At 45.5% G+C, this 143,812-nt stretch overlaps 3 protein-coding genes across 4 annotated transcripts; 1 reads left to right on the forward strand and 2 right to left on the reverse strand.

The window, feature by feature from the left end:
• Positions 1 to 2,593: 2,593 nt before the first annotated feature.
• Positions 2,594 to 13,239, forward strand: SPATA2 (spermatogenesis associated 2). Its single transcript, XM_026014660.2, has 3 exons — positions 2,594 to 2,975; positions 8,497 to 8,945; positions 9,875 to 13,239. Exons 2-3 carry the CDS (start codon positions 8,610 to 8,612, stop codon positions 11,099 to 11,101), a joined length of 1,563 nt encoding a protein of 520 aa, XP_025870445.1. The 5' UTR covers positions 2,594 to 2,975; positions 8,497 to 8,609; the 3' UTR covers positions 11,102 to 13,239.
• A 2,606-nt stretch (positions 13,240 to 15,845) lies between these two features.
• Positions 15,846 to 16,418, reverse strand: LOC112931877 (interferon lambda-1-like). Its single transcript, XM_026014659.2, has one exon. It carries the CDS (start codon positions 16,416 to 16,418, stop codon positions 15,846 to 15,848), a length of 573 nt encoding a protein of 190 aa, XP_025870444.1.
• Positions 16,419 to 22,552: 6,134 nt separating this feature from the next.
• On the reverse strand, positions 22,553 to 102,125 carry SLC9A8 (solute carrier family 9 member A8). Of its 2 annotated transcripts, XM_026014753.2 has the most exons (18): positions 102,010 to 102,125; positions 93,296 to 94,366; positions 92,779 to 92,826; positions 91,206 to 91,384; positions 84,245 to 84,325; positions 70,176 to 70,234; positions 64,576 to 64,659; positions 59,561 to 59,662; positions 58,397 to 58,431; positions 53,144 to 53,287; positions 47,441 to 47,579; positions 45,838 to 45,943; positions 38,200 to 38,316; positions 35,873 to 35,955; positions 33,353 to 33,464; positions 29,770 to 29,990; positions 28,001 to 28,147; positions 22,553 to 27,108 (listed from the first exon to the last, which is right to left on the reverse strand). In XM_026014753.2, exons 2-18 carry the CDS (start codon positions 93,319 to 93,321, stop codon positions 27,001 to 27,003), a joined length of 1,791 nt encoding a protein of 596 aa, XP_025870538.1. In that variant the 5' UTR covers positions 93,322 to 94,366; positions 102,010 to 102,125; the 3' UTR covers positions 22,553 to 27,000. The 2 variants fall into 2 exon arrangements, with proteins under 2 accessions (XP_025870538.1, XP_025870539.1); XM_026014754.2 differs by lacking the exons at positions 92,779 to 92,826; positions 102,010 to 102,125 and having other exon boundaries at positions 93,296 to 93,811.
• Positions 102,126 to 143,812: the final 41,687 nt, after the last annotated feature.

Below are 143,812 nucleotides of genomic sequence, written 5' to 3' on the forward strand. Positions count from 1 at the left end.
TCTCATTTTTTGTTCTAAACACATCTATATCATTGGAATTCATGTATTATTTTTGTAATAAAAAAAGTAAAAAATAGAAAGAAGTAGGTAGATTTTTGTGTTGTTGGCTCTTAGGAAGTAGAGGTGCCTAATCATTGTCACATGACTATTATATAATCTGCTAATCATTATGTAATGAAATCTGAAAAGGGTGCTTCTATAATTCCACATCATCAAGCAGAGAAATCTCAGGCCTTCAACTCTGCCTAAAAGATGAGAAACATGGCTCTATTCAAAGACTTTGGGCCCTCTCTGATATAAAATGTCACTACACCTCAATGACCAGGGTTTCCTACTAGTAAAGCCTCCCTAAAAATCTATTTCCCTTTTGGCTGCCACAGAACCACAGAGCTGTAAGGGCCTTCTTAACAGTCTCATGCTGTTTTGTGACAGTTTCCAAAGGACAGTTTTGAGTTGTTGCAAAGGCAGAGAGTTCTGTTGGACAGTTTTTCTCAGCTGAAATTCCTATAAACACCAATAATTTGCAGATGATTAAGAGAGGAGCTTAAGCCTGAGCTGATAAAGGATGAAGCACACAAAGATCTTGAGTGCTGCTCAGATAGCAACAGATATAGTAGTCACTGCTGTTCGAATAGCAGGTTGCTGGTTCTCCAAATGCTTCTTCCCTGTGAATTGTCACTGACTCCTCTGAGACAAGACCCACTGGCTTTAGCTGGGGACACAAAGGCTAAGAGAGAGAATCCTGCATTCAAGGAACACATGTGGGGCACATCCTGATCAGACATGTGTAGAGCTCAGGAGAAACACAGATAACACAGATGAGTAAGGAGTTCAGGTCTTGTGGGGGTATCAGGCTTAATATGAATGAATGAATGAATGAATGAATGAATGAATACATATATATTTATATATATATTCATGTATTATTTGAATGGGAATGGGTCTGGAGCCATATATACAGAGAGAGAGAGAGAGAGAGAGAAAGGAAGAGATGAGGGGAAGAACATTTACAGTGAGGGAACAGCATATACAGGCACAGAAGCAAGAAGGGTAGAAGAGCATGTTGGAGGAAGAGACCATGGCATGGAGTGGGCTCTGAGTTTTTTTAAACTAAAGGTCTTTTTTTTTTTTTAAGATTTTATTTATTTGATAGACACCAAGCATACTTGAGTTGGGGGAGAGGCAGAAGGAGAGGGAGGAAGCATATTCCTCCCTGAGCAGGGAGCCAGATGCAGGTCTAGTTCCGAGGACTCCAGGGTCATATGATCTGAGCCGAAGGCAGACAACTGAGCCACCCAGGCGCCCCAACTAAAGATCTTATTTAGAGAGAGAGATATAGAGCGCAAGAGCAGGGCAGAGGGAGAGGGAGAGGGAGAAGAGAGATAGAGAGAGAGAGAATCCCAAACTCCAGGTTGAGCATGGAGCCCCATGCAGGGCTTGATCTCACAACCCTGAGATGACCTGAGGTGAAACCTAGAGTCCTGCACTTAACTGACAGAGCCACCCAGGGACCCCACTCTGAGTCTTCAACAAGTGTCTAGGGTAAGTTAGAGAGAGAGAATGATGATCCAATCGCAAATATGTTGGACAAGGTATTGTGTATGTTAGGCACTTTGCAATCAGTAAGGATTCAGTGAGTGGTGACCCACAAAAGCGGAGTCCTCGGTGAGCTCACGGTTTGGTGGGAGTACATAGACAAATCCACGAGTCGAAGCCACCATGACTGATGCCAGTGTAAACCATTCAGGTACTCCAGATGTCTGGTGAAAAGTCATAGAGCAAGGAGGCTATATTTTGGCTTGGTCTTCCTCAACGCTGGCTTCCACTTAGGGACATCGAGGGCAGAGAGAGGTCGTTTCCTTGGACGTCACCCGGTTTTAAAAACAAAACATACCTAGATCTTTACTATATGCCAATTATTGTAATAATTATTGTAATAATTATTGTAATAAGCTTTCCCCATGTGTTAACTCCCTTGATTCTCACAGGGGTCCCAGCAGGCGGTATTATTAGTATTCCACTTTACAAGTGAAAAAGCTGAGGCTCTGAAAGGTTAGGTAACTTGCCCAGGATCACGCTGCCAGTAAAGTGGCAACAGCAAAGCTGGGAGCCCCGTTCTTAACGCTAGCCAGTGACATCAACAATCCCCTCAAGGCTAGATTCCATCTATGATGCTGGGGCTCTCGTTTGCTCTCTTTATTATTTTTTAAGATTTTATTTATTTATTCACGGGAGACACAGAGAAGGGGAGAGATAGAGAGAGAGACAGGCTCCATGCAGGGAGAGCCCGACGTGGGACTCGATCCCAGGTCTCCAGGATCAGGCCCTGGGCTGAAGGCGGCGCTAAACCGGTGGGCCACGCGGGCTGCCCTCGTTTGCTCTCTTTAAGCCTCGGTATTTGCATCTGTAAAATGGGGCGAGGGCTCCAACTGTTAGCTCCTGCTCAGGTGCAGCCTGGAGCGCCACTCGCGGGCGGTGGACAAGGGACAAGTCCGGGGGGGCGGGGGCCGGGGATCACCGGGTCTGCGCTCGCAGCTCCCAGCCTCCACCGCCCGGCTCCAGACCCGTTCCCATGGCAACCCGGCCAGCCACCATCCTGGGGCCGGCGTGCGTCACGTCCGGCCCGTATGTTTCCGGGTCTAGCGTCAGCCGCGGCGGCGGCCCTCCAAGCCCCAGAGCCGGAGCCCGCGACTCCTCGGCTCCTTCTTCTGCCTCCCGCTTCTCCCTCAGCCTCCCGTAACGATCGGCCTCTCCCCGGCCCAACGCGCAGCCGCGGCCCGGCCTCCCTTTGGGCCCGCCCCCTAAGACGTCACTTCCTGGCCGAGTGTTTCCGGGTCGCCGCTTGTCCCGGGGTACTGGCTTCGGTCCCCTGCAGCCGGCCGGAGCGACGAGAGCCCAGCCGGGCCCGGCTCCGGCGGCGGCCGCGGCTCCTTGTGGATTTCCTCGGCCGGGGCGTCCTCGGCGGCAGCGCCGGGGTGAGTGCGGGGCGGCCGCGGGCCGACACGGCCTCCGGCGCCTCCCAGGGCGCAGGGGGCGCCGACTCGGCGGGGCTCGGCCGACCCGGGAGCGGGGGGTCCCCTCGCAGCCCGCGGGGGCGACGGGTGGCCCCGCCTTTCCGGCATCCGGAGGGCCCAGCTGGTCCCCGGGATCCCCGCTCCCCCGAGGGCTGCCTCGCAGACTCCCGGGGCCGGCATGGGTGGCCCGGGGCAGCTCGGGAGGAACACCCCCTCTTCGGCGACGAACCAGGCCGTTGGCCACCCCGAGCCCCCCGTGAGACCGTTACCGCGCAGCGGGCTCCAGCCCCGTCTCGGGCCCCAGACCTGGGTCTGTGCTCGCTGTGTGACCTTGGACAAGTCATTTCATCTTCTGAGCGTCGTTTGGCCTAATTTGTTAAATGGGCGTGAACGTGCCTGCCGGGGCCGTGGTGGGGGTGAGATGAGAGGATGCTGGTGAAGCGCGGCCTCTGGCATACAGCAGGCGTCCAATAAATGAGAGCTGCTGTCCGCTCATTCACAGACCCGGAAAGGGCCAGAGTTTGGGACCGGGGTATTTTTCACGACCGGATAGGCTCTCAGAGGCTGTAGGGATTACCAGGTGGGGTATAATAGCAGCCTCCAGCTTCGGTCTCCGGCAGGGAGGGGGAGCTGCTCCCTTCAGAGCCCCTCTAGAGGCAGCTGCCAGTGGGGAAGGCCGTGTTCAGCAGCGCTGAGGTTGCGTTCAGAGGTTTGCAAGGCCTCTTTCTCTCTCTCTGAATTTCCCTGGAGTCTGATTGGGGTCTGGGGGACCCTCAGGTGTTTCACAGCCAGTGCAAGGTGCCTCCGCTGTGTCTTAGGAACCTCGGCTTTGGAATGAGTGCAAAGGAGTGGCGGTTGGGAGGTGGAGGGGGTTGAACTGCTGGCTCTCCTCTGGCCGCTGTTTGGAGGCCGAGGGAACTCTGAACTGGCTGGAGCCAGACCAGAGATCTGTAAACCTGTGGACTGGGGCGATGCTGGGACCAAAATAGCTTCTGCCTGTGCAGGGAGGGGGCGCCTTCAAATGCTGCCTGGGGAGTGTTTCTGCTTGAATGGGCCAGCTGAGGTAAAGCCACGCTAATGCTTTGCTACCTCCAAATCATTTCAGCTCCTTTCAGTGGGGTTTTAAACAGGTACAGCTTTCCTTTGGATGCTTAAAAAAATAATCATCGGAAAACTAATAATCCTTAAAAAGCTACCACCTCCCTGACTGCATATGTACTGTCTCTCTCTTCATTGACTTGTTTTTCAAAGGGAGTCCAGATTGTGGGCGCAGGGAGTGCTGACCAGGCCTGTTGGCTCTGGGCACCCGCCTGATGCTGTTAGGGATGTTCACAGTGCCATTTTTTTCCCCCACCAGACTGGCACGTCATGGTGTTCCAATCTTTGGGTTGCTTAGAGAAATTAACGGCTTCTGTCATTGCGCTGTCTAGTCTCCTGTAACCACGCTGTTTTTGCAGAGAGCGTGTTTTTTGTTGTTCTTGCAGAGTGCTGGGAATAAATTGCTGGCTCTGTGCTCAGAAAAGACACCAGCTATGACCAGCTACAATGCAGCCTGTATTCTCAGAAAATGTATTCAGGAGGGATGATGTCAGCTGCTTCACCACTGGCCGGTGTCTGGCCAGCCTCTTCCCTTGGCCCTTGAGCTTACATCATAAAGAGATTTGTGGCTCTTCTAGCCCCGTTCTGTGTGGGAAGATGTGAATTTTGCTACTATAGGAATTTTTAGAACTCAACTCCGCTCTCCCTGCCATAGGACGTTCTAACTTAGCCCTTTCAAGTAGAGCTGTCCAGCAGATGCCACAGGACACCTTTTGCCTAGAAGCACCCCAACTCAGAGTTTGAGTCAGGGTTTTGGCATCGGACCTAGGTTTGGACTTCAGATTCCCTTTTTCCTGTAACTTAGGACAAGTGCTTTGGCCTCGCTGAGCCTCAGTTTCCTCTTTAACCTTGGGCTGTCCTGTGAGTTTCGTTGATTTTTATCAAGCCCTTAGCAGAGGGCCCTCATGTACTAATCCCTTGGTGAATGGTAGATTGTAAGAATAAATGAGTAAGATAAACGGGGAAAAAACCCAGGCCTCAGGGCCTGCCAGCTGAAGTTCAAATTATAGCTCTGACCGTTGGAAGCTTCTCTGGATTCATGGCCGAACTTTGGTTTCCTTCGAGCGTTGTTGTGAGGATTAAATGGGATGATGCAATTAAAGTGGAAGACCCTGTGCTTAGTGCGTAGTAGGACCTCAGTAATTAGTCATTTCCCTCTCCTTCCTTAATTCTCTCATAGTGTTCATTTCCTTTTACTTTTCTGTTCACCTACTTATATTGGTTCAAGATTCATCATAGATTGGTTTCCTATCCTTGACTTCAGGATTTAGAACACCATTTGGGCTATTCGGATTCCTTTTCCTTGTATATTGTATGCCAGCAACAAACAAGGGTGTGGACTGTGGTGTGATTACAGAGCAGCAGACGCTGAGCTTGAGGGTGGCTGACTTTGTTTAAAAAAAAAAAAAATCAGTCTCTATAAGCTCAAAGCTGACTTCCTTGGAGAAAGATCACAGCAGTACTTAGGAGGTTTGATGTCCCTCTGTTTAAATTCTTCTCAGGTGTATCAAAAAATAGTCCCTGGGATGGACGTTTCTCTTAGATGAATAAAAAATGGTAAATACTTAACAGGTTTTTATTAGCAAGGACTGACGTCTTTCAGGTTGCAGTGCATACTTTGATAAGAAGTTCTTTCAGCTAGACTTGAGGGCAGGGCAGTGGCTTTCCAACTGCTCCCCACTACCCACCCCACATCCCCCCACTGCACCCATCCTAGGGCCTGGCACCAGAAAGGAGCTGCATAAAATACTTGTTGAACTCAGGAATTGTGGGGGTATGGGGCGGAACACAGGTGCCACAGAAGGTCAGGCTTGGAATCTTGGGTTCACTAACTCTGGCAACTTACAGCATGTCATATCATGGAGCCTCTGTCCCTTCTCTCTCCAGCTGATCTCCCGGGATTCTTGGAGAGCTCAGTGAGAAACTGAAGGAGTGGCATCGTGAATGCACCATTCATTTCACCTGTTTTCTCAAACACCTGCTGTGTGCCAGGCTGTGTGTTAGGCACCATGGAACAAAACAGATATGGTCTTTGCCTTTGTGGAGCTTCCTGGGTAATAGGGGGCGCAAAGAGAGGAAGTTAGTAAATGAATAAATAAAGGTGATAACGTCAGAGGGTGATTATCCCAGGATAATGGGATAGCGAGGGACTGGGAAGGTGGGAGTTAGAGCTGGGGTTGTCACTGAGGCCTCTGAGGGGTGACATTTGAGCTAAGGCCGTAGTAATGAGAGTGAGCCAGTTATGGGAAGGATCAGAGAAGGAACAGGCAAAAGGAACAACATGGGCAAAGGTCCTGAGGCAGGAATGAGCTTGGTGTGTTTGAGGAACAGACAGAAGGGTCCCTGTGAGCAGAAGGGAAGGAAGAGGGAAGGGGAAGATGGCCATGAGCGGTGAGCAGGGGTAGCCCGTGTGAAGCCTTTGACCTTTGGTCAGAAGGTGGGATTTTATCCTAATGGACTTAGGTTTGCCCCCTGTGCCCCTCGCGTGTATTTGTTCCTGAATAATTGGGCTCCCTTGGCAGGGCAGTGGGTAGGAGAAGGTGGCCTCTCAGTCCCCAGTTCTCTCGCACATCTCACCCCTCACCTCATAGTTAAGATACTCAGGAGTCTCCCCAAAAACCAGAGAACCCAGGCGAGTGGCTCAAGATGTAGATGATTTTATTGAGCTCCTGATTGCCTTTAGCACTTCCTGAGCTGAAGCCAGTTGTGCTAAAGGCTGGCACAGGCCTGTCCCATCCCTGCAGCTTCCTTCTCGGTCCCTTGCTATGTCCACAGCCAGCAGCAGCCTCCTTCACTTAGACAGCAGATGTCTAGGAGGCACGTACCCCATGTCTGGCTCTGTGCTTGGGTTACCTTAACGAGTAATTCAGTTGGGATCGCTGTGCCCATGGAGCTTGTGGTCAGAATGGGCGAGGGTGAAGATGCGCATCCGCCACCTGGGTGGACATACTTGCTCGCTCTGATCTTACCTCTTTGAGAATGCTTGGTGTGTGGCAGGGGAATGGCACCTTCAGAGAGCAGGAGTAGCTGCTCATGTGTATCAAAGGCTTATTTTCAGCCAGCCCTCTGTGAAGAGCTCTCTGTACTGATTGCACATAACCCTTCCACCAATTCTGGACCCTAAGTACTATTATCAACCCCCATTTTTGGATGAGAACACTGAGGCCCACAGAGGCTGAGTAGTTCACCCAGGTAGCCTCGAAAAGCAGACCCAAGATTCACACCCAGACAGTCTGGCTTGGGGATCTGTTCGTAACTCCTGTGCTGTGCTGTCCTCCTGGCCCTGGCAATACCCTCGATGAATCCAGATTGCTCCTGGCATTGTGGCACCAAAAATATTGCTTGCTCTGTGCATGTTCTACTAACTGGGGGCCAAGCAGACAGCAAGAATGTACAAATTTGGTGTACCCCAGCTCAGAATGTCTTGTCCTCTTCCAGTGGGACTGTGAAACTCTCCTAAGGTAGAGGGGAATGCAGGCTGTCAGAGCCAGGGAAAATGTTCTCCAGGGGTCAGCAGCCAGCATGATCTCTCTTTAAAGTGGCAGATAAGATCACGTCCCTCTCCCCCTTGCTTTGAACTCTTCAGGTGCTTCATGTGCCTCCTTGAATAAAATGTACAGTTGGGGCACAGGATCCTGTCCTGATGGTGCCTGCAGCTTCATCTCTGGTCACTCCCTTCCCTTCTCTTCCCCTCGCTGCCTCAGCCGCATTGGCCCTTTTTCTGTTCATAGGCCAAGCTCCTTCCTGCCTCAGGAAAGCAGGGCGTGGTGGTTAAGGGCGTAGACTTTGGAACCAGGCTGCCAGGGCTCTCAGCTCTGCCTCTTCGTGGTTCTGTAACCCTGGACACTTGTAACATTTCTGTGTCTTCATTTTTACATCTGTAAAATGGGGATCCTATCTCCTAGCGTTGTTTGAGAAGACAAAATGCATTCATATGCATCAGTGCCCGGTGCGTAGTAAGAGTGATAGTGTTAGCTCTGGGCCTTCCTCCCTGGCGACACTGCTGCTGTTACATTCTCCGCCCACCTCTTTGCTTGGCAAACTCTTCATGCTTCAAGCCTAACTGTCACTGCCCGGGGTGGGGATGGGGGTGGGACTTTTAAAAACTTCTCCTCCCCACAAAACCAAGTTAGGTGCTTCTAATCATATCTTTATCTGAGTTCAACAAAGTCAAGGACCTGTTTGTCTTGTTTCCACTACAACTTTGCACATAGTCTGCGTTCAGTCAGTGTGTTAGCAGAATGGATGAGCAGAAAGGGGCCTAGGGCTGGCGATGCCCGGTGTGGCTCAGGCCAGGTCGGTCTGGTTTTGTCTCAGCAGCCACAAGCTGGTATATGGACCATTTCAGGAATGAAATGATGTGCTTCTTTTCTTCCCCTTCCAGAGCACGCCCCTCTACTCCAGGTGGGCAGCATGTCTGTGCTTTTAGCAATGGCCCTGCCTCGAACCCAGAAACCATGGAGGAGATAAGGTAGCCCTGCCCTGTCCCTGGATCAGATGGGGAAGCCCAGTTCGATGGATACAAAATATAAGGATGACTTATTTCGGAAGTACGTGCAGTTCCATGAGGGCAGAGTGGACACCACCCCCAGCAAGCAGCGGCCTGGCAGTGATGAGTACCTTCGGGTGGCAGCCTCGACCCTACTCAGTCTACACAAGGTGGATCCCTTTTATCGATTCCGGCTGATCCAATTCTATGAAGTGGTGGAGAGTTCCCTGCGCTCACTCAGCTCTTCCAGCCTGCGGGCTTTGCACTGCGCCTTCAGTGTGCTGGAAACGATGGGCGTCAACCTCTTCCTCTACCCCTGGAAGAAGGAATTCAGAAGCATCAAGGTAAGGTCTAAGGAAGGGCCGTCCACACCAGTCTCCCTGGTTCACCTCCCGGTCCAATCTGAGAGGGCTTGTGCCAATTGCATGCCTCCTCTGCCCGCAGACCCTCCTGTCTTCCCCACTGCCTTTGATGTAACAACTAGAAGTACCCCCCTCCCTGAGGCTCCCTACCTTGCTGTCTGACAAGTGTCATCTCTTTACTGGGTCCCTGCCCCTGGCAGCTCCCACCTGAAGCTGTGAGGTTGGAAAGGTAGGCAGCTCCCTGGTTATGCAGGGCTTTGAAGCCCAGGGCAAAGGGCTTGAATCTACCCTAAGTAGGCTGAGAAGTAAGGCAGGTCAGGGTCAGGTTTCCATTTGGAAAGCATCTCTCTGGCTGTTGTATGGGAAATAGCCTAGGGGGGTGGGCGGCAAGAACAGTTAGGAAGCTGCCGTGGATGTTGGAGTACTCTGAGAGCAGGTTTGGACTAAGTAGTAGCAGACAGGAGGGTGGAGGATGGATTTAAGAGAGAAAGAAAATTCTGAATCATTCTGAAGGCAGTGGTGGCTCAGGAGAGTTTCCACAAAGCCAGTCTGTTATTCTTCAGAACTTCGCAGAGATGCCAGAGAGGAATATTCTTGCTCATTGGGCGTTCTTCCCCCACTCTGATCCCTTCTCTTCTTGTGCGTTTGCCCTGTTTCCTCCTCCTGTGGAGCAGAGCCGCTGAGCCCCATATGGGAAGCTGGTGGCTTTGTGCCCTCAGCTCAGGGCAGGAGTGCCATGCGGCTCCCCTCGCCATGTGCTAGTAGCCTCCGCCTGCTGCAGCGAGGAGCTGCTGAGATCCTTCTTCCCCTCCTTGTGCTCCCGTTCCACGGGCATACTGGGCACTGAAGCCAGCTCCCTGTGTGTCTCAGCAAATCGTGCCTCTCTTTTTCTGCCCCCTCCCTTCTCCTAGACGTACACGGGCCCCTTCGTTTATTATGTCAAGTCGTCGTTACTGGAAGAGGACATCCGAGCCATCCTGCATTACATGGGCTACGTGCCTGAGTTAGGGACTGCGTATAAACTCAAAGAGCTTGTGGAGACCCTCCAGGTGAAGATGGTTTCCTTTGAGCTCTTTCTGGCCAAGGTGGAGTGTGAGCAGATGTTGGAAATCCACTCACAAGTCAAGGACAAGGGCTACTCCGAGCTGGACGTGGTGAGCGAGCGCAAGAGCAGTGCGGAGGATGTGCGTGGCTGCTCTGAGGCCCTGCGGCGGCGGGCTGAGGGCCGGGATCACCTGACGGCCTCCATGGCCCGTGTGGCGCTCCAGAAGTCTGCCAGCGAGCGGGCAGCCAAGGACTACTACAAGCCTCGGGTGACCAAGCCCTCGAGGTCAGTAGATGCCTATGACAGCTACTGGGAGAGCCGGAAGCCACCCCTGAAGGCCTCGTTGAGCCTGCGGAAGGAGCCCATGGCACCAGACTTGGAAGATGACCTCAAGGATGAGATCATCCGCCCATCCCCCTCGCTCCTGACCATATCTAGCTCCCCCCACGGAAGCCCGGATGACCAGCCATCCCCCTCCCCCAACAACGGCCTCGGCCTCCTGCGTGGCACGTACTTCTCCGCTCAGGAAGACGTGGATCTGTACACAGACTCAGAGCCTAGGGCCACATACCGGAGGCAGGATGCCCTGAGGCCAGACGTGTGGCTGGTCAGGAATGACGCCCACCCCCTCTACCACAAGCGCTCACCCCCCGCCAAAGAGTCCTCCCTGTCCAAGTGCCAAAACTGCGGGCTGTCCTGTAGCTCCTCCCTCTGCCAGCGCTGTGACAGCCTGCTTGCCTGTCCCCCAGCCTCCAAGCCGGGCGCTTTCCCTGGCAAGTCCTCTGCCCACGACAGCCTGGCCCACGGGTCGTCTCTGCGGGAGAAGTATGCAGGCCAGACTCAGGGCCTCGAGCGGCTGCCGCACCTCCACCCCAAATCCAAGCCCTCCGCCACAGCCACCTCCCGCTGTGGCTTCTGTAACCGCCCGGGTGCCACCAACACCTGCACCCAGTGTTCAAAAGTCTCCTGCGACGGCTGTCTCAGCGCCTACCATTACGACCCCTGCTGCAAAAAGAATGAGCTGCACAAGTTCATGCCCAACAACCAGCTGAACTACAAGTCCACCCAGCTCTCCCATCTCGTGTATAGATAGACTGGACCTGGCATCCCCTGCTCCAAGGGCTACAGCACTGACTTTCTGGTTACCCCCCTGGGAAGTAGTGTTGATGTGTTGATCTCAGAAGCCGAGACCTGCATTTGACCATGTAGGTGTCAGGGGATCGTGGGGTTGGCCGCACCATGTGGGAGTTCCCATGGTGACCCAGATACTTCAACTGATGGCTGCTTTGTTGCCTGACAAGGGAGAGGGTGGCACTTCCGTTCAGATTCATTTTGCTAATCTCTCCACTCCCTATTCCGTTGTTTTGTTTTCGAGGAGGATTTCTGAGACTCTTGCCACACCCACCTCTTCCACTGCAAAGCCAACTTGGACTGGGAAGGGCCCTCCAGGTCACCTCCAAATGCCCACCTGGAGCGCCGAGCTAGAGGCCTGTTGGCTTGTGAAATGAGCCCTCCTGCCACACCGGGCCTCTTCGAATGGCTCATCCTTTGGCCGCCCCCTTCCCAAATACAAGGATCTCCCACCTGGATCCCCCCCACCCCCAACACTGACTTCCACCTAAGTCTCAAGGGTGGACTGTGTCCAGTATTCACTGAATGGCATCCTGTTGCCAGCACAGCTCAGTGCGGCCCGTGGTGTTCGTGCACTTTGCTCCAGCGCATCGAAGTGTGGACCTTCCACGGCGGGATAGACTTTTTCCCTTTCTGTTGTTTGCACATGCCCCTCTTACTGTACTGTAAATAGATATTTTTGAGATTTATTTTTAAATAAATATTCAACTTGCCGTGTGTTTCAAAGTGGTTAAAACATTAATTATGTAGCTATTTATACAAATGACCTGGGTCCTTTAGTCTTCCAAGGGAGGGTCTCATGCCCTTCCATGTATCCTACACACACCACAGCCCGAGGGTAGGGCGGAGAGTGCGGGGGCAGAGGAGGAATAGACGATGCCCCTGAGCTGATGGAGAGCCACTGTCTTCCCTACAATAAATCTCTATATACCTACCTCCAGTGTACACTTAGGGGGCTAGTGCGGGCCAGGAGGTCTGTGTGCCTGCGGACTGTGATGACCTGGTGACCTTCAGGATCCTCACTCTGCAGATCTACAGCCTGGTCTTTGCCACTTGCTGCGTGTGAACCTTGCACTCCAAATGTCTCCAGTCTTGTTTCGGAAGGAAAATTCTATGGGATTCCCCTGCCTCCTCCCCCACCCCCAATCTCAGCCCTCTTCGCCTGTTTCCAGGACTCCTCTGCAACATCAGTGATCTTTTTGCACTAAAGTGGGCCCAAGTCAGCGTGTGCCCATCAGACAGATGTCTCCTGAGATACTCAGCTGAGCCTCAGTGCTTCCAAACCTGAGGGCCCCTTAAACTCCTCATGTGAATGACTGTCCCCTGGATTTTGCTTTTGGGGTGCAGAGCAGGAGTGGGGCAAGAATTCGAAAAAAGAACCGCTTCCTTGTGAACTACTATATTTTAGCCATAAGTGTTTGTGATGTACAGAGTATTATAGGAATTTACATGCAGTGGGTTTTCTGGTAGAAGGAGGTATTCAGCTCTTGAACAAATTTAAGTCTGGCTGAATCCTGAGGCCACTGTGAATTTGCTCATGTTCTTCCAACTCAATTGAGTGATTTTAAGGTTTTCCAAATCTATGGCTCTTTTTTATATGTCTAGTAGAGCACATGTAGATATTCAATGTGTATGTACAGCTGACTTTCAACCACCTTTATTACTAAGACCAGCCCGTTCTGGGGTCATCATCTTTGACGTTCTTCTTTCCACATTTCTGAAGTGTCGATGCCTGTTTTACTCCTGAGAGCTCTAGTTTTCTAGTTTTCCATTCCCAGATCGCTCCAGCTCTACAGGAACTCTTAACAAACCGTGATGCCCGGTAACTTGTACGGTGGGCAGAAGCAGGAGTGCCCACCTTGTCCTGGGAGAGAAAGTCCAGCACGCGTGTGTCATCACGGAGATACTGTGTTCACAGACTGGAATAGAAAATGCTCTGACCCTGTCCTTGGTGTGTACCTTATTGTATGAGGTTGCTGTGATTGAGCTGGATAAATATATGCTAATTTAAAAAGGCAGATGTTTTGCATTTGATTTCTACCAAGAATTGAAATGTTGAGAGATGATTTAAAAAATAATAAAGCGTCTTCCATTATTAAACCAAGTGTTTGAGGTTTTATGTCCCTCCTGCCCTGCTGCTTTTGAAGTTTGGGTTGATTGGATTTTTTTGTTTGTTTTGCTTAAGCTGCATCCTTCAATGACAGGACTCACATTTTCTCCTCCACGAAACTGATACGTAATAATAGTCGGCATTCGGCATCCAAGTGCTCGTCCTGTGAGCCAGGTACTTTGTATGCTGAGACTTTACCTGCATGATTCCATGTAACAGTCTTCAGCCCCCTTGTAAGCTAGGTAGGTAGTGTTATATATGATTCCCTTCTTACAGACGGGGAAACTGAGGCATGCCCAGTTCAGCCATGTTTCTCAGGAGTGGGACTCCAAACTCTAGGAGAAATGATTATTGGTGGTGATTGGCAGGCATTAAATAACATTGAAGGACACAATGAAAAAATTAATGACATCTTTAATTCTTTTGATCCATTTAAATGCCTTAAGGAGGAAGTTCTTATTGGGAAGACAAGTTCAGTGCTAGCTTGTCTGGACCAAAGAGGAAGGAGGTGTTAGGGACAGAGCCTCAGGCTGAATCTTAGCTAGGTAACCAGTTACTTTCTATTTGAAGCAGGTTGTACTGTTTTCCATTTACAGCAATGATAGATCACTTCAAAAATCAATTTAAGTGTTTTTTAAAAGCAAGATGTATGGCAAAAATCTTGAGGGCAGTATACAAACGGCTGTGGTTCAAGACATCCAGGCTCTCCGTAGCAGCACGGTCTCCGCATGATAGTGACCACTGCTGGGCTGGCCCTTCCAAGGCACCTCAGCCTTGTGAAATGAGCCCTCCTGCCACACCGGGCCTCTTCCAACGGCCTCAGGCCAGACAAAGGCCCAAGTGTTGGGTTTGGTTTTAGCTACAACATAGGAGATGGCACTGCTGGGAATGGCGGTTTCCTATAGGTGCACACCCAGCCCGGGAGAGCAGAGGAAGCCAGACACTCCTGCATCCAAAGCAGTGCAGTGACTTCAGAGCAGATTGCTTCATCTGTGAATATAAATGACAAGCATATTTAACATCATCAGGCCCACCAGCTGTCCGTTAGCTCTGCTGCCAGCTCTGAGCACCCATCTGTGGCGCCCCACATGCCTGATTACCACTCTCAGAGGGATAAGGGCTGTGGCAGACATTTCGAACTCCTCTCACCCTTTCTCCCTTGGTAACAGAAGACCATGGTAAAGACTACCTTTCCCAGCTCTCCTGTGGCGAGGCATGGCTACATGGCTGTGTCTGGTCACTGGGACAGAGACGTGGTTTGTGTGTCTTCCAAGACGTGTTTTTCAAAGGATCTTGTCCTCCCACCCTGATCCTCCTTCCTGGCTGGAAGGGCTGTGCTGGCTGGAATGGGGCAGCCATGAAAACACTGAGGCGGAAGCCAAGGGAAGAGGGCAGGGTAGCAGTTGGAAGGGGCCAGGTCCCTGGTGCTTAGGAAGCTGCCATCAGACCCAGCCTGCCCTGCCCACCTCCAGAATTCTTATGTACAAGAGGAATGAGCTATTACTTTGCTTAATCCACATTTTCCCACTTTCTCATTTAAAAAACCTTTTTATTTACAAACTTCATGTACCTTGAACCTGGCTTCAACAATTTAACAGTTTTTTTTTTTTTTAAGATTTTTATTTATTTATTCATGAGAGACAGAGAGAGAGAAAGAGGCAGAGACTCAGGCAGAGGGAGAAGCAGGCTCCATGCAGGGAGCCTGAGGTTGGACTGGATCCCGGGTCTCCAGGATCACGCCCTGGGCTGAAGGCAGACGCTAAACCACTGAGCCACCCAGGGATTCCCCAATTTAACAGTTTTACCAGGTTGCAGCCAACCTGGTTTCCTTTCTACCTGTCCATCCACTTCCCTCCTAAATTCCTTTGAAGCAAATTCCAGGCATCTGTTTCACTTGTGAATATTTTAGTATGTGTATCTAAAAGACAAGGACTTCTATTTATTTATTTTTTAAAGTTTTATTTATTTAATCTCTACATCCATTGTGAGGCTCGAACTCACAACCCCAATCAAGAGTCACCATGCTCCTCCGACTGAGCCAACTCAAGACAAGGACTTTTAAAACACCATACCATTATCACATCTAAGTTTTTAGAATTCTTTAATAGCGATAGGTATGCAGTCAATGTTCTGATGTCCGGTTGCATAGAAATCCATATTTTAAAAACTACCAGTGCTCAAATAATTCTCCAAACTGCAATTGGTAGTTAGATCTTTAAATCACTTTTACCCTAAAGGCTGTCCCCACAGAATATAGGGACCCCAGCTTTCTCTTTCTTTTCCCCTTGAAATGTTTTAGTTGAGCTGGATTTTTAGTCCTTCATAGTTTGTCAGAGATTGCATTTTGCTGACTGCAGCCTGCACTGTTGTTCAACACGTTCCGCTGTGCTCTCAGTCTCCAGAGTTGTGGCTCTTTTTTTTTTTCTCCATTCTTTATATGCTGCATGTTGTACAAAAGTAGAAAAATAAACTTTACTTAGGGTACAGGGCAGGGCTGCATAAATAAGGGGTTGAGAGGAAATAACTTAAGGCAAGGGTGAGGCTGGTGCCTGGATAAGGCCTGAGTCCCAGACGGGCCGGGGGCAGGTCCAGGTTCTCAGATGCACAGGTCTCTACTGGCAACACATTTCAGGTCCCGTGTGAGGAGGCGGAAGAGGTTGAACGTGATGGAGGCCTCGAGGCAGCCCTGGGACTCCTTGGGGGCCTTCTGGAGCCGGTGCAGCCAGTGGTGGAGGCGGCCGTGGGGCCTGGGGTCTGCTGTGGGCTGAGCCGGGACACAAGCCTGGAGCTCCGAGTGGATGTGGTGCAGCATGCGGAGGGGCTGGTCCAGGGTGACCCCCAGCGATGAGTCAGTCATGTTCTCCAGGACCTTCAGTGTCAAGTCTAGCTCAGCCTCCAAGGCCACGGGACGCTCCCAGGCCTGCAGGAGTCTCAGGTCCCTGGACCTAGGGAAGAGGCGAGAGCTGCAGCTCCAGTTCTTCCGAGAGAGCGACTCTTCCAAGGCGTCCTTGGCCTTCTTGAAGGCTTCTAGCTCCCTGGGTGACAGAGACTGGAACCTGTCCATGTGACAGCTCCTCCTGGTTGTGGTGGGTTTGGAAGTAGGGACAGGGCCGGCTCTGGTCAAGCCCAGCACCACGGTCACCAGCACCAGGACCTGAGCTGTAGCCATGGCCAACTCTCCTCTGCTTTCCCTGCCGCATGGCTCTGCTTTTAGCCAGGCTCACTGGGCAATCCCAGCTGATGTATGTAAAGTGAAAAGGCAAATGAAAATTGGAATCTCCACAGGAGAGGCAGACGTACGTAGGTGGGGCCAGTCCTGAACCAGGGGAGCACATGGGGCTGGGCGAGGCTGCCTGAGTCACAGAGACCAGGTATCCCACAAGTCCCTTCCCTGGACCTGTGCCGAGAAGGAAAGAGAAACTGAAATTCACTCATAGGAGGACGCCTGGTTTTGGAGAAGTCCCCGTGCCTGGACAATCTTCGGATTAGGACCCTCTGGGGCAGCCTTCAGCTAGCTGGCTTTGGGGAGCCCCTTACTGAGGCCGAGACCGGTAGAGGGACAGGAAAGTGGCTCCGGTGGGGTGCAGGCTGGGAGGTGCGGGTGAGGCTGCCGCTGCGGCAGAGAGGGCTTCCCTTTGAGGCACGTTTTGTTCACTGGGGTCCCTTTTGTCTACTTTCGCTTTGGTCACCTGTGCTTTCGGCGTCCTGTCCAAGAAATCCTTGCCAAACCCTGCGTCCCGAAACTCTTCCCTGTGTTTTCTTCTAGGGGTTTATAGCGTTAGGTCTTACATTTAGGTCTTTATTCCATTTTAAGACTTACACGTGGTGAAAGGTAAGGGTCTAACTTCGATTTTTTTGCATTTGGCTATCTAGTTCCTCCACCACCATTTGTTGAGGCCGTCCGTGCTCCACTGTGTGTTCTTGACTGTCGTTGAAGCTCATTTGACCATATATGTGAGGGTTTATTTCTGGGCTCTATTCTGGTCTATAAATCTATCTTTATGCCAGTCCCATAGTATTTTGATTACCATAGCTTTGTATGTAATAGGATTTGAAATCGGGAAGTGTGAGAGTCGAAAATTGTCTTTTTAAAGATTGTTTCAACTATTCAGGGGCCCTTGAGATCCAAGATAAATGTTAGGACTGTTTCTATTTCTGCAAAAAATGCCATTGGTATTTTGATAGGGATTACATTGAATTGGTAGATTGCTTTGGGTAGTATGGACCATGTTACGATACTAAGTCTTCTAACCCATGAACACAAGATGTCTTCCCATTTATTTGTGTCTTCTTTTATTTCTTCCAGTAATGCCTTATAGTTTTCAGTGTACAAGTCTTTTGTTTCCTTGGTTAAGTTTATTTCTAAGTATTTTATTCTTTTTTTGCTATTGTGAATGGATTTGTTGTTGTGATTCCTTTTCAGATTGCTCATTGTGTATGGATAGAAGACAACTGATTTTTTATGTGTTTTGTATCCTGCAAGTTGGTTGAATTCATTTATTCTTTTTTTTTTTTTAAGATTTTACTTATCCATGAGAGACACACACATAGAGGCAGAGACATAGGCAGAAGGAGAAGCAGGCTCCCTGTGGGGGAGTCTGATGTGCGACTCGATCCCAGGACTCGGGGATCACAACCTGAGCCAAAGGCATAGACACTCAACCACTGAACCACCCAGGCGCCCTCACTGATTAGTTCTAACAGAGTTGTGTGTGTATGTGAAATGTTTAGGGTTTTCTACATAGAAGATCATGCTGAGAACAGATACAGTTTTACTTCTTTCTTTGGAGTCTGGATGCCTTTTATTTCTTTTTCTTGCCTAATTGCTCTGGCTAAGACTTCCAGTTCTGTGTTGACTTCAAGTGGCAAGAGTGGGCATCCTTGCTTTGATCCTGATCTTAGAGGAAGAGCTTTCAGTCTTTCACCATTAAGTAGGATGTTCGCTGTGGCACATACACTTTCATATGTGGCATTTATTATGCTGAGGTAATTTCTTTCTATTCCTAATTTATTAAGAGTGTTTTTATCATGAATGTGTGTTGAAATTTGTTAAATGTTTTTTTCTGCATCAGTTGAGGCAACCATGTGGTTTTCATCCTTCATTCTATAACTGAGGTACATCACACGGCCGTTGACTTTTTTTTAAAAATTTTATTTATTTATTCATGAGAGATACACACACAGAGAGAGAGAAAGAGAGGCAGAGACACATGCAGAGGGAGAAGCAGGCTCCATTCAGGGAGCCTGACGTGGGACTTGATCCGGGGACCCCAGGACCACACCCTGGACTGAAGGCAGTGCTAACCCGCTGAGCCACACAGGCTGCCCCAATGGCAGTTGACTTTTAAGGCTTGCTCAGATTTGGGTCTGATTTGGGGGGAATAAGAATACTTCATGGATGTTGTATTCCTTCACCAGAAGGCACGTGATGTTGAATTTTCTCCCTTTGGAACAGTATCAGCCTTTAGGACTATTATTTGGTGCTTAGATCGGTCATTTCATTGGAAGTTGCAAAATGTAGATTGTTTTAGTATTCCTTTTGGCAACCAGAATACTTCTATAAAAAGAAACTTCCTTGTAGTGGTGTGACTCTACACATGTGATAAAATTGTATAGAACTAAACACACACTCTCTCTCTCACAGGAGTACATGTAAAATTGATAGAATTTGAACAAGGTCTGTGGCTTGTACCAATGTCAGTTTCCCAGGTGTGATATTATTTTGTAGTTGTGCAAGATGTTACTACTGGGGAAACAGTGCAGGGTACACGAGGCCTTTTTGTATTATTTTTTTGCAACTTCCTGTAAGTTTATAATTATTTTTTTAGAAGAAAAAGAAACTGCCATTAGCTGTTATTTGACCATCAGGAGTAGTTTAAATGAGATAAATGCTTAGTCATTTGTTTTTATTACTATTTTTTTTAAGCAAGCTCTTGGCCCAGTGTGGGGCTTGAATTCACAACTGGTATGAAGAGTCATATGGTCTACCAACTGAGCCAGCCAAGTGCCCCTCTTTGCCTTTATTTTTACTTAATGAGTTGATGCCTTAGGGTCCCCCAACAGTGACTGTTTTTTTAAAAAGTATCATTAACTCATTGATTTCAGCATATGTGTGTGTATGTGTATATATATATGTATATATATATTTAATTTACGTATATTTATATATACGTATATATGTATATATATATTTAATTTCAGTATATTTTAAATACTTTAGTTCTTTACATTATTGCTATTGATGCTCAGATTCCTGTCTTTGGCCAGTAGGGACTTCTTCCAGTCCTTCCTGAGTCCTTCTTTTTTTTTTTTTTTTTTAAGATTTTATTTATTTATTCATGAGAATACACAGAGAGAAAGAGAGCGAGAGGCAGAGATACAGGCAGAAGGAGAAGCAGGCTCCATGCAGGGAGCCCCGCGTGGGACTCGATCCTGGGACTCCAGGATCACACTCTGGGCTGAAGGCGGCGTTATACCGCTGAGCCACCCGGACTGCCCGCTTCTATGTCTTTTTAATGAACAGAGCTTACATTTTTTAAAAAACAAAATACATCGTAAGTTCATATTTATACTTTATTTATTTATTTATTTATTTATTTATTTTATATTTATACTTTAATTAAAATTTAGGACCAAGGGATTTTTTTACTTCACCTTTTTTCTAAGAATCTTGGTTCTCAAGGATTCTAGGAAAGCCATTACTGATTTTAATTTTGCCACCTATGACCAGACCTAATTTTGACTGAGAGGGAGTCTCAGTTACCCCCCGCCCCCTCACCACACACATACAAGCGAGAAGGGGAGGGTAACTGCTTATCCACTTTCTTGGTGAGACACATTTCGCTTGTTTCCAATCAGGTGCTATTGCAAATATTCTCACGGGTGTTTTCTGGTGCAAGAGTGTGTTAAGAATTTCTCTAGGGCAGGGGTGGGCAGGCCTTTTCTGTAAATGGCTAGGTAGTGAGTATTTTTGGCTTCGGGAGCCAAGAGGAAAAAAAAAAGTTATGAAGGTACTTACATAACAAGAGAGAAAAAATTTTCCATAATTTTTTTTTAAGATTTCTAAAATTTATTTGAGAGAGAGACAGAGATAGCGAGACAGACCATGAGTGGGGTGGCGAGGGAAAAGCAGACTCCCTACTGAGCAGGGAGCCCAACTCTGGGGTGGATCCTAGGACTCCAGGATCATGACCTGAGCCGAAGGCAGCCACTTAACAAACTGAACCACCCAGGCACCCCTTCCATAGATTTTTTTTTTTTTAAGATTTTATTTATCCATGAGACACACACACAGAGAGGCAGAGACATAGCCAGCAGGAAAAGCAGGCTCCCTGCGAGGAACCTGATGTGGGGCTCCATCTCCTACGACTCCAGGATCATGACCTGAGCCAAAGGCAGTTGCTCAACCACTGAGCCACCCAGCTCCCCCAATAGACTTTTAATTTAAAAATTAAAAGCTTTATTTATAGGCATTGAGATTCGAATTTCATATAGTTTTCAGGTCGTAAAATGTTCTTTTGAATTTTTTTTTCAACCATTTGGAGATGTTAAAAACCATTCTTCACTCTCTGGTAGTACAGAGCATAGGCAGGCAGGCTGGGGTTTGGTCCTCCGACAGTTGTCTGCTCCTGCTTGCTCTCCAGGGCATGGTCCTGGGAGGGGAATTCCTGGGTTGAAGGGTGACAGAGGTCTTTAACTTTACTAGGCACTGCCAGATGCTTTTCTAAGTGATTCTCTCAGTTTGGACTCTCACCTCCGGTGACAGTGAGACTTCCTGTTTCCCGAGTGCTCTATCATATCAAATCTCTCCCCTTACTGCATTGCTCCTATAGCTGTGGTTTCATTTGTTTTCATTTGTTTCACGTTTCATTATGAAACGTGAAGATGCCGTGCAGTGTGTTCCTGAGTACTGAATGACTGTGCTTTCTGAAGGATAGGAAGGATATGCAAACAACAAGAGGTTTAAGGTTGCCATTATCCTTCCATTCAGAGAACCAAAACTTGGCACCTGTTCTTCTGGACCGTTTCCTATTTATACACACACCATTAATTTGATTGTTAGAGGCTAATGCTATATATTATTGTTTTGGAATCTGTCTCCCTTCAGGAATTTGTATCCGTTATTTCTGCTGCAAGTGACATCCAGGGGATTATGGGGCCCTGACCTTTGTGTATGGCCCTCCCCCAGAGTTTTCTGGCCTCTAAGGAAAAACTCCCCTGCCCCGCTCCCTTCCACCAAGTGCTTCTCCTAGGAATTGAGAAGAGGTTGAAATGTGAGCGAAAAATACCAGCTCCTTCTGGGGGGGCCACTTGAGATCCATTCTCCTTTTACTACCAGGACTCCCTTGTTCAAGCTGACACTGCTTGGCACAGCTCCATTGCTGGCCTCCCCTGCAGCCAGCGGTGGCCTGAGAGGACTCCACCACAGTCCCCATCATTCCAGTGCCACCCGTCATCACACTCACAGTTTGATGACGTAGAGAAACGTTTCTCTGAACCCAGGTCTCCTCAAAGGTGGAAGAGGGAGCTGATGAAGGTGCGAGTGCCTCTCCCCACCCCCCCCCCGCCCCCGCAGCTCCCTGCCCCCGACCCCAGCAGCATGTCTGGCCACCCGGTTTGGCAGCCCGGGCACAGCTGGGTCCCAGGTGTGATCTATTCTCCCCACTTCCTTCGGCTGGGGGTGGGAGAGCAGGAGTGGAAGGAGGGGAGAGGTCCAGCTCTGGCTTCCCTGCTGGAAGGCCCGCACCTGGCATCAGCACAGGCTGTCCTACCTGCTTTCATTTTCTAGTACGTGTGTTTTTGGTCTGTGCCTGTTCCCATAAGCAGCTTTGGGTGCCATGTGGAAGTATGAGGGGGCAAATAGACTCCAGGCTTCCGGCAGAGCGTGCCACCACCTTCCACCAGAGACGCCTGCGGCTGTGTGGATTCAGAACCTGGAGGATGGACTGGCAAGTTCCTGCTTCCACAGCCTGGCAGAGGCGCATGGGGGCTCGTCTGCAGTCCCAGCAGCGGGGGACCAGCAGCCCAGGGAGCCATTGGGAAGACAGAAGCTGAGCCCAAGCTAGACCATTCTGCTTGGCCTCACATCCTCCTCACTAAGGGGCAGGGGCAGGGGCAGGGGCAGGGGCAGGGGCAGGTATGACGCCCGGGGCCTGTCTGGTCCGAAGCCCACCGCATGGCCTGGGCAACACGTCTGCCGCTGGTCCCCGGAGTCTGGTAGGTGCTGACACAGAGCAGAGTCCAGGAGAGTGGGACCCGTGTATTTGTAGTGCAACCTGAACACAAATACAGGAACTGCTCGGATCCAGCAGCATTCATTTTTATTTCTAAATAAATATCCAGTGACATTACTGTTTTCTGTCCCCCCCCCCGCCCGGCAGCCCACCTTCCCCTCTCCAGTCTGAAGCCCCATCAGGAAGAGCAGCAAATCATTTCTCAGGAACCAGGACCTAACAAATACCTCTCACAACTTACACGTGGGAGGACAAAGAATAAGCCTGACCTTCTGAAAGGTCCTTAAAACAAATTAAAAAAAAAACATTACTTAAAAAAAAAAATCCTTCATTTTTATAAAGAAAATGAGTCAGAAGAATTCAAAGTTCTGATTAACCTTGAGAACAGATCAAGCTTGGCAGGGGCTGTTGTGGAGATGATGTGAAAGCCGTGGGGAAGCCATGAACCCCAAAACCTGGCAGCGAGCGAGGAGCCTTCCCCCAGCCTCTAGTTGTTCCTTAGAACAGGGCTGGGGCTTCTAGAAGGGACTAGGAGCACGAGGACATGGCTCTTCCACAGGGCTGACAGGCTCCTGGGAGCACAGGCCCACCAGGGTGACAGGGGACCTTTCTCTTGAGTGCCCGTCTGCACGTTCCCTGTCCGGTCAGGTGGCCCCGCTCCGGCAGCCGCACTCACCCTGAAGTCGGGCGAGCTCACACCGCAGCCTGGCAGGACCAGCTCACCGGGAGAAAGGCCAGGGGTTTGTTTCCCTCTGGACCAAGTTGGCCAGTGGGATGGGGTGGCCCAGGGGAAACTTGTCAAGTCTTCTTCATTTGTCACATGGCAAATGGCCACAGAAGTTCCTCAATATCTAACTACTTGCCTGAGAGACAGCAGGAACCTAAGCAGGAGGGAGTGTGGCTACTTACTCTGTGTAAGTCTTCCCTTTCACCAGGAGTGTTTGCATTTAAAACAAATTGCCTGGGGCTTTAGAGACTGAGTTCCTGGGAGAACAGCTTCTTAATGATGCTGGCTGCCATATGGAGAACGAGAATGGTTCAGAGTTGGTTTCCTACACACGTCAACCAGCAAGAGAAACACAGGTCTGCATTCTGGAGGGTAGGGGGGAGGATCACGCTGGCTCTCTCTCTCTCTCTCTCTCTCTCTCTCTCTCGCTTTTAAAGTCCTAATTAATGGCAGATCATTGCTGCTGATTCTTCCTTGTGCTTGAATCAGGGACCAGTTCGGAGGCTTGCACCATTGACATCCATGACTTAGCTGATGAGAAGCCAGCCACCACCCTGCCTTGCCCCCACTCTCCCCACCAAAGCAGAAATGGGATCCTGGATGTGGCCACCCTGCTGAGGACTCGGCCAAATGCACAAGCCCCTGGGATGTGAAGCTGAGACCTCACAGAGCAAATCTTGCTGATGCCACCTCTGATGTAGGTTTCAAGGATAGGAGGGTCCCTTGCTCATCAATCTTTCCATATTTCATGGCACACAGAGGAATCTGCAGGCCAACCAGAACCTCTGTAGGCTAACTTGGGGTATTCTGGGGGAGCCAACATTCTGGGCCAGGCCCTGCCCCTGGGCCTTACGTCAGCCAGGGCCTGGCTAGCACTTCTACTGTGAAGAGAGGTAGCTGGCCAGGGAGCAGGAGGTTTTTGGTTCTGCTGCTGGGCTATCTGAGCACCAGACTATGGAACTGAGCCACCTTCCTCGTGCCTGGCCCTGGCTCAGCCCAGCCTAAAACGTGATCTCTGGGGACCTAAGATAAGCCACCTCCTTGCCCTGTAACTCCCCACACCACAAGCCTCAGGGTATGGTTTTCCCAGGGATCCTACAATGACAGGGCTGCAGGGGGGAGCCTTGGGTGTGGGCCTAGTTGCCACATGGCTCCCCAAGACAAGCACATCTTCTAAGTTCACTAAGCTGACAGCTGCCTCAGAGGCACTCAGACTTCACAGCCTTCACCTTCGCTCTGAAGTATGACCCTGTCTGTGTGCTATACCCCCTCCTTCCCATGGGCTAGACCTAGAAGGAAATAAATCTGTGGGAAATTGTAGTTATGCTAAATATTTTTTTATCTACTAGGCATTTATTGCCCCCAAAAGTAGAATTATTAAGTATGCTAAAGGCAGCAGCAGCAGCAAACTTCTGATTTTCAAGCAAAGACACTTGAAAAAATCCACCAGGAAAATGTATCTCCATGGGCTCTGCAGGTGAAAATGGCAAAGGCCAAGAGACAGACGTGAGGAACGCGGGTTGCCCTTGTCCCCATGAGAATGGGCTCCAGCCTGCCAAAGCCTCACTTAGCCAGCAGGGGGCAGAAGAGGCTCTCAGGAGACCCAAGAGGTGCCAGGACCAGCCAGGAAAGGTGCCCCCAGGCCCACTAACCCAGGCCTAGGGGACCTTCCACTTTGAGGACTCTTCTCTACTACACTATCATTTTCAAGTCTCCGCTAAAAGTGGGAGGCGAGACCTGGTGACAGGGGGCAGTCTGAATTGAGAAGGTGTTTCCACTGCTTTATCTGTGAATTCACAGCCTCCCCCCCCCCCCCCCCCCCCCATTTTCTGGGAAGCTATTGAGTTTGCAATGCAAGTTCCACTTCTGAGATCAGACCACGAACTTCAAAGGAGAAGGTAAATTATTTATGGATTGGAAAACACTCTAGTCTCGGATCCTTGCCCTCTTCCTCCTAGGTGTGGACAACCGTCTTCTCCTTCTTTGACCTCTAAAAGTAGGAAATGACAGAGACCAGAATTATGCATGGTATTGCTCCTCTCAGAAGGTATTAGGTGAAGTAAAATACTCCTGTTTGGCTTAAATTGCGGAGCTAAACGGAGGGGTTCCAAAAAGAGAAATGAACATATGTTAACCCTAGCAAGTACAGATTTACTCTTCATGCATAAGAAGGAAACCAAGTGCTTCCTGTCTGATTGGCCTCATACTTCCAGGAAAGGGGCCTGGTCTGGTGGGCTGGGCACCAGGGTCTTGGAGGGCTCTGCAGTCCGTTCTTCCTGACACCCAGGGCCATGCTGCCTGAGGCAGAAGGGATGGAAACAGACCTGCTGCCAGCCCAGGGTCCATGCTGGCCCAGTGTTCCTCACACAGAACCAGGACACAATGAACGAAACCACCCAAGAGGGTGGCGAGTCCCAAGGCAGGGACCCTGAGGCACCTAGGGGAGGTGCCACTGGCCCATAGATGGGCAAAGGCTAGTGGTATGAGGTTTGTTAAGGGAAGATGAGGAGCAGATGTGAAAGTGAGGAACTCCACTCTATCTGGATGTGACTAGCAGCTCCTCACCCTGGATAGCCAAGGGCCGGGACCACAGGGACAGGGCAGGGGGTGTACGTGTGGGAGACCGAGACATGTGCAAGCCTCTGTGAGCGAGTTCTGGGTGGGAGTGGCAGGGAAGGAGCACAGGGCACTGCTGCTCTGGCCCCTACTCAGGGCTTTGGTGAGCTGGGACCCAAGACGGTAAAGAACCGAACAGGGAAGAAGGAAATGCTGATTAGCAGTGAAGGTGGCAGCAGGCAAACCGTGGGCAGACCCCACAGAGCCCAGGAACTGGGGCCTCTGGACCAATGAGATCCACTGGGTGAGGGAGGGAGGTGATTGCTAGGCTCTCACTATGTAAAAGTGCAGGAATTTAAACAACTCAAAGACCACCGATACCGGCTGCATAAGCCCTGTAACTCTAGCTTCTCCCTTCAGAGGGCGCTCTGACCCCACGGACTTGGCTGGCTCACCCCCAGAAACCCGATGCAGCTTCTAATGGGATTCCTGAGAAGGACCCGTGTCCGGCTCCACACCAGTGTAAACATTCACACTATTCCCAGAGGAGGACAGCAGCTGCCTGCCACCCAGGGAGACAGCCCGCAAAGGTGCCAGTCCGAGGTAAAGAAAAAGGTCACTGGTTTTTCCTTTTCAGGGAGTGCAAGCAACAACTCAAAGGGAAGTGTGAGGTTTTCCGGATTTCTGAGCCCACCACTTAGGTCAGAACTGCTGCTGCTGAGACCAGAGGCACCTTGATGACCAAAGGGAAAGGGTGGCTGGCTCCCTGCACTGCTGAACAGACACCCATTTGGGCCACAGCAGGGACTCCTGTGAAGGTCGTGGCTGAGAACAGCAGAAGCTGCAAGCCAGCACTCCCCCAGAACCCCCAGTCCTGGCGGGCTCCACAGCTGGTCACGGCTTTTCTTCTCAGGCACCTCAGCTCGTCAGAGGACTCTGCACCCTGGCCGCAGAAGCAGAAGGGAAGGTTTACCTGGATGGTGGGTCCCTCTGGATCTGTGGGCTGGGAAGCAACAGAGCAGAAGTCCGGCTCGGGGAGGCCCGGGGACATGACCTACTTCAGAAGCAGACAGCTGGCTCCAAGGCCCAGGGACATCTGGTTTCAGAAGACCATGGCCTTTGCTTCACCCTGCTTCCATCTTCCCTGAGGCTGCGGCCAAATGCAGCATCTCCGGGGCCCCTGCTGAGCGTCTGTCCTGAGAGCCAAGAGGCTGCTGGGCGGGCGCCCTGCTCCATCACAGCAGTTCCTGCTCGTCATCTTCGGAGCCCGAGGGGCCCTGGCGCACCTCCTCATACCACTTGTTGGTGAGGGTTTTCATCTGGATGCGCCCATGGTGGAGGTCCTGGGGCAGGAGACACAAGCAAGCCCTGGTCAGTGGGTCTGGGTCAGGTCAAGGTTAGGAGGGGGAGCTGCCTGTACCTTGTGGGGGTGTGGGAGAGAGATGGGAGGAAGGGCACAGGGCTGCAGGCAACTTCAAAGTGTTAACCAATTAACTCAAGCTGGGATTCTTCTCTGGGGGGTGGAAAGGACAGGAGGTGTCACTCAGAAACGGGAGTGGGAGGCAGGCTGGCGTGACGTTCAAAAACCTGGCTTCTGGGATCAGACACCCCTGGGCTCTGTTGCCACCTCTGCTGCGTCTTGGCTGTGTGACCTCAGGGCAGTTACTGCACCTCTCTGGGTCTCAGCCTTCCCAGCTGTCCAGCAAGAGAACAGCTGTAGCTACTACACAGGTTGTTGGGAAAATGACATGAAGCAATAATGAGAAACATTCCCACAATGACAGAGACCATGACTGCCAGGGAGGAACATGGGCTCAGAAATGAAGTGCAGCAGACCCAAGTTGGGCCCAAGACTGTGTCACTCACAGTCCAGAGGCCAGCAGTCCCCGGGGGGATGGAACAACAGCCCTGAGCCTTGGGCCTCACTGCCTGAGGCCCTGGCATGTTTGAAATTTTCAGCTCCGATTCAGTAGCTGATCAATGTTCCGAGTCTATCATCGAGGAAAAACCAAACTGTGTTAACAAGTCTATTATTAAACTCACACTACAAATGGCAGGGAGGGGGGAGCGAAGAGCAGATGCCGAGCCCCACAGCATATCCAGCTGCCGGCCCGGGAAGCGGGGCATGGGGGAGGCGGCCCGGCAGGCCCCTCTGCCCACCCACCGACGGCCCCACAGGGCCTGAGGGTGGAAGGCTAGGGACCCTGAGCCATGTGGTGCATGCTGGGGTCCCACCTCCTGAGTCAGCCGCCGCGTGAAGAAGGGGTTCAGGTACTTGGCGTCCAGCCACACGAAGCCTTTGAGGTCCTGCCGCCTGATGTAGTGGGCTTCATATTCCTCCTCCGTGAGCTCTGACAAGTGCTCTGACTCGATGGTGTTGCCCTGTGGCCGGAGGGAGGTCGTCAGCTGGCCTCTTCCTGGGAGCTCCTACCCCACCCAGCCTACCCAGCAGCCCTCCGCTTCTGGCCACCAGTGCCCCGAGCCCTAACTGTGCTTTCGAATCAGTGCAGGGCGTCTGTAGGTAGCAGAGCGCCTCCTGGGAACCCTGGGGGAGGTGGAAAGGCTTGTAAAAATACAATGGATACCCAGAAATAAATCAGAATCATGAATAAATCAGAATTTATTTGTGGGCTGGGGTTTGGTCTGTAAGCTTTCCAAAGGTGATTCTAATGTGCATGCAGGACTGGGAATTGCCATTCTCGGTGATTTTGTTCCCAGCAAACTGAACAGGGCAGGTTCCTTTTGTCACTTGTGCCTGCAGCTGCACTAGCTGTGGTTCTGTTCTGGGCAGGTGTTTGCTGGTCAATCAGTGGGGCTGGTGGTGTGTGGGGGGGCAATTTTGGTGGGAAGCAGAGAGGAATGAGAGTGACCACCCTCTGGCAGGACAGGTCTGCGAGGGTAGGAGGTCTCAGGGTCACTGGATTCATGCCAGCACAGCTCTAGCCCACTGCGGAGGAACAGCCCCACTCTCTGAAAGGAGGACCAAAGGCCACCAGGGTGTGAATGCAGGAGAAGCCCTGAGGCCACAGCCAAGTGGCCACCACTGGGGGTTTGGGGGGAGGTGCAGCTGCGGGGGGTGGGGGGAGGCAGGGAGAGTCACCCAGAAGGCTTGTGGTTTCAGAAAATGCAGCCCCCCCGCCCCACAGGGTTCTCATTAGGCAGGTCTGGGAAAGGGCTCAAGAATTCACATTTCTAACAAGCTCCCAGTGATGCTGCTGGTCCAGGGGCCTCCACCTTGAGAGCACTGATGGAGAGCGCAATGGTTAAGAGCACAGACTATGGAGTCTGTGTGGCCTCTCTGTGCCTCCGTGCTCGTATCTGCAAAATGGGGATGAGCAGAGAGCACCTGCCTCCTGTGGGTGATCAGGGTGCCCGGGACAGTAGGAGGAGAGCCTGTGCCACAGAAAGCACTCCCTAAATAACATAGCAGCTCCTCTTCCTCTGGGCAAACATCCTGGTTTCCCTAAAGCCGGGCTTCAACAAGGATGGCTGCAGGGTCGCAGGGCAGCGGCACCTGGCAACCTGCTAAAAATGCAAATTCTCTCTGGTCCCACCCAGCCCTGGAAAGCCCTAGAGCCACCATGGTTCAGATACCCAGCAAAAAGTCTGAGAACCTATATTGGGGCTTTTGTTAAGAACAGACAAGAAAGCTGGAGGATGGGGGTGGTGGGAGAACAGCCTCTGTGAGAAGGTCCTGCTGAGCCAGCCCCCCCGTGACACCCTCTCCCCTGTGGACCTTTCCAGCAGGGCCTTGGCTGAGACATGGCTGCAGAGAGACCTGTGCTCCCCACTGAGAAAGTGGGCTGTGTCCCTTTCCCACCATGAGGCCAGAGGCTGGCAAACAACTCACAAGGAGCCTCAGGACTCCAACCTCCTTCTGAGGCTGGCAACTGGTGTACGTGTGTGTAGGTGCTGAGATCCTCAAATCGTGTCTCATTTCCCCATTTCCCAGCTGCGGTGCAGACCAAGCCCCCATCCCATCCCCGGGCCCACGGGGCACTGACCATCTTCTCTGTCTTGCTGAGGTTGACGTCCTTCTTGTTCCTGCGGCGTGCCTTGGCATCCTCGATGTCCATGAGGCGGATGAGGGGCATGGTGCTGCCGCCCAGCAGCAGGATGGTGAAGAGCACAATGATGATGGTGGTGGTGCCTATGAGCTGCCGCTTCTCCATGGGCTCCAGGTCCAGGTGCAGGCTCAGGGCATAGGGGATGGCCCCTCGCAGGCCTGGGGGAAGAGAAGGGGGTATGAGGACATGCATAGGGCGGAGAGAGGAGAAGCCACATCACTGACTGGGTGCTCTGCAGATACGGCCATGGCCCTGCATCACGCCAGTCGAACATTCTAACACACCCGACTAAAGAGGATGAGCTCCTCCTGTGAGGCTCTGGGGTGTGAGTAAAGCAGGCCACAGAGAAGCGGGGCCTTAGCTCATCCCATTTCTCCTTCACAGGGTGGCCAAGCAGGTCAAATGAGGTGACCTGTCCAGGCCGTGATGCACTAGGCATGCGTGCTTGTGTGAAGATTTACCCAGCTCAATGCTCACAAAAATACTAGCATGGACCAAGCCATCCCTGTACATAGGTACCAGGCCCTGTGCTAAGGGCTCCACATGTACAACCTCACTGGAACTTCATAGGAGGCTGATAAAGCAGGTCCTACAATTCTCCACCAGATAGCAATTTATCCAAAGGCCCCTTGCTTCTGAAGATGCCACTCTTACACAGCTCCTGGCGGCATGACAGGTCCTGGGCTGCCCTGCTGCTGGCCAGAGGCTGTGGGGGAGCTGCGCCACTGCCTCTTCCTTACTTCCTGCTGTGGTGCCCAGCAAGGCTGCTGGCTCAGCTGAAGGCTGCACAGAGCCAGAGCCGGAGAGAGCATTTTCTAGGAAACCTCCTAACTTGCCTGGGGCCACACAGAGGGGAGCTTCCAGGAGGGGAGACCCCAGACAAGGACTTGTCACACAGTGAGTGCCAGAGAAGGGGAGAATGGGGCAAGGCACTCAGTGGAGGATCTGACCCAAATATGGAGGCTGGAGCATCACAGAATGAGGGGGCTCTGACCAAGCAGTGCAGGCCCAAGATAGGGACAAAGACAGGGGATGGAATTAAGAGAGACAAGGAGAGGGGAAGGGCACAGACGATGGCGGGATGTCCTAGGAGGGCTGTGCTACATGGTGGACGGGGCACAGGGTCTAGAATCTGGCTCCTGGGTTCACCACCTAGTGCCCTGCTTTCCGCCCAGATGTCTCAGGCTGGAGCCATGGATTCAACTCCATCTCTCAACTTGTCACATGGGACTAAACACAGGGCCTGCCAGGTTGGTGGCCTGAGGAGGAAATGCTCAGCACAGGACAGATGTACATGCAGCAAATACGGAGTTAGCCATTCCTCTGCTGTAACACACATTTCTCTGTTCTCCGTGGAAGGGGGACGCTGGCAAAGAAGAGGTTGGGCAGGAAGGCAAATTCAGTCCTAGACAACAAGATTGTGGTGTTTCCATGGCATCAAAGGAGGATTTCAACACGGGAGTCAAGATTTAAGAGCAAATAGCTTGGCCAGCCCAGGTGGCTCAGCGATTTAGCGCCGCCTTCAGCCCAGGGTGTGATCCTGGAGACCCGGGATCGAGTCTCAAGTCGGGCTCCCTGCATGGAGCCTGCTTCTTCCTCTGCCTGTGTCTCTGCCCCTCTCTCTCTCTGTGTCTCTCATGAATAAATAAATAAATAAAATCTAAAAAAAAAAAAAAGAGCAAACAGCTTTGGGAGTGTGGGAACTTGATGGAAGTGGAGGCCACATGATGGGTGAGCGTGTGAGAACACAAGAGCAGAAGCAGGCCTGGGGCTCAGTCCTGAAGAAGCCCTCAGGGTTTGGTAAAGGAGGAAGGGCAAGCCAAGGAAACCCCACAGGAAAAGGAAGGCAACCAGGAGCATGGCCTGGAGGCCTAGGAAAGAAGATCTCCAGGCAGAAAGCAGGTCAGTAGGAAGAAGGAGCTCAAAGCCGAGGAGGTAGGCCGGACAAGGGCTGCCCTGTGCCCGCCAGGTTTTGGCTGCAAAGGTTGCTTCGTGACCCAGGCAAGGCCAAGTTCAGGTCCATGAACAGGAGGTAAGGAAGTGGAGAAAGCAGGCGAGGACAGTCCATGTCAGGAGGTCTGGCAGCATTGGGAGACGGGAAGCAGCTGGAGGGGGTGTGCAGAAGGAGTTTGGGTTGAAGTTGCTGGTTTTTTGCTGAGAAAGAAAAGAATCTTTAAGAGTTTCAATGATGATGTCTCAGTAGAGACAGAGTCTGAGGATCCAGGAAAGAGAGGGCAAAAGCCTGTGGCAGGAGGGCTCGGGATGGCCTGGGAGAAGCACCAGGGACCAGTGGTCCTCACTGTTTAGAACAGCGCCCCATTCCCCACAGAGGCCTCTTCCCATGCCTGCTTCTCCAAACAGCTTATGCTACTATGTAAAGTATCTGATACATCTGACATTTTCTTTGAAATTTTTAAGACCTTGGATCTACTACATTTTTTTTCTTCTTGGCAAAAAAGATTGAGCAAAAAGTTTCTCTTGCTATACATACATACATAACACACACACATACATATGTATATATTTTAAACAAGGTCTTTTGAAAGGGGAGACAAATCTGTGAGAAATTTACAGATACGCTGTTGGATAGAAAACAACTTATAAAGCATGTTGCTATACCCCGACCCACATGGAATATTTTAATTATAATATTTAAATAAGAAGGTACAAAGAACTGGATGTTTTGCTCAAAAATAAATTTAAAGATGCCTAAGGATCCAGTGTGTTAGGAGCCAAAGATGAACTCATTCCCATCCTTTAAAAAGTAGAGGAATTTGCACAGAAACAGTGTTCCAGTCAATGCTGAGAACTCTAACTAAAGGAAAAAAATACCTAAACCTAGCCTGTCGTGCAAAAAAAGTTTCAACTTGAACTTTCTTTATTTTGAGCCCTACACTACTTGCAGGCAAGTCAAAGCTGCTCCTTGTGCAACCTGCCCCAGGCTGCCCGTCTGTCAAGAGGAACGTGAATAGACAGTAAATTCTGGCTCTGCCTCCTGTTGATACACAAACCCAAGTGAGTCCTTTGCCTTAAGCCTGGGCTTCCTCATGTGTAGAACAGATGCACATTACCCATTTATCTCACAGCATGGAGCCTGTGAGGAGTACTGTCTGGAAGGGGCTCGTCCGAACCCTGTTAACCAGGGGATTGTAGGATTTTTGCCTTATGAGGTGTGGCCATTTTTCTTTTTATTTAAAAATTTTATTTATTTGACAGAGAGAGAGGGAGAGAGCACAAGCAGAGGGAAGTGACAGGCAGAGGGAGTAGCAGGCTCCTCATGGAACCTGACACAGGGCTTGATCCCAGAACCCTGGGATTATGACCCGAGCCGAAGGTAGATGCTTCACTAACTGAGCCACCCTGGCACCTTGAAACGCTCCCATTTTCTTTTTCTTTTTTTTTTTTTTGAGGTGCTCCCATTTTCAAAGGGCTCCAGCAGATAGCCACATGCACTCTCTATACAGCGTGTGCCTTTATAAGAGGCATTTTCCTTCCACTGTTCATTCAACATTGGACTTACCACTAAACCACATGATGAACATCATCTTCGGTGTGATTTTATGATCACGGAAGAAATTCAGGAGGTAGGAAAGAGGGAAAATGTTTACCGCTCTGCCAAACAGTACAAGTACCTGTGAAATAGCAACAAATGAAGTCTTAGAAACCTCTGGTCTTTCAAGATGAAGCTTGTTGAAGCTAACACAGACCTTGTGACACACCCAGAATAAATGCAGCCTTCCCCTTGGCCATGAAAGACATGAATGATAACGCTAGGCAGAGACCCAGCTGGGGCATGTTGCTCTAGACGCTGGTTTCTATGAGTCTGGGAAAGGATCACACTTTGTACAGTATGTTGCCGTGGCCAGGAAGAGAGGACTAACAAGTATTAAAGCCAGCTTTAGTTCTGACAGTAGAACAAAACCAAATGCCAAGAGGCCATGCTAAAGTATCCAGAGACTAATTTAAGGGCAATCCCACTCTTTCCAAAGGTGCTCCACCATGGGACAGGCCCGAGCTAATCGTTCCCAATGGGCTAGCCCTGGAGGGACAGACAAGGTGTTCCTGCCTCTCCTATGGGCACCCCACTCCTCAGGGAAAGGAGGAATGACTGAAAAGGACGTACACCTAATGCTCATAAATGCTGCTCCTCAAGCAGAAGGAATGTGTAGGCAGGTTCTAGAAGGAGGTCACATGCACCCTGCCTGGACATTTGCTTGCCACAGCTTTGGGTTCCTACCCATCTCTACAGTCTTAACAAAATATAGCTTTAGGTAAGGTTTAAATCTTATTTAATTGGATGCCTAGAACTACTTATTAATTTGCTTTTTTCAACTTGGTTCTCACCATAACTAACCTAATAACATGTACACAATATACACATGTACACTTGGCAGGGTCCAAGTTTCAGGGGCAAGGAAATAGAGACAGAGGGTAAAGGACTGGTCTAAGAGGACCTAGGCAGGAAGTAGGGGAGCCATGTCCCAAACCCAGTCTGGTCTCCAAAGCCCGTGCCCTTGACCACTGAGTGAGTCTAAGGTAATGCATCTGAACAGCACTAGCCACCTCCAGGAGCGGGAGGGAGCTCCCACTCCAGCACATCTTCTCATTTTCCTTTTGTTCCCAGCCCACGGCTGAGGGAGCCACCTCCGTTTCACCCACTGAAATCCAATCTTTCATCCCTGCACTTGTGTCTCAGGTTTGACCAAACGTGGCCCTTTTACCCAGGGACCACACTAAAGACTCTTACACTTTTGGGAAATGATTTTGGCTGTTCTCTTTTGTCCTGAAACTTGAAAGACAGATAACAGTGACAGAAGCAATGAGCCCTTGCTGACTGAGAGGGGGAAGCACCCCTACTGCAAGAAGAAACAGTTTCCAGAGGATTTTTTAGCTTCTCCATGGCTCGGTTTCCCAAGTGCCAAACAGGTAGGCCTCACTGGTTTGTACATGGTAGGTGACAGTGCTTAAAAAAGGTGTGCCTCTCTAATAGCTGGGTTCTGTTAAGTGGCATTGGTAATAAAAAGTTAACTGAAGATGAATTATGATAATTGATTGAGCAACGGTAAGGCGTGCTTCTCATGTGTCTTATATTGAAGGTGGGTCTAAAAGGAACAAAGATCGAGTTAGGGATTACAGCAAGAATCAGCAGGCAGCAGGCCTGGGAGACAAGCTCACAATGAAGGGAGAGACCTGGGAGCACCAGGCTAAATGCTCACAGGTCAGAAGCCATTCATGTCACTTTCATCAGATGCCTGAGGAAGCTGGACCTTTGTTTTAAATGCTAAGCATTTATTTCCCCCAAAAGATTTGATTCTACTGTGAATGATCAAACTTTTCCTTTCCTATTTTAAATTAATTAGTTAATTTATGACTTTATTTGTTAGTTTATTAATTAGCTTAAATTAATATTTTAATTTGTCTCCTCTTGCTGCCCTGAGTCCAGGGATAAGCTTCCCAAACCTTCTGAATGGCAAGAATCACCTCGGACAACTGCTCTGGGTAAACCTCTGGGGAGGTAAGGGCCTGGTAATCTTTAAACAAGTGTCCATGGTTATGCTCAAAAATGGACACATCTGAAGAAGGCCACAGCAAGAAGTAAATATATGCATTATAAATTATTGAGAAAAAGTAGAAAAGGAAAAGAAATCATCCCCAATTCTACAACCCCTGTGAATATTGTGCTATATTCTTTCACATGGTTTTTCCTCTATGCATGATATTTTTACATGGCTATGATCAAGTATGTATTAAATTCTGAAATCTGCTTTCACCACCTCACATAGAGAAGATCATAACCTTTAAGGCCGTTTAAAATTCAAAAAGAAGCCAAAATTCTTTTCCAGGGATATTCATTCACTTAATTCCATCCCTCCTCCCTTTATTGTATGTTTATGATTTTTTTAACAAAAGAAACTTTAAACAGAAGAGTGTCTATGTAGCTGTTGACTTTGAGCAGTTAACAGTTACATAAATGAATCCAGAATATGTGGTTATTGATCTACAAAGAAGTAATTAAATAAAAAACAAGGAAAATACTTACTATGCACCAGATGACAAAGGAAATTTCAAACTTGTGAGGGAAACTAAAAATGGACAGGCCAAGAAATGCAAACACACATGTTTCTGAAACAAACCAAAGAATGGATTATTCAGCCCCAACTATTTTCTTCTAACATGGTACTCAATCATTAAAGCAAGCAAACATTTCATGTAAGTCAGAATCCACTATAACAACTTTGCTTATTTTCTGAAAAATCCTGCACCTGATGCCTCCTTGGTGGAACTTGTACTTCGATTCACTCATTCTTTTCTATCCCATGAGCCACATGTGCTTGCTTATTCAGAATCTCCTCATTTAATGAGCCAGCTGTCAAATACTCATGCAAATAAATACTCTCCAACCGGGGGAAGATGATAAATACATGAATCTGCCCATTTGTCAAACACTGTCATTAGTGAGGATCCCGACTGCGGCGAAGTGGGAAAAATTCAGAGCAAATGACTGCAGATACCACATAACCAGTGTGGAAAGGGCCCTCGGTTAACTTCCTTACCAGGGCAGACAAAACTAAGTGAGTGACTTCACACATCTGATGCTGTCACAGGTTTGGAAGGGGACTTGTACCCGCAGGATCTGTAGGAAGAGAGGGGGATCTCCGACTCTTGGCTTCCATCCACGAGGCAGAGAGAGTCGGATCCCTACTCTCTGTGCCAGCAAGCCCTTGTGTATCTTAAGAAAAAGCACCGTATGAATTTCTAGCACTAAGCTCCCTGCTTACATTACAACATCCCCCAGAATAGGCTAATAATCAGGGAGACAAAGACTGTATTTTAAAAGAGTTGAACATCATAAAATAGAAAGGCTGCTTTAAAACATTTCAGCCATGTTTTTCTCTAAACACGTATCTTTTTAAAACAAGTCTGCAAGCTGGAGAGTATACACACCCTTCTCCTCCTTGAATTTTTTCTTATCTAATAAACATTTTTGTGATCTTTCCAAATCAGCTCACTCAGAACATATTTAGATCTATGTTATGCTTTTCCCTGGTGGCATAGATTTCACTATATTGATCTGTCATGGCTAATTGAACAAAACAAATCCTCTGTCAATGGACACTTAAGCTGTTTCTATTTCTGATGTTACCAGTTACGACAAATATCCAGGCTCAGTTCCTGAGGGTAGCACTGGAGGGTCAAAGAGCACACGGCTTTGAAACCCTGCCTGATGCTGCAATGACTATACAAGAGATGGCATCGGTGCACACGCCTGTCAGCAAGGTCTGCTTTCCAAATGCCCATATCGGAAGTGGGTATTAGCAAACTTAAGATAGGCCAATCTGATGAGTACAAAACAGACAGGTGTTTTGCTTTACATTCCTTTAACTGCGAGTATCAGGCTCAGAGACTTTAGCCAGGGCTCTGCGAGTGGGGGGCTGGGGTAAAAAGACCCCCTAGGCCAGGAAGAGACAGACCTGGATTCCAGACTCACTTCTTAGCTACAAGACTGAGGGCAAGTCATCTGAACTCTGGGCACCTGAGTGCCCTAAGGCTGCAGAAGGAAGCTTCTGCACAGCCTGCCCCTGCCTCCTAGGACGTGACCGTGTGGAACTGGTGCTGGAAAATGAGACGCACCCTACCGCATTGCCAGGGAGATGCTGGTGATGACAGCTGGGCACAGTTACCTGGTAGGCCAGTGGAAAGGGACCATGTGAGAGTGCATCCTTTGCTGCCAGATATAAACCAGGGACAAGGTGAGGGAGTACAGCAGAGTGTGGGGGAGCAAGAGCCCACGCTGGAAGAGCTTCACAGAATTCTTGTGGTGGACCCTGCCCAACAAAGACTGTGCTGGCACACGAGCTCCCAAGTTACGCTCTTCGAGCCACTCTTGTGGAAAAGGGGCCTGTGGATATGCTGGGGAAATGCTATGATGTGTGTCAGCTCACAATGCTCTTGCAGTCCCCAAACTGAAACTGCATTTCCCCCAAGATTTTCCAGATTCTTGTTGACTGTTGGGTCTTGTCCTGGCTAACTCTCACCGATGCCAATGCCAGGGAATACATTTTTGGAAATGTCACTTTACAACATTACAAACATAGGAGTCTCCAATATTCATAATTAGTAGTTCTTACTGTTTGTGGTTTTAAAATCGCAGGCATCAAATGTTCTAGAAAGTTATCAGGAGTTAGGTTTACATTACGGAATTTGAAAGCCAGAGTAATAAACAAAAGATAAGGGAGTGCAGTATCTGGCTTGAAGGAATTCTGCTGCCTCTCCTGCCAGGGGAAGGCTGGGCAGCCTCCCAAAACGGTGTAGCAGAACAAAGGCTGTGGGCAGGCCTGCGCAGGACCACACAGAGGCAGAACTCACCGCACAGGAAGGCCACGGTCCGGAGGGTCTGCTGCATGAGGATCTGGGTGACTGGGGACAGGTTATGGTGCGTGTAGTGGGACATCACAATGCCCGAGAACAGGATGGCCATGATGCCTAGAGAGAGACCAAGAGGGAAAGCACAGAGACATGAACAGCACAGAAGAGCACCTGCTATTTGATACACAAATAATATCGTATATTTTCTGCAGGTCACTGGACCCTACAGTGTTACATATATTCAGAAAAGGAAAAGAAAAAGCGAAGAAAGTACTCTTGGAGGCTGCAGAGAAATGCTACAGGCCCCCTATCACTGGCAGCGTCCTTACCAGCTGGGTGACCTCAGGCCAACCTTCTTTACCTCCAAGCCTCAGCTCTCTCTTCTGGGCAGGGGACTAACAGCAGCTTCTCGTGGACCTGCCAAGGGGGTACTGGGAACAAGTGACTCTCACCCACAGACAGAAACAGGGCAGGTGAATCACTCTTGGGGCAGAAAGGGAGTGTAAGAATCGGGATGTGGAGACTGCGTGGACTTTCATTTCTTTTCTAATTTTCACCTTAATCACCATAATCTTTTATTTTTTATTTTTATTTTTTTTAAAGATTTGTTTATTTATTCATAAGAGACACCGAGAGAGAGAGAGAGAGAGAGAGAGAGAGAGAGAAAGAGAAAGAGAGAGAGACAGAGACATAGGCAGAGGGAGAAGCAGGCTCCCCTCAGGGATCCTGATGTGGGACTTGATCCTGGATCCTGGGATCATGCCCTGAGCTGAAGGCAGATGCTCAACCGCTGATCCATCCAGGCGTCCCCTACCATAATCTTTTAGATTACAAAGAGGAGTGACTAAAAAAAGGTATGTGTCCTTTCCTGAAAGCTCTTCACAAGAGTCCACACCTGTTGCCCACTGCCCCGATCATTCCCACAGTGCTTTGTGTGGATGGGTTCGTCTGTTACTGCTGCTCTGCCTCGGCAGCACCAAAGGGGTCTCACTGTCATGTAAGGAAGCTGAGATGTTTATGAAGTCATTAAGTAAGCTGCTAAAATGGATTACAAGTGAAAATTTATAAGAAAAGTTGTAGCTCACACCTGCCACTCTAGTGACGGGGATGAATGGCTGACTCTCCACTTAGAAAAGGGGTGAAAACCACTGAACTGTAGTAGAGACATTGCAAGAGCTCAGCTTGCATTCTCAATACCATCCCCACAGGGGCAGGCCTGCCACCTTGTGTGACCCACCAGGCACTGTGAGCCTGTAGATGGGAGGCCTAAGTGGTGACCAATCTTCCTTCTAGCTTTTTTTTTTTTTATTTTTTTTTATTTTTTTTATTATTTTTTTTTTTCCTTCTAGCTTTTTGAGAGATACTAGAAAGCTGTTTCTTATGGGAAATCTCCCAGCTTTTATTTATTATTATTATTATTTTACCTTTCTTTTTCTCCCAGCTTTTAATGATGGCAACTAACTCAAATGTTAACAAAATTTCCATATAGATAAACAAACCACCTCTGGAGGCTGAATTTGGACTCTATGAAAATGGGTCCTCTGGCCAAAGCAAGAGTAAACAGCCAGCCACCACATTTTACCCTGGGTTAGTTTAAGGTCAGAGCATCTCTTGAGTTCTGAGGTTTAAAGGAAAGAGTCAGCAGCATCAGAAGTGGGTGCAAAGGCCCAAGGGACAGTTCAAGTGTCTGCCCTATGAGCCGTCTCTCAGCAAAGGTGGCTTCTCCATTACCCAGACTACCCTTATCCACTGTAGCTGCCACCACACAGGCTGTAAAAACACCAGTGGATAAATGGTGTAAACAGGCTCACTTGTAGAGATAAAAGAAATGGGTTTTTTTTTTTTTTAAAGATTATTTATTTATTTGAGAGAGAGACAGAGAGACAGAGAGCAAGTGAGCGAGAACAAGTAGGGGACAGAGACAAAGGGAGGAGCATACTCCCTGCTGAGCAGGGAGCCTGATGGGGGTTCAATCCCAGGACCCCAAGATCACGACCTGAGCCGAAGACAGATGTTTAATTGGCTAAGCCACCCAGGAGCCCCAAAGCATGGGTATTTTAAAAAATGCCCTAAGGAAGAATTCCCGACACATGTATTTCTTTTAGAAGGCAAACTCATTTGAGGAAGTAGATAATAGTGCAGCAAAATGATTAGCTTCTTGGAAGGAAGATAGGAAGGAAAGAAGGGAGGGAAGGAGGGAAGAAATCCATTTCTAGTCTCAGTTAAATCCATTATTTTAAATGTAATGAACAATGATGATGAATAGACTCAAGTCCAAAGGCAGAAGGTGAAGGGTGGTCCTATCAAGGTATAACTTCCACTGTATTGTACCTTTCTGTGGGTAAAATATGAATTTCCTGAAGGCTGGATCAAATCACAGTTAGTTTTCTTTGTTAATTACCTCAAAATAAACCCATTTTTCTATAAAACATCCAGACTCAGAGGTAGAGTAAGAGACTCTCCATTCACACCACCTCGCCCCAAATTAAGTTTCTGATACAGGTTGCCAGTTCTTTTCCTAAGCCATAAATCTGTCTTTAAAAGGCAATGAATAGGAGGGTCACATTATGTATGCAGCATGGATTATCAGCAGAGGGATTTTTAAAAGACCTCCAACACTTACCTGCCTTTGCACACATAACAGAATCCCAACTCCTGCCCAGGACTAGAGAACTCTGTGGGCCAGGGTCCCCGCCCCTCTGTCCCAGCCACGATGGACCTCTGCTCCTCCTGGAGTGTGCCAAGCTATCTCATGGCAATATGGGAGGTCAAGCACTGCTCAGGAATCATGCCCTGGGCCCTCCCTCCCTTGGCTGCCTCCTTCTCACCATACAAGCCTTAGCTCATGCACCACCTATTTGAGGAGACCTTCCTGACCCCCTGCTGCAGGACAGACCTGCCCCCATGCCACTCTCTATCACAGTGCTCTGATTTCTCTCCTTCCTGTCACTTCACGCCCTGAAAATTATGGTATGTGTTTGCTTACTTGCTTCCCATCTTTCTTCAGCAGTTGGGAACCTGATCTGGTCTTGTTTATGAAGGACAGCCCCAGTACCAAGGACAGTTCTCAGCCCAGGGTTGAATGGATGGATAAATGGTTTTCCACCTTTCTTTCTTAAAACTTAGCAATATATCTTGGGAGTTCTTTCCACGGCAATACAAATAGGTTAAGTTCACTTAGTGGCTGCACAGGATTCCATAGTAAGAGCCTACCCAAACTTATGTAATCTTTCTCTCCTGTAAATGAACATGTAGTTGCTTCCAGTTTTTCTCCCATAGGCAGTGCCACAAATAAAGGACTCCCCTGGCTGTGTACCTGTGTACACGAGGGCTGCACACTTTCTACCTTTGGCCTACGTCTTCCCAACTTGGCACAATGTGTTATATCCTGGTCAGTCTTGCAGATTCACCCTTCAACCCCCAAGTCCCATCCTCTGTGACTCGCCATGACAGTGGTCGCTCTGCCCCAATCCCTGGCAAAGGTGGGGTCTATTTATCCCAGAACCTTTAGAGCCAGAGGGCAAAGTGGCCCCTGAAACTGGCCTCAATAAACAGAATAATTACTGTTGATAGAGTTAGAAAAGATTCTGAAAAGGGCTAACACTTACTAACTCATAATTAGAGGGAGAATTTAATTTGCTGTTGAAGCCAGGATGTTTGTGAGAGTGAAAGGGGGTATTATTAGTTTACATGTTGGGGGTACTAGGGCCAGTAGGGTATGTGGTCACCCCAACATGCCTCTGTCAGAGCTCTTACTTGCATCCTTCCCTTTAATCCTCACCACAAGCCTCGGGATGGCCCTTTTATAACATCCATTTCATGAGGAGGAAGTAGATGCTCAGAGTAGATAAGTCAGTTGTGTGAGGTTACACAGCTAACGAGAGATGGGGCTGGGATTCAAACCCAGGTCTGTCTGGCATCCTTAACTGCTGTGTCCTAAACATATGGTTTGGGTGTGAGTCGGAGGACAGCATCCTGCTTCCTGTTCTTGGGAACTGCTCACTCAGTCATTTGTGACAGGAATAGTGCAGCATGAGAAGGAAGAGGGGACATCACCTTTCCCGCTGTGTTCTCACAGCAGGACTAGAAGGTCCTCCCAACGCACCCGGGCTATCCTAACCTTGTCTGAGAACCCAAAGATAAACAGGGGCAGAGCCCAGCCAATCGCCTAGACATGGCCAAGCGTGCTCTTGGCTTGCGTGTGCTGAATTTGGCTCCACTGGCTCATGTAGCAAAGGTCCTTAAAGAAGTGAAACCGACAAACAGAAAACACAGCTTCTTGGAAGACAAGAAAAACACACCCTTGTTTTAATCACAAATTTGAAATGGATGCACAAAATACATCTTTGCCAACCAGGTACTCAGCGTTCATCTCAAAGGGGTGTGGAGCAATTTAGAAAAACAGAGGTAAAAATAGCTAGGCTAAAGCCAAATGACTCAAAGGTAATATTTATGTAAGTGCCAAAATTCGGGACAGATAAGAGAAGGAACTTGACAGATACCACGATGAAATTACCCAAGAGAACTGGCTTGGGAACAAATCAAACTAAGAACAAACAAAACCATAAGGTTTATAACGAGTTCTCCAGTGAAAATGGCCAGAGTCCTCTCTGCTTCCTCCTTGGCAGGATCTGCTCGCAGAGTACCCATATGTGATTCTAGAGAGTGACCTGCGGGCAGGAGATTTCTGCTCAACAGTCATTAAAAACCACTGGGGACTTCCACTTTGCTAGGCAGACTGCTGTCCTGCCATAAACAACTAGAAAACCTGCTAGAAGATGTGAAACGAAACTGTCTTCTGACGTTGGGTACTGCAGGATAGGATCGTCGGAAGGGAAACATTCCTGACAGAAGGGAAACAAACAAAGTGGCCACTTCTGCTCCAGGCCCCAGCCCAGCTTCTGCCCAGACATAGCTTCCAGGTTGAGGCTTAGGGAGGGGAACTCCAAAACCAAGCCCAGCAGGGTTGGTCCAGCTAAGAGGAGACAGGTGAAAGGAATAGGCCAACATTCCTTTCGAGGGACTCAAAGCAGTCATAATACCAGGAGGGAAAAAAAAAAAAAAAACCAGGAGGAGGGACCACACAGAAACAGAGCTCTGGAGAGCTACCATAGCATCCCCCTGAATCTTGTACTGTACTGGTCTGTCCATCTGTGGGGTGAGATTCCAAGAAGCTAGGGAGACAGCCACTAAAAAAGAATAGGCCAACAATTCTTGAAGCAGACACAGGGCTGGTAAGTTTGTGTTTGCCCAGGCCAGAGTGAGGTAACCTTGTAATAGAATAGCCAGGAGGGAGAGGCCTTGGCAGGGCACTGCATTACCTCTGGGCCTGCCGACAAAGTCGAAAAATCAACCCCAAAGGGATTAAAGTGATTCTGAGAAACTCAAGATACACAGCAGAAGAAAACCCCAAATTCTGCGAAGAATACAGTAAAATCTAGTATTTGACAACATAATAAAATTTACAATGACTGGTATTCAATCAAAAACTAGTAAGCAAGCAAAGAACAGGAAAATATGACTTATAAGCAGAAGAAAAGTGAGCTGACCAAAGACAACCTAGAATCGACAGAGATGATGGAATTAGCAAACGAGGATTTACAGCAGCTGTTATACACATGCTCCATGTGCTCAAGAACGTAGACAGTAGGGCAGCCCGGGTGGCTCAGCAGTTTAGTGCTGCCTTCAGTCCAGGGCGTGATCCTGGAGACCCAGGATGGAGTCCTGCATCAGGCTCCCTGAATGGAGCCTGCTTGTGTCTCTGCCTCTCTCTGTCTCTCATGAATAAATAAATAAAATCTTAAAAAAAAAAAAAAGTAGACAATCATGAACATGATGAGGAGAGAAATGGATGATACAAAAATGACTTAAGGGGGGGCACCTGGGTGGCTCAGCGGCTTGAGCGCCTGCTTCCAGCCCAGGGTGTGATCCTGGAGTCCCGGGATGGAGTCCCACATCAGGCTCCCTGCATGGAGCCTGCTTCTCCCTCTGCCTCTGTGTCTCTCATGAATAGATAAATAGATAAATATTTTTTTAAAAATTACTTAAGGGGAACTCCTGTAGATGAATACTATAATATTTGAAGTGGAAAATACACTGGATGCAACTAACAGGACAGTGGGTGTAGCAGAAAAAAAGATCTGTGAACATAAAGACATAGCAAAAGAAACCAGGCAAAGTAAAGCACAAACACCAAAGATTGAAAACAATTAAAAAGGCCAAGTGTATTATGGGATGACAGTATATTGTTGATCATTTCAGTAACTGAAGTTTCAACAAGAGAAGAGATGGGAGAACACAAAAAAGTGTTTAAAGAAATGGGGAAAATTTTCCCAAATTCGTGAAAAGCTATAACTTCATAAAGTATAAACCCAAGAAGCTCAATGAACTCCAAGTAGAATATAAAGAGGACTATTCCAAAGTCCATCAAAATCAAATTGCCACACAACTATCAAAATGGCTAAACTTTAAAAAAATAAGTGTCGATGAGGACAGGAAGTAGCTGGAACTCTCTCATGCATTCTTGTGGGGATGCAAAATGGTCCGGTCATTTTGGAGAACAGCAGGCAGTTTCTAATAAATATATATATACTCACTGTATCACCCAGCCACCTCACTCATAGGTATTTATCCAAGATAAATGAAAATATGCACACATGTTCGTAGCTAAAATCTGGAAAAACTCAAATCTCCTTCAAATGAATGAATAAAATGTAGTGCAGTAAGAGTGTATAAGCTACTGACAAGTGCAAAACCATGGATGTCTCTCAATAACATTACTATAACTAAAAGAAAGGAGACACAGGGAATCCTGGGTGGCACAGCGGTTTGGCGCCTGCCTTTGGCCCAGGGCGCGATCCTGGAGACCCGGGATCGAATCCCATGTCGGGCTCCTGGTGCATGGAGCCTGCTTCTCCCTCTGCCTGTGTCTCTGCCTCTCTCTCTCTCTCTCTCTGTGACTATCATAAATAAATAAAAATTAAAAAAAAAAAAAAAAGAAAGGAGACACAAAAGTCTATATACTACGTGATTTCATTTGTAGGACATTCTGGAAAAGGCAAAACTATAGTGATAGAATACAGCTCAATAGAGGCTGGGGGCAGGCCAGGGGATTGATTGGCCCTTGGCGGTCTGACCCCATCCTTTGAGTGAAGGCTCTTTAGATACCATATTCTGGGAAAGAGGCACCACTGGATGAGTATTTTGATCTCTGCTACAGGACAGTGGGTGAAGAGAAAACATGACCATGACAACACCAAGACCCTGAATCCAGCCAGACCTGAATTGACCCAGGTCAAGGGTCAGTAAATCCCCTTTGTTGCTTAAGCTTTTGAGAGTTGTGACTGTCTCTTGTGATTGAAAGAGACCCCACTGGGATGCCTGGGTGGCTCAGCGGTTAAGCATTTGCCAATGGCTCAGGGCAGGATCCTGGAGTCCCTGGATGAGTCCCACATCAGGCTCCCTGCAGGGAGCCTGCTTCTCCCTCTGCCAGTGTCTCTGCCTCTCCCTCTCTCTGTCTCTCATGAATAAATAAATAAAATCTTAAAAAAAAAAAAAGGGACCCCACTGATCTAACCTCTTTCACCAGGCAGGACAACATGCCATCAACCCCAGCAGTTCAACATTTCTGTCACTTACCCGAGAGCGAGATTCCTTCTGCGAGCCCATAAGGAAGATAAGCAAAAATGATCATCATGCCAAACTCCAAGGAAGGCGTTTTCCTCAAGTCAATATGCTTTAGCACGTAAATAACAGTTGTCAAGGAAAAAGAACCAACGGACAGTTGATGGGAGATGTAGACAAGTCACAAAACTGCTGCCTTCCAAATATATAGGGTAAGCAACGGATGTGAAAGGCTTTTGAACATCCCAGGGTAACACATGAAAATCTGTTTTTTTTTTTTTTCCTTTTGCAGGCAGACTGTTGTTTTAAGAAAGGGAATCGGACAAAATACCAACAACTGTAAATTCCTGAGACAAATGGTGGGGATTTATAAATGAAAATCAACATAAGTCAACTCATTTAAAAATGCTGACTTGAAAGGCTGACAATGTGCCAGAGCTACGGGGGCAAAGCTGGGGTTGCTGGGGCAAAGCTGAGGAAGCAGCCAGACTGAGGACAGCCCATGCTGCCAGGAGGGCCTGGGCTTCCGGGGCTGCATCACCCTTTATCCCCTTCCTCTGACGTCTGATGAGACAGCTGATGGAGTGGCCAGAACTCTGGGGTAAAGTGCCCCACTGAAGGACCTTCTTTCTTTCCTATTCCTGGAGATTTCTAAACTCCTGCTCCTATGAAAGGAGAGTCTTCTCTCTATTCAAATACAGCCGACAGGCCTATGCTGGGACTCACTGAGCCCATCTACTTGGCTTCATCACCGCCGAAGGTTCTCCATCCTCCCTCCCCTTAGAGAAAGATGAATATGGAGGAAAATACTGAACTAGAAAAAGTTCTTTTCCATTCTGTTTATGGTATAATATGAGAAGCTGTCAGCCAACAATAGAGCCTTTAGACTTCTGGACAAAGGAGGTGAAGGAAAATTCAATAGGACGGCAGACAAGCATGCCTGTCGTAGGCAAGGGTGGCTCTTCCAGCCATCTGTGGACCAAACTGCTCATGGAGGAGGGCCAGGTGGCCAACTCCCTGAGACGCAGGCTTGGGCTCCCACAGGAATGGTCTGGTGCCTATTCCTATTTTAAACATGATGAATTTTCTACAGCGATGAAGGTGTCATTGGCCTTAATGAGCCCCCTTCCTCCTCTGGCTGGAACAGCAAGTGTATGGGCTGTTGAACAATGCAATCCAGCGTGAATACCTTGGATGGACCCACTTTGCAAGTCTCTTTTCTGGACCTCCAGATAATCACTTTCAGTGGGGTAATAAAGACTTTCTCAATTTAGTATTTTCAGAGGAAATTAATTTCCAGTTTTCTGACTATGAAAAAGGAGACAGTGGAAACAGAAAATCTTCTCAACTGAGAAGCAAGCTCCCACAACAGTGGGATCTGAGAGCCAATGGTGTGTGTGATCAAGACACTCTGAAAAGTGAGGCCCTAAACTGTACACGTCACATCCAAAAGTGGTTGGGTGTCAATGAGTGCTCCCCAAGCCAAAACCACGTAAAGGTCCTTCAAATGCAGCCTTACACTAAAACTGGCCTCTTAAGCAGGGGTGGAAATGGCTGGAAATGAATCTAATTATGAAAATCTTCTCAGCCATGCTAGTTCATCATATTAAAAGGATATTAATGCAGAGATTAAGCCAGTGAGAGTGCCGAGTGCTGCTGAGCCAAAGAACATTTTGAGGAAGTAGCCAAGGGCTTGTAAAAATGTTTGCCACCCACTGACATCTGACATATTTTTCCTTGTTAAACCTTCAGCTGTGCTAGGAAATAAAAGAAAAACAGAAAGAAGTTAAAATGTTATAGACAAAGTTATTAGAAATCAACTAAAACCCAAAACTGATTTTTTGCTTATGCGCTCCTTCATTCCTTCTGCCACTGGGCTGGGCCACTTATTGGTTCACCTACTTTGTGAACTACCACCTACTGTGTTACCTTCCAGGGTTGGGGGTAGGGGGCAGGGGTGTGTGTGGGAGGGTGTTTCAGGGAGGAGAGCAGAGGACCTGCTCTGCAGGGGCTCCTTCAGCCTGGTAAGGAATATGAACAAGGCAGAAACAAATGACCACCTCAGGGAAGGGCAAAGGGCTGCAGAAACACAGGGTGGGCATCTAACTCAGCCAGGTGGTGCCCAAAGGAGTTTTCTCGTAACATGCTGGTTGGCTTCAGAATTGGAAAAAAGAAGAGTTCACAGGTGAAGAAATGAGGGCAAGTGCCGCCGGCAGAGGGAACAGCACATGCAGAGCCAAGGAGCCCATTCTGGGAGCATTCAATTCCACACATTAGTAGAGGTAGAGCCCAGGAACGGGCCGGGGAGGGGAGGCGAACAACAGCAAGAGATAAGGCCAGAGTGGCTGTCATGGCAGACCTGTGAGAGGCCAGGAACCAAGGTCAGGAGTGGCTTTTGCAACCCAAAGGCCCTAGCGAGCCATGGCGGAGTGCTTCCGGTGGGGCAGGCCCTGTGATAAAACCTAGAATTGAAGTGACGGCAGGAACTCCGAGAGTAAGGGCTGAGGGAGTGGACTTAAGAAGACTGTTAGGAAGAAGAACTGAAAGAATTTTCCTTTCGGGATCACAAAACACTAAAATGTCAGAAACCATTAAATTCAATTAATGGTTTTATCCTCAAAGGGAAAACCATTATACCCTGACGATGGAATTACTCTCATTAAAGATCCTCCTAATGGATCCTACCTTCAGATGACCTCTCAAATCCATCCACTTCTCTCCCTCTCTCTCCTTACCATCCTCCGTCCTGGGCCTTATGTCTCAGGGCTCTTTCTAAACATCCTTGTCTTCCTAGGGACCAACCCATTCTCCACTTACTGGCCGTTAAAATGTACTATCTGACTGGGTTACTGGTCTGTCCAAACCCATCAAACCATCTACTGCTTTTTAGGAGGAAGCCTAGTCTAGGGGAATCCCTGGGTGGCGCAGCGGTTTGGTGCCTGCCTTTGGCCCAGGGCGCGATCCTGGAGACTCGGGATCGAGTCCCACATCGGGCTCCCGGTGCATGGAGCCTGCTTCTCCCTCTGCCTGTGTCTCTGCCTCTCTGTGTGTGACTATCATAAATAAATAAAAATTAAAAAAAAAAAAAAAAAAAAAGGAAGCCCAGTCTAAGCAACACCTGACTCTGTCCACCATATATCGTGACCCCATCTCCTCCTCATCCAGGGAGGGCCCCAATGTTATGGTGGGCACCCCTCTATAGGTCACTTTTTACTGCTCCCTGACCCTAGTTAACTCCCTAGTTTGTTCCTCAGAACCCATTATCAGTGTCACTTCCCTGGGGACACCTGCTCTGACCCCTTCACATATTATAGGCTCCCCTGGTGCTTGACTTCATGGCAAGTGCTAACATTGTCATTCACATGTCCATCTCGATCATTGTTACGCGTCCAAGGCCTAAGGCAGAGCCTGGTATGCAAAGACACTCAGTACAGTTTTGTTGGATCAGTAAACAAAACAAAGAATTGTCCATAAAAATATTTAGCTTCTTTAATCAGCGTTTCATGAATTGGTATAATTTCAAAGCAGGATAATCTCTGATAAGAGGATAGCTTGGTCAAATAATCTCAGAAAGTTTTCAGCAGTGATTCACAGCTCTAGTATAATAAAGGTTCTGAAAAGTCCCACAAAAAAAGAAATCTAACTTTTTTCACATAAACGTTTTCCAAACTCACTTGAATGCACAACGTCCTCCATCCCTTTCTTTAGCCCAACAGACCATAGGTTAATACCCCCACCTTGAGGAGTGCTGAGAACCAACAAGGGTTCTCACTGGACAAGTGTTTTTGAAGGCTAAACTCACCCATAGTTCCCAAACAGATCTGTAGGCCACTTGCACATAGTGCCCAGCCCCCACCCCTTAGAGCTGCCACAGCTGGTTCACCTGGTTCACCGGTTGGGGCCACTGCTTTCTTTTCATGCAGAGGCTCCATGGAAGTGTCTCTCGCTGGTGAGGCTACACTAAAGGATAGCAGCAGATCCAGGACAGAGGCCAATGGTTTCTGAACTCAGGGTAACTGAAAGTAGAATCTGGACTCTTTCTGGCCTGGTAAATTTCTACATATTTTGTTTCTCACACTTTAAAGAAAACAAGACAATGCTGCGTCAGGATCCATCTCACTAGTTTACACTGCAGCTAGAGAGCACAAAAAGGTTTCCTCTACAGCAATCGTTATAAGAATAAATGGTCATACTAACAAATCAAAGCTAAAACTAATAAAGTCAATGAAGAAACAGAAGATAGCTTTCTGGCACTTATGAAAATGAAAACATCGAAAAAGGGGTATAATTCATTCACATATTCAGTTGCAAATATAAATGTGTCAGGTCACTTGGAAAGTGATCATTTATGAAGTAGACTCTGAAATAAGACGTAATTCTACCTTCTGACCAAGCAAAGGTGACAACAATCCCCTCTGTACTGCTCTCTCGCCCACTCAAAACAGGCAGGCCTACCATGCCCCCTCTGCCTCTCCAATCTGAAAACGCCTACTGGCTCACAAGACAGCTTGGCTGAGAAGCCTCACTCCAATCCCTCAGAGAGTCTGTCTCCCTCTTGTACTCAAGGCACTGTGCTCACCTCTCTGTGAGCATCCTTCTTCTACTTTGGACTGACCTTGGCAAGTCCAGCTGGCCTCTGAGCAATAGAGGGCCTTCACCAGATGCAGAGAGTGGACAGCCAGCCTGTAGCACACCCACCCCAGCCTAGAGACCAGCAGTGGTGAGGTGGGGGCTGGACATTACATATGCATGTGGCCCACACATCCAGTTTTGGGAACTGTCATCACAGGCGATCTTGGCCTTCAAAAACACTTTTCCAGGAAGAAACTCTGGCTGGTTACAGTGACTCCATGATTTCACATTTTCAAAAGAAAATAGCTCCTCGGGATGTCTGGATGGCTCAGCAGTTGAGTGTCTTCCTTTGGCTCAGGGCATGATCCTGGAATCCCATGATCAAGTCCCACATTGGACTCCCTGCATGGAGCCTGCGTCTCCCTCTGTGTCTCTGCCTCTCTCTCCCTGTGTCTCTCATGAATAAACAAATAAAATATTAAAAAAAAATAGCTCCTCATCTTTAACCTTCTTGTGGCAAAGAGTCCTGGAAAAGTTCAGAAAACGTCCTAATTCTGATGAATTTTTGAAAACAAAACAAATTAGAGACAAAGCAGTCGAGTTGAGCTCCTAATGTGTAAAAATAACTCATGATGTCGCCACCAATTTGGACAAAATTCTTCATTGCAAATGTTCAATACGTGCAGCCAGGACATGAGACAAAAGACAAAACCCAAAAGTTAAAGGCTTTCAGGGTAGATCTTAAATTAGAAAAAATAATGCCATCAGATTTTTAAAAGGTCTTATAGCATGATGTATGATAACTGCCTAATAAAGCTCCAGAAATTTTTGTCAAGAGAAACATTAAAAAGCCAAAGTGGGGAACTTGCTAAACTGATCACAGTAAGTTCATAGAAAGGAATACTCTGTAACCAGTAAAATGAGGTTATGGACAATTATTTTTCAACTCTGCTCAATGGAAGAGTTACAATACAGTATATGGGGTATAAGCCCATCTCTACAAAATGCGTGGATACTTCCAAATTGTCAACTATAATTATCTCTGGATAGTAATAATGCATGTACTCTCTCTCCCTGTTTTCTAAATTTTATATAAAGAATAAATGTATTACTTTTAGAATAACAAAAATATTTTAAAGTTTTTTTTTTGTTTTAAGGTCTGCTAAGCACCTCTTGCAATTAAACAACATTTGGTAAAGTTCTTCCTGCAAAAGTGGGACAAAACTAGGACAAACACAGGAAACAGTAAATGGGGGACAGGCAAAGAAGAGGAAAGGACCTAACATGAACTTATGTCCGGTGCTCTTCACACAGCATCGTATTTATTCAATCCTCGAATCCAATCCTAGGCTGGGGCATTATCACCCTCACTTTACTGCTGGGAAACACATAGCTCAGAGGGGTAAAGAAGCTGACCCAGGGTCACACAGCTGTTAAGTGGCATCAATGGGACTTGAACCCAGGTCAGCCTGATTCCAAAACCTGAGTTCAGGTTCCTTCCACTATAAAACATCATTTTATTCCGACATAAAAATTCAGAATGTCGTCTGTAATAAAGCTTTTAAGAAAATGCTGACTACAACAGAGTGGCTATGCTTAGCCAGGAACCCCTCCACAAAAGAAGTCAAGTCAGTATTCAGATCATGGAAAGTCTATTCTTTAGCAGAACACAGACTGGCTCCTAAAATTCTCTTAGCCCATCTTGAAACACTGTCCAGGGCTCTTTTCTCCAATTGCTTTGACTGTGCCTTCTCTGTTTTTGGTAAAACTGTCTGGGTCTTTCGCCCATACATGCTAACGAATGAATACCACAAAAGACAAGGAAAAGAGGAAGACAAGGACAAGAGCCCTGTGTCAGATAAATGCATCTGAGATGATCTTAGATTCATTTCTTTTTCTCAATGGCTTCTTGACATTTTAGGATTCATCTATAATTTCTCAGATCCTATCAACAAGGGTGGTAATACCCATGAACATTTGAAAGAGATTTACAGTTTCCAAAGTAGCTTTCACACAACAGCATCTCAAGTTGGGGTGCCTGTTAGTATCACTAGCTTATTTTACAGCTGTGAAAAGGAAGGTGATGTGCAACAACTCCTCACTGGGAGAGCAGGGTCTTTGGTCTACGGCTGTTGTCTGCACCGAGGCTGTCCAAACATAGATCCCTCAACCGGCTGCTCCCTCATCATTTGTGGAGCTAATTAAGAACCTAAGTTCTCGGAACTACCCCAGATCAACTGAATCAGAAGTTGAGAGTGGGGCTTGGGACTACTCTGGTTAATATGCACCCCCAGGGACACTGACAAGAAGCTGAACTTGAAAGCACTGCTGAAAGGTAGGTCCTAAAAGGCAGGTTCGCCTCTAATCAGCCTGGGCCCTGACAGTATTGCTGGGGTGCCTCAGGGCTTGTCAGGACAGAAGACGTAGGAGCGTGTGAACCCATCACCTAGAGGACAAGCAGCTGTACACGCAGCTGCATGGGAACATTTGTCCCTCTGATACAAGGGCACTTGAATGCCATCCCTGAAGAAAGGATACTCACGGGATCCCTGGGTGGCGCAGCGGTTTGGCGCCTGCCTTTGGCCCAGGGCGCGATCCTGGAGACCCGGGATCAAATCCCACATCGGGCTCCTGGTGCATGGAGCCTGCTTCTCCCTCTGCCTGTGTCTCTGCCTCTCTCTCTCTCTCTCTCTCTATCATAAATAAATAAAAAAAAAAGAAAAAAAAAAAAAAAAGAAAGGATACTCACTTGGTGAGGACAATGGAGACTGCGTCATTGAGAATACTCTCTCCAAAAACCAGCATGTTGAGCACTGGGTCCACGTGAAGGGCATTGAAAATAGCAATAGTGGCCACTGGATCGACAGCAGAAATCAGGGAGCCAAATGCAAAGCTGGAAGAAGAGAAAAGGAAGGGGTCACTCGGAATGCTTTATCACTCGGCCCACAAAATAAACAGCAAAGCCAGAAACTGTACTTGGTATAACATGTTAGTACACACTGGAGCTGAAGTAACAACAGGAGAGGGTGTCTTCTCTCCCACTTACGGTATCTGCTGGCAGACCATGTGCCAAAGGCAGTAAAGGCCCACTCCACAGGCAGTTGTTAGGAACGGCCTGCTTTCCCACCACGAGTCCTAGGACTTTACTGGATTGATAATGGCTGGGAGGACTTTTGCTTAAAATATACTACAGACATCCCAGCCTTCCTTGTCAGAGCAGCCAGAAGCATGATGGCCCAGGGGGGCCTCCCCGACGGGGCCCATGAACCAGAGGTGTGACCTCTGCCTTTCCCCTTGCCACCAGAGTGCCACCTGTGACTGATCGTACCTGCCACTTAGATTTGTAACATGGTCAACAGTCAGCAGCAACTCTGGCGTCCTTCAAGGGGATGGATTGTAGACACCAATGCCAGGGCTGCCCCCCCCGGCCAGCAGCGCCCCCTAATGGTGCCCAGGAAGGTGTCATTCTCTCCAACACAGGTATTAATTGCCTGAAATGTTTCAGGCACCGAGGCCAATAATGACAGCTAACATTTATGTCCCAAGCACTGTTCTGAGCACTCACTACTCCACAGAGCTCACCACTCCCATGTGGGGTGGTACTATTACCACCCTGATTACATAAGAGAAAACTGAGGGACAATGAGGTTAAGTAACTTGTTCAGGGTCAGACAGCAGCTAAGAAGTGGCAGAGCCAGGATCCAAACCCGGGCCGTCTGGCTCAGAGTCCGTACTCCTGACTGCTACACTGGATACAACAGCACCCAGAGACCAAGGCCAATTTGGAAAATAGCAAGCATTACATGGAAGATCAGAGTGACCTGGCGGGGGCAAGGGGACAGGCCACTTAAGAGTGGCTGGTCAGAAAAGGCCTCTCTGAAGAGATGACACTTATTTAAACAAGCATCTACGAGACGAGAAGCAGATGGCAAGCCAGGATCTGGGGACAGAGACAGCAGTAAGCTGCTTCTGAAGTGGGAGTAAGCTTGATGGCCTGAGAAGTAGAAAGGTAAGCATGGCAGCAGCTCCTGAAGGTGAGTGGCAGGAGATGTCGAAGCTGGCAGGCGAGGCAGGGCCTCATGGGCCACCTCAGGAGCCTGGAAGATCTATTGGCTCCACCGGTTTGTCTTTTTACCCCCAAGAGTTCTTGTGTGCCTTCCAATCCCCTCAAACAACATGCCTAGCACAGCTTTCTTTCTAGCTCAGCAGACAGATGAGGTCTGCCCCCTTCCACAACAAAACAGAGACCCCCAAGGGGGCAGACCTGGGTAGAGAAGGAAGCCAGAGACTAGCCACCTCTGCTTCCTGCCCTCACCACGCTTGGGAAGGGGGAGCAACTCACCCGGAACAGGCGGTGGGCTCTGCCCACTGTAGCTTCCCCAGCAGCCCTGCGCAATCACGTGAGTCTGGGCTCAGGCAGAGCAGAGCCAGTGGGAGGAGAGGCCTAGTTGCCTTGGCCAGCTACAGTTTGCTCTGTAAGTCAATAATCTGGCAGCTCCCTGTGTTTGATTAATGTGAACTCATGCAGGATAGCCCGCTTACCTCAAGGACAGCCTCTGGAACCCAAGCTGAGGAGCAGAGCCCGAAAGACAGTCTCATGTCTCAGTTCAGAGCTCAGTTCCACACTTGCCCTGTCCTCACAGAGGTTGTCACATGTCACCTGCCTCTCGCCCTCACTGTGAGTGCCCAGGGAGTGAGTCCCAGGATCTGTACTGAGTATGGCCTAGAGATATTTGTGGAAGGCAGGCAGGATGGGGGGAAAGGAGGAAGGCGAGGGGGAGGAAGAAAGGTAACACCACCAGACGACTGCCAACCTGGGGGGCCCTGTTCCGCTGGCAGCCGACTTTGAGGCCCTCCTGCTGCATTCTCGACATGGAGCTTGTCTCTTCTCCTTGTCCTTTTTTTTTTTTTTTAATTTTTTTAAAAAATTATTTATGACAGTCACACAGAGAGAGAGAGAGAGAGGCAGAGACACAGGCAGAGGGAGAAGCAGGCTCCATGCACCGGGAGCCTGACGTGGGATTCAATCCCGGGTCTCCAGGATCGTGCCCTGGGCCAAAGGCAGGTGCCAAACCGCTGCGCCACCCAGGGATCCCTTCTCCTTGTCTTTAATTCCCACTCTCCTCACTTGGGGCAAAACACCAAGGGCCTCAAGGGAAAAGAAGGTCTAAAAAGCATATTCTGAATGCCCCAAAGACAAAGGCGAGGGAGGGGGAACCTGGGAGCCTTTAATGGCCTGTGCATTGTGGGGTGTGGCTCCACTGGCCCTTCCCTCCATTCCGGGGGACAGTGTGGCTGAGCAGACAGCCACGGTTCTCTGCTCTGCATCCACACCCCTGGTTTTGGTAACAGCACCCCAATTTTCCTTTGGGGAGCCTCCCCTCCCCCCACAGAGTTGAATGGGGCTCTAGGAGCAGGCAGGGGACCCCAGTTTGGTCCAAGAGGGCCACCACCGGGCATTCCACCAGGTCATTGGGAATCAGGTTGGCCCTTGGGCAGAGCTGGCTAGAGTGGGGGCAACATGAGCCCAGAGCCATCAGCGCTACCACGTGGGACAAGTGGGACCAAGGATGAAGCTGGTTGGAAGAGTGCACAGAGACACGATGGGAGGAGAGATCCCTGGATGGCATGGACCCCAGGGGGCTGTCATGCTGGAAGCCATCATTCCAGGACACTTCAGTTCTCTGAGCCAACAACCCTTTCTTTCCCCCACACACAAAAACCAGTTGTGTTGGGTTTCAGTTGTACTAAGAGAGGCCCAGTGCCATCCTTTGTCACAGTCCCTGTAGCAACCTGAACTGAAACCAGAGCAGGAACCAGCAGAGATTGATGAATGGACAGTGAGATAGGCGGATGGAAAGATCTGGGTTAAAGCAAATGCAGTGAGACAGTAATTGCAGAGTCCAGGAGGTGGTCATTTGGGTGTCCACGGGTATATGCTTTGCCTTTCCTCTATGTTTGAAATTTTCATAATAAAAAGTTGGGCAGAAATGCTTTGCACAAGTCATAGAACGCATTTAGCTTGGGTTGGGGGCGGGGGGATCTATATCGGGACAGAGCCCTCTGGGCAGTGAGCATGACTAGTCTCAAGTATGAATGACCCAACTCTTTGAGGTCGGAGTCTCAGAAGTCATGTCATTGTGCCATCAGCTGTTCTCCTCCCCACTTTCATGGCTGGTCTTTGAAAGGCCAGGAGCTAAAAGTCCAACTTAAAATGTGTTCCTGGGGCACCTGAGTGCGTAAAGCATCTGCCTTCAGCTCAGGTCATAATCTCAGAGTCCTAGGATCGAGCCCCACTTCAGACTCCCTGCTCAGCGGGGAGCCTGCTTCTCCCTCTCCCTCTGTGCTCTCTCTCTCTCTCTCAAATAAATAAATTAAATCTTAAATGCTACAATAAAATATTACATGCAACAGTTATTTTTATGTTTTCTATTGTGCAGAAGTCTGTGGGTATTATGTTTGACTTACATGGCATTTTGAAAAATTGACTAAGTTGTCAACATTTAAAAACTAGAAAATTCACTATAAAATCTGGAAATCTGGCTTCTTGTGAAAAAAATTTTTTTTTAATATTTAGTAATTTGGGGATCATATTCTCACATGGTGATTACTAGGTAGAGCTGAGAAGTGGCTGTCCCCTTCAAACAGGGTGCACTGTTAGGGTCACCACTGTGGCCACCCCTAGACGCACAGTGGCAGGTCCCTCTGGTAAGCACTCGGCCAGGCCCCATGGCTGTGTGGGTTTGTGACTGCTAGCTAATTTTTCCCAGAGTATCCCCTATCTGGCAGTCACTTTCTAACAGGAAAGAGAGTATCTCCACACAGAGAAGAAAAACCCTACCTGGCTCTTATTCTGCCTTTCTAAGGGACAATTCTTTTCTCTACCTGAATGTCCCAATAAACATTGGTTCAATTCAATTGCATAAGAATTTATCAAGCAGTTTTTGCATCTCTAACCGGTTGCCCCAGAACAGGCTGAAGGACGGAATGCTGTGACATTTCCTTTACATGACTGGTAGGGGCATTTCTTCTCACTTGCAAAATACTTACAAAATGCAGGACCTTGGTTCTGCTTTATACTTCCAGCTACTTATGGAATAGGAATGTGACTTTTGCTACTTGTTTATATATCAGGACTATCTTATAACAACAAAAACTCCAAAATTTATGTTCCCGGTAGAAAGATGGGATTGGACTGGCTGTTAGCAGAGGCACATTTCCCATGAAAACTAGTCCCCAACTTACTGAAGGCTGAAAGCTCCAGCCAGCTTGATGGGAGAGATCCGGGACTGAGAACTCAGCCCTGCTTTCTGCCCCGCCCCATACTCCAGGAGCAAGTGCCGATGGTGCAAAAACAGACCATGGCCATACACACACTGGACTTCTCAGAGGGGAAACCAGGCCTCACTCTGCTTGTGTACTTTTTTAGCACTAGATCTGGTACTATCCACGAGACAGTGGCCTAGGCTGTTTGTTGCTAAGTTGATTCTGGAAATTCCTGGGCTGCACTCTGAGACAACAGCTCTCAATGGAGCCATAGTAGAGCCCTTGGCCCTGCCTATTTCCCCAACTCTGCCCCATGCCTGGCTTGGCGAGAATCCCAGAAAAAAGATTCTGTACCCTTCACTCCCCACCCTATCCTTCATCTATCAAGAGGACAACTTTTCATTGTGGCCACTGAAAACATTCAGAAATTAGTTGAAGATGATTCTGGATAATAAAAGATGCATTGTGCAGTGTTGAAGTTAACTGACCAGAGTTATCCTCTGCAAAGCTTAAGTTAAATCAGTTACTTCCATCAGCAATGCTCTGACTAGAGATCTTCAAAATTCCACAATATAGTTTTGATTCATTTCAGAGCCCCAAGTTAATTTGGCAGAAATCACCAGCAAAACAAAAAGAGAGACTGAATAGAGAAATACCACACCCAGGAATCAATGTGGAGAAAACTATCCCCAGTCTGAAAAGCAGTCACACGGGTGTGACAGTATGAAAGATTTACCTGTCTGTCATGTTGAGTTTAGAGATTACATCAGCCTGTAAAATAAAACACACAAACACACAGACACAAAAAAAACCCCCTGGAGAACAGCCAAGAAGATTAAAATGTCCATTAGTGCTTTATTAGAAACTAATAAGGACATTAATCTTCAGTCCCCAAACCACTTGAAAAGTAAAGAAAACTCCAAAGTTTTAGTTTAAGCATGCATTCAACCATTATACAACAAAAGTATGGAAAAGAATGCTACATTTTTCAAGCCAAATTAAGTATAGTTTTCTTCTCTTAAGTTTATTCCCATTTGATGCTAGAAGCTAGAAGCAATGAAGAAGGCTGCATGACAGACAGATTTATTTCTGGTGCCACTGAGGCAGCAGCATAGGTGACAATCAGATGCAATGGGCTTTGGCCAATAGCTACCCACAGAAGCAAACATATCTGACACACACACAAGAAGCCTGCCAGTCACCCAGATGCCTGAGCTTTAAGCTTTTAGTTTACAGAACCGGGGCAGGCAAACTTGCTGCAAGTGACCATAAAGGAAAAGAACTCTGACGTGCATAGGCATGCAGAATGCAAAACTACAGATTTTACCTTTCTGGGTAAATTTGGTTTAAATTAATTCAAATTAATTTGTATTTGAAGTACAGAGTGTCCAACTGATGACACTGGGAATTGGTTTAGCAATGGTGGAAAATCCAGAGTATATAATTCTATGGGTGGACAACTTAGAATTGAGTGAACATATTCAGAATCAAGTGTGATTTTAAAAACGCAAATTTTTGTTAAGAAACAGTATTTAATCCTGATTCAGTCTACTTGATAACACAACTGAAGACCTATAATCTGAAGACCTTGATGGTATATATTCCACTTTAGTTTTAGTATTCTGTCTTAAGAAATTAATGGTTTGCAAATAAGATAAAAAAAAACTTTGGGGGATGATGGAAAAGATTCACTCAATTCCAGACACCAACGCTCTTTGAGGACACTTAGAAACAATTTCAGCATGCCTTTATTGTGCCTCGTAGGAGTTTGGATTTCCTTCCAGGACAGCATTTAACCTTGAACGTGAAACCCAGCCCCACAAGATGTTCCTACCCCACCTCCCTGCACTAGCTCAAAGAATATAAGTTTTTCAGAATTTTTCAAAGATGTTTTTCTTACCTGACCCAGAAAATAAATTCCTCCACCTACTACAAAAGCGGAAATTGCCGTACCGAAGACAGCAAACAGGGTGATGGAACCAATATTTTGAAAGAAGTTACCCTGTTGGAAAGAATAGAAATAAGAGGACTGCTTAGGGAAGCTGGTCCAGTCAATGAAGGCATACACCCCTCCCCTGGCCCTCTGTACACGTCTGATTCTCTGCAAAAGACCACCCACCTGGTTTGGCAAGCTGGTAACCTTGGGAGTCTTCCCTCGCCCCCCATCTAATGCAGAGCCAGGTGCTGTGTGGTGTCACCTTCTCCACGTCACTTACATCGCTACAGCCCTTGTGCAAGCTGATAATGCCTCTCCCCTGGACCGCTGCAATAGCATCAACAATCTCAACCAGTGCTGGCCCCTTGCCCTTTACTCTTCAAGGCCTTTCAGAATGATCTTTGGAAAAGCCAAACCTGATTGTGCTATTGCTATCTTCACTCTGACCTCCCACTGCCACTTGGAATGCAGCTAAAATCCAACCAAAGCCTAGATGGTTCTACCCCTATGAAGCCCTCTAATTTCCCCTTTGTTCTCAAGGTTCTAGTCACACTGGTAGCTTTTGGTTCTTGGAACATGTCATGCTCCCCGGGCTTGGGCCACTCTTTCTTCCTCCTTGCTCAGTGAACTTAAATCATCCTAAGGTCTTAGGGCAGTCTGGCTCTTCCTGAGGGAAGCCTGCTCTGATCCCTCACCCAGGTCAGATTCTATTCTATGCTCTCAGTGAACAATCACCCTCTCCTGGTAACACACGACATGGCTGAAATCTTGCATTCATTTATAGAACTATTTGACTAATGTCTGTCTTTCCCACTAAACTATATAGGCTCAGTGGAGGTGGGGGTGGGGTGGGGGGAATGACCACATCTGCTTTTACACAACATAGTTACTGGCATAATACCTGTCAGATGGAAGATACCCAATGAATTGGAAGGAAGGAATTAACCTTTCATGTTTCATGTCTGATCAAAGTCCAAAGCTTATACAATTATAATTTTTAAATTAATTTTAAGAAGGTGCATACTTTTTAAAAAAGATTTTAGGTAATCTCTATACCCAACATGGGCTTAACCCTGAGATCAAGAGTCACAAGCTCCACTGACTAGAGCCAGCCAGGTACCCCAGAAAAGATGCGTTATTATAAAGAATGACAAGATAATAGATTACGTGATTAGAAAATCCTGTTTGCTGTCCAGGACTTTCAAATAATCTTATTTTACTCTAGGGGCTCCTGGGTGGCTCAGTCGATTAAGTGTCTCCCTTTAGCTCAGGTCATGATCCCAGGGTCCTGGGATCAAATCTCATACAGGGCTTCCTGCTCAGTGGGGAATCTGCTTCTCCCTCCCCCCAGTCCCTCTCCTCACTCATTTTCTCTCTCAAATAAATAAATAAATAAAATCTTTAAAAAAATAATAATTCTATTATACTCTCAGTATCTTCTTCAAATATGACAGAGAAAATATATTTCCATCTATACCTCATAACATTTAAGAAAAAAATATTTGAGTCCTAGTACCATGGTAATTTCCATTAAAAAATTTTTAAAAGCTACTTATTAGAATCCTGTGGGCTCCACTTAGGAACAATACCAAGGATCCCTAAAACTTGATTGTGGGCGCAGACAAGGAATCTCATCTTTTTGCTTAACTAACACACCAGAGACAACAGGAACTGCTATTTTATTTTACTTATTTTTTAAGTTTACTTTTAGTAATCTCTATACCCAACATGGGGCTCAAACTCATGACTCACCCCAAGATTAAGAATCATGTACTTTACCAACTGGGCCAGACACCCCCAGGAACTGCTATTTTATCTATTTTTTTTTAAGATTTTATTTATTTATTCATGAGACACAGAGAGAGAGAGAGAGGCAGAGACACAGGCAGAGGGAGAAGCAGGCTCCATGCAGGGAGCCCGACGTGGGACTTGATCTCGGGTCTCCAGGATCACACCCTGGGCTGAAGGCGGCACTAAACCGCTGAGCCACCTGGGCTGCCCTTTATCTATTTTTTTAAAGATTTATTTACTTTGGAGAGAGACCATGTGTGCATGATCCAGCAGGGGGTGGTGGTGGGGGTGGCCAGAGGGAGTGGGAGAGAGAATCTCAAGCAGACTGCACTGAACACAGAGCCAGACATGGAGCTTGAACTCACTGCTCCAAGATCATGACTGAAGCCGAAACCAAGAGTTCGACGCTCTTCTGACTGAGCTGGTCAGGCATGCCATGGAAGTGCTATTTTGGTTTTTTTTTTAAGATTTTATTTAATTATTTATTCATGAGAGACACAGAGAGAGAGAGAGAGAGAGGCAAAGACACAGGCAGAGGGAGAAGCAGGCTCCATGCAGGGAGCCCGATGTGGGCCTCGATCCCAGGTCTCCAGGATCACGCCCTGGGCTGAAAGTGGCGCTAAACCACTGAGCTACCCCTGAGCCACAGGGGCTGCCCGGAAGTGGTATTTTGAAGCTCACTTCAAAAGTGTGCCCTAGTTTAACACTGGCGGCCCCACCAAGCCCATCTCCTTCAGGAAGCTGCTTTGCTTCATTCATTGCAATCTGATTTGGCCACCCATGATCTGACATTCAATTACTTTGTTTGGTATATCAATCTACCATACACAAAGAACCTTAAAATAACTCAGGGCAAACACAATGATTTGTTTTTTTCTAAACTAAAGGCTTTCCTCTGAGTTTTTCTTTGCAAGGAGCTGATTTATTTTGTTGTTAAAATAGATTAAATCGATCTGTTTATAGGAATCTAATGCTGATATAATTTATGTAGTTGCTTAATATTAATCTGGATATGGAAAATTTACCCAAATTCAAGTTACTACATTCAAGAACTTCCCTTTGCTACATAATATAAATTTATGTTTCTCTTTCAAATAACTAATGGCCTATTCTTTATGTGATATTAATAATTTTAAAGAACCAATAGCCACCTGTCTAATGCATATTGATGGTAATCTTACTGAAATTTTTATTCCAAGTCCAAGTTTACATCAACAAATAAAACAATATTAAGGACATCCAGAGTCAATTTCCTATCTTCTTTGGGGAGGGCAGGAAGTGAACAGAAATCTCTGAATTCACATTGCTAAGTCACATTAGTCCCTTTCTCATAATTGTCACATTTTCTGCTGGAAAGCCATCTTTCTTTTTCTAAGAAACTACTATTTTCCTTAAATTTTAGAACAAATTTATCTCCCTTCCTTCCAAAAAATTAGAAAATAAACATTTTATATGCTCTAATACAATAATCAAAGGGTCAGGTTTTTAAGTAAAATCCAAATCAATCGCCTCAGCATTGTTTTGAAATATTTTCATAATCTGCTTATAGTTAAGATTTATTTATAAAATGAAAAAATGAAAGATGCTGACTTTTTAATTCCTTCTTACTCATTTCTTTTTAAATTATCCAAAATCAGTAATAGTTTATAAGACTTGGGAATTTTTTTTTTTTTTACATTAAACTTCCTTTTTACTTTTTCTTTGGATAGCTACACAATAACAGTTTAAACTGAATCCTGACTGAAAATTTTAGAATTTGGACTGAACATTTTATGCTTTAGAATCCAGGTGGAGGGATCCCTGGGTGGCGCAGCGGTTTGGCGCCTGCCTTTGGCCCAGGGCGCGATCCTGGAGACCCGGGATCGAATCCCACGTCGGGCTCCCGGTGCATGGAGCCTGCTTCTCCCTCTGCCTGTGTCTCTGCCTCTCTCTCTCTCTCTGTGACTATCATAAATAAATAAATAAATAAAAATTTAAAAAAAAAAAAAAAAAAAAAAGAATCCAGGTGGAAAATTAAAGATTTAATTAATATGTTTTAACTAAAACTCTCATGACAAATTTAACTCTTGAGTTTAATAAGCTATTAAAAACAACACTGATTATATTAATAATAGATAATGTTAATAACAAGCACCCTCACCAATCATTTATCGTGGTGGGTGATGCTTTGCAAACATTCCTTCATCTAGTGCAAACCTTCAAACAACCTGAGAGGTAGAATTTTAGGGGTTTTTTCATTTTGTTTTTAATTTTGACTTTACTCAGAAGACACCTGTAGGGGGCAGCGCGTGATTAGACCTACATCTCTCTGAAAGTCCAGGCTCTTTGCTTTCTTCAAGGCTAGGCCAAACCTTCCAGCCTTCACAATTTTTAATCACATTCACAAAATAACTGATGTATTACTAACATTTCAAGTTGAATACCCTTTTATTTTTAAAACTAAATATATTTAAGGAAAACTCATAGGCAAAAAAATAACATCCCAAACACCCCCTTTCCTTCCCCCCTACACATATATACAAATCAGCTTAAAAGTTAGAAGCTCTGGCCCAGGCAGAAAGGGTCCCATTGGAAGCCAGAGGACAGAGACTAGAAATGCTGGGGCAAAGCAGGGAAGCGGGCAGAGGCCAGGGAGGCTGCTCCCCAGGCCAAGGAGCCAAGGATGGGCAGGGGAACTGTGGGACTAGGTAATGGGCCAGAAGGAGGCTGGGAGTGAGGGGCTATCAGCAGGGAGCTGAGGCCCAGGGCAGGACACTGAGAGAGGATACAATGAAGGAGGCAGAGGGGCCCCACACTGCAAGCTGAAAGAATCAAAAGGCCTGAGGCACATGTCTCTGTTGTCCCAGGACAGTCTCCGTCCAACAAGAGGAGTCAATGTATCGTCTGTACACCACATAAAACCACTTTGGTCATCATTTCCTAGGCAAAGTAATCCTTTATGGAAAATGCTAATTAATAAGCCACACTGCCTGAAGCCATGAGAGCAACTCACGGACCATATATAACATATATATTGTCTGCTCTTCTCCCTATGTCAGGCAGTGCAGTCCAGCTTCTACCATGTACCCCGGGGTGTTCATGCTGAGCCACTGCTGCTAGGTCAAAACCAGGCTTTTAAAGAGCTTGTCTTACTAACATGGCAGCTACCTAGACTGGTCCTAAAGGACCAATGCAAGCCTGAGTCTTACCTTGTGTAATGAATATCCTGACTCAAATATAATAGGAGGAAGCAAGAGGAGGAAAAACATATTTGGACGAAACATTTCTTCTTCCTGTAAATAAATATAAAATGGGTATTTTCAGAAGCATAGAATTTGTGTAGTTACGAAATAAATCCATCAGTAAAGAGCCAAAATAATTGTTCTCTTAGGCCCAGTGGAAGCATGTAATGTTTAAAAGAGTACCTGATGATAAAACCAGGCAGAAGAAACCAAAAACACAACAAAACCTGCATTAAGAAACGAAGGACAGGGGGATCCCTGGGTGGCTCAATGTTTTAGCACCAGCCTTCAGCCCAGGGCGTGATCCTGGGGTCCCGGGATAGAGTTCCACGTCAGGCTCCCTGCATGGGGCCTGCTTCTCCTCCTGCCTGTGTCTTTGCCTCTCTCTCTCTCTGTGTGTCCCTCATGAAAAGAAAGAAAAGGAAAGAAGAAAAGAAAAGAAAAGAAAAGAAAAGGAAAAGAAAAGAAAAGAAAAAGGAAAGAAAGGAAAGAAAGAAAAGAAAGAAAGAAAGAAAGGAAAGAAAAGAAAGAAAGAAGAAAGAAAGAAAGAAAGAAAGAAAGAAAGAAAGAAAGAAAGAAAGAAAGAAAGAAAGAAATACAGGACAAGTGATTTTAAGAGGTGACCAGCAAGAGAAACCACAGGATGAACTGCTTCTAAACACACAGTATATGCTTTCCATTCTTTTAAAAAAATTTTACAGAAAGAAGGGAAAGGAGCAGAGGGAGAGGGAGAAAGAGAATCTGAAGCAGGCTCCACGCCCAGCACTGAACCCAATGTGGGGCATGATCTCATGACCCTGAGATCATGACCTGAGGCAAAATCAAGAGGCAGATGCTTAACCGATTGAGCCATCCAGGCTCCCCTGCTTTTCATTCTTTACTAAGGAAAGAACATTAATTTTAATACAGAAAACATTTCAATTAAAATAGAACACTTTAAAAAATAAGTCCACAAATTGAAATCCTCTGGAAGAAAGGTAACAGTTAAGGCCCTAAAACAATCCACTTGAAGAAAGAGTAAACTCTATATGTGTTTAAAACAACCCGGCCTTTTCTCTGCCTGTCACAATTATAACAGAGATTTTCCTAAATCTGGGACTATGACAGAACAGTTTCCACCTGATGCCCTTGTTACTGGGGACACAGCTATAAAGCAAGGCCCTTGCCATGTTCAGATTCAAATATTAAGTACCATTAGGAAAGGTATTTCTAGAATATGGCCATCTTTGGAGGAATGAAATGATAATTCCATTTTTTATGTTAGTATCTCTAATTGTTGGTGTATTGGGGGAAAAATTCGTATTGATCCTCAAATCCAAAATGACCACACATAATATAAAGTCTACTTATTATACTTAATTGTAAAATTAGGCCCCCTTTCACATGAAAGTTTTCATGCCACAGTCAGATTTCTTGTCCAAATCCCTGTTTAAAAGAATGGCTAAGTGTGTTCTTACAAATGTACAGCTGTTACCATAAAGACTAAAATAACATTCAAAGGCTCAAAATAGAAAGCAAATGACTTCTGAAAATGTCTTATTAAGTCTTAAAATAACTGCCCGTGCAACAAGCTCATGACTCAGACTGGGACCATGTGAAAAGAAATGGGCTGATTTCTGTGTTTTGTGGGGCAACCTATTCTCAGGATATGTGTGTGGTGGGACTGCCATATAGATTCTTTTGGAGTTTCAGAAACTGACCTTCCACCTTGACCCTGGGAAAAAAAGGAACCCACCTGCAGTGGGTTGCACGGGTTTTACAGGCTTAATTCATGTCCACTTGGAACCCCAGAATGTGACCTTCTTTGAAAATAGGGTCTTTGCAGATGTAATTAAGGGAAGAGTCCAAAGGAGATCAGACTGGATTAGAGTGGGCCCAAAATCCAATGACAGTGTCCTTACAAGAGATAGGAAAGGACACACAGACACAGAGGAGGAGGACATGTGAAGACAGGGATGAGAAACAGGTTATGCTGCCACAGCCAAGGAACACCTGGGACCATCAGAAGCGGCAAAAGCCAATCACTGATTCTCCCCTAGAGCCTGGATTTGCTCCCCAGAGGAAACACAGCTCTGCCAACACCTTGATTTCAGATTTCTGGTCCCCAGAACTATGGAAGAATAATCTCTGTGGTCTTAAGCCCCCCAGTTTTGCTACACCAGCCACAGGAAATACACATCCTACCTTACAATGAACAGTGTTACAGAAAGATCCCAGGTTCTTTTGGCAACATCTTCCCCAAAATGATATGAGGTAATTTTAGATGGTACCTGAGCAGTGTATGTCAAATACCACAGACCTGTCAGATTGAAAAAACCTCTTTTGATTCTTTTCCAGTCCCAATGAACTCAGACACCACAGGTTGGAGTTAGGGCGTGTAAAGCCTCTCTCCAATGTGCTGATCGCCCTTTTATTTAACAGAGCAGGCTTGACCTCAGAGGCTTCAGCAGGCATCTGTATTACTTTGTTTTTATCATATTTATTTATAAAAACAATACTGGTTTCCCACAGTATTATAACCTGGTACTATAGTGTCTCCTTTAAAATAAATGTATATAGTATACCAGTGTTCACAGGAGCATTATCCACAATAGCTAAAAGGTAGGAACAACCCAGCAGCCCATCAACAGATGAATGGATAAACAAAGTGTGGTGTATACCTACAAAAGAGTATTATTCAGCCACAAAAAGGAAGGAAATTCTGACACATGCTACAGTATGAATGAACTCTAAAAACATCACGTTAAGTAAAATAAACCAAACACAAAAGGACAAATGTATGATTCCACGTACATAAGGTACCTAAAGTACGTAAATTCATAAAGATAGACAGTAGAATAGGGGGTTCCTAAAAAAACAGAAAATACTAAAAAAAAAAAAAAAAGAAAGAAAGAAAGAAAGAAAGCAGAATAGACTGTGGGCGGGGGGGACTAGGGAGTTTTTTACCAGGTAGAGTTTCTGTCTGGGATGATAAAACAGTTCTGGAAATAGATAATGTGATGATTATACAACATTGTAAATGTATTCAGCTACTGAAACATATACCTAAAAATAGCTAAAATGATATATTTTATGTTAAATATACTTCACCACAACAAAAGCCTTTACAACAAACTGCTACAATATATATAAATATATATGTAAAAACCAAGTCACTTTCAAGAAATAAATATTTAAGTATATGACAATACAGGTGGAAGGCAGGCCCAGACAGACAGTCTGGCAATAGAACTGCGTGGAGAGAACACCAAACTCCTTGTTTTTTCTTATCTCCCCCTGCTTCCTGCAGCATTTGGTTTCCAAACAGGTGTCCTGCTTCCTGCTTCGGCTTCCCACAAACACCTGTTCCTCCAGGAAGCCTGGCCCAACTGTCCTGGCCTAGAAACCTCCCCCTTCTCTGAGGTCAAGCCCAGATTGGATGGCTCTTTGGGCACTTCGTTACATTCACCACCCAACTCTGGTTTACTTGCCTGTGCTATTAAATATACTATTATTTAACATCCACTGAAAAATAAATTCAACAAAATTGAAGCATATAAAACTGAAAATGGAGGACAATCTCCCCTCCTTCCCCCTGTCCCCACTATTCAGAACAGGGGTCACCAACTCAAGTGGTTCCCCAGGCCACACAACATTCCCCAGGAAGCAGCTGCTGGATCTCTGCAGGGCGGCATGTGGGCCTGATGTTAAGAGTTTCTGCTTCTTCAAGGGAAGCTAGAAATTCAGGTTTTTATGTGAAATTTCCAGCATTTTATATAGATTGGCAATATTTTAAAATAAAACAATTTCTAATTGTTTAAAATCAGTTCCAATTTTGAGCAACTGATTTAAGTCAAACAAAATGTGTTAGGAGGTTCCCTCTACACACCAGGCTGTATGTAGGAGTAGAGAAAGGATTACAGTCCCCTGCCCTAAAACTAGCCACTGTAAGGGTGATTAACATTAACCAGTTGTAGTAGGGCAGAGATTGGGCAGGCCCCACTGAAGTACAGTGGGGCCTGCTCAGTCTCTTCCCCAGCTGGAGGGAGATCTATAATAGCAAGAGCTCAATGTGTATTTTGAGAATCCATTTAATACATACAATATTTCCTGATATTATTTATAACAGTTTCAAATTGTGTTTTAGGTCAGTCTATGTGGCTTGCTTTGCAAATTTTATGCTCTATAGTTTCATAGGTAAATTAATCCTAGCATCTAGGAGCTGAATCAAAATAGGAGGGGTTCGGATATGATAAAATTTTGCTACAAAATATTCTTTAATGTTTTGAAATTAACCTTATTTCCCTCCACACAATTTTGTTATATGTTTTTAATTTTGATTTTTTTTTAAGATTTGACACAGAGAGAGCACAAACAGGGGGAGCAGCAGGCAGAGGGAAAGGGAGAAGCAGGTTCCCTGCTACACACTTTTTAAAGCTCTGTACTCAACATGGATGCACTAGTTTAGGTTGAAATTTGAGTTTCAATTAGTTCTTGTACCATAAGATGATACTCACATGCTGACTTCTGTGTGAACACGCCGGTACGAATGCCCACACACCGAGGACAACATGGTATAGTGGAGAGAATACAGAATACATAGGGCCAGAGGGTCTGGCCATAAGGCTCAACTCAGCCACTTTCTAGCTCTTTGATGTTGGACATGTCTCAACCTCTCTGTGGTCACTTTCTTCATTCATGAAAACACAGTGATGATAATATGTGGTCAATTTACCTCACATAGTTAACATGAGGACAACACAAGCTACAGTATAGAAAGCATTCTGTAAGCTCTACAGGGCTGGACAAATCTGTTTTATTGTTAGCTGGCAACAATAACCACTGATTGATATTTAATGCTAATTAAAGATTTCCTCCCCAGACAGCAGCAGGTGAGTCTAAGATTATGCAAATGCAATTAAGTAACAAAACATGACACCAGGTGCTTCCACATTAACTTGAAGCAGTGTGAGACTCAAGCTTTTTCTTTTTCTTTTTCTTTTCTTTTTGAGATTTTATTTATTTATTCATGATAGACATACAAAGAGAGAGAGGCAGAGACACAGGGAGAGGGAAGACGCAGGCTCCATGCCGGAAGCCTGATGTGGGATTCGATCCCGGGGCTCCAGGATCACACCCTGGGCCAAAGGCAGGCGCTAAACCACCGAGCCACCCAGGGATCCCCAAACTTTTTTAAAAAAGTCAGATGTTGGGATGCCTGGGTGGCTCAGCAGTTGAGCATCTGCCTTCGGCTCAGGGCATGATCCTGGAGTCCTGAGATGGAGTCCCACATCGGGCTCCCTGCATGGAGCCTGCTTCTCCCTCTGCCCATGTCTCTGCCTCTCTCTCTCTGTGTCTCTCATGAATAAATAAAATCTTAAAAAATAAAAGTCAGAGGTAAAGATATCAACCCTAATCCAACGGAATGTTAAAAAATTAGTGGGACAATATAAAGTTTACTGATAGTCATGTAATGATAAGCCATCATAACTAACCATCAGTGTTACTAAAATTAAGGATAATCAATAAAAATTCTAAGTATGTTCAAAAATCAACAGGCAAAAAAAAAAATCAATAGGCAAACCTACCTTCCAATTTGCCAATTTTTTGAACTCTATAATTTTTATAACTGCTCCCATGAGAATACCTAGAAGAGAAAATATAAAGTTTGACATATGATATGAGAAAGATTACTCAGGTCTATTTTCCTAGAAAAACTGATTATTACGTCTTTAAATAGCTTTTATGGATTTCCGCAAGTTTTCGATCTGAAAACGTAAGAATGGAGATCAATGTGAAGTTCCGAGTCACATCTTAGACAAACATACTAGAATGAAGTCAACAATGGCAGTGGGGGGGCATGCAGCTTGGGAACAAAAAGCTTGACTGAAAAAAAAAAAAAAAGCTTGACTGAACAAGCCCTAAGGACAGTCCGCTGGGCACAGACGATTTAACTGGTCAGTTTTGGTACACCCACTCATTTTCAATGTGAAATGACAGAAAGCTCACATGCCAAGTTTCCTCTATACTGCTTATTCTTATCATTTCTGAACAAGAATCTGAGATCACTTTCTTAGATTCAGATGGCAGTTCTAAGCAGAGTATTTAGTTAGAGATAAAACCCCAATGCTAAAAATAACCTAAAGTAAAAATTCTGTGAAATTCCTGGAACAAAACAGACCATCTAAGTTCAGGCATGTTTCCTTAAGGCTTGACAGGCTCATTACTCTTTCATAAAGAACCTACCAAAAATAATTCTCAAAGAAGCATCACGGGTACAATTTATGATGGCTCTGTTACTCACTAGATAAATGATTTTTAACCCTGTTGCCTCATCAGAATCATCATGGGAACTTTTTATAAAATAAAGACACCTGAGCAGCACTCTGGACCTACTAAATCACAATCTCTGGTAGGGGCTGATTCAAAGCAAGCCTAAAGGCCACTGTCATAGACCCTAAAAGTCAAAGACATCTCCCCCGCCTCCTGCCCAGAGGAAGGAGCTTTTCCCCATCAACAACAGAAAGATGAAACACACTTTGTTACTATGTCTGATGGGGGTGGGAGGAAGAGACAATACTAGAACAGAGAAGTTTATCAGGAAAAGGAAGTGCACATCACTCACTTCTGTGGGGGAGGGGGCTGCAGGTGGAGAGGAGATAAGTTTAACTTTATAAACCTCTATACTATCTGAATTGTTCCATATTGTTAAAGCTGTAATAACATTACTCTGAAAAAGAGACCAAGACAAAACAGATCTGGGGTGTAAAGAGAGTCAATGAATCTATTTTCGAAATAGAAGTTGTCTATTCACTTGCCAGGTGGCATGAAAGCACTGATTCCAAACTCTCCAGATAGAGCTTCCCAATTGCTTTTTTCTTATCTTTTCAAATTGTTTATATATTTAAGGACTTTTTAATAGAATTGTTTATTAACCAAATAGCTCATGAATACATTGTAAAATGTTGTAAATAAAAGTCCCTTTTGATGAGATCCCACCCCCATTCCCACCTTAGTGCTTTCTCTTCCTGCCCCAAGGTAAGCAACCATCTCGAGGAGTTTGGGAAACATTCTATCAGATCATTCTCTAGCCTCTGACATGTTTATATTTAACATACAGTACTGTGTTTATGTACATATGGCACACCTGTGTGTATTTATATAAAATTTACAGTATGTGTCATTCTACTATTTGCTATTTTGCTCAGTGTTAAATCCTGGGAGATGCACTCAGGGATTATTACATATAGATCGGCCTCATTCCTTTGAACAGCTCTGCAGCATAGCATAAAAATGCCACACATTGAACAGGTATTTCTCCAAAGAAGACATACAAATGGCCAACAAGTACATGAAAAGACGCTTAACATTGTTAGAGTAATGCTAATCAAAACCACAATGAGATAGCTCTTCACATTCCTAGAATAAAAAGACAGGAAAGCAAGCACTGGCAAGGGTTCAGGGAAGCAGGAGCCTTCATTCAGATATTGCTGGTAGGAATGTAAAATGGCGTGGTTGCTGTGACAAAACAGTTTGGCAATTCCTGAAAAAGTGAGAGTTACCATATGACCTGCAACTCCACCCAAGAGCCCAGAAAACATATGCTTTTATAGGAACTTGTACACGGATGTTCATTAGCACCATTATTCACAGTAGTCCAAAGGTGGAAGTAATGCAAATGTTCATCAACTGATGAATAGAGAAACAAAATGTATATTCACACAATGGAATATTATCTGGCAATTTAAAAAAACGGGGCACTGATCTATGCTACAACATGGATGAGTCTTGAAAACATGCTAAGTAGGGATGTCTGGGTGGCTCAGCGGTTGAGCGCCTCCCTTTGGCCCAGAGCATGATCCTGGGGTCCCAGGATCGAGTCCCACGTCAGACTTCCTGCATGGAGCCTGCTTCTCTCTCTGCCTGTGTCTCTGCCTTTCTCTGTGGGTCTCTCATGAATAAATAAAATGTTTTAAAAAAAAAAAAGAGAAAGAAAACATGCTATGTAATAGGGGCCAGGCACAAAAGACACATATTTTGTGATCCATTTGTACAAAACATGCAGTATAGGCAAATCTATAGACAGAAATGGTTGCTTTGGACTGGGGAGGATGGTTTGGGGCTCATAGCTAAAGGGAAAGGGGTTTCTTTTGGGGATGATGAAAATTTTCTAAAATCAATTGTTGTGATAGCTGTACAACTCTGTGAATATACTAAAACCCACTGAACGGTACACTTAAAATGGGTAACTTGTATCATATGTGAATTATATCTCAATAAATCTGTTATTTAAAAAAAGGCCACAGATTATATGATTCCATGTATACAAAATGTGTGGAATAGGCAAGTCTACAGAGGCAGGAAGGAGGTTGGTGGTTGCCAAGGGAAGGGGAAAGGAGAGAATGGGGAATGACTGCTAATAGGTAGAGGGTTTCCTTCTGCAGTGATGAAAATGTTCTGTAATTAGATAGTGGTGATGGTTGCACAGTCCTGTGAATATACTGAAAGGCACTGAATTGTATGCCTTAAAACTGTGAAGTTTATAGTATGTGAATTATACTTTAATGTTTTTTTAAGTCACAATTTTTTTTTAACCATTCAGCAAATAATAGCTGTCTCCAACTGTTTGCTGTTAACAGTGGTCCTGCAACGAACACGATGGTTCAGGCTGCTTTGTGTAAGTGTTTCCAGAGGGCAGATCCAGAGACAGTGAAAGGCATGAACATTTTTATCTCTTGAGAATGTTGCCAAATTGTCCTCCAAAGTGGTTGCACCAATTTACACTGCTGCTCCAGAGCATTCCCACATTCTCACCAACCCTGGACAGTCATCAGACTAAACATTTCTGCCCCACGGGTTGGGCAAGAAGTTGTTACATTGTTTCACTTTGCATTGGCAGTTAATCTGCATTCAGTAATCATTCCTGATTACTAGAGAAGCTGAACCTCTTTTCACGGTTTCAGATTTCATTTTCAAAGCTAGTGTTTTTCTGCTCTACTAAAACTTCAACTTTCTCTTTCCCTTGTAAATGTATAATACCATGGTTAGTGCTTTGTAATTACATATGAAACAGCTGCATTCGAAAATCATTATTCTTTTTAAAAGATTTATTTATTCATGAGAGACATAGAGTCAGAGACATAGGCAGAGGGAGAAGCAGGCTCCCCTCGGGGAGCCTGATGCGGGACTGGATCCTAGGACTCTGGGATCACGCCCTGAGCCAAAGGCAGATGCTCAACCATTGAGCCACCCAGGCGTCCCATGAAAATCATTATTCATAGTTATCTATTATATCTATCAATTATAATCATTATCATTCTATTGCCTAAGCTTGCTTCTATATTATTATTTATGAGGCACTAGAAAGCTTTGTAAAATACAATGTGATATTATCACTACTACTGTTACTACTATTTCCTGAGCAATCCATTCTAGATGTCCTAGGACTAAAATATCATGCAGCCTGAGATTAGCAGCTTTCCCTTTTGAGACTGAGGTTCCAAGTTAGGTCAAATCAATCTACTCTCCAGGAGGAATTCCTACTACACAACTAGCTACCAGATGGAAATAATGCCCTGGTTATAATTTTGTATATTCTTACCAGTCAAAAGAATGTAAGCATATATAATCTCAAGTTATAAATTTTTATCTCTTATTAAAAAGCACTGCTACTATATTAATATATTTGAAAGTGTACACACAAAACAGAGTTTGTAAAAGAGTGAAATTAAATAGAAACTCAAGGGACGTCTGGGTGGCTCAGTGGTTGAGCATCTGGCTCAGGTCGTGATCTGGGGTTGTGGGATCAAGTCCTGCATCAGGCTACCAATGGGGAGCCTACTTCTCCCTCTGCCTATGTCTCTGCCTCTCTCTCTCTCTCTGTCTCTCATGAATAAATAAAATCTTTAAAAAAAAAATAAAATAAAACAGAAACTCAAGTTCTTACATTTTCTTCTGCCCCCAATAGATCCTGATGCACATACCTCATTATGGACATCACTGTATTAACTCAAAACATTGGGAACAATTCATAATTATTTGTTGAGCCCTTTCTCCTAGGATTTGTCACTTTAAATTATTTCTAATCCTCAAGAGAATGTTTCAGGTAGGAAGGCTCAGAGAGTTGAAGTAACCTGTGTGATGGCTCAGGGCCAGCAAGGGACACTGGACATCCTAACACTTCATGATGCTAAGACAGAGGCAGACTATACTGCCCCAGCCTGTCTGCATAGCTGTTATAGCCTATAAACCCTCACCTCTCTCCCAGGGTGCTCTGCCCTACCACCATCACTATGCAATGTTCCTAATAATGTTACAGGAAAAATGCTTAAGATATCTTAAGGATGATAATCAGGTTGCAAAACATAATGTAGAACATGATCTTAATTCCCTTAAAGAGTAGATATATAAGTACATATATATATTTATTTGCCCTATGTTAAAAAGAGACACACACACACACTTTATATCCAGACACTGTGCTGATGTATAAGATACACATCATTTTAGTTCATTCTCACAACTACCCTGCAAGGCAATAAACCATAATAATATGATAATATTAAGAGCAGCAGCTAATAGTCATTGATTACTTAGCAGGTCGGCATTATACTAAGTGAATTCTATGCATTACCCTGCTCAGTATCTGCAATTCCAGGAAGTGAAGGCACTGTCACCTGCATTTTATAGATAAGGAAACTAAGGCTAAGGCCCAGCACCACTTATCTAGTAAATAGCAGGTCCGGAATTAAGAATGAATTATTACATCTTTATTTAATTATGTAACAGAGGTACGTGATACAAAATTTTAAAGCTACAAAAGAATATTCTGTGAAAACTTGAGCCCCTGGGCTTTTTCTCAGGATTTTGCTATCTGAGTAAATACATGATTCCCCATGGGTTGGGGCATCCAGAGCACAAACCCCTGAAAGAGGGATTGCTGGGTCAAGGGTACAGGCATTTTTAATTCTCCTTCCACTGGGCCCATCTGTGGGAGCCGCTGAGAATGCTGGCTGCTAAGTGCTCGCAGCTGTCCCCTACTCTGGAAAAGTGCCCTCAGCTGCCAAGAGGCACCTTCTCAGGAGGTTACACCCACCCCACACCAATTCATAGACAATGACTGACAGGGTGGCGGGAGTCCAACTCCCTCTCTTTAAAGAGGGACAACCATGGTGTGGGTTCTAGTCCCTGGGCCTTCCTGGTGAGGCTAAGGCCAGACTGAAGCTGAGATCCGGCCTGGTGTTTGGCTCTTTCTCCTCCTGAAGTCTGGTTTACTTCCTTTCTTGCAGATTTGTTCGAGCACCCCTCCATAAATTACATGTCCCCAGCCCCGTCTCAGACTCTGCTTTCAGGCAGCCAACTTAAGACAACTGGTTTCAGGAGCGGAGTGGCTCTAGGAGGCAAATTTGAAAGGTGCTGTACTCTGGAATTGGATAGCTCAGCAGCCAGCTGGCCATGAGGACCCCAGCACGGTGGTCAATCCCGATGGTTACTCCCAGGGGCAGCAGTACCAATGCTAGGGCTCCCTTGTGGTGGACTGGGTCAGACACTAGGTGGGAAGCAGTGGCTCAGGCAGTGCCTGTGGTGTTGGAGAGGTGTGGGGAACGTAAGAGCAGTGGAGTTGTGTGGTGGCTGCAGAAGGCCACTGATCTTTTGAAGAGAGAAAATGATAGGCTTAGACAATCACAACTTAAAAGCAAAGGGTGAGCGTCAGAGGGCTTCCCTGGCAACATGTAAGCAGACCCTCATCTCCTGCAGCTGGAGGGCTTCTAGAGCTAAAGATCAGGCCTGGGACTTAAGTGCAAGAGTGGCTGATCTCCCTAGAAAGCTGCACTCGAGAAGGAACATCCATGCCTTCTCCTGCCAGGCCTGCTAAGGAAGAAGTGGGACTTTGAGACCTGGGGGAGTTATCCAGGGGAGATGCACACAAGCACCTTCAGCCCCCAGATTCTTGGAGACCGTCTGGTGGCAGAAGTGCCCCAACCTCCCTGCTGGAATACAGAGTTCTGCAGGCTATTTCAAGATTACAGACGAGCCCCAGATAAGTCGAGCGCCTTATGTTAACTCCTGCTTTGTCATAACCTAGTCCCAAAGGACCCAGACCATATGTACCCCAGGACAACATGCTGATCCACTAGACTGTGGAAATCACGTTAACCTGATACAATAAACAAGAAGTGGCAAGTAGATGTCTTGGTAAGACACACAGGCTTCAGAGGATAGAAAGTTTCAGGGGCCTGCCCATCTGGCAAGCTGTTAGGGGTCAAGTGGTCTGGAGCATGACAGGACATTGTCTCCAAGTAAAGGACAAGATTTACACCTTCCACCTCCCACCACTAAGAAAGCAGTGCAATGCCTCCAGGTTTGGAGAAAACTACTTCATTTACTGGTTTGTGGGAGGCTGATAGTTTTTTTTGGGGGGGGGGGGCAGAAGAGAGGCCCTGCAGCAGGTCCAGCTGCAGTTCAAGCAGCTCCACTGCTTTTGCTATACCATCTATGGTATGGTACTAGAATGATCTATGGTAGAAAAGTATGGTGTGTGACATCTCAGGCAAGTCGCAATAGGAGGGCTGCTCAGCATAGTTCCCTAGGGTTCTGAAGCAAGGTCCTGCCATTTGCAGCAATTTGAAAACCACCTGAGGAGAAAACGCAAAATGCTCCTGGCATGCTGTGGGGCCCTGGTACAGACAGAGTATCTAGACATGGTTCATCAGATGCCATGTGCTCAGAACCATCCTTTAGAAGTAGGTTGCCATAACTACTCAGTTTGGGGGCTGGGTGGGCTGAGCAGCAATGTGTTGAAAGATGAAAGTGTAACATTACACACTGAGGCTTGTGCAGGTCTACAGGGCGCGAGCACAGGTGCATGAACAGGCACCACAGGCCTCTGTGTCCTCTACAGCTGTTACGTCAACATCTCTCTCTCAGTGCTTACTTCTTGATGGGAGTTCTTCATGACCAGCTGACAGAGGAAAAAGCACTCAAGCTTGGTGCTTGGATTCAGCCAGCCTCTCACCTCAGTCACTTCAGTGTTTGTGCAATGGGTTCATGATCACAGACACTACAATGGGAGCTGTGCAGGGGCTCAACAGCACGAACTCCTCCTCACTATGGCTGCTCCAGCTACTACCATTGCTGGATGGATGGCTGGACAGCCACATAGACCAGCACCTATCCACTGATGTGATTCCATCCTTTGTGAAGACCAGCTAGCTACATGATGGCAGCTCTATTACCTCAGACCCCTTCCACCCTGGAAGGGGTGGTAGTTAATACTGACTGAGACTGGATGCATGCTGGCTGGATGTCCTTTGGCTAGTGCCATTGTCCAATGGTCCACAAATGTCCAAGCCACTGAAGTGGAATACTGCATAACAATGGGTAAACCAAGAGATTCACTTTATCACTTTATGGGAAAAAAGATGCAGCAGTAGGCATGTGACCATGGACTCCATAATGGTCATATACCATGTAACACCCCATCCAGAAGCTGCCAGCCAGCCAGAGCTGTAATCAGGTCTTTTTTTTTTTTTTTTTTTTTTTATTCATGAGAGACACAGACACACACACACACACACACACACACACACAGGCAGAGACACTGGCAAAGGGAGAAGCAGGCTCCATGCAGGGAGCCCGATGTGGGACTCCATCCTGAGACTCCAGGATCACGCCCTGAACTGAAGGCAGGCACTAAACTGCTGAGCCACCCAGGGATCCCCTGTAACAGGGTCTCTTAAAGAAGCTGAGGCACCAGCTTGGAGATGACATCCTGTGAAGAACAGAGCTCTCCCCCAGACTGCAATTTACTCCTCAAACCAAGGGCATTTTAGGGCAGTATATCTCCAAGGATAAGCATGGGTATAGCACACAGTGGGTAAAGTAGGAGTGGCCCCAATCAACATCATTCTCAGGGACTCACTTGGGAATGGAGAGTCCTATTTGGGGAATTTCTGCTTCCTTAGCCTGAAACTTTAGGCTCAGGGGGTTGAAAGGTCCTGGCTCCCAGAAGGTAACATTTCCACCAGGGTTCACATTATAAGAGTTACAACGGCAGCTGCCTGGTCCCTTTGGGCTCCTTGAGCCAATAGACCAGCATGCCTAGAAACAGGCAACCATATTGGCAGGGATAATTGACCCTGATCATCATGAGGAAACAGGTCTGCTACTATATGAGGCAAAAGAAATATAGTTACTTATATACTCTTTTAGCCAAATGATTTTTTGAAAATGTTTTTAGCACATTTTGTCAGCTGTAATTACAGAACCAAGTTATATTATCATAAGGTAATTTTGAAAATCTAATCCTTGATTTTGCCACCTATTCTATTCAAAGATACTCTAAAAGAAGTCCTACCAGTTAGGATTAGAATCCATACTTCAGGGCTGTTTGTTTTCTGGGGAAAGCCTGTTTTATATGTTTTGTTTTTAAAGTAGCTCACATTTTCAGAGGAACATTATTCCTTTTTCCACCAAAAAGGAGAACATTTAGGTGGTGAAGGAGGAAATTCAAGAAATCAGCCAAATATAGCAACTTTCAGAATACAATTATTTAACAATCTTTCTTATTCTAAATTTGAGCTTATCTCCCTACTCTGGCATAACTGGAAGACTGAAGTATAAAATACAACATACGGATAATAAAATGCTCCACTAAGAGAAGGAGACCATAAAACTAGGAAAGTCCAAACAAGGCTCCAGGAAAAAAAAGGGAGTTATTCCAGACCGAGCACACATTTAGTTCACAGCAGTAAAAGAACAACAGGAGTTCCAAGAGGACCTCATCACTTCTGACCCATACATCCAGGAACTAATAAAAGTCTGTGCTAGCACTCTTCCTTGGAATGCAACAGCCCTGAAAATCCTGAGCTTAATGTGACCATTTTGTCAATTTGACAACCAATTTTGGCCTCTGCCTCTAAGACCACTACTCTAACACCAGCAAATGAATGCCTGTTTCTTCTCTAATGAAAATCATGGCACTGCAGATTCAGTGAGAGTTCCCTGTGAGCCGCTGTAAGCTGCGTCAGCACTGATTAAACTTTAATAGTCTAAAAAGGAACAGAAAGTGTTACAGCTAGGATTCTCCCTTTGTCTTAAAAAAACTTTTTTTTTTTTTTTAAGAACTTAAGTACAATTAGAATATCATTACTACATCTGCTTTTTCCTGAATTACTTTTAGTCAATAACTCAGGGACTGAGTGATTTTTCATTCCTTTCTACTCAATTAAAGGAGCACTCAATAAAGAAATCTAAAGTCTTTTAGTTAAAACAAGAATGAGTTAATAAAACTAAAGGCACACAGTTAAGAAGGTGATGACAAGGGAGCACTTCGGTGTTTCCTAGTCAATGATTCCATCAAATCTGGGTTTCCTAATTATCAGCGTATTGGCATTTGGATGGGGCAAATTTTCAGTCCGTATCTGACCCCTCCTGACTTTTCCTCTAAAAATATGTTGGTAAATAAAAAAATTAAAAAAAAAAAAAAAAAAAAGGGATCCCTGGGTGGCGCAGCGGTTTGGCGCCTGCCTTTGGCCCGGGGCGTGATCCTGGAGACCCAGGATCGAGTCCCACGTCAGGCTCCCGGTGCGTGGAGCCTGCTTCTCCCTCTGCCTGTGTCTCTGCCTCTCTCTCTGTGACTATCATAAATAAAAAAATTAAAAAATAAATAAATAAAATAAAAATATGTTGGGGGGGAGGGTGGGAATCTCCTGTTTTGCTATTGGAAAGATTGTAAGCAGTAGCAGATAGTAAGCAGTACAATTATTTCATTTTTATTCCTTATAAATTCAGCCCAAAATAGCCAATCAGCACCAATAAAAGTAAATATATGAACTTAATATGTTCACATATCTTAATATGGAAAGGATGGTAAAAAGGAAAGAACACAAAAATGATACTCAAACCAAGTAAGGTCATCTAATCTCCACATATATGTCTACAAATGGTTTGGCAGAGAACGAAGCCTAATAATAAAAATAGCTGAAGTTATCAATGAAAAGGATTTTTCTTTTTCTGTATAGTTCTTTGTGCAAAAAAAAAGGGGGGGGGGGGGTTTAAAGGCCTAAGCTACAGAATTCCATAAGTATAGAAAGTATCTAAAAGCTTTGAAGAAGGGTCAAGGAAATGTCTTTAGAATTTCATGTTGATACTTTTTATAAAGAATGAGAAATGTTGGGATGCCTGGATGGCTCAGTCGGTTAAGTGTCTGCCTTTGGCTCAGGTCATGAGTCTAGGGTCCTGATCATGTTGGCGGGGGGGGGGGGGGGGGGGGGGGGTCCATGCTCAGCAGGGGGTCTGCTTCTGTCTCTGCCCCACACCATGCTCATGTTCTCTTCTCTCTGAAATAAATAAAATCTTAAAAAAAAAAAATGAGAAAAGTCTGGAGATTCATCTGAAAATACAATAAAATAGAAGGGGAAAATGTGCTTTTAAAGGCAGACAGTCCTTTTTTATACCAACTTTTTTTTTTTTTTAAGATTTTATTTATTTATTCATGAGAGACACAGAGAGAGGCAGAGACTTAGGCAGAGGGAGAAGCAGGTTCCTGTGGGGAACCTGATTTGGAACTTGATCCCAGGACCCTAGGACCCCAGGATCACAACCTGAGGCAAAGGTAGACGCTCAACCACTTACCCATCCAGGTGCCCCAGGAACTCTGAATGTTTAACATCAAAGGCTAATCATGTCTCTACATGACTGCAAACTGAAAAGCAACTCTGGGTTAGAAGAGGTAGGCTGGGAGAGTTTATCCCTGAAAGAAAGAAAACCTTTTTCTCTGGCAGCTTCATCTAGATTCTTTTTGGCACAAAACTTGGAAATTATTGAAATGGGGGATATCTCAATATTTTGTTACACTTTGCTCTAATAAGAGAAAAAAAGTTTTCCTTCAATTCACATGGCTTTATGAAATACAGAACTATTTTGATAGCTTTGTCAGCATTTCTAAGTTCTAACCAAATGTCCTCTAACATAATAAAAAATATTTTCTGGACCCCAGCACTCTCCCTGGAACTGTTCTCAGCGTTCCAATCACCTGAGTTAGCTACCGGAAGTTTTGAAAGCAAGACTTACTTTCCATCAACCTTCCCATGACCTAGCTGTACATGCTACGTTATTTCTGCTCTATCAGTGAAGAAAGAAACCCTGTGGATACAGAGCCTTGGCCAATCCCCAACACCATTCCATCCTGTCCAGGCTAGGGAGGCTATGAGGTCAGAGTTCATCCTACAACTTCTGGTGGAAAGAGGGAGAAGAGGAGGCTACTTTTCCCACTGTGATTGCTATGGTAAGGAGAGCAGGCCTGAAGCTAGGGTTCAGGAGAGAGCCTGCCTGAGAGTGAAGCCAAAACAAAGGGAAGGAAGCACTGTTGAAAAATGAAGAAAAACAGTCCAAGAGACTTGATCCAGCTAAGTCTGAAGCTAGTGCTACCTGTAGGTTTTCGGTTCCATGGGCCACTGCGTATGCAACTCCATCCCCACCAATTTGTTCTCTTTGAATCAATTTCAATTAATATTGTCCCTTAAATAGGAAGAGTCCTGTATCAGTTAAGATGCTTTTAGCTGAAAGTAAAAGGACACCCACATAAAAATGGCTTAAGCCACAGATGTTTGTTATTTCATATAACAGGCAGCTCTAGAACTATCAATTCAACAAAACAACACTGCAGTCAAGAATCCAGGTTTCCCATCTGTCCCCTTGGTAATCCTTAGGATTCTGGATTTTGTCTCTGAGCCACAGTGATTACAAGACATCTACCAGTGTTCCAGGCATTATATCTTCACATGACAGCATCAGAGGTATGGGAAATTTTCTTAGCGGAGAGGATAAAGTACACTCTACCTCAGCACTTCACTGTGGTCTCACAGGCCAGAACAGGGTTTCCCACTGCCTCGCTGCCTTCACCCTGTACAACCAATCAATGGTAAAGTGGAATGGAATTATCATGATGGCATAAAGACCAGTCTTGACCTGGATGGGCCTATCTTTCTTCAGTGCACTATGGCAAGATACCTGATCAAAATTAGAGTTCTATTTTCAAGGAAGAAGGGGGACATGGCTCTTGGGTAGGCAACCAACAATGTCTGCTGTAACTCCTAACACAAGCATTGGTGTTCGCTGACCTGCACTTACCCAAACATTCAAAGAGTGAAGAACATGAAATTCCAAACCAAATTATAAGAACCATCGTTTCCATGTGCATAATACCTAAATGCATACCAACTATAGTTCTTACTCTGAGAAACTATGAAAACTGACCACAAAACTGTACACTCCTTGGAGTCATGTTTTAAGTCTTTACTGAATGTCCCTGAATAGGTTATTGTATAGGTTATATTCAATGTTCCTGATAGCAGGAAAGAGATGTTAATAAATGATCATCCCATTCTTAGAGCTCGAAAACTATCTTGTTAGTGAAGGTTGTTCGAATCTGCCAGGATGTGCAGCTCAAGAGCCTGCTAAATAGAGAACAGGAATTCGAGTAAAATTGTTTTTCAATTATTTACTGAAGATCAGTACTACCCAGTGGTGTCTCTTCCTTAAGATACGGCATCACTAGGGAGTTATGAGGCTTATGTGAGGGGGCAATGCAAAAGATCATGGGCAAGAACCTGGCACTTAGTAGAAACATGAGGCCCAGGGGAAACACAGGAGGAGCTGAACCAGGGTAGTAGGAATGCAGATGGTGACAAAAGAAGGTGAATCAAAGTCTGAATGTTCCATCTCCAAAGCTAACCTAAACCATCGCTGTACTGTAAAATTATTACTAAATATGCTAAATAAGACTCACAAGGCAAAGAAAATTAAGTAGAGCATCAGTGGAGATAAGGAAAAATTAAATATCATTAGTAGGCAAGTGGAAACTAGTAAGAGTAACTACAATATCACAAACTGAAGAATGTCTTAGCTGACCTTAGTGAAAACTTATATACTATGCCTTAAGTACCCCCACCCACATTTTCATCTTGATTTTAATACTTACTGAAAAGTAAGGTCCCTGCACTTTCATTAACCATTTCAATTAACTTTGATGTAAGCTTGTATCTATTATGATACCGATTTAGTATCAGTAGATACTAAATTAGCCTCTAGAGGCTAATTATCCTTTTTCTTTTAATATTTATTATTGAAGGACAGTTGACATACAGAGGTTAATTATCTTAACAATTAATTGCTGCAGGAAACAAGAGAGAAATGTGAGGTAGAACGGAATGCTCCAGAAAACTTTAGATCTGACTGACATGGAAGTGAGCCACTTCTCCTTCCTAAACCATAAAGTGAGAGTCCCTTCAGGTTGTAAAATTCAATGACCCTATGAATTAAGCATCAATTGCTTGCCTTAGTTGAGTTGCAGGTCTGCACAGCCTAGTAACACAGTCAATGTGCCCCAAAGGTAGTTCTAGAAGCAGAAAGGCCTTTCAGTAATATGGGGGGGGGGGGGGGTGTTCTATGTGACTTTTAGGAGGTCATCACCCCTCTCTGAGCTATAGTGTCCTCATCTGTAAAATGGGATCATAATACCCTCATGACAGATGGCAGTGAGGATTTAAATGAAATCAGGAATATATCATATCTCATGTGGTTCCTGGCACTAGGGAGGCACTCAAAAAATGGTATTGTTACTGCTTTTCTTATAGGATCACTGATAAGCACTTACCTAAAGAAACAACAGCAACGCTCTCTGGCAAGAAATGTAATCTGTATCGGATCAGTAAATGCACCAATATGATGCAGATAGCTGCGGGGAAAAAATAAGACATTGTTAAAACACAATTTTAAGTTCAAAGCCATGGTTACTTCTGGGGGGTGCTGCCAGGAAAATGTACAAGGGACAGTGACACAAACTGCAGTTGTATTTTCAATCTCTTATTTCTTAACCTGGAAACAGATTCACAGTGTTTATAGCATTGTCTCCATATTTCTTCATATGCCTGGACTACTTTGTTTTCCAGTGGTCACTGAAAGAGCAACAGATATCTTCAGTTTTTCTAGCCTGTTAAGCCTTCTACAATCATTTCTTCAGATCTCTCTGATTCTAAGAAATGGTCTTCAACTTTTTTGAAGTAATCAACTAGAAAACTTGAATGGTGAGAAGGAAATCAATGAAATCAATCACTTTTATGTAAAAATAACTGCAACATAACATGTTGACACAAAGTATTTTGCTACCATGTGGTTGGTTCTCTTTGAATACAAAAGGAAGTGAGAATGTTGTATAAAGAGGACAAAGTAAGTACTTTGAGCTGATGATGAGAACAGCGAGAGCAAAAGATGGGGTGCCTGCTTCTTGGCTGGGGAACCAGGGCTCCCACTGGTTGAGGGCTCCGCATGAGCCAGGCGCTACACTGAGCACTTCCCAAACACTGTCTCATTTGGCCTCCAACACCCCTCTTAACTATTATTATCATAATCCTTTGATTATAGATGTAAAAACAGAGGCTTCAAGAGGTCATGTCATTCATAGGTACTGAAGGATTGAGCCCAATGCCAACCCTGTAGTATTAACCAGAGGCACCCACCACCTCCCACTCAATTGCCTTTGTTCCTCAGTCACCAAAATAAGAATAATGTCTGACTTTTCTAACAGAGGTGTTGTCATGAAAGAAAAGAAAGGAAACAAAAGGATGTGAAACTGTTTGAAAGAAGGGAGCCTGGGTGGCTCGGTCAGTTAACCATATGCCTTTGGCTTGGGTCATGATCTTGAGGTCCTAGGACTGAGCCCTGCATTGGGCTCCCTGTTCAATGGGGAGTCTGCTTCTCCCTCTCCCTTTGCCCCTCCCCGCCAACTCATGTTCTCTCTCACTAACTGCTCTTTCTGTCTCAAATAAATAAATAAAAAATCTTAAAACAAAACAAAACCCTGTTTGAAAGAAGTATTTCTGGACACCCCCCACCCAAAGCATACTTTCACATAAATAATTCCTAAATGTAATTTCATGGTCCAAATCCAAGTGTGCATGTCCCCTTCTTTTATTATGCACCTAGATGGTATACCATCTCATTAATCACAGTATTATCTTAACAGCACTAAAAATAATTGTTGCTTTTTTTATAAAAGGAAACGTTTAAACAATCTGCAGGGCGGTTAAGTGGCCACCCTCAGAGCCTGCACTGACAAACTAGATATCTTTAGGCCCACCAAAAACCACCAGGTGGCTAGAAAAAGGGAACAGTTGTACATAGAGAAATTTTGTCCTCCTTTCATTCTGTGCTTTAAGCTATCAATCTGTGGTGTTATTTTATTATAAATATTTAACTTAGTTAGAAAAATCCTACATTAAATAGTAAGAGCAAGAAAAAAATGTTCTAAGGCATAAGCACAACATGTGACCAGTGAGCAGGCCTATTGTCTAAAAAGGCAGGCACATAAGTAGACCGAATATAGATCTAGGGAGTTCATTCAGTTTCTGTTCTTTTTTTGCACCATGCTAGATGAAAAAATTAATTTAAAAAGCTTATTGTGGGCAGCCCTGGTGGCTTAGTGGTTTAGCGCCGCCTTCAGCCCGGGACATGATCCTAGAGACCCGGAATCAAGTCCCACGTCGGGCTCCCTGCATGGAGCCTGCTTCTCCCTCTGCTGTATCTCTGTCTCTCATGAATAAATAAAATCTTTTTTTTTTTTAAGTTTTCTTTTTTTAAATTTTATTTATTTATGATAGTCACACGCAGAGAGAGAGAGAGAGAGAGAGGCAGAGACACAGGCTGAGGGAGAAGCAGGCTCCATGCACCGGGAGCCCAACGTGGGATTCGATCCCGGGTCTACAGGATCGCGCCCTGGGCCAAAGGCAGGCGCCAAACCGCTGCGCCACACAGGGATTCCGAATAAATAAAATCTTAAAAAAATAAAATAACGCTTATTGTAATAAATCAAACATCAGTTTGTACCTTTAAGAGCAAAGGGGAAGGGTGCCTTGGTGGCTTAGTAGGACCCTCAACTCTCAGGGTCATGAGATCAAGCCCTGCATCTCTCTCCCTCTCCTTCTGCACTTCTCCTCTGTCTCTCTCTAAAAAAAAAAAAACAAAAAAGCAAAGGGGAAAACCTATCTCTAACAGAGATAACTAAATATGAGGTTCATGAATGCCAGGTAATGGTCCTCAGCCACTTAAAAGAATGAAGTCTGAAAAGACCCACAGAATGGATGAGAATATTTGTAAATCATTTATCTGATAAGGGTCTAGTAACCAGAATACATAAAAAACTCTTACAACTCAACAACAAAAAGACAAACAATACAATTTAAGAAATGGGCCAAGAACCAGAATAGACATCTCTTTGAAGATACAAATGGCCAATAAGCACATGAAAAGATGCTCAATGTCACTGGTCATTAGAAAAATGCAAATCAAGACCATGAGCTAAAACTTTACACCAATTAAGATGGCCATCATTAAAAAACAAAACAAAACACAATAAAAAATAACAAGGGTTAGCGGCAGCCTGGGTGGCTCAGTAGTTTAGCGCTGCCTTCGGCCCAGGGTGTGATCCTGGAGACCCAGGATGGAGTCCCACGTCAGGCTCACTGTATGGAGCCTGCCTCTCCCTCTGCTGTGCCTCTGCCTCTCTCTCTCTCTCTCTCTCTCTCTCTCTGTGTGTCTGTCTCCCATGATTAAATAAAAAAATCTAAAAAAAAATTTTTTTTAAGTAAAAAATAACAAGGATTGGCAAGGAAGTGGAGATCCTGGAACACTAGGCCACTGCTTATGGAAATATAACATGGTATAGAGAGTTTGGAAATTCCTGAGAAAGCTATACATAGAATAACCATTTAACCCAGCAGCTCCGCTCCTGAGTATGTATCCAAGAGAAATAAATATATGTCTACACAAAAACCTGTACACAAATGTTGACAGCAGCACCATTCACAACAGCCAAAATGTAGAAATAACCTAAACATCCATCAATTGATGAATGGATAAACATAATGTGGTATATCTACACAAGAGATTATTATTCACCCATAACAATGAATGCACTTCTAACACATGCTATCAGCCTTGAAGATACAATGCTAACTGAAAGAAAACAGATATAAAAGGCCACATATTGTATGATTCTATTTGCCTGAAATATTCTGAGTAGGCAAATTCCTAGGGATAGAAAGCAAAATAGTGTTTACTAGAAACTGGGGGTGGGGAAAATGGGGAGTGACTGCTTTTAATGGGTACTGGGTTTCCCTTTAGGGTGATGAGAACATTCTGGAACTAGATAGTGGTGGTGGTTGCACAACATTGTAAGTGTACTAAATGCCACTGAATCGTACACTGTAAAATGGTTAAAATGGTATATATTTTATGTTTAACACATATACATTCTTTAAAAGAAAAAAAATCAAGTAGATACAAAAAACAGTAGTAACATAAAAAGACCTCCAAGACATTCTGCAAGATGAAAAAGCAAGTTATAGGATCTTACTTATATTAAAACAAACAAAATCCAAGCTATCTAAGCTCTATGTACCTGTATATGTGAATGTGCTTATGAACGTATATTTGCATATACACATAAAAGTACACATTTTCAAGGATATTTGAGAAAAAAACGAGAAAGGACAAAAGCTTCCATGCGGTATGGAGGACAGGGATACCACAAGTTAATATGCTTCTAAATGTTCATGCCCAAAGTAATAATTATGGAAACTATATTAAAACATAGGTATATCAATTTTAATAACTCCATTAAACTTAATGGCCCATAAAATGTATCATACAATGCTAATTGTTAACTCAATAAAAATGACTCACCATTGTTTCTTCAGACTCAAAGATCAGCAAGGGTTAAGTGTAAGTCAACTGATTTCAAGCTTCTAAAGTCAAAAGTAACTAGAGTAACCAGTTTTATCATCCCTCCTCAAAAAAAGGGGAGCACACACTGTAATCCTCTGACAAGCTTATAAGACATAAATTACACTTTCATTTGACTTGACTAAAATAGTAAAAAGGGGCATCCCAGTGCTCAGTAGGTTAAGTGTCTGCCTTTAGCTCAGGTCTTGATCTCATGGGTCTTGGGCTGTAGTTCCGCTGAGCAGAGAGCCTGCTTCTCCCTCCCCTTCTGCCTACTGCTCCCCGTTCGTGCTCTGTCTCTGTCAAATAAATAACATATATATATATATATATATATATATATATATATATATATATATATATATATATATAAAAGAAAATAGTATTTTCCTAAAAGATGTGCAGTGGGGAGTCTGCTTCTCCCTCTCCCTCTGCCCCTCTCGCCACTTGTGCTTATGCACTCTCCTTCTCTCAAGTAAATAAATAATCTCTAAAAAATAATAAACAAAAGTGGTTAAATGTGTTCCAGGTTGGGAGTTCCTGAAGTTTAGAATAAACTATGACTAGTAGTTTCCTCAATTCACTGCAGTTCATGTATTTAGTGAGTTAGCAAGATATCCATTAGCTGTAAATTTTTTTATACTTTATCAGACATATATTGTCTGGATATCTAACATATGAGATATATAATATTCTGTTGATAACACACAGGAAAAAAGCAAAAATGCCTTCAAATTTATTGAAAAAGAAAGCATTCCATTCTGCTAACACATACTGACTTACACATAAAAAGTGGAGATACCAATTCAGACTGCCAACAGTCTGACGAAGTGAAAACAAAACCCATCTGATGCTAGTGTGACTCTAGAGTCTAGGTTTATGATCTGTTTGAAATGACAATCCAAGTAAAATACACAGCACTCATAAATACAATTCAGACCTTTCCAGCCCGAAAGATGTGTTACCACTGCACAGGGTTTTGCCAGGATTAAAAAGTACTAACAACCTGTTTCGTGGTTTCTGTCAGAAACTAACCTTCATTGCTCCACACCCTGAAAATCACCTTCAAAGTCTGACTTACCACTTTTTATCTTCCCGTGAAAACAAAGTCACTACAAAACAAAAGTTTGCATCCAGGCCCGCCTTGTATGCTATCCTACCATATCAAACTGACAACAATGTACAGAGGCTAATAATACTCGTCCTTCAGGATTAAGGATTCAGATACTAAAGACTTCTTGATCAAGAAAAGAACTGGTAAAAAAAAAAACAAAAAAAGAAAACAAAACTGCTTTTCTTTATATTCAACTACTATCACAGAGGAAAAAGGAAAAAAAGAAAAGAGTCCTTGATTGTCAAAGGAATCCCCTAGATGCAGAATTCAACTACCTTCACCAGGTACACAATTACTTGAGCATATCAGGTCCGTATGGGAGACTTCATGCTTGTGGTTTGTGTACTTTTTCAGTATTCCACTTAAAAGTCGTGTGTGTGTGTCTTTTTTTTTTAAAGTAGGCTCCTCACCCAGCGTGGGCTTGAAACTCACAACCATGAGCACAAGACCTGAGACCAAGAGTTGGATGATCAATCAACTGAGCCATGTAAGTGCCCCCAATTTAAAGGTTTTTTAGAATCTGTGAGAGATAAGGCTGAGTCCTGGGACTTTAAATCAAGTGATTGGTTTATTAAAATTATTTGACCATTAGCAGAATCCAAATATAAATATGAAATAAGTTCTAGTTTTCTTCAAAAAAGTCCTCAATGACATCAGTGAAATGCTCTGCACCTTTTAATCCAGTTGTACCTCCTAGTCCTCTGAAGAGACCTAATCTAATTCAAAATATGGCTCAGTATCATTAAAGAAAAACAAAATGTAAATATGCCAACTTCACTCTTCCAGGAAGAGTTTGGATTTGGGCCAAGTTTCAAGCTATTTCTTCCTTAGCTAGTCCAAAGTGGTTGTCCAGTTTCAACTGGATTTTCTTGTCTAAGACAGCTGTCTACAGTCTCGAGGAGGCATCTAATGTATTGCCTTTTACCAAAACTTCTCAACTGATGTCTGGCAACCCAAATATTAATCTCTAGTCTCCCCAGAAACGAGGCATATCAATTGCTTAATCTCTCTGGGCCTAAATTTTCTCACCCATTACTGGAGGAGGATGAACAGAACGAGACTTTTAAGTTTGAGAGTGAAATCTGTTCAAAGAAAAAATATTACATAAGTAAACAACAGCATAGGTGGTATACAGATATGGGAAAAAATCATACCATGGTTGATGGGAGATAAAGGGTAAGGAAGGGGGTGTTGGATTTTTTACTCAGCAACAAAACCTTTAATTAAGCAAAATTTACATGGAAGCCTAATAGATAGGAGACCAAATGCTACTCTGGTCAGAAAGTCAGATGCTCTCCCATTTGACTTAGCCCACCTCCTGCTACTACTACCACGACCTACACACACACACACACACACACACACACACACACACTCATGAGCAGGGTTTGAAATCCACTAAGCTGAAAAAAAAAAAAAAAAAAAAAAGAAATCCACTAAGCTGGAAGTTCAAGGTTTCCGGGCCAAAAATCCCTTCTTCCAAATGACATCTAAGATACGATATAAAGAGCTCTTCAGAATTGCTAAGCTCAATGATTTAGAAAGAAAAAGAGCACCCTGTTGTGATGTTACGAACTAACTGATCATTGTCCCTCAGTGTCTGATGTCAAACCAAATGGAAGGAAGGCTTGATATTAAGTAAATGGTGGCTTAGACAGGGTTGACCTTCTAGAAAACACACACAGACACTCAAGATGGCAGATGAGGGTGTCTCCACATTCACCTAGGACAAGGAGGCTGAAGAAGATGGTCATGCCGCTTGACTGTTCCTCCTGCTGAGCCTGCTCCCCTGTTTGCACAGGGAGAATGGGCTTGGCAGGGGTCGGGAGCACCAGTTTCGTAGTGACAACCAGGGTGGTGTGGAGGGTGACATTGAAACCTTCGTGAGTTGTGTTAGGAAACCTGTTGGACACAAAAAGCAGCAGGATTAGTTAAAGGGAAAAGGGCCCCAAGTGTCAACACATATACACAAACAGAAGGAGAACCTGGCACAGAGGATGACGGGATTCACAACTCTTACAACCACCAGGCAGGCCTAAGAGAGACACTGATTCAGAGAATTCCTGCCTGCCACAGCAGGAGAGTACCAGGGGCTTCAGGTGCTCTGAACACAGCCACTCAGAGAACAGCAACAAGGGGGAGCCAGGGCCCATGTAGACACAAAACACTGCCTGCTCTTTGGCATTTAATGAGGGATTTAAATGGAGACAAACTGAAGTCTCATCACATTCCAGGATCCAGCGCTATTTACTTGGCGCCGTTATTTCTCCTATTTACATTCTTTTCCTTGAATTATAGCAGCAGGTTGAAGAAGCCACCCAAATTTACCCAATTGTTGATTCTGGTCGGAACACCCCACCCCGCTTTACAGAATCCTTCTCAGATTTCTAAAGGCTCAAATGTAACCTCCTCCATAATACTGCACCCACCCCACCTCTTATGTTCCTCCCAGTGCACACTCCTCACTTTGGGGTGGGACTGTTGTAAACTAGGGCAATATTCATATAATAACCATTGCAACTGTGATCATAACAGCTCATGTTTATTGAGTCAATGCTTCACTCCAGGAACAAGGTCACCTACAACCTCTCATTTAATGGGCCCACCAGGCCTGAGGTGGGCACTATTCCTTTCATTTTTTCACCCATGAATAACTGAAGCTCAGAGGGGTTGCATAACCTGCCCAGTATCTCAATTAACCGGTGGCAGAATCAGGTTTGAGACCAATCATACTGCCACTGTTTTATGCTGCGGATGCCCAGGTTGGTGTCTGCCAATGTGCATGTGCTGAGCAAGTAGGAAATGAAAGGACCAGCCAGTCAGCCGAGACACATCTGCAAAGATGTCAGGTGAGGGAGTCTGAATTCAACCACGGGGGGTTCCTTGTTACTGTTTTTACAAACCAGCTCATAAAGGTAGGGCATCTATATAGCATGAAACAGGTTGTGCCAGGCGGAGACGGGCTAAAGAGTGGTCCTGGCAGGTAAGTACCTGGAGGACACGGGACCCCTTCCTTGCCCCCATCCCTGTCTCATCTTGTACACCTAGCCCCCCTCACTCTTTCTGTTCCAGCCATCCTGCCTTTCTGCTCCTCAAAGACATGAAGCTCTTTCTTGCTTCTAGCCTTTTGCACTTGCCTGTTCCCTCTCCCAACCCTCCTTCCCATCATCAAAGTTTCGACAGGCACGTCACTTTCTCCTAAGGGGACTTCCCCATCCTAACACTGCCATTTCCTTTTAGAGCTCTGACACCACCTCGCCTGCGTATGGTCTTTTCCCCACTAGAATGGAAACTACCTGAGGGCAGCTCCTGGTCGGCCTCCTTCACTACTATGTGCCCAGGGCCTGGAATAGAGTAAATGGCCAACAGTTAACGAATGAATGAAACTCAGTGGAGGAAACAGATGCGAAAAATGACCGTTACGGTGGAAGAGGAGGCGACTGGCTAAGTAGGGGGAGGGGGGTGGGGGTGGGGGTGGGAGATTTCCTGGAGGAGGCGGCGGAGCTCTCCCTAATCATCAGAAGATCGAAAACCGGGGAAGCGGAATTTGGGTTTCGGTTTCCGCCAGGCTCCTTCGAGGCCTGCCCTGGGCTGTCGAGTCCTTGCACGAGGATCCGACCCCCAGGAGGCTGCGGGGCCGGGCTGGGCCCAGGCCCGTCCCTCCCGCCCTCCTCGCTGGCGCCGGCAGGGTCAGTCCCGGCCAACCGACACAAGCAGCTCCGCCTTTCGGGGCCGGAGGGCGGCCCGAGGCGCTCGCTGTCACCCGCCGGGGCCCAGCCCCGCCGCCTCCGCCGCCCGGGAAAGCCCACTCACTCCTCTTCCGCCATCTTCTCCCCCATCCTGCGGAGCCTCCAAGACCACCGAGTTCGGAGCCAGGGGCTAGCTGGGACCGCTTTTGCTTCCGGCTTCCGCTGGAGGCGCGGCTGGCCGGCGAGCGGGGGGCGGGGCCTCGGCCGTGAGCGGGCGGCCCTTCTGGCCCTTCGTCTCTGTGGCCTGAAGGTGGGAGGACCCGGCCAGGGCGATTTTAGGACGCCTGACCTCCTTGGGACCGCTGACCTCCTGGCCTCGTGAAGTTTCGGCTTCTCTTCATCTCAGGGCGGAGAAACTTTGAGGGAAACTCCTGTGAAGTCATCGTGACTCACCCTGAGAGCAAGCACTCTCCACCCAGTGTCCAGGCCTTGGCTAGAAGGAAGCTTCTAGTCTAGGCTGTGCAGAGGGACCCGGGGGTACACCTTCCTGTCCGAGCCCCAGTCTTCCTCGTTGCAAAGAGGACTAGCCACCTGGCCTTGCAGAATTGTGCTGTACTCTATTTGCAAACATTTACTGAATGCTGACTATATGCCTATCGTTAGTGGGGGCGCCCCGGTGGCTCAGTGGATTAACCTCTGACTTGATTTGCACTCAGCTCAGGATCTCAGGGTGGTGGGATCCAGCCCCGCCTGGGGCTCTGCCTTTAGCTGGAATCTGCTTTTCTCCCTCTGCCCCACTCCCTGCTCACGCTCTCTTTCCCTAAAAAAAAAAAATTAAAAAAATAATAATAATAATAGGTGATGATGATGCTCTAGGCTTGAATCATTCACTAATTCTTTCACTGAGTCAACAAATACTCTTTACACACGTGTATGTGCCTAGCTGTGGTTTGTGGCCTACGGGATACAGGAGGGAAGGAACATGGCTTGTTGGGGGGGGGGGGGGAGAGGGACCCCATCAGGAGGGCTCCTACTCTTGGGTAAGGCTTTTGAATATGATACCACCTCCTTCCTTGCTCCAAGCTATCGTATCTCGTATCTCGTAACAGCTGTTGTAGCTGCCTGAACTGTAAACTGTCTCACTGGCTCTGCTGGCTGCTCCTTGTGGTCTTCCATACAGTGGGCCCCAATGATCCTGAAAAAAAAAATTTTTTTTTAAGTTTTTTATTTACTTGAGTCATCCTTACACCCAACATGGGGCTTCAGCTCTCTACCCCGAGATCGAGTCACATGCTCTTCCAAATGAGCCAGCCACATGCCCAGCCTAGTGATTCTTTAAAACCCCAGTCATTGCCCTACTTAAATTAAAACCACTGGTGGGGCACTTGTGTGGCTCAGTGGTTAATTGGGTTAAGCATCTGCCTTCAGCTCAGTTCATGATCCCAGGGTCCTGGAATAGAGCCCTGGTTCAGGCTCTGCATCTAGCAGGGAGTCTGCTTCTCCTTCTGCCCCTTCCATCCCCTCCAGTTGTGATCTCTGAAATAAAGAAAATCTTTAAAAATAATAATAGGGACGCCTGGGTGGCTTAGTGGTTGAGCGTCTGCCTTTGGCTTAAGGCATGATCCCAGGGTCCTAGGATCAAGTCCTGCATCTGCCTCCCCATAAGGAGACTGCTTCTGCCTATGTCTCTGTCTCTCTCTTTCTCATGAATAAATAAAATATTTTTTTAAAAAAATAATAATAACCATGGGGGCACCTGGGTGGCTCAGTCAGTTAAGTGTCTGCCTTCAGCTCAAATCATTATCCTCAGGGTCCTGGGATCAAGCCCTGCATCGGGCTTGCGGCTTAGCGGTAGCCTGCTCCTCCCTCTCCCTCTACCTCACTACCTGCTTGTGCTCTCTCTCTCTATTATTATTATGATAATAGTAAAATAAAACCTCCACTGGCTTCTAGTCTCAATCAAAGAAAAAAGACTTGGAGAACCCACAGGACTCAACAACCCAGTCCCCTTTACCCCTCTGAGGCCCCCTTTACCCGTCTGAGTTCAATCCACTCTCCCCCCTCCTGCACGTTTTTTGCTGTGGTCACAGTGGCTTCCTCTGTGTGCTTGAAACACATCAGGAACACTTCCACCTCTGTACTTGCTCAGGCCTTTGTCTAGAATACTCCACTTGTGAGTTGCCCCTTGGATCTCACCTTTTACCACTTTTGGGCTTTTTATTTAACCCTTACCTTATTCATTACACATATGCCGACCACCCTGTTTAAAATACCAAACCCCATCTCCTTCCCTGAGTTATTTTTCTCCATAACACCTAACATATCGTATGTTTTACTTCTACATTGGCTTATTGTCCTCCCTCTAGGAGAATATAAACTTCCTGAGTGCAGAGGTTTTTGTCTGTTTTGTTCTGTTTTATCTCCTGTGTCTAGAACAGCACCTAACACATAGTAGATACTCAATAATAAATGATCATTGAACAACTAAAGAAGTGAGTTAACTCTAGAAGTGCTAGGAAACAGAGGATTTTGAGGAGTGTTCTGACCTGACTTTTATCGGGACCCCTTTGCTTGCTTGTGGGGAGTTAGGGAGTTGGCAGCCCTCTGACAGCTTAAGAGGCTTTTGCGCTAATCTGGGTGAGAAGTGATGGCAGTTTGGATTAAGGTGATGTCTTGGAGATGACAGGAACGTTTGGCTTCTCTGGGTGTATATTGAAGGCAGCATTTGCTGAGGGACTGTGGTGTCTAAAGGAAAGAGAGGAGTCAAGGATGATTTCAAGGATTTGGCCCCGAAGAACTGGGTGGAGACAAGATCTGTCTGGCTCCTACCCAGAATCTTCTGCCATCTAGACTCTCTTAGAGCTGTTGTCACAGCTAACTGAGGGAATGTGCTTAGGATCAGGCAATGTTTATTGAGTTCTTCCTGTAGGTGTGGTGCTGAGCTATTGTTTCCTTAATTCTGTACTTTTGTTGTTGTTGTTTTGAGGGAGATACTATCGTATCTATAAACGGAAGCCACCTGCCTGAAATCACACACTGGGGAAATGTTGAGGCTGGGATTCAGAGTCTTTTTACCAAGTATCCCTTGTAGCTCTCCACCACCTGAATTTCTCTGGCTCTAAAATAGGGCCAACACCCCATTTCTCTCCTTTATCACAGAGCCTGGCAGAAATGAACTGGCTCAGAGAAGATTCAGAGTCAGGTTCTCTTCTGAGTCTTCTCTCAGAAGACCCCTGGCTGGAGTCTGGCCCCTGCAAACTGGGGGTAGGATTTTTTGTATCAAGCAGCCAGCTGTAGGGCCACTCAGGATGAAAGCAGCTTCCTGAATTCTCTGAGGGCTGCCCCATTCTACCTGGCATTCCACCCACTGCCTTTGCCACAGATCCTGTTATCAGGGCCAGTTTTGTGACGTTCATTGGCATGCTGCCAAATAGGAGTCCATAGAACACCTACCCTTGAGCCTGAGGGCAAATCCCAGGCCCTTCTCACCTATTCCTGGGAACCAATCTAAAATCATTACTCCCAGAAAGGCAAACAAAGCTATTCAACACACAGATCCTGGGCTCCTGTGCTGTGCCAGGCCGAAAAGAGGCTAGAACAGGTCCTGGTTGAGTCCCATAAGTTTTTTTTTTTAAGATTTTATTTATTTATTCATGAGAGACAGAGAGAGAGGCAGAGACATAGGTAGAGGGAGAAGTAGGTTCCCTACAGGGAACACGATGTGGGACTTGACCCCAGGACCCCAGGATCACCACCTGAGCTGAAGACAGACGCTCAACCACTGAGCCATCCAGGTGACCCCTCCCCCCATCATAATTTTTGACAGAGCCCCTCTTTGGAAGGCTGTTATAGGATTAGAGAGAAGCTCTTACCTTAGTTCTCTGTTCTTTCTGCCTTCCTACCCCCAACCTTCCTCTTTCTTGCCATTCCGGTCTCAGTTTAAATGTTATCTCCTCAGGGAGGGCCTCCCTGACCACTCAGCCTAAAGCAAGAGCCAGCAAACTTTTTCTGTACTGAGCCAGACCGTAAATATTTTAGGTTTTGTGGGCATTCAGATCTCTGTTGCAACAATCTGACTCTGCCTTTGCAGTGGGAAAGCAACATTAGATGATTTAAATAAGTATGGCTTTGTTTCAATAAAACTTCATGGATATTGAGATTTGAATTTCTTGGCATTTTCGTGATACTTGTTTTCAACCATTTGGAAACATGGAAACTATCCCCAGCTCACAAGCCATTACATAGAGGGTGGCAGGCTGATTTGCCCCTGGGGGGTGGGGCTGCTGACCCCGGTATGAAGTGTTAAACATAAGTGTTTCTGAGGCACTTATCACCGTCAGATTTTTTCCCCTTTCCTTTCCTCCCTCCCTTCTTTCCTTCCTTCTTCTTTTTTCCTTCCTGAGTTTATCATCCTGTTTCCTCCAGTTAGATCTAAGCCCCTTGGAAGCAGGGAGATTTTATCTCTCTTCTGCCTTTCTTCTATTCCTTACCTCTTCTAACTTAAAAAAAAAAAAGATTTTATTGATTTAGAGAGAGAGCATAAGCACGAGCACAAGGGGGGTGTGTGGGGGTGGAAGGGCAGAGGGGGAAGGAGAGGGACAAGCAGACTCTGTGCTGAGTGTGGAACATGACACTGGGCTCGGATCCCATGACCCCAAGGTTGTGACCCAAGTCCAAACCAAGTCAGATGCTTAACCGACTGCACCAGCCAGGCACCTTCTAACATTTCTTGAACCCTTACTCTGTACCAGGCATTGCTCAAGCGCATTATGCTCAGTGACTTATTTAATCAGTATAATAACCCTAGGAGGTATGCTGATTAGCGCAATTTTACAGATGTGGAAACTCGATGTCTTGTTCCTCACTCTTTTCCCAGAGCTTAGAAAACCTGAAGCTGTCAACAAAACAAGGGGCCCAGCAAAAGCTTTCAATGAATTTGGTATTTCGTGTATTTTAAAAAGGGAATCAAAGTGGTTCCCATGTATGTTACTCAGGGTTCAATCAGATTAGAAGAACCGGTAGGAGATATATATTAAGAGACATATTAGAGGAATTTTCCAAACCAACTCACATTTATTATCTTTGTGTTCTGTTGGGAGGAAGTATTATGGGGTTAAACTCAGGGTGTTGTCATGGCTGCCTTCCTTCTGGAGATGTTAGGGGAGAATCTGCTTTCTTGCCTTTTCCAGCTTCTAGAGGCTGTCCACATCCTATAGCTTGTGGGCACTTCTACCACCTTCAAAGCCAACAATGGCATCACTCTAACCTCTGATTTGGTCATTTCATCTTCTCTGGCTCTGACTTTCCTTCCTTCGTTCTTTGAGAAGGAGCTTTGTGATTACATTGAGCCTATCTGGATAATCCAGAATGATCTCCCCATCTCAAGGGCAACTGATTAGCAACCTTAATTCCCCCTTTTCACGTAACACAACATTTGCAGAATCCAGAGATTAGCAAGTGGATGTCATTGGGAGGCCATTATTCTGCTTAACGCACCATGAGAAAAAGAAAATCTGTGTTGACCTTCCCTTTATATTTATTGTTTTGTATTGTTTCACATGGATTTACATATGAGTCGGGGCTAATTTTTCAATGCCTATGAATTTAATATTTTAATCTGGCAGGTAACAGGTACTACAATTACTAGGTGAAAATGAAAAGGTTGGGTTTGTAGAATTCAGTGGAATCAGGTGCAACAGATACTCCTGAGAGAGTTTGTGAAAAGATACAGATTCCAGGCCTATCACTGACTTACTGGATCTCAGGTGTGGGGCCTGGGAATCTGAGTTTCTTTTTTTGCTCTCCTCCAAAGCAGACTCTGCTGATGCCTGCTCAAGAAGTTACTCTTGGAGAGTCCTACTGCTGCCCACAGGCTTCCTCTCAACACAGCACAAGCCAGCACAAGTGAATGCTTCCAGAACAGCCCTCAACCAGTGACTGGTGCAAGTAGAGGATAAATACCCCCATTCCCTCACCCAGAGGGGTGAGGCAAGTCTGAAATGTCTGTTCTAGACATAGATACCCAGTAGGGTTAAGCTCAAGCTGCCTGCAGGGGCAACCTGCTTAACAACATACCTACACATGGCTGATATAAACATTTAAGAGTATGACTGTTTTAAAAATCTGCTTTGAGGATATCTCATGAGTTTTGACCCATGATGATTTCATTATAGTTTCTTTTCCTTTCTTTTTTTTTTTTACGTGATCTCTGTGACCAACATGGGGCTCGAACTCACGACCTCAGGATCAAGAGTCCTATACTCTACTGACTGAGCCAGCCAGGCATCTCCACAGTTTCTGCTTTGAGACAGGATTTACTTAGGGAGTGTTTTAGAATTTCCTACTTACTGAGTGTTTATGTAAATTTTTTATCCCTTTCTAATTTTGTATATTTTTGCCAGGTGATATAAACTAACATTTTTTTGCTTTTATGACTTCGCAGAGATTTTTTTCCTTTTAAAGATTTTATTTATTTATTTGAGGAGAAGAGAGACATGAGCGGGGGGTGTAGGGTGGCGGGGGGCGGTAGGGGCAGAGAGAGAGGGAGAAGTAGATTTCCCACCGATCAGGGAGCCCTATGTGGAACTCGATCCCAGGATCCTGGGATCTTGAGCAGAGCTGAAGGTAGATGCTTAACCCACTGAGCCACCCAGGCACCCTGAGATTCATTTTTTTAAAGCATAAGCCCTCAAGGATGAGGGAATAGGGGAGGAGAGAGACAATAGTAAGAACATTTTGGAGAAGAGAAAGAAGGCAGGCTTAAATGGTTCAACAGAATTGAGAAAATCCAATCCTCAGGCAGCAGAGAGGAAAGCCACAGGCCACCCTGATTTACACCCCTGCCCCAGAAAACCCTCCAAAAGGCTCAGGAATTGGTGATACTAGGTGCCTCTGAAAGTAAAATTAAAATGGGAGTGGGGGGGTGGTGGAGAGGAGGGTGTGAAAATAAAGGAAATTGGGTAAAAAGAAGCAGATTTTCATGTGCTCCCAGCCCCCAACTGAATCTAGGCAACTGGGCACCTACTCAGGTAAAAGGCTAGAGGTCTATGCTGTGGAGACAATAAAACAGGAGTGTGTCTGGACTTGCACACCTCAGCATGCTTTAGGGCAACGGCACTATGTTAAAAGTGAAAGATTCACTGGACGCTAGCTTCCTGGGGCTGCTATAAGGAATTACCACAAACTGTGGGGTGTCACAATAGAAACACATTCTGTCACAGTCCTGGAGGTCTGAAATCAAAGTGTCAGCAGGGACATGCTCCGTCCAGAAGTTCTAGAAGAGAATCCATTCCTTGTCATTCCTATTTTGGTGGCTGTTGGCATTCCTTGGCTTGTGGTCTTATCTCTTTCTGCTCCATGTATCTGATCTCCCTCTACCTCTTTCTTATGAGGATGCCTGTGATGGTGCTTAGGGCCCACTTGGATAGTCCAGGATTATCTCATCTCCAGAGCCTTAACCTGACTGCAAAGATAAAGAACATTCCCGGGTTCCAGAGATTTGACATGGATGTCTTTTTGTGGGCCGTTTTCTGGCCCACATTCATGCTGAATGCCCTACTCTAGTCTTTCCCTAAACCTGCAGAGCTGGCCCCACTGCTCACATCCGGAGCAGCCAGGCAAATTGGATATAGTGCCTACCCACATGGCCCCAGAACCAGGCCAGCCAGGCCATTCATTCCATTCCAGGCAGGAGACTAGAAGAGTCTGCTCCAGAAAATCTGCCTAGACCCAGAGGAATCACCTAAAGATATTTTGACATCAGGGGTCCCTAATAAAGCTCATTGTCATAGCTAAAGTCAACAGCCCCCTTTCCAACATACACAATAATCAGCTTCTTGACTCCCTGCACTTAAACATGAACAGAAAATGAAGAAATATTAGACACCAAGGATAGCCTCTTACTTGAAAATTTGAGACTAATATAATAGAGAAAAGTAACTAGAGAAAAAAGAAATAATGCAAGAGGGAAAAAAAACTTGTCAGAGAGCAACCCTGAAGGAAGAACAAGATGCTATAAAAAAGAAATATTTTGAGAACAAAGAGGGGATCTTGGGAATTAAAAGAACGACAGTAGAAATTTTTAAAATGTAATAAAAGGGTTGGAAGATAAATTTGAGGATTTGTCTCAGAAAGTAGGACAAACAGACAAAAATAGCAAAATAGGAGAGAAAGGATAAGATGTTTAGGGGACCAGTCTAAAAAATCCCACAGCTGAAAAATAGGCACTTTATCAAAAAAGAAGAGAAACAGAATGGGGAGGATTCATGGATAAAATAATTCACAAAAATTCTCTAAAACTCAGGACATGAGTTTTCAGACTGAAAGAGTTTACTGAGTGCCCAGCATGTTGGATAAAAATAAATGCATAGCAAGGACATCATCATGAAATTTCAAAATACCAAGAACAAACTTCCAGAAGAGGTGGTGGTGAGGAATAGGTCACATGTTAAGCACTGAGGGCAGAGCAACTTTAGACTTTTCAACCCAAACTTGGAAGCAAGAAGATGATGGAGTAATACCTTCAAAATTCTGAATGAAAAGGATTTCCAACCTGGAATTCCATACCCAGCCAAGCAATCATCAAGGGAGCAAATAGAATAAACACATTTTTCAGACATGGAAAGTCACAAAATTTCTGTTTCCCAACATCCTTCCTCAGGATGTTTTTCTGCAGAAAGCTGCGCCACCAAAAGGGGGGAATCAGACAAAGGATAATAAGACACATGACCCAGGAAACGGAAACCCAGCACAACAGACAAACCAACGGCATCCCCAGAAGATGATAAAGGGAGATCCCAGATGACAGCTGGGATACCAATGGGTCCCAGTTCCAGTTACCAGCAGGTCTAAAGGCTCCAGAGAGATTTCTTCCAGAAGATAAATGGATAGAATTCCTGAAGCATTGGAAGGTGTTGAGAGGACACTTGGATGGTGGCAGAGTTCGGAGTCAGACTGGTAACAAATACTGAGAAAATTAGGTTGGCTTGGGGTTGGGAGTAGGGAACAAAACAATTATTAACTCAAAGAAAAATAAAAAGCTGTTCAGGAAAGCAAAGGACATCCTAGTTTACCGTGGAGCTCAGCTGTGCATGGCATTTACATAGTCACAATTATGTAAATAGTGAATATTGATCCCACCAAAATTACCATAGAGAATGGGGGATGGGAAGGGTGTGCCTATCTGCTTAGGGCCAAGAATGGGAAGGGAAAGACAGCAGAAACCTCGAATCCTATAGTGGGCAAGCAGGTTATACTGAAAACTGAAAAAAAAAAAAAATAGAAGTGGAAATAGAAGCATGTTATTGAAAGATATGGAATTAAACATTGAAAAGTCAGCTAAATAAAAGTAGTCAAAGTGGTTGTCTTTGGGGAGGGGGAAATGAGAGTAGGTGCCAAGTGAAGATTTCTGTTTTTAGAAAATGTGACTTCCATTTATGTGACAAAATAACCTTGATACAAATCAAATCTAAAGCCAAATAATAATAAAAAGGATAGGAATAATATGTGTTGAAATGTTGTTTTGATAATGGTCGTCTCTGAATTTTGGCGCAGGGGTATTTTATTTCCTTATTTGTTATTTTTTTTAACAGTTTTGTTCTGCAAATGATATACAGTGTGAAAAAAAATACAAGAGAAAAGAAGATATTTTTAAATGGGAGAGAGAAAAAAGGCATGCCCGGGGGCAGCCTGGAAACTAGTGTTTCCATCTGTCACCAGGTCGCAAAGTGGGGACAGTTGGAAGGATACAAGAGTGAAGGGGTGAGGGGCGGGGGAGGAAGACTTGACAGAGCTTGGTGACTCACGGAACAGGGAGGTGAGGCAGTGTCAAAGACAGACGTATCAAATAACCATGGCGTTGACTTCTTGTTTTTAAATAAATATGACAAGCTGGCATATTGCTAATTTATGAAAGCTGACTGGCAGTTCCTGAGTGTTTCCAGTCTCGGGCACAGTGTCAAAGGGCTTTGCTTACATTTTCTGCCTCTATTCTCACTTGTCTGCTATTTACTTTACGTAGCTGTCCTTTGGAAGCATTTATCAGATCAAGTTACTCTCCTGCTCAAACCATTCCATGGCTCCTCATTTTACTGGGAACAAAACCCAAACTCTTCTTAGTGGCTCGCAGGGCCTGGTTTGGCCTGCTTCTGGCCCTGCAGGAGTCTCTGATACCCCCTCTTATACCCTTTCTACCAAACCCAACTCACTGGGCTCCAGCTCCACTCGCTCAGCTGCTCCTTGAACATGCCAAACTTGTCCCTGCCTCAGGACCTTTGCACACACTTATCCTTCACCTACCTTCTTCCAGATACTTTTATAACTGCCTCCTAGTCATAATTCAGGTCCCATCACCACTGTCACTCCCTCAAAGGGGCCTTCAGCAACCACCTTGCCACCTTGCCCCAACCAGTTATTATTTTTCTCTCTTGGCCTCATTGCACATAGCACTATGCATCATATATGCTGCTTCTTTGACTTTTTAAAAATGTTTTAAGGGCAGCCCGGGTGGCTCAGTGATTTAGCGCCACCTTTGGCTCAGGGTGTGATCCTGGAGACCCGGGATCAAGTCCCACGCCGGGCTCCCTGCATGGAGCCTGCTTCTTCTCCCTCTCTCTGTCTCTGCCTCTCTTTATCTCTGTGTCTCTCATGAATAAATAAATAAAATCTTTTTTTAAAAATTAAAATGTTTTAAGAATTATTATTTTGACATATTTCGCTTAGTGTAAACTTTACCCTTTACAAGTATACAATTCAATGGCATTTACTATATTTGTTATATTGTGCGTTCATCAATGTTATCTGATTCCCAAATGTTTCCACTGCCCCATCAATAAATCCTGTGCCCGTTAGCAGTCATCCTCCCTCCCCAATTCCTGTGGCAAGCACTAATCTATTTCTGTCTGTATGGATTTGCCTGTCTGAACATTTCATAGAAATGGAATCATGTATGTGGCATTTTGTGTCTGGCTTCTTTCTCTAACATAAGATTCTGTTTCTTTTTAAAAACTTACTTCCTTATTCATCCCCATTAAACTCTCAGGAGCTCTAATACCTAGAAGAGTGCCCGGCATAAGTCATTAAATATGGATTAAGCATTTCTTATGGGCTATGCACACAGTTGCACAAAAAAATCCTCTCCAGGGAAAACTTCTCTACCCTCTGTTTATCTCCCAGTAATCTTCAAGTCTCCCCTAGTACCTCCCCAGGGTGGGTGATGGGCTAAGGGTTAGTGGGCTGGTTTGGGGAAAGTCTACCCTTTCCTGGCTCAGGAGACATGGTCGAGCTCTTCTAGAAAGCAACACTTCACACCAGCATGGTGGTCCCCACCAAGACTGAAACAAAAGAAAAATCCCATTGAATATCTGTTTCTAAGGGGGTTCCCTGTCCTTTTGGTTCTTATTCAAGACAAATCTGTGGGACAGTTAAGATACTCACCTCCACCAACAGCAAGCAAGGAAACGTCTCAGATCTCAGTCCTATGATCACAGGAAATTGAATTCTCCCAACCACCTGGATGAACCTGGAAGAGGATTCTTCCCAGAGCTTCCAGATGAGGAACAGACGGACAGAAAGCTGCCATCTTGACCTCAGGCTGTGAGACCCGAGGCATAGAACACAGCAGAGCCTGCATGGGCTTAGGACCTAAGAATTCTGAGCTGGATGTTTAAGGGAAAAATCTGCCTTGTGCTTCCGGTTCCCAGCTGAAGGCAGGCTTGCTTTGAGGACCCCAGGACTGGCTGGCTGAGACGGACCAATGGTAGATAGAGAGGACCATTAGAATAAGAGCGGAGAATCCAGACAGTGCAGCTGGTTCAAATCCCAGCACTGAGGCTTATGACCTCACCTTGTCATCTTGGGCAAGTTAGCCCTCTAGTGCCTCAGTTTCCCCAGGTATGTATTTCAGGATATCATTTTGGATTAAGAGAGCCTCCTTAAAGTATTTAGAAGCATGCCTGGCACATGATAAATACTTTATAGATGTTTTGCAAATAAAAGTAACCCCCTAGACCAATATTTGTGTACATAATGGGGTGACTACTTCCAAGTGGTGCTGGAACCCTTTACTGCTTCTCTTTGATTAGAAATACTGGTTGGGAGGGGCACCTGGGTGGCTCACTTGGTTAAGCCTCCAACTCTTGATTTCAGCTCAGGTCATGATCTCAGGGTTGTGAGATCAAGCCCCGTGTTGAGCTCCCCATTTAGTAGGGAGCCTGCTTAAAAATTCTCTCTCCCTCTCCTGCCCCTCTCCCTGCTTCTCTCTCTCTCTTCTTCTCTCAAAATAACTACACCTTTAAGAAAAGAAAAGAAAGAAATGTTGGTTGTGGTGATATCTTACCTCATTTGAAGACCAAAAGGGAAACTCTTCGATTTCCTAAATAGGGGAGAATTAGAAAAACCCCAATTATCCATTAATAGAAGAGTAAATACAGATACTGAAAATGATGATTCATATCATCATCAGTGATGATGTTGAAAGAAGCCTACCCTCTGCCTTGACCATGTAGTGTAGTAGTTAGGTTCACAGGCCTTGAAGCTAGACCCCAGCTTGGCCACCTACAGCTGTGTGAACTTGGCTGAATCACTTAATTGCTCTGTGTCTCAGTTTCCCCCTCTGTAAAATGGGGTTGATCATAGTGCTTATCACACAGAACTATTAGGATAACATGAGTTAATACACAGAGAGCAATGAAAACATTCATTGTAGATACTTAATAAGTTTTAGTGATTACTGTTGAATAAGAATAGCACAAATTCACACTAGTGTTTAAATATATGTCTGAGTTGAAAAAAATCTATGAGATAATTTATAAAATGCTCTAAGATTGACTGTTTATCACTCTTCATGCTTTTCTGTATTGTCTGAAATTTGTAAAATAATAACAATTCAATACTACTTTTGTAATTAGAAAAAAACTTTTAATTCCATTTGGGAGTGGAGCGCTTAATTAACAACTCTGCACTCCAGAGTTGAGGTGATCACTGCATTATTTTTTTTTTTTTGTCCTCATCTTTGTGTGTTTGAGGACTGTTTTGCCTGGGAAATTTTTGCTAGAACATGAAGTCACCCATGTCTGCTCACATCCTCTCTCTGTGAATCGGGATGAGCCTGTTAAAGCCTGGGAGAGTTCTCCATCCCCATGCCTGACTCTGTGTCACGGGGGAGGAGGTACTGACCCACCCAAACCCTGGTTCATTTGGCCCGCTTGCCCTTCTTTCCTTCCTTCCTTCCTTCTTTCCTTCCTTCCTTCCTTCCTACCTACCTTCCTCTCTCTCTCTCTCTCTCTCTTTTTTAAAGATTTTATTTATGTATCTATTTGAGAGACAGAGTGGGGCAAGGGGCACAGGAAGAGAGAGAGAGAGAGAGAGAGAGAGAGAGAGAGACTAGCAGACTCCCCCCTGAGCCGTGAGTCCAATCCAGGCTCGACCTGGGGCTTGACTCCAGGACCCTGAGATGGTGACCTGATCTGAAGTCAGAAGCTTAACCCAACTGAACCACCCAGGCAGCCCCATTTAGCTTTTTATTTCATTCACAATTATTCAACAGGGCTTGAAAGCAAACATGGCCCACCCAATCAATAGTATTCCATGCATTTGAATAAAAGATTGAGGCAGATTCATTATCTATTACCCTGAAAAGAAGTTTGTGATCAGACTGTTCAGTTAAATGAACCAACTATAGAATATTTATTCAACAAATAGATATTGAGTATTTAGCTACTCTGTTCAAGGCACTGGAGACACAGCATTTATAAGTAGAGAAAAGTCCCTGCTCTCATAGAGCTGACAATCTACAAGAAGAGAAAGACAGTGTACAAGTACACAAAATAAGTTAATTTGGGTAATGAAAAATGCTGTGATGCAAGAAAGTAGGACAAAGGTGGAACTACTAAGTGGGGTGATCATGGAAGGCCTCTCTGAGGAGGTGGCATTTGAATTGAAAACGTACAGTGTGATTCCATTTTCATAAAAGTGTTCCTCTATGTATGTGTATATGTCTGTTTATTAAAGCATAGGAAAAAAAGTCTGGAGAGACACTCACCAGACTGTTTGCACCTTTAGCTCATTACTTCTAGAGTTCTATTCTATTTGTTGACCTGAACAAAATTCTCAGGACACCAAGCTTATTTGGACAGGCATGGTCCTACCCTCAGAGGACTACCTCTTTCTCTGATGCTCCAACTTAATGGGGCTAGGCTGCACTATGAACTCATCATTGCAAGTAACAGAACCTCCTTAGTTTAAAAAAGAAGTGGTGTACCTGGTTCAGGCATGGTTGGATTCAGGAGCTCTGCAGTGTCAACAGGCCTCTGCCTCTCTCATCTTCCATCTCTGTTCCCTCTTCTGTTGGTTTCAGTTTCAGTCAGGCTCTTCCCAAGAGGTGACCAAGAATCTCCAGCACTTCCTAGCTTCTGCTCTAGCTCAGCAATCCTAGAGACAAAAGAGAGCACCCTTTTCCTGGGCAAAACCATCAGAATTCTGGAGCTGCCTATCATTGATATATTTTGCATCACATGTGTTCCCTGAACCAATCACACTGGCCTGGTTGGGGGTGATGCAGGAATCTAGGTGAGGATAACACATCCTCACCTGGAGTCATAAGGAGGAATGTCCCTCACTTGCACCACATCTACTGGAAGGAAAAGGTCTACCCAAATTGCTACTGGAAAGTCAAAAACAAAACACAACAAAACAAACAAAAAAACTCCAGCACAGATTGAGCATTAACTATTTGCCACACAATAATGACATGGCATAGGAGCTCTTATAATTTCCATTTTACATAGTACAATTGAAGGTCAGCAACTTTTATAAGGTCACACTGCTGAGAAGTGGAGAAACTTTTTAATTGAAATCTGTCTGATGTGCAAGATCTCAAATGGTGATGACGATGATAATTACAGTAATAAGAACTACTGTTTATTGAATATCCAGTGTGTGCTAAGCTTTGCAAGCATGATCTCATTCCATTCCCTCTGTAACTCTTTAAGGTTGGGAGGACTGTGCAGGTGATTCCTTGACCTCCGTTTCCACCCAACCTGGTACCCAATTAGTCTGAGCCAATCATAGAATTGCATCCCTGTGCCAGAGACTGGTTCAAAAATGGGCATGTGACCCAAATCTGGCCAATGCGAAGCAAGGAGACATCTGCCAGGAAAGTTCTTCCTTGCTCTTCCAGAAAAGGATCTGAAAGGGAACCTATTTTGCAACTGGACATGAAAGAGGATGCCTGCGACCCTGATAGCTCTTGGCAAGTAATCCTGTGCTCACGAGGCAGAGCAACCTTAGAATGATACCAATTTGGGTCAGCAGAACAAAGAGATGGAGAGAACTTGGGTCCTTGATGATAGCATTAGGCTGCTAGATCTATCACTGTCTTGCAGTTGGCCTGAGCTGGATATCCTGTAAGGAGTAGCAGGGTAGTCTGTCCTGGCTAGGACACTTTGAATTTAATTAGCTGCTTCTTTCTAGCAAAAGGCATTCTAATTGGTTTAGTATGGATTTTTAAAATCTGTATTAAAGAGATGGGGAAACAGAGGCTAAGAGAGATCAAGTGAGTTGCCCAAGGTAGCACAGGGAGCAGGCTCTGAGCCAGGTTTGTCTGATTCCAAACTCATCAAGCAGTCGTTTCCCATACAGTAGTAGCTTTCCTTCTGCTGGATGCTTTTTAAGTGCCCTGACACTGAATCCTCATAACCACCCTGTGAAGTAAGTGCTTTTATTATTCCCATTTTGCTGATCGGAAACATCCGTGGGAGAAGGGAGGCTGTTTAGCAGATAGGCTTTTGGATCTGAAGCTTTGCTTTTAGGTTTATGATTCAGAGCCAAGGGCAGACAGTGGTCAGGTGGAAGGGAATGGGGGTGGGAGTGGGGAGTAAGGAAATCCTGGAGGTTGCAAAATGCTGGGGTCTTGTTTCAATCCTGCTGAAGTGTTGAACCAGGAGGATTGGAAAATAGAGCCTCAAACTCACCTGTCCTCTCTCAGGGTTGGCTCTTAATTTTAAATTTGAGTAAAAAAAAAAAAAAATACGTGTAGGGAATACATCACCACTTCAGAAAAAATGGGAATATAGTCACATTGTAAGCTAACAAAATTCAAAAATCTTACCCATACTCCAGCTGTGTAAGCTGGATAGTCCATGGCTAGTCAGGAAAGCCTCTCTGAGGAGGTGGCATTTGAGCTGAGGCCTGAAGAATGAGATGGAGTTGCCATGGGAAGAGTGTTCCAGGCAGAGGGAATAGCACGTGCAAAGACCCCGAGATGAGAGTGAAGTTGGCTGACTAAAGGGACAGGAGGGCGCCCAGTGGGGTTCACAAGAAGCAAGGAGAGGATATAGGGGAGATAAACCATAGTTGGATCACAGAGGAGAAAGTGGGTTTGGGGCCAGGGAGTTGCTCATGTATCCAGCACACAGATGACAGGCCAATAATATAAGCAGACGCATTAGTAATCACCATGAAGCTTCTGGGAGGAGAGGAGGGTGTGGGACTCTGCCAGTTTGGTCCAGGACATTGTTACCAAGAGCCTATCCTCTGCCGAGCTCTGCCTGGAGTTCTGGACTCCAGGATCATCTGCTTCAAAGATCAGAAATTCAGGAGCAGCCAAGGCTAAAAAAGGCATTTTTTCCCCCAAAGAGGACACCTGATTCGCCAACAAATGGATGGAAAGATCCTCAAGGTCTCTCCAAAGTAGGCAATGAAAGTTCAAAAACTTACTGATGTTTCACAGCCAGAGACAAGAATTTGAAAATTAAAAAATACCAAAGCACAGAAGAGTGGTTAATGGCCTCTCTGGGTTCATACCACACTCTGGCCATTCCTAGCTGAGTGACTTGGGGCTAGTTACTCCACTTCTCTGTGCCTCCATTTCTCTATCTATCAAATGGGAATGATAATTGTTTTTACCTCAAAATTTCCTGGGAGGGTTACAGGAGTTATTTCATGTTAAATGCCAGAGAGTGTCTGGCACATAATCAGTACCATATATGATAGTGGTGTATTATTATTGGTGAGGAAGTGGGGAAATGGGAACTCTCGTATACTGTGGTTTGGCACACTGAAATGCATGCTCTGTGTGAAAGTCACCCCATTTCCAGATATCCACCCTAGAGAAGCTCTAGAAGAAGATGGGTGTGGGTGTGGTAGCTTCACCCATGATAGGCCAGAAGTGGAGTCAACTGGATAGGTGTCAGTGGGTAAGTAAACAGTGACATACTCCCATAAAGGAATTCCAGTGAGCAGTAAAATGAATAATCTAGATTGAAATAGGTCTTTATGATGTTGAGTGAGAAAAAAAAACTTTCAAAAGCAAACTCTTAGTACAAGACTGTTTATGTAAATGGTAAAGCCACAAGACATTTTATGTCTATGTAATAGCAGGGGTGATATTGAAAGATTTACCAATTGGCACGATCCAGGCACCCACCAGTCAGAACAGAGAGTGACCATGGGGATCCTGATGGGCAGGCCATGGTTCCCATTGGTCCTAGGATAGAGATGTGGCTCCTCTGTCCTCACCAGCTCTCCTATCCCCTTGCCCCTTTTCTGACCATTCTGTTGCTTATAAACTCTGACATCAGGCAAGTTGATTAATCTCTCTGGGCTTCAGCTTTTTCATGTGTACGATGAGAATAATGGTTGAAAAAGCATAGTTTCCCACGTGCCAAATATTCAGTATAATCCTCATAATAACACTTTGTGGTAAGTTCTCTTATTAGCCCCATTGTGCATATGTGGAAACTGAGGCATAGAGAGAAGTCTGAGAAACTTGCTCTTGTTCCGTAGAGCTTGATTTATAGAATTGTTTCAAATAGATACTAAGTGATAATGTCAAGAGCTTAGAAAAAGGTCTGTCATGGAATAAGTGTTCAATAAGTGTTAGCAGTTGTTATTATGTCACTGCCCTGCTCATGTGTCTTTGGTGGGTCACATTGCCCTTAGGAGACCGTTGAACTTCTTGACATGGACTACAAAGTCAGGGGCTGTCCCCTTCTCACCCATCTACCTCTTACCCCCCTGTTTCCCCTTGTTCTCTGTCCTCCAGTCATCTGGCCTTCTCTTAATTCCTCCCACAACTCTCACCTTTCCTGCCACTGGACCTTTGCACATGATGTTGCCCCTTGCCTGAAATGCTGTTCCCTTCTGCTCTTCTTTTACCTGGTTAGCCCTTCACAAGTGACATACAGTGAGACCTCTTTCAGGAGACCCTATTGGAAAGGATTAAATCTTCCTAGTCTATGTTCTCATAATTTCTAAAATTTCCCTTAAATAATGCTTTCCCCTTCTGGAATTACTTCATTCATGTTGACTTTATCATTGTTGTGAGCCTATGACAGGCACTACAGACCTACCTATCCTACTCTATCCCAATCCCATTCTAACATGGTTTCCTGTACTACAAAGGCTAAAAAGTGAAAAAATATATTTCCCAGACATCCTTGCAACAAACAGGAGTGATTTATGTGACCTAGGATACCATGGTGAAGCTTTAGAGACAAACACAAGCTTTGGGATGCTAAGTTGTGACATCTTCAGGCAAGCACAGTGGTAGGAGTATCTGGTCCTTCTAGGGAATAGTGGGGGGGCGGGGGTGTCCCATCAGCCAATCCCTAGCTCCTTGAGTCCTGAGTTGAGGTGGCAGGCAGTAGTGACATTTCTGTTGGAACAGCTCAGCAATGAGAGTGGGTATTTCTCCTGGCTCTGGTGCTTCTATCTATGCCATTTATGGTTGTTTGGCATCAGGGTACTACTTGAAACCTTTAATAAATCCCTTTCTGCTTAAGCTGGCTCTAATTGATTCTATTGTTTTCAATTCAGTACATAAGCACTCCATGGATATTGGTTGAATGAATGAATGAATGAATGGTGACCTCTTAGGAACCTTCCTGTTCCCGTTGCTTTCATCCCCAGAGGTAACGTCACAGGCCTTGGATGTGTACTGTTCCTACAAAGGTCAGGGGCGTGAAGACCGTAGAATGTCTTATCACTGGCAGGACAGAACAGTGAGGTCTTACAGATGAAAGAGAGTCTGCGAGGGAGCTGCGGCCCTATCTGGGGCGCCGGGGAGGAGGGTGAGGGGGGGTGGAGGTGCGGGTGCGGTGGGGCGGGGAGGCTGGCTAGGGCCTCAGCATGCACGGGCTCAGGGAAAGGCTGAAGTGAGAAGGGAACAGGCGAGTTGGGTCACTGAGCTGTCCCAGAGCCAGGCAGGGGCATTTTTTTTTTCTTCTCAGGGCCCTTTCTGCTTTGTATACCAGCAGGCCAGTGCGTGCGCTGCTTAACAGCTGAAAAAAAGCAAGTCGTTAGGAGGCAAATGTGTCCAAAGAATGCTTGAACTATGTGTCAGCCAGAGCACTTTTGACTGTGAGTACAGAAAGTGATTTTAGGAAATGCTGAGGTTGGGTTCCCACAAAAGCAGATCTGAGACAAGGATGTGTGTGCGAAGAATTTATTTACGACATGATCATCGCAGGTGGGATCCCTGGTGGGGGAATCAGGGAGTGAGACAGGGCAGAGGAAGAAGCAATAATGAGGTAGGTTACTGAAGCTCAAGCCCCCCTGTGGAACTCCAGGACTCAGAGTAGAATGGTCCTCAGTATCATCCAGCCGAGGCTCAGGGGAATAGGGGTATTTATCCACCAGCTCCTGTCAGTCTGGGTAAGGCTGCTCATAGGGATGGTGGGCCCCCCCGCATTCTTAGCCTGTTTGTATTAATCTCATGTGGGAACAAAGGCCTCTGACAGAGAGCCCCGGGGTTGGAGATTGGCAGCCGCCAGGTCGTTGAGCATCACCATGACGAGTGCCAAGGAGATTCGGGCAGAGAACCAGCATCATCTGCTATGCATCATCATCTGCCATGGTGACGTCAGCCAAAACAGAGCCATATGGACTCCGGGAGAATAACATGTACAAGGATGCTCTGGCTTCAGGTACAGCTAGCTAGACTCAGGGGTTCGTCAGTTCTCAGAGCTGAGTCTCACTCTCTCCCTAGTGGTCACCTTGAGCTTCAGGCCCTCATCACACTCTTCCAGAACAGCAGAAAGAAAACAGGGCAATGCCAGTGATTCTAAAACCCGAGGACTGGCTTACTGGTCCACGTGGGGCGTGTGCCCATCCCTGAACCAATCCCTGTGGGCAGAGGGGTGAGGTGTTGTTTGGCCAGCTTAGGGCACCTGGCCTGCCCTGGAGCCAAGGATGGAGTTTGCCCCACACGCTTCACAGGGTTAGGGAGTAGAGAAGGGGGGCTTTTGGGTGCTGTTACCAGAGATCGGGAACTTGATTCTGAGTAGATAACACCAAGAGGACAGATGTCATCCAACACTCCCCCACCACCATGCAGAGATGAGAACCACACCCCAGACGGGTAGGAATTTGTCCAAGGTCACTCATTCTGACAATGGCAACCTGGCTTCTGTCTTTATTTATTTGAGAGAGAGACAGAGAGAGAGAGACAGAGAGAGAAAGTGAGCACAAGCACCAGGGGAGTGGCAGAGGAAGGGGGAGACGCAGGCTCCCTGCTGAGCAGCGAGCCCAGATCGGGGCTCAATCTTAGGACCCTGAGATCATGACCTGAGCCAAAGGCAGACGGCTTAATCACTTAAGACTGAGCCACCCAGGCGCCCTCTCAGTAGTTATATTTGAAAGATGCACATAAATGCTAGGTCCTGACACCACCCTGCACTGGACTTTGGAATCAATACAGTAAAGTTTGTTTTTTGCTTTTATTTTAAAGATTTCATTTATTTATTCATGAGAGACACACAGAGAGAGGCAGACACAGGCAGAGGGAGAAGCAGGCTTCCTGCGGGGAGCCCGATGTGATGAGACTCCATCCCAGACCCGGATCACGCCCTGAGCCAAAGGTAGACACTGAACCACTGAGCCACCCAGGTGCCCTACCTGCACCTAGGAATAAAGTTTAAATCTTTATTCTCATGCCTTCCTAGGCTGTGCAACTTTAGATAAGTTACTTAACCTCCCTGAATCCCGCTTTCATCATCTGTGAAGCAGGGATAAAGGTATATTCCTCATTCAAGGGCTGGGAAAATCAAATAAAGCACAAGCACAATGTTCAGCTCAAGCGAGTGTTCAATAAATGGTCATTTTATCAATAAGAAATGTGTAGGTAACATATAAGAAAATGACTCAGAGGTCAGATAGACCTGGGCTCAAATACAGACTCTTCACTTCACTGAACAAATTATTTAAGCTCTCTGTGTCTTAGTCTGTGACATGGAAGCAATAACAGTTGCATCCCACAGAATGGTTTTGAGGCTTCAAGGAATGGCTGGTACGCTGAAACCAGCCAAGCAGAGTTTTTAGGTTCCCCTTTCACATGGAGTTTCTGGAGAAGAGGTGAGGTCAAAAGGCCATTGCTGCAAACATAATGTCATGCAAAGAAGTAATAAAAGAACTAGTACTTGATGATGCCATTACGTGAAGTGAAAAAACAGGCAAAAATAACCATTGGTGTTGGAAATCAGGGTTATAGTTACTGTTGAGGGTGGTGGCAGAGACCGGAAAGGGTCTTCTAAGGAACCAGGTATATTCTGTTCCTTGGTCTAGGGGCTGGTTACCTTAGTGCACTGCCTTTGTGAAGGTGTATTGAGCTATCACTTATGTGTGCATTTTTCTGTATGTATATTACATTTCAACAAAAAGTTTCTTCCATAAGGCATCTGTGGTCTATTGGAAGCCGTTGGTGGCTGAGGGGCCAAGGGGCACAGGTGAGGGCATCCTTCCTTGCCAGCCACTGCAGTTTCTGTTTCGTTCCAAGGTACAGGCATCAGCTTCCCCAAATGCTCCATTCCTGGAACCTCTGGCCAAAAAATCCCCCTTCCCCCTGTGATGTGGCCTGATAACCACATCCGGGGCCAATCTGGTCCCAGCCAGCCTGACTGCCCATGTTACCAGCTCCTGGACTGTAGGACAGACTTGTTTAGACAGGGAAATTTCAATAAGTCACTATGAACAGCAGCCTCAAATCACTGATCTCATAAGTGGGATTAGTGCTATTCATTTTTTATCTCATGAATTCAAACTCATTTTGGGTGCCCACTATACATATAGCTCTAGGCAAGTTTGTGTTTGGTACAAAGATGCTACATTCTTCATTTATTCATTTAGGTAATAAATATTAACCGAGCACCTTCCAGGCACTGTGCTAGGTACTGGGGGTGCCTCAGTGTAGAGAGGTATTCCCTACTCTCTCCGAGCTGACTTGTTAGTGGAGGTTTAGATGGTGATCAGTGCTATGGAGAAAAATGAAGCAGAGATGGGGGTATGGAATGTAAGGCATGTTTGGGGAGGTTGCAATTTTTGTTTAGGGAATGCCTCCCTGAGGAGGGGATATTTAAGCAATGACCTGAAGAAGGAGAAGATATGGGCCATGTAGGAGAAAACATTCCAGCCAGAGAGGAGAGTGGTGAGCTCAGGTCAGAGAAGTTGCAGGGCATCAGATCCCTCAAGTCCTCGTGGGCCAAGGTGAGGATTTTGGCTTCTTCTCCAAGTGAGATGGCAGCTATTAGAGGGATTTAAGCAGGGAAGGGATATGGCCTGGTTCTACCTTAATGTTGGCTTTTGATTTGAGAGTAAGTTACTGAGGGAAAAAAAGCAATGAGACTAGTGAGCAGGCTGCTGGAATAAATCCCGATGGAAAATGATAGTGGTTTGGCCAGAAATGGTGTCAGTAGAGACATGTTGATTCTGGATGTATTTTGAAGATGGTATCAAAAAGATGGGTTGGGATGGATGTGAGGGAAGAGAGACAGAGAGGAGTCCAGCATGGTGCTCAGATTTTTGGCCTGCCCAAATAGGATGAGACATTAAGAAGGGGCTGGCCAGGTGAGAGAAGGTCAGAATTTGGATTTGGGGTGTGTTTTTTGAGATGGCTGCTAGATATCTACGTGGAGATGTGGAAGAGGTAGATGAATACCTGATCTTGAAGTTCAGGAGAGAGGTTTGGGCTGAAAACATGCATCCCAGGATGTCATGTTGAGATGCCACTTGAAGCCAGGAGTCTGGCTGAGGGAAGGTGTCTGAGAACTGAGCTGTGGAACACGTTCAACATGATCAAGGTCAGAGAGATGAGGAGAAGCAGCAAAGGAGCTTGAGCAGCAGCAACCATCACTAAAATTATACTGACCCATCATTATAAAAATAAAAAATAACCTTGGAAAATATTGTACCAAGATGGGATGCAGCCTAAGATACATCTTTACAAGAAAACAAAACAAACAAAGTGTATATTTCTATAAACAAAAATATATAGCATATATTTTAAAATTTTTATTTATTTATTTATTTGTTTATTTGAGAGACAGAGCATGTGCACACAAGTAGAAGGATGGGCAGAGGGAGAAGCAGACTCCCCACCGAGCACAGAGCCTGCTAAGGGGCTCCGTTTCAGGACCTCGGGATCATGACCTAAGCCAAAGGCAGACGCCTAACCAACTGAGCCACCCAGGTGTCCCAAAAAGTATATATAATATTTTAAAACCATCACAGATTGATTCAGGCAAAAAAATAACAATGAATGCTTAATCTAAGAGCTCAGAGAAATTTATGAGGAACAAAATATTTCATTGGTCTTCTACATTTCCCCCCAACAGCTTATGTATCAATTTTAAGGAGAGCTATACCTTCACCGGGAGATCAAAAGCCACATCATCAAGGAGAGGTGAAGGACATGTCTCTCCAAATGTGACTCCCTGAGAAAGACACACCACTTAAGTCATATTTCAGCTGGGGATGCATAACCTGAATCAAACTGGAGCAGATTTTGCAAAAATGATCACACCAATTATTTGCAAAAATGATCACACCAATATTTATCCCTCCCAAGCGCTTTTCTTACGCTGTGACATTGACATGCCTCCTGCAGAAGTGGAGTCCATGTTCCCTGCCCTTGAACCTAGGCCGAACACAATAATTTTCTCAACTAATAGAAGGCAGTGAAAGTGCTAGTGCATGACCTCCAAGACTAGGTCATAAAAGGCAATATAGCTCCTTCCATTCTTTCTCTCTTACTTGGATGCTTGCCTTTTCCAGCCCAGCCACCATATTGTGAGGAAGCTCAGGACACATGGAGATACCCTCTGTGGATGTTCAGACCAAAAGCCCAGCTAAGCCCCAGCCAGCAGCCAGCATCAACAGCTGGATAGATGAATGAATAAGCCTGATATTATTACAGGCTTCTCCACTATGCCCTTTCTGAATTCTTGTTCCGTAGGAATTCGGGGCAATTTGTTTCACAGCATTGTGAAGCAGACAAATCCTAAATGAGGAACATTCTATGCAATAATTGGACTGTATTCTTAAAACATGTTAATGTCATAGAAGACAAAGAAAAGCTGAGGAATCATTCCAGACTAAAGAAAACTAAAGAGACATAATAACACAGTGCAAAACATGGTCTTGAGCTGGATCCTGTCCTAGAGGGAAATAATCATGTAAAGGACATTATTGCATCAGTTGACAAAACTGGAATATGGGTGGTAGATTACAGGATTATTTTTTTTTTAATTTTTATTTATTTATGATAGTCACAGAGAGATAGAGAGAGAGGCAGAGACACAGGCAGAGGGAGAAGCAGGCTCCATGCACCGGGAGCCCGACGTGGGATTCGATCCCGGGTCTCCAGGATCGCGCCCTGGGCCAAAGGCAGGCGCCAAACCGCTGCGCCACCCAGGGATCCCAGATTACAGGATTATATCAAGGTTAAATTTCTTGAATTTGGTAACCATGCTTAGTTATATAAAATAATACCTTGTTCTTAGGAAGTATTATGCTGAAATTTTAAGGGGTAAATGGTGCATGATATATGTAATCTATTTGCAAATGGAAAACATAAATACATTTTTAAAAAGATTTTATTTATTTATTTGAGAAAGAGATTGAGAATGAGTGGGGGGAGGAGCAGAGGGAAAGAGACAAGCAGACTCCCTGCTGAGTGCAGAGGCTGTTGAGGGGCTTGACCCCACTGCCCTGAGATCAAGACCCGAGCCGGAATCAAGAGTTGGACACCTGGGACACCTGGGTGGCTCAGTGCTTGAGTGTCTTGTCTTTGGCTCAGGGCGTGATCCTGGGGTCCTGAGATCCAGTCCCGCATCAGGCTCCCTGCAGGGAGCCTGCTTCTCCCTCTGCCTATGTCTCTGTGACTCTCTCTGTGTCTTTCATGAATAAATAAAGTCTATTTTAAAAAAAAAGAGTTGGACACCTAACCGACTGAGCCACCTTAGGCGCCCCCAGAAAAATATTTTTTCAGAAAAATAAATATTAATAATGAATATATATATTCACATGAAGAAAGAGAGGATGATAAAACACACACGGCAAAATATTTTCAAAATTGGTGAATGTGAATAATGGGTATACTGGAATTCTTAGAATTATTCTTGCAATGTTTCTGTAAATTTGAAACTATTTTGCAACCCACAATTGTGGTGTGTCGGGGAGAGGAGGTGGTTGGGGAAAGGAACAAGGGAAAGAGAGACTGATTTTTCAACCTTGTGTAGTTTTTATAAGTATGACCTAGCCCCGTAAATAAGTGAAGAGTAAAAAAAACAACAGAAGTTCATGTATTAGACACATATTCTAGGCATTGTGTGAAGCCACTTACATGGTTGAGATGATTCTCATTTATTCCTTTCAATGATGCCCATTGTGTAGAGGAGGAAACAGGCTCAGGGAAGGGAGGTAATTCGACCAGAACCAGAGATTAATCCAGGTCATCTCATTTCAGAGGCCTCAAAATCAGGTGGGCGGGATCTTTGCCTTTAAGGAGAGGAGATTTCTCAAAACCTTCGTTGTTTAAAGGAAATAAAAAAGCATATGACTTTTAGCTCTATGGGTGTGTATTGTCCGTCGTGAAGATTATTAATTTGGGGTGTAGTTATTTGACCAATTAGTCATTCAGCAGACATGTATTGAAAATCTTTACTGGGTCCTAAGGCAGGTTTACCGTGATTTACCAGTATGGGAGGTATTAGGAGTTCTAGAGTGATCCAGGGTCAGTGAGGGGCAACAAGGGTACCATCTGGAAGCTTTTCTATGTAAATTGTCTAAAGAGATCTCAGAAGTAAGGGTCCTGACTCTCCAAGCATCCAGTAATTTGAGATGAGCTATTTTTTCCCCTCTGTCAATAAATACTTTAACTATTTAATATTTACAGCTTTGTATTCTTTTTCTAAAATTGCCTGAACTTCAGAACCTGTAACCACCAAGAGTCAGAGAGGGAGCTTATAGTATGGGGTTGAGCAATTATAATTTGGTGACAGATGCTCTGATGGGAGAAGTGGAGGCACTGTGGATGTTCATGAGCTAGTCACCGGAGAAGACCCAGGGCTGTCTCTTCCTCTTCACGGTTGCTTCCACACTCCTGTTATGCCAGCAATTCACGTTTTTATTATCTGTTTTCCTGCTGTCCCCAAAGTGGCATGGGTAACGAGACGGCTCAGCAGCACATGTGTGATCATAGTGGTAATTTAATGACTGCTGATGGTGCACTAGGCACCCCTCTAAGCACTTCACCAGATTCATCTCATTTACACCACTGAACAGCCCAGGGAGGGACATAGGACTGCTATTGTGATCAGTATAAAATGGAGGTTTTACAGGTATTAAGACATGTGGAAAGGTTTAATACTTGGCCAAGGTCACAGAGCTAGCAAGTGAAGGAAGCAAGAATCAAACCTGGGCAGTTGGTCCACAGTCCCCCAATTGTGGCTTGCACCTGTCCAGAATTCCAACTATCTTTTGGGGACCCACTCGCCCCCAGTTCTGACCACGTGGTTTGGGTGGAGCTGACCATATTTTTTGGTTCTAGGGTGAATCATGTCACACCCAGTCCTGGATCATCAGAACAACAAATTGTCCTGACATAGTGAGTAGTGCAAAGGCCATCCAGGCCAGGTCAATGAGGACTCTCCCCCAAGCCTTTGCTGAAACTCCGCAGTACTCCCCAGGGTGGCGGGGGTGTTTAAGAGTCAGGCAGCCTAGAACAACAAGGCCATCTTTGTCACCTGCTTGAAAGGAAGGTAACACAGGCAAATCTGAGCATGACTCCATTGATAATTCTGGAGCTTCTGGTTCCGCCATGCCTGAAATGTCTGTGAGCCTTTCCATTTTGCTCCCTTCTCCTTCGGTTGGCTCAGGCTAGTTAAGCACAGAGTAGCAGATATTCAGCCTGTGTGGGCCGCCTGGGTGGCTCAGTGGTTGAGCCTCTGCCTTCAGCTCAGGTTGTGATCCTGGGGTCCTGAGATCCAGTCCCGCATCAGGCTCCCTGCAGGGAGCCTGCTTCTCCCTTTATCTGTGTCTCTGCCTCTCTCTCTGTCTCTCATGAATAAATAAATAAAATCCTTAAAAAAAAAAAAATTCAGTCTGTCCTCTCTTTTTATTTTTTTTAAATTTTTATTTATGATAGTCACACAGAGAGAGAGAGACAGGCAGAGACATAGGCAGAGGGAGAAGCAGGCTCCATGCACCAGGAGCCCGACGTGGGATTCGATTCCGGGTCTCCAGGATCGCGCCCTGGGCCAAAGGCAGGCGCTAAACCGCTGGGCCACCCAGGGATCCCTGTCCTCTCTTTTTAAAAAACATTTTCTTTAAAAGCTTTATTGAGATATAATGCACATGCAATATAATTCACTCATTTCAAGTGTACAATTCAAGGGTTTTCTATATATTCAGAGCTGCACAGCCACCACCCTAAGAAGAATATTTTCATCAACCTAAAAAGAAACCTTGTACCCATTATCAGTCACTCCCCATGCCCCTCTAACCCCCACCCCAGCCCAGCCCCTAGCAATCACTAATTTACTTTCTCTCTCTAGATGGATACATCTAGAGACATTCTGGACATTTCATATACATGGAACCACAGAATATGTGCTTCTTTGGGGCTTGCTTTCACTTTGCACATCTTCAGGGTCCCTCCATGGTGTAGCTTTGTGTCACAATTTCATTCCTTCTCACGGCTGAATAGGATCCCATTGTATGAATAGACCACATTTTTGTGTGTGGGGGGGCATCCATCAGCTGTTGAACATTTAGGTTGTTTCTACCTTGGGCTATATATAATAAATAATGCCACTGTAAACCTACATGTGCATGTTTTTGTGTGGACGTACGTTTTCCATTCTTGGGTTTATACCTGAGAGTGGAATTGCTGTGTGCTATTGTTGGCAATGCTATGTTTAACCTTTGCAGGAAATGCCAAACTGTTTCCCAAAGAGGCTGTGTCATTTTACATTCCTATACAGCAACAGATTCTTGCTGTGTGACTCACTTTTGCTGAGTGACCCTGGTTAAGTTGTATCAATTCTCTGGGTTTTGGTTTCCTCTTTTCTGAAATGGCATGCCCTATAGTGAGGATGAAAAAGAGATCGTGTGTGAGGTATAGAGCAAGTCTCCTAAATCTGGGCCTCAGTTCTCATCTGTGAAATGGGGATAACCGAAGCATTTCTCATGGATTCTTCTCAGGAGGAAAGGAGACTCAGCTGCTAGGGACAGGACACACTCACCAAAAGGTGGTTGTAGATCTGGTTTTAAAGGGATTCCCTCTTCCCAATTGAGCAAAACTTGCCCGAACATCTGTGTGCTATACACCCGGCTTGTCTCTTATGTATTAATGCTCCTTTGATTTTCAAGTTGGAATTCCTTTGCCTTATGAAACTCTGGAAGAGTTGTTGTCTAATCTGTGACGATCAGCTGACATTCAGGAACCCACACAGTGGATCAGTGGGATGACATGATCTGCTGATGAATGACACATTTGCGGAGATATAGAAACTGTGCCAAGCTTGAAGCCAGAGAGTGTGAAAACCCCATGACTGAGTCATGATCCTGGGACTGGGATGGGGGTGGAGAGGTGGGGGTGGGGGTGGGGGTGGGGGTGGGGAGGAGCCCGGCTAAAATTGCAATTCCCTGAAGGCATTCCGCCTTTCTTTCTCCCTGACCTCATCACTTCCTCTCCCCTTCCCACAGTACTTAATGGGTCAAACTCAATCACTCACATTTTCTGGAAGCAATGTTCTTCAGACCTTTGTACATGCTGTTCCCTCTGCCAGGTGCTCCCTTTCTGTTCCTTTTCTCCCTGTCACCTGCATAGTCCCCGCCATTCTTGAGTTTTCAGGTTAGAGGTCAACTTCTCCAGGATGCTTTCTTTCTATCCTGGGGATCTTATATCTTGCCTGTATTGATTTTCTCTGGATCCGAAAACAGCATCTCAATTTCCTGTTGGGGAACCAATACTCCCTCCCCGACGCTTACCCCTGGGTTCAAGGAGGAGCCCCTGGCTCTATGGGTGAGCCTGGCCAATCAGCATATCCCGCACCCCCCCCCCCCAAGGGATTGGTTCCTCAAGGGGCACAACATTCCTGCAACAAAGGACACTTGGGGTCACCTGGATGGTTCAGTGGGTGAGCATCTGCCTTTGGCTCTCAGGTCATGATCCCGGGGTCCTGTGATCAAGCTCCGCATCAGGTTCCCCATGGGGAGCCTGCTTCTCCCTCTGCCTACGTCTGCCTCTATTGTTAGTAAATAAATAAAATCTTTCATAATAATTTTTAAAAAGGACCCTTGGAGTTTCCCGCTGGCCGTCTTTGCCAACAAGTGCAGAAAGCCTCTGGAGGAAGGCTGAGCAGAAGGATGGTGAGAGAGAATGAGAAAGAGATAGAAGAGATAGATACATATTTTGACATCATTTGAGCCCCTGGATCCAGTCACATGTGAAGGTAGTTTGGCATCATGATTTCTCATAAACCAATGACTCACTCTCCCCTTCTTTGTTTCACTAGTTAGTGGAAATTCTGTGACTTATAAAGCCTAAGTCCACCTGACTAGCAGTCCCAGGCCCCCAGCACTCCCTGGGCCACAGTGGGTACCCTTCTGGATTTTCTTTCTTTCTTTCTTTCTTTCTTTCTTTCTTTCTTTCTTTCTTTCTTTCTTTCTTTCTTTCTTCCTTCCTTCCTTCCTTCCTTCCTTCCTTCCTTTTTTTTAAGATTTATTTATTTATTCATGAGAGACACACAGAGAGAGGCAGAGACACAGGCAGAGAGAGAGAGAGAGGCAGGCTCCATGCAGGGAGCCCGATGGGGGAGTCGATCTTGGGACCCCAGGATCACACCCTGGACTGAAGGCAGGCGCTAAACCTCTGAGCTACCCAGGGATCCCCCTTCTGGATTTTCAAAACAGCCCCTGTTTCTCCATTTTCACTGCACTTACTAGATTATGTTCTAATGATCTCTTTGGTTGTAGTGCCCATGACACTCAAGGAGCAGCTGTCCCTTGTTTGCTGTTGTATCACTAGCACCTAGTCATGCCTGGCACATAACAGCATCTCAGTAAATTTGATTTTAATTCCTTTTTAAAAAATCGCAAACTAGTTCACGATGGCATATATGCAAATACGCACAAAACAATTCAAAACTTTTCTATGGATCTGCATGAATACGCACCGAAGAAGCCTGGAAAGAAACCACCCATGAGTCACAGTGTGAGTTACCTTGCATCTTGGTGGTTACCAGAGGAATGTACTTGGTATTGCTCCTTATTAAAAATTAATTTAGGGCAGCCCGGGTGGCTCAGCGGTTTAGTGCCGCCTTCGGCCCAGGGTGTGGTCCTGGAGACCCGGGATCGAGTCCCGCATTGGGCTCCATGCATGGAGCCTGCTTCTTCTCCCTCTGCCTGTATCTCTGCCTCTCTCTCTGTGTCTCTCATGAATAAATAAATAAGATATTTTTAAAAAATTTAATTTAAAAACAAAGCTGAACAAAGGAGCATGTGCTGTTTGCAATATTGAAGGTATACAATTCAAAAGGGTATTGTTGAAGTTACCTTGCCCCTCCCAATAATCTTTGTTGACTAAAGGAATCAAAAGCATAACTATAAATAGTTGATGAATAAACGATGGAATAAGAAAATGGTTCTGTCCAGATAAACCTCAGTTCAAGATGATTCTCCCTAGCCCCCAGCCCAGTGGGCCAGCTAGTTTCCCTGAAAGTCTGGGCCTTGGGCCAATGTTTTATTTCTTCCTGGGATGGGCCCCTGTCTGGGAGTCCTTTTTCCCTGGAGCTTTGAGAATGGCTCACAGGGTTTTGCACGGACAAGGAGTCCCCTAGTGACCGGAGGGTTGCTTTCCGTACCTTAAGCGGGTGGATTCCGGATAGAGGCCCCAGTGGGTGGGTTGTCAGGGTGAAGGAGGGCTCCTGTGTGTCTGTGTGGCCCGTGGCTGATTGTTGTTCCCCAGGAAACAGCCTCCAGCAGAGACATTCAGTCCCCAGCTGTAATAGTATAGAGAGTCTGCTGGCCCAGACTGTGGGCTCAAGGTCCAGTCTTGACAATTAAGCTGCCGTGGGGCCTTTCCTATCTATAAAATGAGGGAGATATGTACAGACTCTGATGGGTACCTATCTACTAACCCATCCTGCCCCTTCTTTCTTGCTTAGAGAACTTCAATTTGAGAGTGGGAGCGTTGGATGGCCATGGGTTTAAGGGAGAAGGCTGGGTCTGTCTCCAGCCCTAATTTTTTGTGTCTGAATGCACACACATATAAATCTTATATAGCCTAAGATCACAGTAATGCCAGGACACCTCCTTGCTAGTCACGGGTTTAATTAAACATGTAATAACATTCTTCTCCTTCTCTGTGGCTTTGGGCTTAATTTCACTTAAAATTTTCCTGCCTCAGTTTCTTCTTTAAAATGGGAATGGTGGGATCCCTGGGTGGCGCAGCGGTTTAGCACCTGCCTTTGGCCCAGGGCGCGATCCTGGAGACCTGGGATCGAATCCCACGTCGGGCTCCCGGTGCATGGAGCCTGCTTCTCCCTCTGCCTGTGTCTCTGCCTCTCTCTCTCTCTCTCTCTCTCTGTGTGTGTGACTATCATAAATAAATAAATAATTATTTAAAAAAATAAATAAAATGTGAATGGTTCTCACATTCTAATGTTTGCTGTGGGCCTTAAAAATAACCCAGCTAGAGCAGCCTGGGTGGCTCAGTGGTTTAGCACCTGCCTTTGGCCGGGGCGTAATCCCGGAGACCCGAGATCGAGTCCCACATCAGGCTCCCTGCATGGAGCCTGTTTCTCCCTCTACCTATGTCTCTGCCTCTCTCTCTCTCTGTCAAATAAGTAAATAAAATCTTAAAAAAAATAATAACCCAGCTAAAAGACCCAGGGTACAGCAGAAGTTAGAGTAACAGTTCTTAGACACACTGTCAGCTTCATTCTGTTTGAGGACACCTTGGATTTTTTCATAGGCACTCAGTGAGTGACAGTTTATTCACTCTATTTGCTAAACCAGCTAATTCCATCTGGAAAAGGTATGAATCATTACGATAAAAGCAGATTTTGTTTGATAAACAAGGTAATTTCAAAATGTTGGGGGTGCATATGAGGCAAAAAGCTATACAGACAGAGGACAGGACCCATGAATTACTGAGAGCTGCTGGTGTCTGGAAGTTGTTGATATCTGGAAAGCCACCTTGTGGGAAATATGGAATTGCTGGCTCCATCTCTAAAGATTCGGATGCGATGGGTCTGAGAAGGAGCTGAGACCTAACAAGGATTTTAACAGCTGGAGAGTTTGGGACTCACTGTTTTTAGTGAGTTTTTTTTAGAAGACTTATTCATTTATTATTTTAGAGGTGGGGGAGGAGTCAAGGGAGAGGAAGGAAAGGGAACCTCAAGCACAGAGCATGACATGGGGTTTGATCTCATGATCCTGAGCTGAGATCATGACTTGAGCTGAAATCAAGAGCTGGGTGCTTAACCTACTGAGCCACCCAGGCACCCTGTGAATCACTTGTTTTGGACATTAACTCTAATCCCTGACTTTGCCCTTTACCATTTAGACAAATCCTCCTATTTCCATACCCTGGTTTTCTCATCTGTTAAATGATGGTGATATTACCAGCCTTAGGGGTTTGTAGGACAGATTAACAACCGTGGTTCTCAACTGGAGTGATTTTGTACCCCAAAGGACATGCAGTGGTGTCTAGAAACAGTGTCGGTTGTCATAATTGGGGGAGGGGACTACTGCTACTGGCATCTAGTGGGTACGGGCCAGAGATGTTGCCAAACGAGAGTGCACAGGATGGCCCCCTACAACAGAGAATTATCCAGCCCTAAGTGTTAATAGTGCTAAGGTCAAGAAACTCAGGTTAAATATATTAATGTGTCATGAGTTGGAGGCCAAAGAGACTATTCTATTGCCTTAGCATAAACACAGTTGCCCGCAACATAAGAAGGCCTTCTCTAGTGCAGGAAAATAGAGTTAAGTGGGTGTGTGGAGAAGGTTGGAGACCCAAAGAGAGATCTATTGTTCTGTGAGTGGTGTGTGTGTGGGGAATAGTGACAGTGATGCCAGAATCCGTGTATAACCCACTGGGAGAAGCCAACTGGCTGGCAGAGGATGCCAGGACCTTGACTGCAAGCTGCATTTGTGTGATGAACTTGAGGTTTTTATGTAGATGATATTTACAGCTCAATGAGAATGACTATATTTTCCAAATTGCTTATTGCTATGCTTTATATAATATTAAGAAAACATCAATGGTCTCTATCAGTGGACCTGAACCAGGGGTGATTTTGTCTCCTAGGGGACATGTGGCAGCGTCAGAAACATTTGCAATTGTCACAACCGTGGGGCAGGCTGCTGATGTTGAGTGGATAAAGGCCAAAGGATGCTGCTGAACATCCCACAATGCCCAGGATAGGACCACCCCCACAATATTATTTGGCCTAATATGTCAATTGTGCAGATGTTGAGAAACCTTAGTTTATACTAGGATACTATTGTTATTGGGGTCTAAAAGCCATCCCCAGATATCAGGGGATGATGGGAGACAGGTTTAGGGGATGGAAGTGGTAACTTGTTTTCAGACAGGTCAAGCAGTCCCTGAAATCATTTGGGAGCTGGAAGGGAACCCTAGAGGTATTTCAGAGTGTTTCTTGAGACCACAATGCATGCCATGCCCTCTGCCCTCTGCTGACCATAAGGGTGTGTTAGAGGGAGTTTCTCTCAGCTCTGAAGAAATCTCCAGTTAACTGAATGACAGACACTAAGGATTCTGAGGGGTCCAGAGTCCTGACTTTGTTCCTGTGAGACCAGCAAGTGCTTTCTCTACTCTGGTCCTTCATTTCTAGCTCTGCAAGCCCTGGACGCCCAGGGCTAAGATGATCAAGAAACAAGACAGTAGGACATGGGGGGATTCTGGGAGCAGGACAGTTCTGGCATCACTGGGGTTCCCAGTGGAGGACCAAGGAGGTCCAACAAGGAGGACAGAGCATAGGCAGAAGGCCTGACCTCCGTTTATCCAAAGAGGAGGTGGTGAAGGGAAAGAGAAGGTTATTAGGAGGAGGAAACAGTACAGAGGATGCACTTCTCAAACTAGGGTCTCAGGTGACATGGGGGATGGAAGCATTGACCAGAACCCTTTTGTCCCAAACGGGGATGGTCAGTTACTGTGCACAGTTACTGTGCTCGAACTGCCCATGTCCAATCTCCTGACCTGGCCATCATCTGAACCTTCAATGTATGCTGGCCCAGACTTTATCTCTTTGAGGGCTTAGGTCGCCAGGGACCAGTTTGCTCTTGCATACTTAAAATTATGGGCAATTAACGCTCCTGGGAGCAGCTCTCAGATGAGGATTAGCAGGAGCTGCGCCTTCAACCCTACAATGGGATAACTCCAAGGTGCCTGTTCTACACTAGCTCCCAGAGACTCCTGATGGGATTAAGCTTCAATTGCCCACAGTGTATCTTGTTCCAAGACACATTGGCTGCTTTCCTTTCTCTGTTTTATTCCCTCATGCCCCTAATGGTGCTACCTGGGATCATCTCCCAAAGAATTCAAGTGCATCTCCTTGCACTTGAAATTCTTGTCTTGGGGTCTCCTTACAGGGGAGCCCAAGCTAAGGGATGCAACTAACTTCCCCATTCCCAGGTCTCGGTATATATGGTTGAACTCTACTCCTGCAACTCCAGGGTGGGCACGTGACTCGAATCTGACCAGTAACACCACTGGATATCTTTGGCTACAATGGTTGGTTCAGGGATAGCCATATAAACCCTACCTTCCAACCCCCTCAGGCCAATGGCAGCTTCTTCCTGGACTTCTGGTGAAACAATTGAGAATGAGAACATTCTTCTGCTGTGGTTCCTAAATTGTTAGGGTACTGGCTTGGGGAGCTAACATCCTCTGATGATGAAGCCATCATAGAGGACAGTGGCACTAAGATGAGGAAGAGAAGTCAGATCCTGGTGGCCATTTGTGCATGCCTGGTTCTAGTGCTGTGTTGAAATAATTTTACATGTCATTTATAGTGTGGGGCATCCTGAGCCCTCCTGTTCCCCACAAGCAGGCCTGCTTCCCATTGCTTCACAGATTTGCTCTCCCTCTCTGGCCCCTCAAGTGACAGGGTTTGTAGTCCCTGGGTTTGGCTGGGAAATAGTTCTTGCCTGAATGTTCTGAGTTGCTTTAGCAACACTGTGGAGCAAGGGGAGTTACCAAAGTTTACAGTGGCAAATAACTTGATTGAGAAATCAACTACTTTTCATTTCCTCCACTCCAGAGTCATTGGGAAAGAATGAAAGGTATTTCCCCTACTCTTTGCCAAGAAGGTAGCTGGATTTTGTGATCAGAAGGTCTGGATTGCTTTTACCCCCAATTAGAATAACAGACCATCCTTCCCCAAGGTCCTAGAGTCTCAGATTGTGGGGGGCAGGACCACCTACACTGGGAGACTTGGAGGAATTTGTTCCAAAGTAGAGTCTCAGGCCCCAGGCCCAGGGGCCTCGGTCATAAATTTTTGGAGACCAGACCAAGGAATTTACCTTTCAAATATGCTTCTCCAAACATTGAGAAACTTAGAATTCTTTTACTTATAAATGACAGAAAACCCATTTGAAACTGGCTTTTGAAAAAGAGGCAATGTATTGGCATAAATAACTGAAAAAGGATTGGCTGAAGTAACTGAAGAGCTCTGGCTTTAGGCCTGGCTGGATCCATGAACTCAAGTGGGGCTGCCAGACACAGTTTCTTGCCATCTCTTGCCTTTGCTCTTCAGTGTGTTGGCTCCATTCTCAGACTCCACTTGACAAGATGGCAACCAGTAGCTCTAGGCCTGCATTCTGTTGGGTACAAGTCTGGTGGCAAAAAAGAGGGTTATTTCCTGAAAACTCTGCTGTAGTTCCAGCCTCCACTCTGATTGGACAAACTTAGGTCATGGTCTGTCTCTGAACATTGAAGGCAATGTTCTGATTGTCCAGGCGTGGTCACATGCCTATTGAGGTAGAGATAGCTCCACCTGAACTACAGGGACTAGACATTGGAAGGGAAAGTTCCCCAAAGAAATACTGAGTGCTGTGAGCAAATATGGGAGAATGAATACTGGACAGGCAAGACAATGGTGTCCACTATAGAGTCCCTGGTATAGGCCATGTATCTCAAGGACTCTGGGCTTCTTGGTACTTTTTTTTTTAAAGATTGTACTTTTTTAAAGATTCACTTATTTATTAGAGAGAGAGAGAGTGCTCACATAAGCAGGGGGAGGAGCGGAAGGAGAGGGAAACAAGCAGACTCTTAGCTAAGCAGGGAGCCCAATGCTGGCTCTGATCCCAGGACTCTGAGATTATGACCTGAGCTGAAATCAAGAGTTGGACACTCAACCAAATGGGCCACCCAGGCACCCCAAAAGATTGTATTTTTAAGTAATTTCTATACCCAATGCAGAGCTTGAACTCATGACCCTGAGATCAAGAGTTGCCCACTCCACTAACTAAGCCAATCGAGTACTCTTCAACCCTGATACTTTAACACTGATCAAGTCTTTTAGTCTAGGGGTGCCTGGGTGACTCAGCGGTTGGGCAGCTGCCTTCAGTTCAAGTCGTGATCCTGGGATCCGGGATCAAGTCCCCTCATAGGACCTCCCGTGGGGAGCCTGCTTCTCCCTCTACCTTTGTCTCTGCCTCTCTCTCTGTCTCTCATGAATAAACACATAAATCTTAAAAAAAAAGTTCTTTAGTATACTATTTCTGCCATTTGTATTAAAATACAATAAAATACAAATTTTGCCAACTGCATACCAATTTTACTAATTGATCCAATAATGTCCTATAGTGCTCTTTTTCTCCTCCAGTGCAAGATCCAGTTAGTTTAGGATCAGATATTCCATTTAGTTGTCACTCCTCTTTAGTTTCCTTTAATCTGGAACATTCACAGTCTTTGTCTTTTATGACATTGACATTTTTGAATAATACACCCCTTGTCTTTGTTTAAAAAAATAATATTTTTTATTTTGGAATTGTCTGATATTTTCTCATGATCAGATTCAGATTGTGCATTCTCGATCTAACAGAACCTGGCCATAAGACCCTGAGCAAGCTGTATTGCTTCTTTGAGCCTCAGTTGTTTCCCTATCTGTAATAAAAAAGGATTGGATTAAATGATGATTAGAACTCTTTCCTTGGGGATGCCTGAGTGGTTCAGTGGTTGAGTGTCCACTTTCAGCTCAGGTCATGATCTTGGGGTCCTGCGGGAGGCCTGCTTCTCCCTCTGCCATGTCTCTGCTTTTCTCTGTGTCTCTCATGAATGAATAAATAAATAAATCTTAAAAAAAAGAGAGAGAGAGAGGAACCCCTTCCTAAGGAGTCTACTATCATTTTTATATGACATGAGCCCTCTAAATTCCTTTCTTGCTTCTTGGGGCATACAGGTGGCTCGGTCAGTTAAGCATTGGCTCTTGATCTCAGCTCAGGTCTTGACTTCAGTGTCTGAGTTCAAGCTGCACAAGAAAAATTCTTTTCTTGATTCTAAAAAGAAAAAAATTAATATGAAGAATAAATAGTAGCATAAATAGCCATCGTCAGTTTGAGAGCTATTCATAGATATTTACTCTTCATTGATATTAGCCAAGACTATTTCAGTTGGGAGTTTAGCTCAGACTTCTGCTGACTTGAGCTACAAAAGAAAAAAATCCAGAGATAGGGTTAGCTTCAAGCAAAGCTAGATACAGATGCTCCAGTGATAATATATGGAATCTGTGCCTCTTTCTTTCTTCAACATGCCTTCCTCTCTGGTGGCCTCCTTCTTTGCCAGGCCCATTCCACATTGTGGCAAGATGATCACCAGCAGCTCCAGGCTTCCGAACAAACAGCTCAATGACACCAGTGGAAAGATTGTTTCCACTCACCACAATAGTTCAGCAAAAATCCTGGGGCAGGCTCTCATTGGCCAGGATGCATAGGTCCATCCCTGTAGACAGGAAAGTAGAAATCTCTGGATAGGGGGTCTGGATCATGTCTCTACTTCCACAGCCAGGAGAAAGTGTGTGCCCCTGGACTGTGGGTGAGTCAGGGGAGCAGAGTCACTGTGGATGACTGTCCTATAGGATAAGAGATATATTACAGGAAGTGGACCACCCACTGAGAGGAGTGTGGGGGGGGGAAGCGAAGGTTTGGAAGGGGACTTGAAGGATCAGAAAAGAGTCACCAGTCAAACTGAGAAAAGTGTGTCTAGCTGCAGATGTAAAACTGATTTGGGTGGATCACATGCCCATTCTGGACCAATCATTGCTGAAGGGGAATGGGATCACTGCTTCTAGCTTCTACTTAAGATGGGTCATTATTTATCAGCTGTGGCTGGAAAGCAACCCACCCTCCAAAGATCAAGGGATTTCTACCCCTCAGCTGAGCTCCAAATCAACGGAGTGAATGGAGAGGAGAGGTCTATGGGAAGCAGTTGCCTCTGTGAATCTACAGCCAAGCATCTGGCCATTTCAGTCAATGAGACTAAAAGGAAAAAGAGCTGGAAGTGGCACTGTGAAGAGCAAAGGCAAATTCACCAGTCATGAGAACAGACAATTACAATCTAGTTTGATAAAGGTTTTTCTTTTTTAAATTTATTTGTTTTAGTAGTCTCTATATCCATTGTGGGGCTTGAACTCATGAGCTGGAGATCAAGCATCGCATGTTCTTCTGACTGAGTCAGCCAGGCTCCCCTTAAAAAGCGTTTTAATAGAGGCAAGCATAAGGTACAATAAGACATGTAAGAAATCAAGGAAGTCTTCCTGGAGGAGACAATGTTTGAATTTGAGACCTGAAGAGAAAGGGAGCCAGATGATGCGGGGAAGAGTAGAGGAATTAGCACACGCAAACACCTAGAGGTGAGATAGGATATTAGAGGACTAAAAGTAGGTCAGTCTGGCTGGGGCCTAAGTATGAGATAAAGAGGGTCAGAGTGATGGCAGGGTACTTGCAAGTCTTTATAATGAGGAGTCTGAACGCTTTCCTAAGAGCAATGGGAAGTCATGGAAGGATTTGAAGCAGGGGAGAGGTAAGTGTCATATGTAGGTGTTGGCAATTTGGAGACGGAAGGATTTTCTGAATGTCTCCCTTCCAGGAAAAGTCCAGATACCTCTACTGGAACTCTGAACTCTGCGCCTTCAAAGGTTTTCTAGCTGTGGTTTCCTTCCTTTCCTTCTATTTCCCCAGGCAATCTGGATAATAGAGAATCAGGAAAGTGACCACATTAGTTAAGATACTTTCAACTGCAAGTGACAGCATGCCTGACTAATAGTGGCTTAAGCGAAGAAGAAATGTAATTATCTTTTATAACAAAAAGTCTGGAGGTCGGCAGCTCCGAAGCTGTCGAAGTGGCTCGATGGTGTTGTCACGGACCCAGGTAGGCTCTTCTCATCTTTCTGCTCTGTCATCTCCAGTGCTTGGCTTTGGCCTCAGACCCATTGCCCATCACACCTATGGCAGCATCGCCTGCCATTTGATCACAGGACACAGATCAAAGCAAGAAGGAAGGGACCGAGGCAAGAGGTTTTCACCCCCTGAAGCTCTATCTGATTAATGAAGTGAACCCCCCAGATTTCCCTTGATCTTTCATTGGCTAAGAGCTGGATCATGTGCCCATTCTGGATCAATCACCGCCAAAGGGGAATGGGATCACTGCTTTTATTAAAGATGAATCATGATTTTATCTTCTGGGGCTGGAGAGCAACCTACCCTCCAAAGATCAAGGGATTTCTACTTCTTCATTTAGCCCCAAATCAAGTTCTTTGGGCAGGAAGATGTGGACGTGGGATGGGAATGCCAGTGGGGCAGGAAGGGGCAGTGTGTCAGTTCACACTCTCTTGGGAAGTAGATGCTAAGATGGAGTGAAGTTTATAGGGGGTAGGAGAGGTGTTATGCTTGTGAAAAATAAATATGAGAGAAAGCAGAATTGATCGAGGGAACCTCAGACTGCAATGCAGATCTGCAAAGTCCTTGTCAACTCTGTGGGGGCTCCAGAGCAAAGATTGTTGGTTAGAGGAGGCCCATGTTGGGCAGAGATGGCCAACCCCGGAACCGTACCATACTCAGTCATTGATCTGGGGCTACATGGCATTGCTTGGTAGGTGGGACAGATCCCAGAGATGCTGCAGCTAGAGGCTGTCAGCTAACTGCATTCTTCATAGGAGGGCAGCATGTTCCTAAAGCTGTGCCCCTCCAGGGCACAGAGGGCATCACAGAGTGTCTAGTGTCTGGCCTGGCTATGCCCAAGGAAGTCAAATTTGAGGTGACAAATTCATGTTTGCCCCAGGGCCTGCATCGAGTTTAACAAAAGGAGTCAGAAGACTCTCTCTCAATTGAGAGATTAGGCTCAATTCAGAAATTGAATTTCATTTTTAGAAAAACATTTTTTCCCACACAGAATATTTTCATTATAGTAAAATTGGAAATTGCACATATGCTCAAAGAAGACAAAAATCAATCATAAATCTTCCACTATTGGTAAGGATGATATTATTAAGACAATAATAGCTGTTATTTATAGAATGGTAATTATGTGCCAGGCACTGTTATATACCATACATATTGATCCTCTCATTTAATCCCAGCTCTGCTGCTTGACTGAGTTACTTAGCCCCTCTATGCCTCAGTTTTCTCATCTGCCTAATGGGGAGATTCAATAGTATCTATCACTTGGGATTATTCTGTGGATTCAATGAAGTGAATCCATGTGAAGTGCTTGGAACGTTGCCTGGTTCAAATAAATGCTCAATAAATATTAGTTATTATTTTTATTACAAGCCCCCATTCCTTTATCTACAATTCTGAAAATTTTTTTTAAAAAGCTGTGAAAGCCAACATTTTCCCAAAAGTCTGGCACCAAAACTCATTTAGGAGCAAACCCTGACTTGATCTGTGGTTATTTATAATCTTGTCAAACTCTCTTCATGTGAATCTACATTCATATGTTTCATTCAAATCAACATGTTTGATTACAGGATGCTATAAAATATATGGAATATAAACCACATTACTTTTCTAAAATCTATAAATTCCTGTATTTTGAAACACTGGTCATCCTCATGACAACTCTGTGAGACGGGCACTATTAATATCCTCATTTTACTGATGAGGAAATCGAGGGTCCAAGTCACTATGTGCTTTCCCCAGGGCCACTCAGCTGGGAGGTGGAAGAGCGAGGTTTTGAAACCAAGGAGACTGATTTCAGAGCTTCTGCTTGGGTTTTTTTTGTTTTTTTTTTTTTAAGTAGTTTCCTTTACAATAGGACTTTCCAGAGGCTTTGATCTGCTCAAATGCTCTATAAATTTCCAGAAAGGGGTTATAGAATGCAGCATTCTCCAGACTCCTGGACTTTGAATGTCAAGGTCATTTTTTCACAGCGATCCTCCCATTGCAAACACCGAGAATCAGGAAAGCCCCTTCGAGGAGATAAGGAACCTCAGGCAGACCAGGAGCACGAAGTGGCCAAACTAAATACACCCAGGCAGGCAGTGGAATCCTCGTTACTCCCTCCCCGTCATCAGTTAGACCAAGTTGTGTGACCTTGAAAAAAATTTCCACCTCCTGACGTCTAAAGCGGATGGCAAAATCAGTTTGAGGTCCCTTAGCTCGTCAGCAACATTTTCTTTAAAGAGGAAGCAGGCGGGTGCATTTGATAGTCATTCAAAAGAATTTCAAGGGGGTGTGGCTGGTGTTAGTTTCCTGGAAATCCTTTGGAACATCAGGCTGGGCTGCCTTGAGTGGCTCAGTGGTGGGGAAAAAGCAGGCAGGAAAAATTCTCAATGTCCCTCGAGCTCTACGTGCTTGGTCCCAGATCACCTTCTGACCCTTAAGTAACTGAACTTGCCAACATTTCTTCTTTTGCCATCCTAATGGCCTCTCGGAGACTATTTCAGCAAAGACCAAGCTTGCCAGATTACATTTATTTATTTCATGCACTTAAAAGGAATGTAAACCTCAATTGTTCCACTGACTTTTGAAGTTTTATTTTCTAGTTTTTGGAATAGGATAAGCTGGCTCAAGGTAAACAAAATTCAAGTAGAATAAAAGTATCCAGAAAAAGTGAGTCTCCCTCTTACCGGCTTCTCACTGCCTCAAGTCCCCTTCCCAGGTGGCATCCACCAGTTCCACATCCCCTTCTAGGTAAACCTCAGATAAGCCTATATTGTTGTATCTGTTGAGATTCTTTTGGCTTCAAGTACAACACAATACCCAAAGTACAAATGTATGCCTTAATTATATGATGCCTGGGTAGGGGCACCTGGGTGGCTCAGTGGTTGAGCAGCTGCCTTTGGCTCAGGTTGTGATCCCGGGGTCCTGGGATGGAGTCTCACATTGAACTCTCTGCAGGGAGCCTGCTTCTCCCTCGGTCTATGTCTCTGCCACTCTCATGAATAAATAAAATCTTTTTTTTTTTAATAAATAAAATCTTAAAAAAAAAAAAAAGAAAGAAAAGGCCTGAATGTAGAACAGTTTCAGAGTTCGTTCCTTTAGGTGAGCAATGATATCATCAAAGATCCAGATTCTTTCTCTCTCTCTGCTCCAGCCTCCTTAGCAATATGACCTTTATCTCTGCACCTTTGTGTCTCCATATTAGGTAAGTCAGTATGTGGGCTGTAGGAGTGTTCTGGAAGCCACTGCTATGCCAGGACAGCAGGCCGTAATTTCACTGTGCTTAGAAAAGATACACAGCTTTGTGTTCATACCCACTAAACACAAACTGAACGGATTCCCCAATTTAGCTTCTTTGGCTGATCCCTCCCAAGTGTCCATGGCTCCCCATTGTCACCTGACACCAAGGGAGGGGATGCAGGGGAGTTGGATTAGAGACAGCAGACCTGATGATTACAGTTAGAATAACTTACCTTGCAGAATAAGTTACAGGTGTTACAGGTGTTAACACCTACAGGTGTTAACCTTGTAGGTGTTACAAGACCATATACTCCTGTGGCCCCATTGAAAGCGCTGTCCAAATGAGGGACCCTGGGTTTACAGGAAAGCCAAGCAGGACTGGATGATGGACTGGATGTAACAAGTGAGTGAAAGAGAGAAATCAAGGGACTCTTGATTTCAGCTCGGGTCATGATCTCCAGGTAGCGAGATCAAGCCCCAGTGTCAGTCTCTGTGATCAGTGGGGTGTCCACTTGGGGTTTTCTCTCTCCCCACCCATTCCTCTCCCCACTCACTCTCTCTAAAAATAAATAAATAAATCTTTAAAAAAAATAAATCAAATATGGGACGCCTGAGTGGCTCAGTGGTTGGCTCAGGGAGTGATCCTAGGTCCCGGGATCAAGTCCCATCGGGCTCCCTGCATGGAGCCTCCTTCTCCCTCTGCCTGTGTCTCTGCCTCTCTCTGTGTCTCTCATGCATAAATAAATAAAATCTTAAAAAAATAAAAAATGAAATAATAAAATAAAATAAAATTTATCTGGAAGGTGATATATAAACCTAATAATGATGAATGTATTCTGGAGATGAGGTCACTGGGTGCAGTGGGGTGGAGGAGGGAGAGAGTGCAGTGGGGTGGAGGAGGGAGAGAATGATACTTTTCAGATACTTTAAGTCGCTTGTAGGAGGAAATGGAGGCTCAAATATATAACACACCTAAGGCCACACAGTGTGTGGGTGATGGAGCTGCCATTTGAAACAGGTTGGCCTGGCCCCAGAGTCCAAGCTCCTTCTATTCTAAGCAGACTCACTCCTAATGGAAAGGGAAATGAGCCACTCCAGGATGAATGCTGGTCTTCTCACCATCCTCTCCCTGGGCTGGCTCCTCCGTGTGTCTCCCTGTGGCATCTCCAAAGCTGAATATCAATAATTGCCTGAAAGGATTCCTGTCTGTGGCTGGGAAAGGCTGTGTGCACTCTTCTCCCCTCTGTGATGGAAACCACAAATCCTGTGGCTATGGCCACAAGTACGAATAGTCCTGCAAGGCCCCCAGACTACACACCTGCCCCCAGTGGAATATCTCTTTCCTTTCCTTACCTAAGAATTAGAACTGCTTGGGATTCCAGTTGAAGAGGCCTGGGTTCCAACTCTAGTTCTACTACTGCTGATGGGGCTGTGTGTCCTTGGGCAAGTTACTTACCTTCTCTGTACCTCAGTCTACTCATCTGAAAAAGTGATGTTAAAAATCTTGCAGGATTTTTTTTTTTTAAGATTTTATTTATTTATAGAGACAGAGAGAGAGAGAGGCAGAGACACAGGCAGAAGGAGAAGCAGGCTCCATACAGGAAGCCCGACGTGGGACTCGATCCCGGGTCTCCAGGATCACACCCCAGGCTGCAGGCGGCGCTAAACCACTGTGTCACAGGGGCTGCCCTTGCAGGATTGTTATAAGGGTTCAATGAATCAGAAGATGTAAATTGCTTGTTTCTCTGTCTACCTGCATTGTCCGTGCATCACACACTCCCTCCCCCCTACAGGGCCCTTAGCACATGCTCTTCCCTCTACCTAGAATGCTGTTCCCTTCCCTCTGTCTAATTAATGGCAATCGGTCCTTCAGACCTCCAACCCTTGATTATAACTTTTGTGAGGGCAGGATCATTTTTGTTCTCCACAGTGGTCCCAACACCCAGCACACTCATGTATGGCATATAGTTAGGGTTCATTAAGTACTTGTTCAGGGAGTGAGTGAAAATGAACAAATGAGATAAGTGATCTGTTAATGCTAAGTCATTCAACAGGTGTTCTGTAATGAGGATAATAAGTACCTACTTCATGGTATCATTGTGAGGATTAAAAACATTATGTATTTAAAATATCTGGAGCGAAGCCTGGTAGTACCACTGAATAAGGATTATGATGAGCACTCTTTCATATTATTATTATGATTGTTATTTCCTTCAGGTGTTCTCATGGCTTCCTGGTGGGAGAAGGCTCTGCTGGTCTGGTCTGGCTGGATGCTCCTCCAGGGCCTGCAGAGCTCCACCTGACTGCTGGTCCGCTTATTCATGGAAGCCTCAGCCGTCCCCCAGAGGCAAGACTTGGTCCTGTCCTGAGGAAGCAGATTCCTGGCTTCTGGCACAGCTTCTACAACTTGGCTTTGGTCTCTTTGAGATTACCTCATTCAGGTAGAGCTTTAGGGACACACTATGTGGGGCTTGGCCAGTCCATTGGTGACCCCATTCTTTGCAACAGGTGTGGACACTCTAGGAAGCCATGCTTACAACTACACAACCCAGCCAGAGTTGAGGGCCTGATTAAATGAGTCAAGCAGATCCTCTCTCCTGAGATTTTGGCATTATGCTCTAGTGATTTTTGTCAGCTTTTGCCTAAGGAAGGGGTTGCATGCTTAGGTGCTGTGAGGCAGCCATATTTGGTCAGGGGCTTGGGGAAGGAGAGAGAGACAGAGAAGAGAAGCAGAGATGAAGGAATCTGCGTGCAGAATGATAAAGGGACACAGAATATGGATGTCACAATTCCAGGTGACTTTTCAAATGCTAGTTCCCAGAAATGTCTGAAGCCTCTGCACTTCCTGCCCTTGTGTTTGGCACGATAATAGCAGCTCTCACATAAAGACAGCTGGGTGGTATGTGGACACCTACTATCTTTGCTTTTCAAGCATCCTGGCTTCTGAGTTCAGGGCGTGACCACTGGGCCAGAGCCCTTCCTGAGAACTATCTCTGTGCCTGAGACTTGCCCTGGGAATCCCTGTCAGCCTGGCTACAGCAAAGGCTGGTCCAGCACGAGAGACTGCAGTGTCTCTCCTCAGATGGCCTCACAGGGCACCTTGCCAGGCCCTTTTTTCCTCTGGAGCCTGGCCTAGCTCACACAGGCCGCTCTGTGAGGCTGTGGGCAGGAGGCCTCTCTTGCCAGGAGTGTTCAGTTACCCCAGTGACATTCAATTGTTCCTAAGAGAAGAGGCCTGTTTTTGGCAGCTCCTAGACCTGGATTCCAGGAAGCTCTGCCTGACTCCTTTCCTGTTTGTTTCCAATCAGCCAGTCGGCCTATATCACTTTCCACTGCGTTGCGTAAGTCCGCCCACTGCTCACACTCTCTCTCTCTTGCTGTTGTCTCCCAACTGCTCTGAGCTCACACCAGCCTGGGAGGAAGACGCAGGGCAGATCAGCAGGAGTTTGGTGCTGCCCAGATGGACCCAAATAGCAGCCTGGCCCTGCCAAGTTTCCAGTTTCCAGGGATGTGTGACTTACCCTAGAACGAGGATCCCAGGGTCTCAGCCCAGAAAAGAGATCCCTAGGGTAGCATGTCAGCCCTGTGGGAGGGACCCATGGCTGAGCGTACACTGGCACAGTCCCTCCATCCTCTGCAGAATCGTTGGTCAGGAGCTAGGAAACCTGATATTGGACATGCAACTCTGGAAGCAACTGCTTGAGCTCACATCCTGGCTCTGCTACTTACAGCTATGTAACTTTGGGCAAATTACTGAACCTCTCTGTGCTCAGTGTCTGCATCTGTAGAGATATTATCATAGAGATAATAGCAAAACCTCCCTTATTAGACTATAATAAGTCTTAAACCATTTAACCCATGTAAAGGGCCCAGGACAATGGCTGGCACATAACAAAGGCTGAAGAAATTCAAGAAATTATTATTATAACAATAACTATCGTTAATATTTATGAGAGAAAGGTCATACATATGACCAAGGAGATATGGATAGTAACATTCATTGCAGCACAATTTTTAATAGTGACAGATTGAAAACCATCTGAATATCTCTCAGTAGGAAATGGCTAAACCAATTATGATACATCCACACTACAGATTTCTGTGCAGCAGTTGAAAAGATTGGGACAGAGGCACCTGGGTGGCTCAGTTGGTTAAGGGTCTGCCTTTGGCTCAGGTTATGATCCCAGGGTCCTGGGATGGAGCCCTATATCAGGCTTCCTGCTCAGCAGGGGAGTCTGCTTCTCCCTCTCCCTCTGCCCCTGCTCATGTGCTCTCTCTCTCACAAATAAATATATAAATCTCTCTCTAAAAAAAAACAAAAAACAAAACAAAACAAAACAAAAAACGGAGCAGAGCTATATGGACTGATATGAAAGGACTTCCAAAATATAGTGTTCAGCAAAAAAAAAAAAAAAAAAGCGAGAAGCAGAAGGATACAAAGAGCATGAAAACTTATGTAAAATACAAAAATGCAAAACAGTCTCTCAGTAACATACATATGTAAATGCATAGGAAAAAAAACGTCTAGAACAGTACTGTCTGCTACAGTTGTCACTAGCCATATGTAGCTATTTACATTTAAATGTAAATTCATTAACATTTAAAATTCAGTTCCTCAGTGGTATCAGCCACACTTCACATGCTCAGTAGCCACATGTGGCCAGTGGCTAGCGACTAGTGTATCGGACAGTGGAGATATAGCCTATCTCCATCATTATGGTACATTCTGTTGGATGGTGCTGGTCTGGTTGGGTAAAAAAATTGAGAAAAACTGCATAATAAAATAACTAACTTGGAACAAACAAACAAAAAAAGCCAAATTGATAATAGCAATTCCTTTGGCATTGAGGGAGGAAGGATGGCAGGATATCATTTATTCTTTTAGCAGGTGTTTATTGAGCACTTGCTCTGTGCCAGGCACTGTCCTCAGTGCTCTGTGCCAGGCATGGGGACCTCAGCTGTGAATACAATAGACTCGACTCCCTGCCCTTTGGAAGTTTTTGTTCAGTGGATGGTATGCCTAGTGGAAACAGGAGCTTTGGTGAAAAATAGAGCAGAGGGTATGGATAAAGAATGCTGGCTGATGGCACAGGGTGACCATTAAAGACAGTTTTTACACTTACCTACGTTTTTTTTTTTTTTTAATGAGGAGACTGCCTTACTTGTGTAATTAAAAATTTATAAAGGGAAACAAAAGTACCTCAGCCCTGCGGAGAAGAAACCTGGAATCCTGCCCCAGTTCTGTTCCTGACTCACGCGCCCCGTGCCTAGCAGCTTGACCATTCCGATCCTCCGTTTCTTTACCTTGCTGCACAGCCAACCAGGGCTCTCAGCCCGCCATCCTGTAAATGAATGCCTCCACCAGTACGTCCACCTGTCCAGAAAGCCCATGGATCACTGGATGGAATTATTTGGAAGTGTTAACAGGTAAAAGACTCTGCAGGAACCTGTTGCAAGAATCACAACAAACTGGGATACCTGGGTGGCTAGGCCGGTTAAGCATCCACCTCTTGACTTTGGCTCAGGTCATGATCTCAGGGTCATAGATCAAACCTCATGTCAGGGTTCTGGGCTCAGCGGGGAGTCTGCTTGAGATTCTCTCTCTCCCTCTGCCCCTCCCCCTGCTAACACGCGCTCTCTCTCTCCCTCTCTAAAAAAGTAAATCTTAAAAAAAAAAAAAAAAAAAAGAATCACAACAAATCAAGGAGGATGGGTCAGAGGGGAAGACCTGCAGTGAGCAGGGGTTTGAAGCTCCACCAGACTTGGCCTGACAACTGCCTCTGGGCACCCAGGCTAAATCAACACAGAGATCCTGAGAAATTTTTGTTATAGTCATGCAGACAGACACTGTGTAATAATAGCTAATATTTACTGAGCCCTAACCATGCTCTTGGCATCCTTCACGTAGATTAACTCATTTAATCCTCTCAACTCTGTGGAGGTTGGTGCAATTCATCAACCCCATTTTACAGAAAAAAACCCCTGAGGTCCCAACAAAACTAAATCAACACTGGAGTGTTAGGTGTGGAGCCTGGGCTTCAACCAACGGGCCAGCCTCCAGAGCCCTTGGTCTTAACCACTGTGCTTTGCACTTGCTTATAAATAACTAGAATATAAAGCAAAAGAAATAGGGGCTTTTGTTTGTCGAAAGCAGTTCATGTATGGGTTCTGGGTACACAGACCAAGTGGGCATTAATTCTGACTCCCAAGTTGGGTCTTCTTGCTTCTGCTCTCAACATCTATTCTCCAGAATGCAAGCATATCCTAAATCACTCTATGTCCCTCTGCTCAAAACACCCATGAAACTCATTTGGAGTAAAAGCCTTCCTATGATTGATAAGGCCTTCTGTGATCGCACCCCCCTCCCTGCAGGACCTCTGATCTCTTTCCTCCAGCTCCCTCCCCAAACTCCACTCCTTCCTGCTGCCCCAACTCCCCCACCTTGGTCCCTCCCCTGGGCTCTTATGTGAGCTGGAACCTCTACCAAGGAGGCTTCCTGGGGGAGGTCAAGTCTGAGCTGAGCCTGGCAGGTGTGTAGGTGTATGTGAGCCTAAGAGAGTGGGAGGCGGGAGGATTTCTGGGAAACTGTGTGTGTGAGGGGGCGGGGAATAGAGAAAGAGAGAGAGAGAGAGAGAGAGAGAGAGAGAGGAGGGGAAAGAGTCAATGAGAGAGAAAGGGAAATGTTTCATTCAAGCAACATAAAAGCAAACCACCAGTGAGATCTACGTTCCTGAGAAAAGAAACTGAGAAAAAATAGAATCTAGCTCCTCCAGAGCCTGGTAAACACAGGGCATTTGGATTTTCTCTTGCGGGCCAGTTGGGAGCTATGGAAGTTTTGAGCAAAGAAAGGACACATTTGGATTTGCTTTTCCCCAGCCCACTCAGTCTTTCCGGGGGCACTCTGCTAGTCTTGGTTTGCCATCTGCTTTGGCTATAGGTGACCATCAGCCTCATTCCCATCACTAACTCATTCAATAACTTTTAAAAAATTATGTCTTTTTCTGTCCTGGGGTGTGTGTGTGTGTGTGTGTGTGTGTGTGTGTGTGTGTGTGTGTATGTTCTTAAAATCCTGTTTATTTTCTTTTTTTTTTTTTAAGATTTTATTTTTAAATAATGTCTACACCCACTGCAGGGCTCAAACTCATGACCCCAAGGTCAAGAGTCACATACTTCACCAACTGAGCCAGCCAGGCACCCTAAGATCCTGTTTTTTTAAGAGCGGTTTTAGGTTTACAACAAAATTGAAAGGGAGGTACAGAGACTTCCCATATATCTGCTCCTCCCTCTCGTGCATAGCCTCTGCCATCATCAACATCTCTCACCAGGATGGTACATTTTTTAGCAAGGAGGAATCTGTACTGACACATCACAGTCACCCAGAGTCCCCAGTTTACCTCAGAGTTGTGTATTCACTCTTGGTATTGTATATTCTATGGGTTTGGACAAGAGTATAATGGCCTATACCTATCATTAACATGCAGAATATTTTCTCTGCCCTAAAAACCCTTCAGGGCAGCCCGGGTGGCTCAGCGGTTTAGCACTGCCTTCCGCCCAGGGTGTGATCCTGGAGACCTGGGATCGAGTCCCACGTCAGGCTCCCTGCATGGAGACTGCTTCTCTCTCTGCCTGTGTCTCTGCCTCTCTCTCTCTCTCTCTCTCTCTCTCTCTGTGTGTGTGTGTGTGTGTGTGTCTCCCATGAGTAAATAAATAAAATCTT

The sequence above is a fragment of the Vulpes vulpes genome, chromosome 14, assembly GCF_048418805.1.
Source record: "Vulpes vulpes isolate BD-2025 chromosome 14, VulVul3, whole genome shotgun sequence".
Taxonomy (NCBI): domain Eukaryota; kingdom Metazoa; phylum Chordata; class Mammalia; order Carnivora; family Canidae; genus Vulpes; species Vulpes vulpes.

Excerpts from the sequence above, each read along its gene's own strand:
- SPATA2 (XM_026014660.2), top strand. The coding sequence starts at position 8,610 with ATGGGGAAGCCCAGTTCGATGGATACAAAATATAAGGATGACTTATTT. Across the intron at positions 8,946-9,874 it reads AGGAATTCAGAAGCATCAAG|ACGTACACGGGCCCCTTCGT; the intron begins GTAAGGTCTAAG and ends CCCTTCTCCTAG.
- SLC9A8 (XM_026014753.2), bottom strand. The coding sequence starts at position 93,321 with ATGGGGGAGAAGATGGCGGAAGAGGA. Across the intron at positions 58,432-59,560 it reads GAATTTATTTTCTGGGTCAG|GCTGATGTAATCTCTAAACT; the intron begins GTAAGAAAAACA and ends TTTATTTTACAG. Across the intron at positions 53,288-58,396 it reads AAACTCAACATGACAGACAG|CTTTGCATTTGGCTCCCTGA; the intron begins GTAAATCTTTCA and ends CTCTTCTTCCAG.
- LOC112931877 (XM_026014659.2), bottom strand. The coding sequence starts at position 16,418 with ATGGCTACAGCTCAGGTCCTGGTGCTGGTGACCGTGGTGCTGGGCTTG.